This window comes from Chrysemys picta, chromosome 1 (genome assembly GCF_011386835.1).
Source record: "Chrysemys picta bellii isolate R12L10 chromosome 1, ASM1138683v2, whole genome shotgun sequence".
NCBI lineage: Eukaryota > Metazoa > Chordata > Testudines > Emydidae > Chrysemys > Chrysemys picta.
Genome location: NC_088791.1, coordinates 318,344,306 through 318,469,724, shown reverse-complemented (window position 1 = coordinate 318,469,724; position 125,419 = coordinate 318,344,306). Strand labels below are relative to the sequence as shown.

The window sequence follows — 125,419 nt, the reverse complement described above, 5'->3', positions numbered from 1 at the left end:
GAATGCAGGCAGAAGTCCAGCAACAGAGTAGGGACTGTCCAGTTTATTGCACTGGATGCAGCATGTATGATTACCTGCCTTATGGGCAAGTGGCATATGTGTGCATTTGTGCAAGGTCGTCATGGTCCTCAGAGACTAAGTACAGGACCTGGAGACCAGAGTGGCTGAACTGGAGGACCTAAGGGAGACAGAGAAGTACATAGATGACACTTTCCGGGACACAGTAGTGTGGTCTCACCCCAAGTCTGATAACCTCTGTGCTGTTGAGGACGATGAAAATCTTGGGGAAAGAGAACATCAGAGTGGAATGGAGGGAAATGATCCCATAGTTGGGACCCTCCCTCCAGATGATGTCATGGTATCCTCTTGCACTCAGGATACCTCTCCAGGGGAGGGAACCCTAGTCACTAGGAAGAGACAGGTAATAGTAATGGGAGATTTGATCATTAGAAATATAGATAGCTGGGTTTGTGATGACTGGGTGAACCGCATGATGAATTGCCTGGCAGGTACAAAGGTTGCAGATCTCTTGAGACATCTAGGCAGGCTTTTATGTGGTGCTGCAGAGGAGCTGATGGTTGTAGTACATGTAGATACCAATGACATAGAGAAAGGTAGGAGAAAGCCAAATTTAGGCTGCCAGGTAAGAGATTGAAATCCAGGACCGCCATGGTGGCATTCTCTGAAATGCTTCCAGTTCCATGGGCAGGACCAGTTAGACAGGCAGAACTGCAGTGTCTCAATCTGTGGATGAGACAATGGTGTAGAGAGGAGGGGTTTAGATTTATTAGGAACAGGGGAAGCTTTTGTGGAAGCAGGAGCCTATACAGGAAGGAAGGGGTCCATCTAAACTAAAATGGAACTAGATTGCTAGCATGTAAAATTTAAAAGGTTGTAGAGGAGTTTTTAAACAAAGGGCTTGGGGAAAACCGACAGGTGAGGAGGAGCACATGGTTTGGAGAGAGACATTAATGGGGATTCTCTATATCCTAGAAAGAAGGAGAGGATGGAAGATGATCAAGTACAGGTAAGAACTGATGAGAAACAGTCAAATGAAAGAGAGTCCCATTCAATTATATCACATAATGTGAAGTGACAAATTTTATAAGTACTTATGTACAAATGCTAGAAATTGAAATACTAAGATGGGTGAATTTGAGTGTCTGGTATTAAATGAGGATACTGATACAATAGGCATCACAGAAATGTGGTGGAATGGTGATTATGGGACACGATAATACCAGAGTACAAAATATATAGGAATGACAGAGTAGATTATGCTGGTCGGGGGAGTGACACTATATGTGGAGGAAAGCATAGAGTCCAATGTAGTAAAAATCTTAAATAAATCAAAGGCTATGGCTACCCTAGTGAGCATACAGTGGTGCAGCTCTCTAATGTAGCTGCTCTAAGGTGAAAGGAGAGAGCTCTCCCATCGGCTTAATTAATTCACCCCCAACGAGTAGCAGTAGCTATGTTGGCGTGAGAAGCTCTCCTACCAACATAGCACTGTCCACACCAGCGCTTAGGTTGGTGTAACTTATGTCGCTTGGGGGTGACTTATTCACACCCCATGAGCGACATAAGTTATACCAACATAAGTGGTAGTACAGACATTGCCAAAGTGTACCATAGAATATCTATGGATAGGAATTCCATGCTTGAATAAGAATATAGGAGTAGATATATACTACTGACCACCTGACTGTGAATACTCCGAGAGATGAGAGAGGCTATAAAAATAGAAAACTCAATAATAATTCCTGCTTTGAGCAGGGGGTTGGACTAGATGACCTCCCGAGGTCCCTTCCAACACTGATATTCTATGATAATGGGGGATTTCAACTATCCCCATATTGACTGAGTACATGTAACCTCAGGACAGGATGCAGAGATGAAGTTTCTTGACACCGTAAGTGACTGCTTCTTGGAGCAGCTAGTCCTGGAACCCACAAGAGGAGAGGCAATTCTTGTTTTAGTCCTAAGTGGAGCACAGGTTCTGGTCCAAGAGGTGAATATAGCTGAATGGCTTGGTAATAGCGACCATAATATAATTACATTTAAAATCCTGGTGGGAGGGGACATCAAAGAAGCCCACCGCAGTAGCATTACTGTTTAGTTGGGATCCCCATTGTGCATGGTTGCAACACTCACACTTAGGAAATTACTCTATTTATGATAATTTTATTAATACTGCTAGCAAATTCACAAACACTCCAACCCAGCAAGGTAGGGAGAAATAATACAGAATGAGCTAAGCATCCATATACTTACACCATCCCTTGCAAAACAACCTGAAGTGCTAGTTAACATCTTTCTCATCTTTCCCTTCACCAGTTATCATCCTGTCATCACCCTAAGCATGCTGGCCAAGATACAGCTTTTATATATGTTATACTGACACCACTATGCTTAATGCATATTCAGTAGGGGTTTCAGCCCTTTCCCCTGATTTGTAGTTCCTCATCCTACTAATGTTGGGGTGCCCTTCTCCCATGGGTTATTAATCCTTTTACCTCAAGCTTATTAGCATATACGTCAATTAGTTACCATGACATTCTTGTGGTCAGACATCTGCTGTTGTCCCTAACTTAAAATATCCAAGCTGGCATAAACTATCATTTTGTGGTTATTTGTCAGCAGTTTACTCATTACAGCATTCTATTTTGTGATACCTTATGATCTAGTGTTACTGTTGTTAGCTGCTTATGCTTAAGGCTTTCTGGGGCTTATGCCTGAAGTAGTCCAACTAAGCTATTGTCTTACAGGCCTTGAGGCTTGTAGGCTCATTGCATTATTGCCTTAACTTATACCTATGCCTCATGTCGTAAATACCTGTACCTATAAGCTACAAGACTAAGGAACCCATGAAAGGATCTCTATGTGTGAGAATCTTGTCTTCCTTCTGTAGTTTATTTTCTGCTACCTACTTGCCCATTGTGAGAGGAAAGTTGATCTAATGGTTAGGTAACTAGCTGGCGATTTGGCAGATCCGTGTTCTACCTAGGCCCTGTGGGATTTTAGGCAAGTCATGTTGTCTCTCTGCCTCAGTTCCCCATCTATAAAATAAGGATAATACCTTCTCCACAAGGGTGTTGTAAGGATAAAAACATTAAAGATTGTGAGGTGCTCAGCTACTATAGCCAGAAGGACCATATAGGATAGAATAGAGCGGATTTTTTTCCCCATCTTGTTGCAGATGGTCAGGCTGGTCACCAGAAACTGAGACTGCCTGGCCTACAGATGGGTGCACCCTGTGACACTTGCCCAGCACATGGAGCTGCACATCCCATGTGTAGTTTGCTATGTGCGCAAGAAGGTAAAAAAACACCCTTGTACTCTGCCTTTCTCTCTGACCTTGAGGGGTCCTGTGGGAGGATGCTCCCCGACCCCCATGCCCTGGTCTTCCAGAGCTTGTCATCCTGTCCCTGCTCCACATGCTGCACAGCTTCCTCCAACACACAACCTGAGTAGGCTGCATTTCAGGCAGCCAGTCCATCTCCAAACTGTGCTTCAGGAACATCTGCACCCAACCCTGATATGAAGTGGTGGGATCTCCTATCACCTTCAAGGACAAGGATCCTCAGTGTGCAAGCCTTTCCTCCACTCTGGTTCCATGGACTTCAGGGAATATAAATTGGTGGCTCCTCCATGGAGCTGTGAGTCTGGGCGTGTTGTTGGCATGGTTCATGGAATCTTCCAACACTTGCTGCTTCTGCAGTGAGAGGGAAATGCTGATGCACATCTACTTAGAGCGGGCCAGGTTGCAGCCCCTGTTCCAGCTCCTCCAGAACCTCTTGCTGAGCTTGTGGCTGCACTTATCCACACGTCTCTTCATCTTTGCACACCCGGTTGATGGCCCCATGAAGTCATGAGACTTCCTCATCAATATCCTTCTGATGCTGGCCAAAATGGGTATCCAGCAGTCCAGGAAAAGGGAGCTCGATGTGTGACATACTTCCATTCTCTCATTATTTCACAAGTTCAAGCTGAGTTCATTTATGCAGTGACCACTGACTCCCAGAATTCTTTCACAGAGCTTTGGGAACTGTCTGGAGTTCTCTGCTTAGTGCTTCCACCCGGTGCCCGTCCCTGTTTTTTCATGTGTTGTCCCAAAAAATCACTTATGTCCTGTTTCTGTGACTCCTCCCTTAGAAAACAGGGTGGGCCTCAGCCTCCCCTACCCTGGATTCAAACAGACAGCCTAGGAGAGTTTAGCTGTCATTATTTCAAGCATGAACTACTGTTGACGTGTCTCTTATCACTTTTGCATTGCAGTACCATTCTTGGGGGGAGGGATAGCTCAGTGGTTTGAGCATTGGCCTGCTAAGCCCAGGGTTGTGAGTTCAATCCTTGAGAGGGCCACTTGGGGGATCTGGGGCAAAATCAGTACTTGGTCCTGCTAGTGAAGGCAGGGGGCTGGACTCAATGACCTTTCAAGGTCCCTTCCAGTTCTAGGAGATGGGATATCTCCATTAATTTATTTTATTTAAAAATTTAAAATTTCCATTGCTCAATCCTTACTAAAGTGTTGCCTTGCTACACAAAACTGGTAACATGTTTGAGACAAGGTGAAACACTCCCAGTTCCAGAGAATTTATTTTGTTCCTGTGCCCCTTGAACCTCCTTAAGTGCATAAATCGTAATTGTTTTGCCTCTGGAATGATAGTCTACAGGATTAAAGGGAGAAATGGAAGAATTGAAGGCAACCATGTCTCGTGCTAGCAGATGCTTCAAAATTTTATTTATTAGTAGTATTACCATAGCCTTGGTCATACACCTGGACCCCATACTGCATAAGCACTCCACAAATACAACTAAAATATGGCCCTTGCCCTAAAGAGTTTACAATTTAAGTTTCAGACAAAAGACAACAGATGGATACAGACAGCCTAGCAGGGTCGTATAAAGAAACAGTGAGATGCTGTTGGTTAGCATGATGGGTAGAAGCTTAGTGTACCAGCAGCCTAACCATTGTCAAGTTTTTTGTAGGTGTCCCAGCAAAAGAGAAGGGATTGAAGGAGGACAATGACATAGCTTTGCTGATATTTACGTGAAGCTCCTCCTAAGCATGAGGGGGCAGCAAGGGAGAAAGCACAACAATGCTTGTTTGAAAATGTAACAAGAGGGTGATGGAGGCTGACATCCTGGGCTGATCAGAGGTGGGAGCCAGGTTTTGGATAGTGAATGAGAGATGATGGGTAGGGTGGGGGTACATATGGAAGGGCCTTGAAAGTAGAGGCAAGCAGCTTATATTGATGCAGTAGAGAAGGGGAAGCCAGTGGAGGGGTGCAAAGAGAGGAATGACAAAGTGACAGGAAAATGATTTTTGCAGCAGCATTCTGAATGGATACGAGTGGGGCACGATTGCATTTGGCAAGACCAGAGAAAAGGCTGTTGCAGTGAGGCATACAATGATGAGAGCCTGGACTAGAGTTTTAGCTAAGGGGATGGATCGGAAAAGCCATATCTCTAAGATCCTTTCTGCATAACATCTCTAAGATTTAGATATAGCCTATGTGAGGATCTAGAAAAAGGTCTGAGTCAAAGATGACACCCAGGTTACAGGCCTGAGTGACAGGCAGGATGGTGGTGATGTCCACAGTGATCAAGAAAGGAGGTAGCAGGGAGGGCTTATGAGCAAAGATTAAGTTAGAATTCCTAGGATACTTAGCATTGTGTTTCATAATTTCCTACCCATTATGCAAGAACTTTTTCAGTAGCTGGAAATAGAAGTTAGAATCTGTTTGCTAACACAGCACTGGGTGAATTTCAAATGTTATCTGTTTGCAATTCAGCTATCTTGGCCCTTTTTTCTCTGTTTCTGAGAAATCTAATTGTAAACTTGCCAATATATCAGTAAAAGTAAAGAAAAATATTTCAGCAAAAGAAGTATTTTTGGAGGAAAATATCATCCACTGGAAATTTTGGATCACAGAAAAATCAGCAGCCTAAGGAACCCATGGAAGGGTTTCATTGTGTGAGGATCTTGTCTGCTTTCTGTAGATACTCTTCTGCTCCATTCTTACCCATTGATAATCTGGTGAGACTTGACCGGTGGTTAGATCACTAGTGTGGTATTTAGGAGAGCTAGGTTCCATTCCTGGCTCTGCCCCAGACTTCCTGTGTGATCTCAAGCAAGTCACTAGGTCTCTGTGTCTCAGTTTCCCATCTATAAAATGGGGATAATACCAACTTCACAGGGGTATTGTGAGAATAAACGCTTTCAAGATTGTGAGGTGCTCAGCTATGATGATAATGGGGCCAATGTTAGATAGAACAGAGCGGATTTATCAAACTGACCCTATTTGTCCTGAAGATGGTTGAAACAGTTATATAGTTTTCTGTATCAACTTATTTAATTTTCATTTTAAGAAAATAAAATGAAGTTAAAGTTAGGCAAGCCCCTTAAAATGAGGTTATACATGGACAGAAAACTATTACAAAGCAGTGGGGAGGGGGGAAGGGTCATAAGTGGAGCTGGTTTAAATTTTTTCACCACAAAAGGTTTTTTTTAAACAAAAACCACTCTTTTTTCCACAGGGGAAAGGTGAAGGGGAACTGTGGGAGGGTGGCCTAGGTGCTGGGGGCGGGGGGGGGGGGCAGGCAGCAGCATGCTGGATGGGGGGGTATTGGTGGGGCTGACAGGCTCTCTACCTGGCTCCGTGCCTCCCCTCCCAGTAGCAGCAAAGTTTGGGTGTGGGAGGGAGTTGGGGCACCGGAGAGGGTGAGGAGGGCTCTGGGCGGCACTTACCTGAGGGGTCCTCGGAAGCGGCGATATCCCCCTCACTCAGTTCCTAGGCGGAGGTGTAGTCGCCTCTGCCTGCAGGCACCGCCCCTGCAGCTTCCATTGGCTGCAATTCCCAGCCAATGGGAGCTGCGAAGCCACAGCTCTGGACGGAAGCTGCGCACAGAACTGCTTGGCCAAGTCTTCACCTAGCAGCTGAGCGAGGGGGATGTCACCACTTCCAGAGAGCACCCCTGGAAAGTGCCGTCCACAGCCCACCTCACCCCATCCTGTGCCCCAACCCCCTGCCCCCTCTCACATCCAAACTCTGCTGCTGCTGGGGGTGCGAGGGCGGTGGCCCAAGACTGCCCCAGCAGCGGCCAGTGTGACTGGCGCAGGGGCTGCCCGTGCTGCCCCAGAGCCAGGTGCCCCGGCTGTTGCAGAAGTCATGGAAAGTCATGGAATTCGTGTCTTCCATGACAAACCAGGCCATGACCATACCTCCGAAAAGGAATCAGGGCCCAAATCTATATAGTGATGAGTGCCCTCTTTACTTACAGTAAAATCCTCGTCCCACTGAAGTTAAGGAGAGTTTTGCCCTTATGAATTTGAGTGGGAAGTGCAGGACTCAATACTTTGCCAGATCAGCCTTTTAGGCCCTGAACCAGCAAAGCACTTAGGTGTGTGCTTAACTTTAAGCATGTAAAATAATGCCATTGACTTCAATGCTTAAAGTTTACATGCTGAAGGGTTTTGCTCTATCAGGGGTGTGGCTGCCAGGTTATCCCCTCCAAGGAGGCTGAGAATTAGAGGTGTGGAGTAAGGAGCAGGGCTTCCACCCCTAAAACAATCTACCTCTGTTGATGGACATGACGTCAGACATTTGTCTTCATGTGCTCAGGGTTAAACCGACTGTCAAATTTGGGGTTGATTTTGCCTTGGGTGATTTCCACCTTCCTCTGGAGCACTCAGTGAGGATCAGCCAATAGGACTAGTTAACAGCCACTGCAGGGGGTGTGTATGGATAGGCCTTATTTAGTCTTTTCATCCAATAGATTTCAAATTCATAATAATAATGACAATAATTCAAGCAATTTTGTCATTTAATGAACCCTAAATAGAAACTTAGTGTGAAAACCCATGCCCCACCAAGCCTTAGACATTGAACCAGACTCTTGACCCTGAAGCGTTCTGGCTCATTACATTTCCAGGAGAAAAGACAGGCAAGTGTTATAAAGAGTGCTTGTGGGTGGCAAATCACTCTCTTCTGTAATAAGAGTTTCAAGTTAATCCTCCCAAACGAGAGCCTTTCACACCACCTCTCTGTAATAAATCTGTTACCACTTCACCGTCATTCTGCCTTGTCATTTTCTCCTCCAGTGCCTGTTTATTCTCTGGAGCATTACAGGAGATTGCCTCACCTTTACTGAAGAAATCTTTCCGGAAAGATCCAATCCTGTGAGGTGCTGAGTGACAACTGCAAGAGGTTCTGAGTGCCCTCAGCTCCCAGTAAGGCTAATGCGGGAGTTGAATACCTCTTCTTGGATACTCACCAGACTGCTGTGAGGGAACAAACTGCTGGATAATTTGTGCTTTAAGCCTCTGGATTGTAAACGGAGTCTGGGTATTGCTCCTGTCTTGAGGCTTCTAGACACACTCTCAGGGTGCAGATCCTCTGTCTAGCACCCCCCTCCGAGAGCTGAGTCTTCACAGTCCAACTGCCTAGACCCTGGGACTAGACTGATGCCTCAGACTTCCTCCATAGCTTAACATACCCTTTCCCAGAACTCCAGCCAGGTGGGTGTCCTGCGTCTTCAGGGATGTGTTGTTAGGGTGATCATATTTTCTAAAGGGAAAACAGGACACCACACAGTGCTTGCCTGAAGCACCCCTCTCCCACCCACGTGCAGTGCTGGCCCAAGCCGCTCGCCCAGGAGCTCCCTCCCAGGCACATGGCTGGCCTTAGGTCTCTTAGGTCTCCCCCACAGGCCCGAGCCGCCTGGCGTCACTGCTTACCTAAGCCCCACCATCTGGGGCTGGCATTGCCGTTCGCCCTCCCCCCCAACATTCCTCTGCACGTCACTAGTGGGGCACGCCCCACTTTTTTTTGGTCAAAGCTGGGTATTTGTCCTGTTTGCTCTTGTTTTTGGAAAAAAAAAATTGGTATGCCCGGGACAGTACTGGCCAAAATGGGACGTATGGTCACCCTATATGTTGTAGGTGGAACACAACCCACAGACTTTGCACAGGATTCTAAGACATCATTGCTCAGTACTTAATTGCACAAGCTGTACACAGATCTAGACAAATAATAAACCCTACATGCCTTTCCCTGCCTCAGTTTCCTCACCATTCCATAGTATTCTTTGGGTGGGGGTCAGAGTCCTGTGGGGCCATCCAGGGTTCTTCTACATCAGTGCATGGCTTGTTTTCTCAGTCATGGAGCCTCCCCCACCAGGTCAGCTTGCTCTCTCTGACCTTGGTTGGTTCCACAGCTAAACCAGCCCTCCCACTAAGGCAGCATGCCTAGCTCTTCCCCTCCAGTGCCAGCCCAAAGCTTGCTGTGACCATGTGTGTTTATATATCCCACCACCACCATCTGATTTATTTATTCTGCTTCTGGGGATTTCCCACTACTGTAAACACCAGCCCCCTGTTAAGGTGAGGGAGAAAACTGGTTCTTCAGGCTTCAGCCAACCTTCACAGCCTACCCATTGTTAGGTCAGAGTACAGATATTGCGGTCAACTGTGCTCCATTGTTCCCAGTGCAGTGAGGTTACATGCTACTGGCCCTGGTGAATTCCACGATACAGCAATTTTCAATAGTCTCATAATGTCAACTAGAATCCATAAGTTGTACAAATTCCTCAGATCCTCACAGCTCCAGGGTACCCTCCACTCCCATTAAGGTAAATGAGAGTGGAGAGTACTCAGCACCTTATGGAGTCAGACCTTTGACCTGTACACTCTGGTGATTAACAACACGCTATATTCCAGACAGGGTAACTGCTGGCATCTTCCCAGGGTTGGTTTGTTTGTTTGATGAATCCCATCATGGCCAGTTATCTTGTAAGTACGTTCGTATAAAAGGAATACCCTGAACAGATATTTGGCTTTTTTTGTGGGGGTAAAATTCAAGGTTTCTTAGCATGGTAATCACATCATTAATAATAAAATCTGGGCCCAATTCTCTTCTCATGCAAGAGAATGTCCATGGCGTTTCACCAGGGTAAAAGCAGTGTGAGAGGGACTCTGGCCTCATTGACAGGTCCAGTGTCTCAAGGCCTAACAGAATAGCTAACACAGAATCAGAAGTGAGGAGCTGCCAACTCCTGTCTCCCCAAGAAGCCGTACTCTCTGCTACGAGGTCAGAGGGAGCAGCAACTTTCCAGGGGTGCTGTAAAAGCTCCTGAGAAAATGTATTTTCTTTTTAGAGCTAGGTCCATGTTAGACTCCTAAGGCATCCATTCTGTGATGGGCTGAGCACTTTAGCACCAATTTAGCAAAGCACTTAAATTCAAGCCAAAGGGACTACTCACATGCTTAAAGTGGAGCATGTGCTTAAGTGCTTTGCTAAATTGGGCCCCAGCATTTTGCAGGATGAAGCACTCCCTTGCCAGACTCACTATTTCACAAAGTGAGAATCAAGGTTTACAGCAGCATGTCAGGCAGCTTTCTGAACAGTGCTTGCCGTTCCTGTCAATAAATTACACATCGGTATGAAAATGCACCTGCAAGCAAATGCAGGAGCTGTTATGTGTCAGCAGCAGCCTGGGCATTGCTATACAAATGGCCAAGCAGTCTGTATGGCATTAGAAAATGAAAGAGATGCAGCGTACCCTAGCTTGGAGAACATTAGAACAAGCACATACAGTCAGAGGATTCTGAGTAACTAGGAGTATGAGGCACATGGGATGACTGAACTGCTCATCTAAAGAAAAACACCTCCACAAATAAAGACCACAACCTATTTGCAATATCAATAGCAAAAAAATTAATAAGGAAGTCACAGAATGCCTGGGAATAGAGAATAAGTCCCAATTCCCTCATTTTGGCCACGTCAGTGTGGAGCCTTTTTTTTTTTTTAATTATATGTATCAATGGAGCCATAGCACAGAATAGAGCACTGGAGTGATATAAGCCAGATATTTCAAGAGGACTCAGCCTTCATAATTGGGGTTAGATTTTCAAAAGATCTCAGTTTCTATAATAATTATTTATTATTTGTATTAGGATAGCACTTGCAGGGTAGGCCCTCATTTTGCTAGAAACCTGTATGAACATAAAACAAAGAGTTGATCCCTGCCCTGTGTCACAGAAGGAGCTGAGCATTTGAAAATCTAACCCAAAGGGATTAAAGTATGCCAGTGGGTATTTACTTCTACAAAACATGCTGGATTATTAATGAATTGTTATGCACAGCTGAACAGTGCTATTCCACAGCAGCAAATATAGTGCATATAATGAACTGTCAAGTTAAATGATCACATTTTCTTTGTCAATGCACCACGATCATCACCCTAAACGTTCTTAGTTTGCAAATATATCAATGAGTCTTATCTTGTGCACAGCTATTTAAATAATAATCAGCTATGCATACTTCGGCTGTCTTCCGAACACTGCCCTCTGCTGGATGGAATGTCATTAGCAGCTCTATTCAAATGCATATATGAGCAGGCTGCCCTCTAGAGACCTACATCTTGGCCTAAACAAAGGGTTGGGAAATGGGATAGGAGAAAGATGAAAGGGTGAGAAAGAAGGAACGGAGAGAGAGAATGGAGGAAGGGGAGAAAAGAGCAAGGGAAAAGAACAGATGAAGGCAGCAATAAGGGGAGAATGGGAAAGAAAAGGAAAAATGAAGGAGAAGAGGCAGCTACCTCTGTTGTCATAATCCTACTATGCTGTGAATTTCTCACCGGCATCAGCTTGCAAAAGTTGTCAAGAAAAATGTACCAGCCAAGACAGAAAATCTGCTCACCTAAACTTTTACCACGAGAGGGAGAAGGAAAACAAATTACATAGTTTTACTTACCAGTCAAAAAACAAAACAAAAACCCAGCTCACCCTGGGCCGGCAGAGTGTTGCCAGGTTGAGTAATGAGGTGTCTGTGATCCCACATCAGACACGTGTTGCACTGGCCTCTGTGGGGTGGATCTCAGACCTGTTCAAGTGTCATCATGTCGCCCTCCCAGCTAGTAGCCCTAGTGGCTAAATATTAACCCCAATGACCAGTATTGCTGTAGTGTGAGGGATCATAATACTAGCTGCCAGTGGAAGCAGCCTAGAATGTATAGACACCTTTAGACTATCCTGAAACAGCCATGAATTTCACAGATTACAACTATTACTCATTGTGATGGGGTAGACAAACCCCAAACTGGACCAGGAAAGAAAGGAGTTAATGGTGTGTTCTGGAGACAGGATACAGCCCATGCTACGCTATAGCACAAATATTACTGTTACAAAGGCAGCGTGTTCCAGTGTTAGGGCACTGGAGTGGGACTCAGGAGACCTCAGTTTTACTCCCACCGCTACCACTATATCTCCTTGGGTGACTCACTTCACTTCTCTATGACTCTGTTTCTGCTCCACCCTCTGACTGTCTTGTGTATGTAGATTGAAAACTCTTTCAGGAGGTACAGTAATGCACACAATGGGGGCCTAAGCCCACTTGGGTCCTCTAGTTATTACCATAACATAAATATTACTACTACCAGCATCCTACCATTAGGGACTGACACCATCAGGTCTCCTCACCTCTACCTTTAACAGTGTCTTTGGGAGACCATTGCTAGTTTCTCTTAGTCTTAGGGAAATACTGAGTTCTAGCATTTGGATGCTGAGTGAAAGGTTTCCAAGGGTCTGCCTACAGTTTCCACCATTGCAGATCCACTAATAGTAGCAGTGCTAGAATAGATCGTTAGGTCTAGAGATGACAGTGGTTAAAATGTCTGCAGTCAGTCTATATTCGGGCTCCCACCACTAAAGCTGCACCAAGGAACAGTCAATAGTGGATAATTTAAAGAGAAACATTACTAAAAACAAAGCCTAAGAAAATGAGAACTTAGCAGTGCGGTGTCCCATCAACATCTTCTGCCAAAGTGCCTAACTGCACATTTTTTCTACTTCACCAACCAATAACGTTACACCGAAGTTAATTTCCTGATGTTAGGTCCAAGGAAAATGGAGTATAGAACAGGTTGTTTGGCCAACTTAGCCAAAGTTAGGCTAACAGTAGTTGCTGGGCCATTCTTGTCTCTCTGTGAAACATGAGGACATGCTTGCTTGGGCTTCAAAGAATGAGATAAGGGGGGGTGTATTCTTGTACTAAATGTACTAGGAACGGTTTGTTTGGACATATGGAGACTTGCAGTCTCCACTTCCTGTTTCTGTTCTTAACTCCTTACTTTTTTTTAGTTTCTAGTGCATGACGAAAAAGCTGATAAGCTGCTGAGGCATCATGAACTGTTTGTACTGTCAAAGAAGATAGATATGCATAAATATTAGAAGCTTTTAACTAGTAAAGGGGGGGATTGGGTTGCTTTAACTATGACGCGACGGAACTGTCTATATAATTTCACTAGTTATTGTAATCGTGGCTGGTTCTTTCAGGAGACGGGCCGCTCTTTATTGTTGTGTGCACTTTTCAATAAAGAGCTTGTATTAGACTTTGCTGGTGTTGCCGGTTTCTCACTCTGCGGTCAGACAACGAACCGTGCCGTCTGGGTTAAAAAGTCCTCGACAAATTTGGCGACTCCGCCGGGACTCGTCTGACTCTCCGGTGCGGGATCAGACTCCGAAGCAACGCAGCGCGCATCCTCTGGCTTCGAGGAGCCTTGCCCGGTAACCTGATCCCTGCATCGGCGATAAGGCGAGTTCTGTGAACCAGCTGAAGCCTGTAGAAACCCAGCAATGTCCACCTACCCGTTGAGTAGGATCCAGGTCTTCAGGGTTCGAGTCCCTGGGGAGGTCAGGTCTTTGGGGTTCGAGTCCCTGAATAAGGTAAGCGATCGCCATAAAGGGGTTAGAGTCCCCGGGAAAGGGGTTAGAGTCCCCAGAGAGGGGTTAAAGTCCCCGGAGAGGGGTTAGAGTCCCCGGAGTAGGGTTAGAGTCCCTACAGGCTAAATGGGACAGTTTGGCAGCAAGTGCCCGGGGGACGCCCCGTTGTCTCTGGTACTTAGAAATTAGAAGGAAATCTCTGGAACAACCAGATGACTAAATCTAAATGAGAAACTTATGCCAAATTCAATGGCCTTCCTTTACTACCCATTTGTCCCCGACTAAAGACTGGCCAAGGTGCAGAACCTTTTCTGCTGACTGGATGGATTCCCTCAGGAATATCCTGGTTGGTCTTAGACCGGAACAAATGGATTATTTATTTGTATGGTATAACTATAAACTAAAAGAAAAACTGCTTTCGTCCCCAGCTGGCTGTGAAAAAATATAGACAGAGGCAAAACAAAGGCAGTACAAGTTACAGTGCTGAGATTACATTTGCAAAGCTTAACTATCAAGTGAGATCCAACAGTCTGCCTTTGAGACCCTGGAGCTGGCGTGGTTTGGGGACGCTGAAGAAGCCACAGGCAGCCAGCCTGGACTAGAATCTCTGAAAGAGACGTCCCAGGAGACCCCAGGGTGTAAAAGAACAGCCCTCCCAAGAGTGAGAAATTAACTCTATAGTTGCTAGAGGGAATTAAGCAGTGAAACTTGGTAAGAATTTCTGTAAGTAATCCAGGCAAGAAGTTATTTAAGTGGAACTATTCGACTATGAATACCTTAGTCTAATTTGCTGAAGAACACTCCTGCTGTGTACAATCTGTATTTTATAAGTTTAAGATGAATTGGTATTGTTTAAAGTTGCAAAACCGAGAATACTTTTGCCAGGCACAGGAAACTAGTGTTGTTTAAGGTATTTAGCATTTAATCCTTAAAGTGACTTAATGCTACAAGATTTAAAATGTTTTAAATAAAGACCAAAGGTTGTGGCTGCAGCAGGGTAATCAAAGCCAGAAGAATAAAAGATTTAAATTTTGTTTTTGAGTAACAAAATAGCAGATAAAAGATCTGGTAAAGAGAGAGAAGGACAGTGCCCCTGGCTCTGTGTGGTCGAGCTGACACTTTGCTGTGGGGGCATGGAGATTTTGTAAGCATAAAAGAAACAGTTACACCTTGTGTAGAAATTGATGTGGCTAGTGTTGTAGAAATTGAATTGTGGAGAGGATGTGCATTTTCCCCAGAACATGTGCAGTGTATATTGTAGCAGAGGTAAAAGAAATGCAAACCTACCAATATAGGTTGTGTTGTCTTTTTCAGATCACTGTGTGTTTGAAAGCAGGAGTTAGAAGTAAAAGGCAATCAAAAGTCTGGGAAAGTTAATTGTGTCCTTTTTTAAAGTAAGAATCTTTAAGCTGTGGATAGCTTTGGATCTGGAAGCAAGCCAGAAAGTATTTGTATTAATGCAAATTATCTTACTAATAAGGTAGAAGCCACTGAAACCTGGGCTGCCTATGAAACAAATACAAGAAAATATGGGGTAATTCCTCTGTTTTGTCTAAAATCAACAAAAGTATGTGTATATAAAGGAAATATTTTAAGTAAATAATGTCTTTCAAATCATCAGAGAAAACGGATGCCAGCTGAACAGCATTCAACGTACCATGCATTTACTGGTACAATAGGAATTATTTTTGTGTTCTATGTCCTGTCTTGTGGGGTTTGTCTTGTGGCCAGAATTGTTGTGTTTAATATTTTCATAAGACAGTCTAGTTCAAAATTAAATAAAAGGGTTAAATAAAAAAGCAGATACTTGTTTTATTCAACTTGAAATACAAAGTGTTTAAATAAATCAAGAAAATGTAATATACTAAAGTCTAATACATTTGCTTAAGTAAAAAAAAGAAAGCTTCATTGGGCAAATCTTTTAATTAAAAAAAAAATGTTGTTAAAATTTGCATATCAACAGTCTTTGGAAGCAAGGACATAGAAGGTTAACCCATTCCCCATATTGCCCATGGGATCCTTCTGGCTACCTTAGATTTCTAGCCAAAGGGCTGGGGAGGGAGGAAAGCTATTGGACACAAGAGGTTGTACCGAGTAGACTCCTCAAAGGTGGGTGTGCTTGTCCTGGTTTGTTGCTCCAAAGCTCTGTATAAAAGTTATTTTACTAGAAGTGTGTATATGGCATACATTGAATAATAAGACTAATGTACTGTATAATGGCAATGTGTATGTGTTCATTGTTAAAAAAAAGTGTATAAGTAAAAAGTAGAAGTTTCCTTTGTAAGTTAAAAAAAGCCAAAAAAAAAAAAAAGAAAAAGAACAGAACGAGTTAACTGAAAAAAAAATAGCTAGCAAGCTCAGTCTAAAAATAAAATGCTGGCCCATCCAAGGGCACTGCCCACAGCTAAGACTTGGCTAACAGCCAAAAAAAGGGGGGCCTGAATGTGCCCAAGCAGCTGTAAAATCTGCAAAACACTGCCAGGCATTAATAAAATGTGTTAAGTTTTTTTCACAAGTAAAGAAGTGCTACCTAAAGACGGTAGCAGTCCTGCCATTCATTGAAACCAAGAGACTAAGTCTACGTAAAGTCCATCAACGAAAGACTGCTTTGACTCCATGCTAGAAAGGCCCTTTCCAAGTCCTGTTAACCACCAACACTGCTGTGAAGTGCCAAGGACTGCCTACCTGGACTCATGCTTCTCACTGCAAAAAGACCCCTCCACCTCGGGAGGACTCTCCGACTAATGATCAGCCTATTCCTCCTTCTAACTCTGCTGTGCCTTCTGGACAGCAGAGAAAAAAAAAAAAGACAAGGTGAAGTGCTAGTAACCTCTCCCTTGTCCACTGACAGACGTACTGTGCCTTTGGATTTTTTCCTAAAAAAAGCAAAACCCATTACAGGGTGATGTGCTAGTAACCTCTCCCCTGTATGATGCTGAACCACACTGTTTCAGAAAAAGAAAAGAAGGAACACTCGCTCCATTAAAACCACCAAAGTCCAGGAATTCCTGACTACAAAAAAAAAAAAAAAACATTAAGAACTAACCCTGGTGAAAAAACAAAGAATTATACACTAGCAGGAAAAAACTTGTGGACCCATGCTTGGGAATGTAGTTTTGATTGGATTTGGGGGTTTATTCTACAGGCTGCGCCCTGTGTTTTGAATAAATCCTTCAGCATGTATTGCCCTCCCTAATTGGATTTTAAATGCAAAAAGAGCTGCTATTAGATTAGCACAACAGAAGGCTTAAGTTATTTCTTCTAGAAAGAAGAGAAACTTGACCAGATCCCTATGCGATAAGGCCAATAGTACAGCAGCAGTTTAAAATATTTTTAAAAACCAAAAACATAATAAAAAATTAGGGCAACTAAAGAAGGCCACAAGCCTTATTTGTGGAGCACAGCTAACCCAGGTACAGGCTAGAATTGGTGAGTTACATGTTATCTCCGCCCTTAGTTCTATGACCCAGAAGTTGCTGACAAAAATAGTATTAAATATCACTGAGGCTGGGCAGGCATTGTAGTGGAATCTAGCATGTTCAGGCTTGGCCCACTGCCCTTACAGACACATCAGAAGTACCATCTGATCTGTGGCCATAGAAAAATACTTGGAGACTTGCGGACATTCTCAATGCTCCTTCCAAGCATATGGACCGGTTAGAAAGGTGTGGGCTCCCACATACCGAATCCTGCCGGGTCCATGAAGAGAATGCATGTGGGATTGAGTAATTCACCGAGACATGTGGAAAATTAGACTAACGCCGATGCCCTGGTGGACTTGGTAACAGCACAGAGAAAACTAAGGCAAATGGTTCTCCAGAACCACTTGGCTCTAGATATTTTACTGGCCTCTCAAAGAGGAACATGTGCATTAATTGGACAAAAATGCTGTGTGTATGTCCCAGATGTTTATAATGCCACTTAGAAAAGAGCAAACCACCTTATAAAGGTAGCAAAAGACCACGGAGGGAAGCAAATTGAATCCTGGTGGAGTAACCTGTTCAATTGGATTCCAGATATAGGTGGTTCGCTCCATAATGTACTCCAAAGTGCCGTTGTAATTATATGTGGCCTGCTAGCTTTGTATGTTATAATAAAGGTTGGATGGGCACCAAAGTGTGTTCTGCCAAAAAGTAATCAACTCCCAAGCTTACCACTCATAGCTGTCTCATAGTAGTTAGTTGTCCCAGGAGTCCCTTCGAGGTACTCCAGGGACAAAGGGGGGACTGTTAGGTCCAAGGAAAATGGAGTATAGAACAGGTTGTTTGGCCAACTTAGCCAAAGTTAGGCTAACAGTAGTTGCTGGGCCATTCCTGTCTCTCTGTGAAACATGAGGACATGCTTGCTTGGGCTTCAAAGAATGAGATAAGGGGGGGTGTATTCTTGTACCAAATGTACTAGGAACGGTTTGTTTGGACATATGGAGACTTGCAGTCTCCACTCCCTGTTTCTGTTCTTAACTCCCTACTTTCTCCTAGTTTCTAGTGCATGACGAAAAAGCTGATAAGCTGCTGAGGCATCATGAACTGTTTGTACTGTCAAAGAAGATAGATATGCATAAATATTAGAAGCTTTTAACTAGTAAAGGGGGGGATTGGGTTGCTTTAACTATGACGCGACGGAACTGTCTATATAATCTCACTAGTTATTGTAATCGTGGCTGGTTCTCTCAGGAGACGGGCCGCTCTCTATTGTTGTGTGCACTCTTCAATAAAGAGCCTGTATTAGACCTTGCTGGTGTTGCCTGTCTCTCACTCTGCGGTCAGACAACGAACCGTGCCGTCTGGGTTAAAAAGTCCCCGACACTGATAATGGCCTTGGTTCTCTGCTCCAATACTATCCTGGTGCAGTGCAGTGTTCTACCCTTACCAAGGCAAGTTCAGTTACACTGGCATAAAACTAGCGTAACAGAGTGGAGTATATGCCCTGGATGAAATCCTGGCCCCCCAAAGTCAATGTGAGTTTTGCCACTGACTTTCACATGGTCAGAATTTCACCCCTTCTCTCTTTCTCTTTACTACTGTGAAAAATAAAATAAATTTCTCTGTTAATATAAAATTTTACCATAATTTTAGTACCACAAGGAGACAACAACCAGCATCTAACCTTGGCTAATGTCTTAAAATAACTGTGTTTATTGTACAATTTTAAAGGCAGTAACAACTGCAGGATGGGTTTTAAAATGCCTCTGCACAGTACTATCACAGGCAAAGATTTAGGCTGAAAATAGCATCTCTTTCAGATTCACAGGAGGAAGTGCAGCGGGTTACTGTTTTTCAAGAACCACACACCAGTTTCCCTGATCATAGTAACTCTTTTGAATTCTTATGCAATCCAGGGTTTTGCAGGCTGCTTCCAGTTCTCCTTCACAGAACACATGATAATAGCGGTGGAAAACAGGACTGAATTCTTGCAATTCCTTAGAACCAGCTGGAAGCTGAAGGGCTTTAACACATTCCCCTTTCTTGTTAGTGCCCCCTTTCAGGTGCCAGGGAACCAGCACATCTTGAGAATGAAAGGATGTTCTGTTAGTATGAACAGGCAGCTTGGAGTGAATTACCTGCTTTGCATTGCCACCTTTGTCCTTAGAGTCATTAAGGACTCGGTCAGAACATGCTGAGTCTTGGCTACCGTTGTCATGCATTTGATCACAGAACAATCCCCAGGCCACATCTGTATTGATTTCCTCCTCTTTCCCTTCACTAGCTCTCTTTTCCTTAAGGTACTTTGACTTCTGTTTGTTGTATTCTTGTTCCATTGCCCAGATGTAAATGAGTGCCTTTCCGCCAGGCCTTAGGAGCCGGGCTAATTCACGGACAGCAGCCAGTCTTCTCTCCTAGTAATGAAAAGACTCAATGAGTACATATGAAGTTAGTGCATAAGCAGGAACACAATGAAATGGAACTGACAGCAACACCACTGCTGCAATGAACAGAAATGATTCCTCCCTGCTCTATCCCCAGGTACGAAACAGACTGGAGATTTTTTTTTCCATCCTACTTTTTGGTTATGTGATCTTAACCTGACAAAAGTGAGCATACTCCCCACTAGTGGGTGATGATGAGTAAGGGGGCAGGGGAGTAATTCATTCATAATGTAGTCAACCACTATGCACACGGGCTAGGCCAAAGCTTCATGGGAACTACTTTTTGTCTACAGTACGTGATAACATCAGCTGTATTGATTTTATTTATTTTTATTACAAGTAGCACTGAGAGGTGCCAATTGAGATACCGGCCCCACTGTGCTAGGTGCTGTACAAACACAGTCCCTGCCACAAAAATCTTACCATCTAAATAGACCAGATAGACAAAGTGTTGTGATCCCCACTTTATAGATGGAGAATTGAGGCACAAAGTCTCAGACCGAGCCAGGAATTTAATCAATGTCTCCTGCATCCTAATGCAGGGTCTTCCTCTCAAATGTCATTAATTGTAACTAGACCAAATGAAACATAGATGTCTATACAATCAAACCAAATTCTTAAGAGAAGGTGGAACAATACCATGGGGGTCTGCACAGAGTGGAAAAATGACAAGGACAGTGATACCACTGCAGATTCCGATGTCTAAGGAAGTCTGAGTTGTAATACAGATATATTGCAATCTTATCACCTAGGACAGCATCCAGCAAGCAATGAGAAGTGATTGGAGATGCAAAAGCAGCTGGTAAGGAGGGGGAAGCACATGAAGACAATTTGTGGGGAGGAGCAGAAGTGAACCAGGTTAGCTGGTGTGCTCTGCCTGCTGATCATCATACTAAACTCAGTCATTTCTCTGTCTATCATGTCCTTCTTCCATTTTGTCTGTCTTCTTCACATGTTTCTCATCATCTGCTTAGATTGTAAACTCTTAGAGGCAGGGACTCTACTTGACTATAAGGTAGATAGAAAGCTGGCTAGATCGTTGGGCTCAATGGGTAGTGATCAATGGCTACATGTCTAGTTGGCAGCCGGTATGAAGTGGAGTGCCCCAAGGGTCGGTCCTGGGGCTGGTTTTGTTCAATATCTTCATTAATGATCTGGAGGATGGCGTGGACTGCACCCTCAGCAAGTTTGCAGATGACACTAAACTGTGAGGAGTGATAGATATGCTGAAGGGTCGGGATAGGATACAGAGGGACCTAGACAAATTAGAGGATTGGATCAAAAGAAATCTGATGAGATTCAACAAGGACAGGTGCAGAGTCCTGCACTTAAGACGGAAGAATCCCATGCACTGCTACAGACTAGGGACCAAATGGCTAGGCAGCAGTTCTGCAGAAAAGGACCTAGGGGTTACAGTGGACGAGAAGCTGGATGTGAGTCAATAGCGTGCTCTTTTTGCCAAGAAGGCTAACAGTATTTTGGGCTGTCTAAGATGGGGCATTGCCAGCAGATCGAGGGATGTGATCATTCCCCTCTATTCGACATTGGTGAGGCCTCATCTGGAGTACTGTGTCCAGTTTTGGGCCCCACACTACAAGAAGGATGTGGAAAAATTGGAAAGAGTCCAGCGGAGGGCAACAAAAATGATTAGGGGGCTGGAGCACATGATTTATGAGGAGAGGCTGAGGGAACTGGGATTGTTTTAGTCTGCAGAAGAGAAGAATGAGGGGGGATTTGATAGCTGCTTTCAACTACCTGAAAGGGGGTTCCAAAGAGGATGGATCTAGACTGTTCTCAGTGGTAGCAGATGACAGAACAAGGAGTAATGGTCTCAAGTTGCAGTGGGGGAGGTTTAGGTTGGATATTAGGAAAAACTTTTTCACTAGGAGGGTGGTGAAGCACTGGAATGGGTTACCTAGGGAAGTGGTGGAATCTCCTTCCTTAGAGGTTTTTAAGGTCAGGCTTGACAAAGCCTTGTCTGGGATGATTTAGTTGGGGATTGGTCCTGCTTTGAGCAGGGGGTTGGACTAGATGACCTTCTGAGGTCCCTTCCAACCCTGTTCTATGATTATATGATTGATGTGTGCAGTGCGTCCAGAACCTAGCACTCTGGAGCCCTAATTTCTGATGGATTATTCTAGGAGCTACTGCAATACAAATTATTACTATTATTTATATTTGTATTATAGTAGTGTCTAGAGGCATCAGCCCCACTGTGCTAGGCACTGTATAGACACATAGCAAAGAGATGATACCTGCCCCAAAGAGCTTACAGTCTAAGTAATCTAAACAAATATTAAATCTACATAATAACAACAACATCAAGATGCAGCACAGGCCGATCTTATCAACCACCCCACGTGTGACATCTTTTCACCTTATGATCCTTTTAATGCCAGGGAGCAGGGAAAGTGTTGAAAGTTTTTGAGGAGGAAGGTGTTGCAGGAGACAAGAAGAGAAAGGAATCAGAAGGGATGAAGTGGCTATATCCATCCCCTCAGGCCTTCATCCTCCCTGTCCATACCTTCTCCTCTTTTCTTTCCCTCCCATTTCCTTACGCTCCCACTTTCGAGATCCTCTTTTGCCATTCACTTTCCAATGGGACAAGCTGGTGACCTCTTGTGAGATCTACAGATGTGAGAGTGGACTTACTGCTGTTGAAAAATGGTGGATTACAGCAATGGAGATGCAGGCATCACAAGAACTATTTCGAACTGGCACAGACAATGCGTCACAGACAAACGCCTGGAATTTCTTTTCTCCACAGATGTCCACCAAGTTTTGGCTACGATCACAGCCAATCTGTAACAGAAAGGGTATTGTTAAACTGCTGGTTTTCACAGGAAGATAGTTACATGAATGGCTCCATCAGTCTCTTCTGTTCAGACACTACACTGGATACATTTTAGTAAAAAAATAAGTTTTAGTTAAAGGGACAAAAAAAATAGTCCAAATTATTTTTTTGTTGCTGCTCATTTAAAATTAGCTTGTGGGGTACTGGACTTTAAGGCTGTTGATTATGGATCCTTGGTTCTGAAAAGCGTGAGTTAGAATAGCTTTGGGACTGCTTGGGATAGTTCTCAAGGTACCCAGGCTATGAACCACCTTGTTACTTCCTGCCTCCGGCATGAGGGAGCCTTGCCTGTGCTAGCTGGGGATTTGCTCCTTAACACCACTAGCCTGCCAGGCACTCAAACACTCTCCTCTGGGCTATGCCAATCCTGTCTTTACCTTGCAGATTAACAATCGATGGGCCCCAATCCCCTTGAAATATTCCCCTGTGATATCCATCCTGACACTGGCTACTCACAGAAATCCCACATCCCCTGCTTTAAAAGGAACAGTGCACCCCAGTTTACCACCCTTATATCACCACTCCTGTATAATGTACAGTACTTGTGAGCACTTATAATAAAACAAAATTTATAATAAAACAAAAGAAACTTTAATTAAGAAAGAATAGGGATTCCACTAGACAAGAGAAATGGAAACAAATGGTGACAACAGAAAACAAAATCATACAATGCGAATTAGGACCTGTGCTTATTAATGACCTTTCCTATTTAATAAATAGGTTTTCCCCACCCGAAAAGTTCAGTCTGTTGCAGAGCTGGCTGGCTTCCCAGGAACCAGGATCCAACCTTTCATGACCCCCTCACCCAAGATATCTCCTCAGTGAATGGATGCAAAATGTCTTTCTCTACCCTGTGATATATTGAATCAGTCTTTTGTCTTTACTCACAGCCAGGGTGATTTCTGGTCTGGTATAATGTTCCCTTTTTACCTCCAAGTGGTTTCAATTGTTTGCAGTTATCTTTCGTGTTTTTCCATCGACTGTTCGGAAATGGGGCAAAGCTAGACAATTACGGACTAACCAGGGAGAGGTGACAACTCCCTCCTGCTTAAATGGGTCATCACCGAGTCATCTGATTCCCTGGTGACTAACTTTTACTCCAAATCAATAAGGCATCATTTCAATATAGTTACATTATTCCTTAAATATTACCTGTACATGCATCTTGTAATGATTATGAGTATTAATAAATTACAAGCTTTCAGTAGAGATCTCACATGCTATCCTGTATGGATAAATACCATGAAAGTGGTGTATTAGGTGTCAGAAACTGTTCATTGGCTACTTATTATCCAACCACTCTGCACTGTGTGAGCAGTGCAATGTGTCTGACTGGTAACCCCTTAGGTATTTAAAAACTTGGGTAATATCCAACAGCTAAACTCCTGTAACAATGGTAAAACTCTCATTCATTGACTTCATTGGAGCCAGGATTTGGCTCCCAGATGCCAAATTTTTGTCTGATAAAATTTTGAACCGCTAAAATACTGAACTCCCAGAGTTGGATTTTCCAATGGAATAAAGCAATTGAGGTGGTGCTGCTACTCGTGTCACTGTAGTAATTGCTATAAAGATTCAAAACACATCAACACTTCCTAGTTTCTGTTTGAGTACGGGAATGTGTAATGTGTCGGTATAGACTTCCCAGCCCCAAGGGAGATGGGCCACAGGGTCAGTCTTAGGGCAGATTTCATAATATGATCTTTCCTTAGTTTGTACTTTCCTCTGCATTCAAGTCAAGAGTGAAGAGAAACAGCATCTACAAACATCCTTTTACATGCCTTACATCAAAAGAATAAATCAGCGATGAGCAAGGGACTTCTGTAAAACAACCCTGCAGTGATGCACACATCTCTTTGATTTCCAGGTCTGCCACTTGTATTGAATTTAATAATCAAGCTACCAAAATATATTTCAAATGCATGTTGGCTGGAAATATGAAATTTATTTTTGTTTTAAACAATCATCAATAGGCAGATAATGGAAAACAAGATTCCTAAATAATATTTGCTGGCAGTGTTTGTTTTATTTCAAACAAAAAGAATTCCAAGTCAGCCTGAATGGGAGAAGAATAGCAAACAACGTGTTCTGACTAATCAATTTACTAAAGGTGACAGCATAGTTTAAATTAAAAAAATCTCTGCTGCATTAATTTGTAAAAATTACTATATGGAGAGAGAGTGTAAGAAAGAGCTGAGTTATCCATAATACCATCACATTTTCTAGGTTCAATCTAGCTTAGCTTTTGAGCATACAATTAAGGCTTGTTTGCAAATTTCCAGCCAAATTTTGTGATCTGACTCAGGCAAAATTCGTATTGACCTCAGTCAGAGTTTTGCCCAAGTGAAGAAACTGCAAGATTTGGCCCAAAGTAAATGTAGCTGTTGCGAAAACTGCTGAATTGACAGCTCAGGAAAATGGAATCCTTTTACACAATAAAAGCCAGGTACAGCATGGACAGCGGCACTGCAAACTTGCACACACTGCCCAAGTGCCTCAGTACAGCCCTGAAGGGATCAATTTAATGTTGTTCAATTTCTATTTTTGGCCTCTCCACAGAGCTTACCAAAACCTGAGCCAAATGGTGCCTAATTTGGCTGGTGATTGACAGGAGGAGGAGACTTGTCCATGAAGAACTAGGCCGAGATCTCAACTCGTTTCACATTGGAAACCAATGGTAGTATCTTCTGATCACTCTCGCCCTGAGCTGAATTCAAACTGATGATCTTCATGTGATAGGCTCGACAGCTCATTACCAGTCTGTCACAGAATCCCCTACGGTTCCTCCTACAGGGGCTGGCAGAACCTGACCATGCCCAGTTACCTACACTGGGTGGTTCCAGCTTTCCTCTGAGTGCCACCCTGCACTGGGCTTGGATCACAGGTGCCAACTTTCGTCTGTCCGGGACAATTTGGCCCTACATTTGTACAGTAGAAATGGGCTTGGTAGTGTGAATTAAATAAAAACCACAGAAATGACCTTAAAAGAGACCACACTGTACACTAACGAAATCCAGTAAACTGAAACTAACTGAGAAGAACAAATCACATGACAGCCAGAATGTGAGGTCCTAATTTGCATCTAAATTATATGAAATAATTGTGAAGTCAGGCTTACTTATAATGTCATACTTATTAAAGTGAATCCACTGCCCAAAACAAAAAGATTGTATCTTGTGATGAACAAGGAGACCTTGAAACATGTCGGTTACAATGCATAGCGGATCTACAAAAGGTTCACTAGGCTGAATATAACATTGCATTTAATGTAATTATGATAGAACCTGTGTGTATATGCATAAGGACTGAACACAGAGAATCACCATAAATCTGTCTCTTACAAGAATTAAGCAAGTTTAAGATCCTTACTAGGATAAGCACAATATGACTTTTTTATATATAGTTATCAAAGAATTATAATTCCCATATGCCATCATTTTATAGTTTACAGTGTGAGAACTATACCTTGTATCACTTCAAAATGAATACACATTGGCTCAAGTCTTTTAAAAACAATGAGCCAGACCCTCAGCTAGTGTAAACGGGGTGAGTTCAATGGAGTGGCCCATTATTTTTATGAGTATTTTTTTTTCCACAGTGGGGAGGCGATTTTGTCCTGTGAGATGTTGTCTGGCATTTACAGCCAGAGACAGGGAGTCAGAACTCTGGGCTCCGTCACTGACTTGCTGGGGTGAGCTAGGGAAAAATATCACTTCACCATCAGAGTGATATGGTGAAGTTTCATGTTCACAAAGCATTTTGGGGACAGAGAAGTGCCCCCGTATTATCATCTAGCAGAACCTCTTCCTTACATTGCTCTCTGAGCCGCCAAGCCCAGGTCGAGAGACTCAGACTCTTGGGTCTCACGCTATTGCACTGAAAATAACTGTGTAGACGCTGCAGCTTGAGCTGGAGCTCAGGCTCTGAAACCTGGGGCAGGGGATGGACTTTAGAGCCTGAGCCATAACTTAAGAGCGTTATCTACACAGCTATTTTTATCACGATAGCATGAACCCCGTGAGCCTGAGTCTGTCGCTTCCCATGAGCCTGGGCTCAGAGGCTCTTTGCTGCTGGCTGATAGACGTACCTTAGGTGACCCTGGTTCTCATGCAGCAAGATAATCATATCCCTATGGCAAGACAGTGCAGCCAACTGTGTAAACAGGACATGGCATGCTCAGTCTAAATGCATAGGTGCGTCTTCCTCTTTCCCCAGGAGTTCTCTGCAGCATTTCCATATATAGTTACACATCTTAAGGCCGGGGTGGGGAGGGGGAGAGCGGGGGAGCAGTATGATCACCTAGAATGATCTGCAAAACACAGATCATAGAATTTCACCCATGAATTCCTGCATCAAACCCAGCACTTCTGGTTGAGCAAAGGCATCTCTTTTGGAAATTCATTAAATCTTGATTTAGATGTTTCAAGTGATGGAGAATCCATCACATCCCTATGTAAGTTGTATATTTTTAAGGGTCCCCCCTTTTCTTATCCGTTTTGGGAATCTTTTCAATCTTCTCTTATTTCAGCAAATCAAGCTCCTTGCTTTGAACCACCTGAAGTCTCTTATCTGCATCAGGTACTGTAGCTGAATGTTCAGTTGAGCATGGCCTCACGTCTAATCATTCTAGCAGCCAGGAGTTTTACACCTTTTATTATTTCCTCGAAGGAGGCTTGCATCTCAGGTTTAACTGGTTTTATTTTAGACAGCAATCCCCTAATGGCTGTCTTTGTGGCACACACATTCTTATCTTTCTCCATTATTCTTTGTGAATAGAACACTGGCCCACAGGGAGTTCCACAATGGATGCTGCTGCTTCTCTCTGGTTGCTTGCAAAAAAAGCACTTAATGTAAGCATTGCATTTCTGTACAATCCTTCCGGGGTTGCAATCTTTAGACACTTGTTAATTGCAGTTTCAGGGTCTTTTGATTTTCTAAGGCCTCAGCTACACTGCGATCTCAGTCACTTATGTAGATCCACCAGGGAAAGCTACTTAATGTAGACATGGTTTACACTAGCGTATCCAACTCTGTTTTACACCAGAGTAAGCTGCACTGGCAAAAAGCATATCTGAACTGGGGTTTGCAGCTGGGCAGGTGAAACCCCATTGTAAACAAGTTCTTAGTCACTTAAATTGCCACATGTGGGCTGTGGAAGAGCAGCGCTGCTAAGGAGCAGTCCATGTAACCCATTAGACTGAAGAGAGAAATGGAAGAATAAAAGGGAAGCTATAGGGAAGGAAGGTGGGGATTGAGAAAAATGGGCAGAGTGGTGATTTGTAAGCACTTCCAGCAGCCCCACAGGCAGATTCTTTGGGGGTAGGATGGGGAGGAGCATGAAGCAGACCTACTGTCACTACTGGGCTTCTAGCAGCCCAGCTGCCATAGTTTCATCCAGAGGTGGCTGCATTTCAGTGGTGAGTAAAAGGATTCTAATAACATATAGTTAGTAAAGTCATATGGAATGGAACCTGGGGACAAAAGATGCTAAATCAAGATATTATTAATGGCATCACAACCTGGGAGAGGCTAAGTCCTCAGCCAAGTTTAGGTAGAGATAGATAAAAACACTATTATGTTGCTGTGACAGAATACATCCCTGTGTTCACACCCTACATGTTGTTGTAATAATGTCTGTACAAGGTATGCCTTGTGAGGTATCATTTAAAAACTCATAATTTGCTGATCAATAATATGGCAACATGCACATAGCAGTGTTGTATATAACGTTATGAACATACGCTGAAATCATGACTGAAGTATGTTTCCCAGATAAGTCTGGGAAGTGGCTAAACCAATTCCTCAGAGACAAAGGGCAAGCTGACGCCTCAGCCAGGTGTCAACAAGGCTAATGGACCATTCCCTGCTAAGTGGCCATTCTTTGGCAAGGAAGGGGGCCAGCAGGGACAAAAATCTACATCTTAGCAAAGAAACAGCATGGAGTTTCCTTTCTTCACCAGACTGCCTGTAGCCTTGTTCCCAGCTGGAAATGCTTCTCAGAGGGGGGACAGGACTATAAAAAGAAGGGGCAGATACCCCAAAACACCCCTCTTTCTCCCTGCCACCTCATTCTTGAGAAGACAAAAGGAAACAGCCATTGGACTCTGGAGGGGTCTAGACCTGAGAGTTTGGGCAGTAATCTGCTGGAGCATGTGATGAGAAAGTCTGCTTTGCAACTAAGTTAGTTTCTTAAGTAGATACTAGTAAACGTGTTATCTTTATTTTTCTTGTAACCATTCTGACTTTTATGCCTCATTACTTGTACTCATTTAAAATCTCTCTCTCTTTGTAGTTAACAAACTTGTTTTATTGCTTTCTCTAAGCTAAGCCAATGTGTTTAAATTGAAGTGTCTGGATAGCTATTTAAAATAATAAAATGGCATATTTTTCCTTTAAAGGAATACCAGATTTAATATATTTGTACTGGCTAGGAGAGGGCTGGACAGTACAGGACAGACATTTCTGGGGGAAGATTTGGGTCGGGGGGGGGTGTTGGGGTCACCCTGCCACATAGCCCAGGCTGGTAAGAGCCACAGTGAGGCTGGCTGGCTGCAGCACCCACAGACATAGCTGGCAGTGACACACATGCCAGAGGCTGTTTGTGAGCAGTCCAGATAGGAGGCTGTAGCAGCAAGGCATTGTAAAGTACACCCCAGGTTACAGAGCCGGGGTGACACAGCTGCTCATTAGTCTGGATTGTGCCCCAGTATGTCACAGTATTCCATCATTATGTATATTCTTTGTACTTTACCTCATTATAACTAACTCCACCTGGTGGAATTAGTTCATTTAAGTCTCTTGGAACCTGATTGATTCAACTCATCTGATGCCGATAGAGAGAACGACATCTAATTCTGAAATCCAACCACCAAATGAAATTATATGGCTCCCCAGAGAAACGTTTCAGCTATAACTAATAGCATGAGAGACTCGAGGAACCAAATTACATTCTAGCAAGCGTGCGCACACGCACGCACACACATACAGAGCAAGAAAGACGACTACAGCCACAGCGAGAGAGAAAAATTCCCTTGCTTTAGCTGGTCTGAGTCAGACCTTTAGCATTTCCTTCACGTAGTGTTTTGTTTTCTACCACACAGAACCAAGATGCCTTTGGAAATAATATGCTGTGTCTAAAATGGGAGGTTCATCTCTCACTGGCGTAATATCAGAAGCAACTCATATACATCAGTATGTTCACTTGTTTTGTGCTCCTTGCTCACCTGTTCTTTTGGAGTTCTCCCTTCATCCCCCAGCCACCCCACCACAAGATCTTTCACCCCTTCAGTTACTCTTTATGGAGAGAGTAGGACAATGGAGGCTCCCCAAAACAGACTGCCTGCCCAGTCTTTAGTCAGAGCAGTCTGACCACTACCCAACACACAGAACTGGCTCCAGGGATACTTTGTAAGTCAGTTCTTCCTATCTGCTTTCACATGCCACCAGGCTCACTGAAATGCCATCTCCTCTGGGAGGACAGCATACCGAATGCAGCCCTGATACTTCCACCAACTTGCACTAATAATGCACCAAACCCTTTACTCCCCTTCCTGAAAAAAGGTACATTTTATGTGATACTCTAAATCCTGGCTGATCCTAGACTGGGAGGGGAAACGGAGTGGGGAGAAATAGACCAATGTCTCACTGCAGAAAAGGTAAAATGCTATATCAGAATAACTTAATATTTAAATTAAATAAATCATTAATTAAAGTTTGTAAAATACTTTGCGATCCTTGGACAAGGGGTGCTATAAAAGTGAAAATTTGCTACAATAAAACCCACCATTTTACATCTTATTTATTACATTTCTCACTAATGTCAATATTCTTGCCAAGGTCTACTTGATACACTTTCACACAGTAACTGTTTGTTTGCATTTTCCATCAAAGTGCCATCCCAATTAAAAATGGAAACTCTGAAAATGCAAGGCTACAATGCCCTTCAAGCTTATGCTGTAGCTCTTTGGGGATGCTGTACCTTCCCATGTGCATTCACACATGATCACCCCTGCTTCGGCATGCTGGAAACCTGGAGTCAGATCCAAAGCCCATTGAATTCAATAGGAGTCTTTGCATTGACTTCAGTGGGCTTTGAACTTAGGTCATTGTAGTGGCCTAGGCTGAAATATGACATTATAAGAAAACAAAAGCCCTGGACGTAGATATCAAAGTCGTGCTTAAAAACAATGACATAAATGTAACGAAAACCAGCTAAAAAACCCAGGGAATTGTTTGGTGAAAATCAGTTTCTCTGGCTCCTTTGCATACATTACAACAATGAAATACCTGTGGGAGTCAAAAAACCACTGGGATCTCATATTTTATCAGATGCATAATCTTCTGTCAGTTTCTGTCCTAACTAAATGAGGCTCTGATTCCATCTCTCACTCAAAATTCTTCACCTGAGTTTCTGATTGTCATGCAATTGCTGTTCTCTATTGTAACAGAATAATACAGCCATTACAGCATAGCTGGTTTTGTTGAGTGTGCCTGAATTTATGCTAGTTCCATTGTCACACAATAATACCTGACTAGACAAGGCTCTGTGTAATCATCTAAAGAAAGTCAAGCAAACACAATAGCACAGACAGCTGTGGGGACATTTTCAGACAGTGCCTAAAGATTAAAACACCATGAGATGTACCTTAACTTTGAATTGCTGTTAGAGCTGCTATTTAAAGTACCCTTTCTAAAAATGGACTGTAACCTCTACAGCACACTGCCTACACACAGAAACTACTTGTCTCAGTTCCTTCTCTTTACTTTCCAACATCTGCAGGTCAAAATACTTCAGGATGCATAGCAGCATCGATATATTTGTGCCTTAATAAAATAACTCAATTTCTCAGCAATGTGTCACTGCCTCCTGTCCTAGAGTATCTGGGCTGAGAGTTCTGAATAGGTGTTATGAATACAGAGAGACCTCTTAAAAGGAACTAATAAGTATTGTCATGTAAGGGCAGACCACAGTTACTGAGAAAAATGCTGGGTCAAATACCTCCATCAGTCAAGGGGGGGAAATGGAGGAAAGATTTGATTCTCTGTATCTTACTCCTGGGGGAATTCTGCGCCAAAAAATTAAAAATTCTGCACACACTATTCTAAAATTCTGCAAAGCTTATTTCTCAACACTACATAATCACACCGGTTTAAATTATTTTGGTAATTTATTTCAAAATACCCATCAGCAAGTATGTCTGAAACAATACAGACACACACAAAAATTCCCTCTGGAGTTGAGAGTTAAAGAAACCCCTATGACAACCAAGTTCCTGTTTCTCTGCAGTGTCTTCTATGTGCGAGCTGGGCTCTGCCAGGTCCAGTGGCCCCGGGTGGTGGCCAGAAGCACTGCAGCCCGTTTCTATGGGGGAAAGGAAATTATGTAAAAAAAACATTAATTTCTGCAAAATTCTGCACTGCGTAGTGGCACAGAATTCCCCAGGAGCAACACTATTATCCTGATACTTCACCTGCCAAAACGAGCGTACTCTGCAAATTCCACTCCCCTCCTCAGTTCACATTAATATCCGACCAAAGTCAATGGGGCTAAAACAATGTATGAAATGTGATCAGGCTCAGACATACTCTGAAAAACTTTTGAAGTGATAATCAAGATAGTCGAGTACAGTTTTTTTTCCTCTTACTTAATTGGCCTCTCAGAGTTGGTAAAACAACTCCCACCTTTTCATGCTCTCCGTATGTGTATATATATCTCCTCAATATATGTTCCATTCTATGAATCCGAAGAATGGGCTGCAGCCCACGAAAGCTTATGCTCAAATAATTTTGTTAGTCTCTAAGGTGCCACAAGTAGTCCTGTTCTTTTTGCGGATACAGACTAACATGGCTGCTACTCTGAAACTTTTAATATGTTCAGTGTCTCTTCATACCATAGTCTCTCAATGCTGCTATTCATTTTAATCCCCAATCCCTAGACCTCTTATGTTTCTGCTATGTCTTTTTTTGAAATAGGGCAACTAGAACTGAGCACTGTATTCCAGGGAGGGAATCCCAATAATTTACATAGTGGCATTATAGTATTTTCATTAGAATTCTCTCTCATTTTTTAAACAATCTAACAGTTTGTTGGCTTTTTTTTTACTATTTCCATGCCCTGAGATGTGTTCACTGAGCTGTCCCCAAGAACACCCAGATGTTTTTCCTAAGTGGTTAGAGTTAATTAAGCATATATAACACTTATGACTAGTTTAAATTATTTCTTCCAATCTGCATTATCTTGCATTTGTCAACCAATTGCATCTGTCACTGTGCTGCTGAGTCACCAAGCTTTGTTAGGTCTCTCTGAAGTTCCTCAGTCATATCTAGCCTTGACCACCCTTAATCATTTTGTGTCATCTGTTAATTTTGCAAAATATACATCAGTGACTGTTTGTCTTGAACCTTGGTCCACAGGGCACGTCAGCACTAGTAAGTTCCAACCTGCCCCCTTGTGGCCTGCTAACTGTTATCAGAATAGGAGCTGAACCCTTACAGAGGACCCCAGTCCTGGACTCAGATTGGGAGAACGCTGGTCGTCCTGATTGGTTCACAGCATCTATATAAACCCAGTTCAGAAACAGGAAGTTGTCCATGCAACTGGGCTCTTCCTGCTTTTGACTGTTCCCCTGAGATACCTGCTCCTACTGCTGATCTCCCGGTAACCTGACCCTACCTGCTTCCTGACCTCTGTTTGGCCTCTGGCCTGTCTCAGACACTGACATCCTGATATCAGACCTGACCTGACTCCCAACCCCAGCTCTGATTAGTAGGTCAGACCATTCACATCCTGGTTCTGTCAGCGCATCATCTCTTCCTTATAGCCCACCCCTTAGCTGTTAGAACAAACCAAAGTCCGTCCTGTGCTCAGCTGACTTGAGTCTTTGAAAAAGTGGAGGTGACTTACCTGTAACTGGAGGTTACCTGAGATGTGTTGTCCCTATCTGTATTCCACACCTGTCCTCTTGCTCAGAATTGAGGGCATAAGAGGCAGTGTGGACCAACACCTCTCCAGTTCCTTCTCTTATTGTGAATCCTGTCATGATCCACAGCAGAGGGGACGGAGGGTGGATACTGGAATACAGATAGGGACCACACACCTCAAAGAACCTCCAGTTACAGGTAAGTCACCTCCTCTTTTCCTTTGAGTGCTGGTCCCTATGTGTATTCCACACATGGGAGATTAGTAAGCAGTAGTTAAACAAGAGGTAGGTGGGATGAAATGGCACTTCTCTGCCTTTTTTTGGGATGGGATTGCATGAGGCAGGAGTGTATCATGGTACCCTGGCTGGATCCATAATTGCCTTACTGATGAGAGGACCACTCAACTGGGACCTGAGGGTTGCAAGATGTCCAATAGCCTATGTTGAGGTATTTGGAGGACCTTCTCGAGCTCAGTCTGGAGCTCAGATGCCACTTTTTGTACAAGCACCTGATATTGCCTGTGATCATCAGGGAGAGATGGTGAAGACAGGGTGACAGCCTCATCTGGGGAGAACAAAGAGATGACCGCTGGAACCATCAGATCCAGATCAACTTTCTTCTCGTCATACTCTGATGGAGCCATTGGTGTTGGTTAGGATAGATAACGTTCATGCATGGATCCAGGGTGCCTAAAGTAAGGACCCCAGAGGCCCCAGTAAGGCCAATGTGAGGGGACAATAGGTTGGGGCCGACTCCATAGCATTGAGAACCATCAGGCCCTTGGAAAGTCCTATCTTGGCACAGGACTGAACCCCAATCTCCTGGAGCTTCTGTCTGGACTCGCCTGCCTATGTAGGGATAGAGGTTCATCTGGGGCCTCCAACTCATTCAATGAGAGGGTTGGTTCCCAATCGACCATTACAACTGTCGGTACCGATGGATGGGTACTCAGGTTCGCTCTGTGTTCTTGATGTGGTTTCTTCTTCGGTGTGACAATATCTCTAAATAAGGTCCCGAGGGGACAGGGAACTGAGGATAAGAAAGGGTAAAAATGTCCTCCGGGGAGACATAGGTCTCAGATCTTCTTAGTGTGTAGGGAGTATTGGTTTTAGTGGACATTGGATCCTTCTGGGGCTGTGTTGGTACTGGCACAGAGTCTGATCTGGATGTTGAAGGTAGTGGTTGCCAGTCCTTTGGTTTATATGTCGACACTGAGATTGGTATCACATGTCATGGAGCATCACATTCTTTAGAGGAGGTTTACCCAGACCTAAGTCTATCTGGACCCATGTACGAAGACTCATCTGACTTGGATGGAGTCAGGGAGGGATCCTTTCTTTTCAGGGCAGATTTTGAAGAGGAACTGTTCTATGATTGTGAGTGTCCCCTTACACTCATGAGAAGCCTTGGATTCTTTAGGCTTGGAAGTTGCAGATTCATCTCCTGAGTTCATGCCTGGAGGGTTGCTGCCCGTTGGTAGGGACCGGTGTAAGGGGGTGAGGTGTCCCCAGCCTGGATCCTACTGGGGTGTCTCATGGCTTTTTTCATGAGGTGCTTCCTCAGTTTGAGCTTTCAAGCCTCACGAGTCTGGGGAGGGAAAAAGTGGCAGATAGTGCACTTAACAAAGACGTGAGCTTCACCAAGACAGAAAAGGCAGTGTTGGTGTTCGGCACGCTCTGAAAAGGAGAGGGGGCAGAAAATGCACTTCTTAAATCCCAGGACTCTGGCCACAGTTCTTCCTCTCAGAGAAGAAATTCCCCAAGATAGGGAAAGAACTAACTAAACTACACTACACTAAGTATTAAAATGATAAATTCTAAAATAGTGAAAATATATATATATATATAACAGCAGATCGAAGAAAGAAAACAACGGAAGAAGCTGTGGACACAGACGATTCTGACTCAGACCGTGAGGCAGTAAGAAGGAACTGGAGGGAGAGGTGGCAGTCCCTACCACTCCTTATATGCTTGGGCTGGACCCTGAGGAGAGCAACTGCGCATGTGCGGACCAATGGACACGGCTTACTAAAGATCTCTGGACTCAGATGCATGGCGTGCATTAATAAATTAATTAATGGAGATATCTTATCTCCTAGAACTGGAAGGGACCTTGAAAGATCATCGAGTCCAGCCCCCTGCCTTCACTAGCAGGACCAAGTACTGATTTTGCCCCAGATCCCTAAGTGTCCCCCTCAAGGATTAAACTCACAACCTTGGGTTTAGCAGGCCAATGCTCAAACCACTGAGCTATCCCTCCCCTCATACATATCCATGGGTGGAATTCGCACGGGGACCATCACTTGAAGAACTTTTTCCTCTCTGGATAGACGTGCAGATTTTTCTTTCTGGAGAGCACTCAGTCAGGAATGAAAGACTGCAATGTACTTGACATACCAGTGGACTAATAATTATTTTCAGGCCAGAGGAGTCAGGCATAAGCATGCCTGCTTATAAATCAGTTGGTTCTTTCTGGCTTGTGACATCAGTAATGCAAACAGCTGTATTACAAATACTTGCAGGGCTTTAAATAATAGCTTATGTTTTATAGCTGAGCATAAATAGTAGGACAAACTCCTGAAACAGATAAACAAGTCAGACTTCTATTATTACTAATGACAATATTTTACATTGTAATGATGTTTTCAGCCTGAAGGATTCCAAACTATTTTACAATCTAAACACATAAATGAATCAATTCATTGCTCAAATGCAGACATTTCTGGGCTAAAGAGCAGAAGCAGACAGCTCGCTGTATAACACCGAGGAGGGTTTTTTAGCCAAAGAATTAAGGGAAACCTGTAGCTCTACAAAAAGTGTCATGATCTCTTTTAACTTTGAAATATCTGCATTTCTTCTACACTGAAAAAAAAAAATAATTTGTTTAATATTTGTGTGAGTGTGTGTCGTTGTCTAGGGAAGGGAGGAGAGCGAGTGTGGGGGGATGTGCCAGAGGGCAGAAGATACAGTTGAATGACAGGATACAGGAGATTAGTGAATGTTAGTGATAGGGGGTGTCTTTGAGGATGGGAAAAGAGAAAGGGATCAATAAGGAAGATGAGAGAAAGAACGAGTGACTGAAGGGAGACAAGAAATTGCAAGAACACAATCACAGCAATGAAAGGAGAAGGGTCAGAGGAAGAGAAAAGGGGCGATGGAAAAATTATACATCACAAAAACTGGTATGAAAGGAAAAGAGGAACAAGGAAGAAATGTTACACCAAGATTTATTGAGCAGAAAGGAGATTAAAGGGGAACAGAAGCAATATTACGTAGGAGGCCAAGTAGGCCAGATCGTTAGCTGGCATAAATCAGTGTAGCTCTACTGACTTCAATGGCTCTATGCCAATTTTAACCAGTGAGGATCTGGCCCAGTATGTTTGTTTTTTTTAAACAACTACTGAATGGCATGCAAAATGTCAAAGGTTACATTAAATAAACTGATAAAGAATAAAACATGGCTAGAAAAGATGAACAAGGAGACAGGAGAACCATGCTGCAGGAAGTTCACCTTGGGCAGAAAATTGCCTACAGTTGCCCCTCTTATGCATGCCAGGCTGAAAAAGTTTGAATGATGCCCTTTTATTTTGCACTCTTTTCCTTGTTTGTTTATTCTGAAACGTAGGCCCCAAACCTGCAAATGGGGTTTGAGGGCTTGTCTACACTTACATTTTATAGCACTCTAACTTGCTGGCTCATGGGGGTGAAAAATCACCCCCTGAGCGCACCAAGTCTGAGCGCTTTAAAGTGCTACTATAGACAGGCTCCCAGCGCTCGGCGCTAATCCCCTCGTGGAGGTGGATTACCAGGAGCACTGGAAAGAGCTCTCTCCCGGCGCTCATGCGCGACCACACTCGCACTTCAAAGCGCTGCCGCGGGAGCGTTCCCGCGGCAGCACTTTGAAGTTTCCAGTGGAGACATACCCTTAGACTACAAGCTCTTCACGGGGGTCTTGTCTTTGCTTCTTCCATGAGTACTATGGCACATTAGAAATAAATACCACAGATAGTAAAATCCACAGAAGGTGTGGCACCTACTGACTATAAATTATGCCAGTGTGTTAGCTTCTGTCTCTAGCAAAGCGCATCTGTGGAGAGATTTAGTGGACGTTACACACTACGGGGATCTGATGTTATACCCTGTTTCCTCAGCAAGAGGCACTCTACTGCTAACTACTAGCATACACGGGAACTAGAGATTTTTATACAGACGCATCTCTCTGGTATTTTTTTTAACAATTCTGCTTTTTGATATTTTTAGATAAAGACGTATCACTTGCATAGGGTCAAATGCACCCTGTCATTGTGTAATGTAGAAGGAAACAAAAGAGCACAAAGAAGGGGTGAAATGTCATAAAAAACAAAGTGGGGGAGAATGGTGGCTTAGTGGCAGTTCCCTTCATCCCTGAGAACTCACAGAAGCCCTCTTTGAGTGTGCTGCATGGCTAGGGTTTGGGGGGAAGAGGAGGACTGGGGAGCAGTCACTTTACTTTACAGGCTCCCCTCAAAATTTGGTAGAGTTCTAATTGAAAGTCTGTGTTGAACTTGATGTTCCTTGAAAATTTCACTTTCTTCTCTTCACTTCTGTACACACTGAAGATGTGTTTGTGTAGGGGTGAGAGCTGTCGTGCAGTCGTGATGAGGACAGCCAATGGAAGCCCAGTTCCCAAGTAAGCCACGCTGCCAGAGAAAGAGGACCATAGTGCAGTATACAGAGGGCACACCTTGCAGATAAACCTTGGAGATCTTATTGGTACTGCAGTTTCAGAGACATCCTCACATCCCTTCCACCCACCTTCCAAGTGGAAAATCTACCGGGACACCTGAAATTGTCTGACCATTTGCCCCTTTAGCAAGTTTTTCATGGCAGTGGTGAATACAGACCATTGTAATTATTCACTACAATTTTCCACTATGACATACTTTGATTTGTAAACCAAAAAGAAAAAAAGAAAAGGTGACAAATGGAATGTGCAAACCAGGGGCAGCTCTATGTTTTTTGCCACCCCAAGCACAGCAGTCAGGCAGCCTTCGGCGGCATGCCTGTGGGCGGTCCACTGCTCACGCGGATTTGGCAGCGTTTCTGCGGGTGATCTGTCGGTCCTGCGCCTTCGGCGTACCTGCCGCCAAATTGCCGCCAAAGCCGCGGGACTGGCAGACCTCCCGCAGGCATGCTGCTGAAGGCAGCCTGACTGCTGCCCTCACGGCGACCGGCACGCCCCCCCCACGCTTGCTGCACTGGTGCCTGGAGCCGCCCCTGGTGCAAACTTAGGACAATCGGTAATTGCTCTTTGGGGCTGGGAGCATCTTTTAATTCTGTGTTTGTACAGTGCCTAGCACAATGGGGTCCCAGTCCATGACTGGAGGTCCTAGGCATCACAATAACACAAACAACAACAACAATAAGAGAAGACAAATAATATCAGTGACTTACCATGTACAAGTCCTTGTTGATTCCAAGATATTTCCCATTTCCACAACCTACGTCAGCCACTATAGAGCCTTTTGGTAAAGTCCTAAGAAACTCAACAATTTTGGGCCATGGACTATGCCTGGTGCTGCTGAAGTGTGTTGCGATCTCTTCATACACCTTGTGTACATACTCTTCTTCCAGCTTTGAGGCCTCTGTCTCACTGTCATGGAATGAGGGTGCTTCCTCTCTTTGACAGCCTTGCTGACTGTCACATACAGAAGGGTAAGCTAGGATGTAAGAATAAGAAATCCAGATTGGAAACTTTTAACTTGTTGATTACATTTACTTAATAGGAAAACAAACAAACAAACAAAAAGAAAAAAAGAGAAAATCCATTAAAACCAAAGAATATAATGAAGACTTTGTAAAAGACATCTGTCAATATAGCTGAACTGCAGATCAAATTGTAAAAGTCTGAAAAACTTCAAACAGCCTGTATATTAGTCAACGTACTGTCATGTTATCCAAGGTTCCCACCAGCTTTTGATTCCAAAAATGATACATTACCACTACTGTCAAAGATCATGTGCTTGCTGTAATAGAGCCTCTGCTACAGTGTGTAAGTGTTTAAAGGTGAAATTCACCACTGTTCACAAGGGCTAAACACTACGTAAATCCCTATTTTGAGGGCTTAAGTGGTGCATGTGTCTTGTGATGTCTGTCTATCTAAGGTACTTATACGGTCCCCATCACCATAGTATCTGAGCACCTCCAGTCTTTAATGTATTTATCCTAACAACACCCCTGTGAGATAAGAAAGTATAATTATCCCCCACCTATTTTTTTTTCTTTTTTTTACACAGATGGGCAACTGAGGTAGAGAGAGACTAAATTACTTGACTAGCCCAAGGTCATAGGCAAGTCTGTGGTGAAGGAGAGAATTTAATCCAGGTCTCGCAAGTCCCAGGAGAGTGCCCTCACCGTTGGACCATGTCTTGGCCTTTGCCTTAATTTCACCCAATAAGGAGTATGGTCTTCAAGCCTCTAGAAAACATCAATTTGGTATTTTTAGATGGCAGCCTCCCATCTGGCTCTTCCGACATTCATTTATCTTACTTTTCATGTCTGGCCAGATCAGCCCCAAAATAGAACCTGACTAGAGTCAAGCTGATTAGAAGCAATCATGTTCTTTTTTAGGAACTATGCCAGATGGAGGTGTCATTAGAGAAGATTTTGGAACAAACTGATAAATTAAACAGTAATAAGTCACCAGGACAAAGTTTTGAAGGAACTCAAATATGAAATTGCAGAACTACTAACTGTGGTATGTAACCTATGATTTAATTCAGCTTCTGTACCAGATGACTGGAGGATAGCTAATATGATGCCAATTTTTTAAAAAGGCTCCAGAGGCCAGTAAGCCTAACTTCAGTACCAGGCAAATTAGTTGAAACTGCATTAAATAATAGAATTATCAGACACATAGATGAACACAATTTGTTGGGGTAGAGTTAACATGGTTTTTGTAAAGGGAAATCATGCCTCACCGATCTACTAGAATTATTTGAAGCGGTCAACAAACATGTAGACAAGGGGGATCCAGTGGATATAGCATAATTAGATTTTCAGAAAGCCTTTGACAAGGTCCCTCACCAAAGGCTCTTAAGCAAAGTAAGCTGTCATGGGATAAGAGGGAAGGTCCTCTCATGGATCAGTATGTCCAAAGCAGACTCCAAAGAGTTACAAAGGGATCTCACAAAACTGGGTTACTGGGCAACAAAATGGCAGATGAAATTCAATGTTGATAAACACAAAGTAATGCACATTAGAAAACATAATCCCAACTATACATATAAAATGATGGGGTCTAAATTAGTTGTTACCACTCAAGAAAGAGGTCTTGGAGTCATTGTGGACAGTTCTCTGAAAACCTCCACTCAATGCGTAGTGGCAGTTAAAAAAGCTAACAGAATGTTGGGAATCATTAGGAAAGGGGTAGATGATAAGACAGAAAATATCACATTGCCTCTATATAAATCCATGGTATGCTCACATCTTGAATATTGTATGCAGATCTGATCGTCCCATCTCAAAAAATATATTGGAAATGGAAAAGTGATTATGGATATGGAACAGCTTTCATATGAGAAGAGATAATAAGACTGGGACTTTTCAGCTTGGAAAAGAGATGACGAAGGGGGATATGATAGAAGTCTATAAAATCATAATTGGTTTGGAGAAAGTAAATAAGAAAATGTTATTTACTCCTTCTCACAACACAAGAACCATGGGTCACCAAATGAAATTAATAGGCAGCAGGTTTAAAATAAAAAAAATGAAGTATTTCTTCACACAACACACAGTCAACCTGTGGATCTATTTGCCAGAGAATATTGTAAAGGCCAAGACTATAACAGGGTTCAAAAAAGAACTAGATAAATTCATGGAGGATAGATCCATCAATGGTTATTAGCCAGGATGGGCAGGGATACAAAATCATGCTCTGAAGTGTCCCTAGCCTTTGTTTGCTTGAAGCTGGGAATGGATGACAAGAGATGAATCAATTGATGATTACCTGTTCTGGTCATTCCCTCTGGGGTACCTGGCACTGGCCACTGTCGGAAGACAGGATACTGGGCTAGATGGACCTTTGGTCTGACCAATATGGCCATTCTTATGTTATACAAAGTTCTCCTGCTGAGGAGATGTAGGTGGGGGAAAGTATCCATTCACTGATACTGTATCATATTGCTTTTAAAAGGAAACAGTGCCCAATAAGCTTTGTTCTTTGGCTACAGAAGGAAAATGCAAGCTTTGAATGTGAGGGCTGTTCATAGAAATACCAAACATTCATTACATACGATTTCAAATAACTGTGCTTAAGGGTCTGATAAAAGGACAACACACAGGATTCAATGATCAACCCAAGACACTTACTGCAATTGCAAGGGCTTCTCCTCACTTTCCTAAAAGTAAACGATGTCCTGGTTCCCCTCCTGTTTAATGTCAAATCTCCAACATCAGGAGTGACTGATCCAACTTTCTGTCGCTCAGATGCATGAACGATATCAAACTTTCGAGGCGTGATCCTAATACAAAATAAAGTGATTATTTAATCTGTACTGGGCAAACTGCTCCGATGGAGCAATTTCCAGCCATATCCTTGAGAGACCTCATTGAATTTAGTTTAAGTAGCTTTGGGGTCCATTGTACTAAATGAATGGTTTATGATTATTGTGAGCTAGGCTTGTATGTAACCTCTCGAGGGGAAGGTGAATGCAAATTCCCTGCCTCCAGCTATGCAAAACCCCAGCCTTTTGAAGCTATGCCCTGAGGAGTCCACTGTCTGATTTCTTTCTCCTGGCATCTGAAGCTCAAAGGCCCAAGCTGTACAAAGGAAAGACTGCACTATTCACAGATGTGCTAGTTCTCAGCTAAGGCTGATATGAACTTGTAACCACAGGCAAACCCCTTTGTGGGGTTTGAAGGACTGACTCCTACCAGAGCTCTTGTTAGAGTTGGGGTGACCTCTGGTAAGCTTATTAGCATGCATGTATGTTCTTTTATTGTTTTTAATGTTTTTTCTGTCATGCGTTCACCTTCAGAATAAATGTGCTTGCTTATAAAGAACTGATTGGTAACTTAACCGTGGCAATTACACTGTTTATAGCCTTCAAAGATACTGAGTCTCTGCTGCCTACACTTATATTTTCTGTAGCTACTAGGATCATGCACAAGCTGATCTGACTGTCCCTAGGGCATAGTTTACAGGTAATCATCAATTCAGATGGGCAGCTTAAATAATTATTGGAGAGGGTATCATTCCCTGTGGTGCAAAGGTGTGACTCCCATGAAAGGGTTGATTTATGTAAGGCTACTGCTTCCCTGGGATTGATCCACCAATGAACGTTTGTTCTGATGATGTAATGCCTGTAACTGGATAACCTGCCAGAGCTCCTGTCATTGAAATAATGGACTCCGTGACCTCCGTGACTTCTGCAGCGGCCAGTGCAGCCCCTGGGCCAGCCGCACTGGCCACTGCTGTAGCAATTTGGTTGTGGGAGGGGGCTCAGGGCTGGGGCAGGGGATTGGAGTGCGGGGCGGGGCTTACTTCGGGGGGGGGGAGGGGAAGATCCCTGGAAGCAGACAGTATGTCCCTGCAGCTGCCCCTGCCGGGGGCACCGCTCCCACAGCTCCCATTGGCTGCGATTCCCCGCCAATGGGAGCTGCAGAACTGGAGCTCGTGGTGGGGGCAGCGTGCGGCGCCTCCCTGGCCTTCCCTCCCCATAGGAGCTGCAGGGACATTCCGGCCGCTTCTGGGGAGCTGCGCAGAGCTGGGTAGGAAGCCTGCCAGCCCCACCAACCCTCCCTGTTAGCACCAGCAAGGGTTCCGGGCCACGCGCTGCCGCCCGGTCCCCTCCCCCTCAGCACCAGCAAGGGTCCCAGGTCACCTCCCCAGCACCCACAGCGACCCCAGACTGCCCCCACAGCGCATCCACGACCCCCCGGCCCAAGTTTTAGTTAGGCTTATATAGTACAAGTCATGAACAGGTCACGGGCCATGGATTTTTGTTTAATGCCCGTGACCAGTCAATGACTTTTACTAAAAATACCCATGACTAAAACGTAGCCTTACTCATAACTAATTATATTTTTAGAGGGCAATTCTTAAACAGATCCTGCTACAAATTTTATTCCAACATGCTATTTAACATGCTGTTGCTTCTCTAATTGCAAATATGCAACATGCAATCCATCAACATTACACATGGTGTATACAGTGGTCTCCATTAAGGAGGCAGGGTTTCAAACAATTACCACACAGCGGTATCTGAGTTACCACAGCTACCTTCATACTTGAGTATCTCCAATACTACTGGGTGCATGGCCGGCTCTAGGCACCAGCAAAGCAAGCAGGTGCTTGGGGTGGCAAACTTGCAGGGGCACAAGAATCCAGCATGAGAGCTAAGAACCAACGGGGAGCCCTGGGAGCTGTAGTTCCTTGGTTAGCTCCCTGCCTATAGCGCCAGCCCTGGAGCAGAGAAAGAACTACATTTCGCAGCCAGGGCCAGCTCCAGGGTTTTGGCCACCCCAAGCAGCCAAAATCAAAAAAAAAAAAAAAAAAAAAAAAGCCGCGATTGCGATCTAAAAGAAGCCGCTATCGCGATCTGCGGCGGCAATTCGGCGGGAGGTCCTTCACTCCCAGGCGGAGTGAGGGACCGTCCGCCGAATTGCCGCCGAATACCTGGACCTGCCGCCCCAAGCACCTGCTTGAGAAGCTGGTGCCTGGAGCCGGCCCTGTTCCCAGCATTCCCTCAGCCGCAATTAACAGGAAAGGGAGGGGGAAGGAGTGTAGAACTGAAACCTCATGCTACAGCTTGTTGTAAATGGTAGGAACAGAGCCAGCTCTAGGTTTTTTGCCACCCCCCCACCTCAGCCCAGGGCTCCCCCTGCACCCCTGTGTTGCCCCAGCCCTGGACTCTCCCCAGCCCACACCCCCTGCTGCCCCAGCTCTGGCCCCCACCCGCACCCCCTGCCTCCCCAGCCCCGGGCTCTCCCCCCCACCCCTCACCCGCATCTCCTGCCATCCCAGCCCTGGGCTCTTCTCCCCCCTGCCGCCCCAGCTCTGGCCCCCACCTGCACCTCCTGCCGCCCCAGCCCTGGGCTCTCCTCCCACCCGCATCTCCTGCCACCCCAGCCCTGGGCTCTTCTCCCCCCACCCCTGCACCTGCCCTCCCTGCTGCCCCAGCTCTGGCCCTCACCTGCACCTCCTGCTGCCCCAGCCTGGGCTCTTCCCCAAAGAAAGAATTGGGTGGACTAAATGGACATTGCACCTCTCTATCTGAAGCCTAGCAAGGCAGGGCAGCTTTAGATACAGTACCAGGCACATAGGAGGATTTACATTTCTGAGCCATGGAAGCAGAAATTGACTTTTCTTTTCCAGATTTAGCTTTCAGTTTTAACTGATTTTTACTGAAAAAAAATCCCAGGTTTTACAAAAAGTATTCTTCTTTTTTTCCAATTTCCACCTACTTCTGTATAATTCAAATATATAAAAAACTTGTTTTATTAGGAAAATACACTACATTGCATGAGCTATATGTATTACAATAATACATTAGTCTGTGTGTATATGCAAAACTGCCTGTTGAAGTAAGGTTATGTATGAATCTAGAAGATACACACAATAAACAAACAGGCACACATGCCAGCTCTGAAGTGCGTGAGCATCTGAATGTACTGATGAATCTCACACCCACTACGTACACATTTCAAGCTGTTAGCAGATAAAGATCTGACGCACTAAAATAGAAAGAAAATGAAAATCTGTATCCAAATTCTTTCAGAATACAAGGAAGTGTTTGAAAGTTAAAAAAAAAAAAAAAAAGCAGGAAAAAAGGATGAAGTTGAGTGTATGTGCCACAAATGGTGTGGCCAAATTATTATAGGTAAATATTTATAGGCTAATAGTTCTAAGTCTACAACAGTAAACTGTTTATTCAAATGAAAAGTTTTATTTGGGGATTAGAGATGTATTGTTTTCTTAAACTCACAGGTGGCATTGTGTTTTGAATTTGTTTTAGTTCTGCAGCAAACCACATTGAATTCCATTAATCAAAGCATTAATTTACTGAATAAACCCCGATATTTACCCAGAAACATTATTAATTGTTTTTTTCCCACCGATTTTCACCTGTTTTTGTTGTAGTAGTAATAAACACCGATAAATTCCCAGGAAAGAATAAATGAAATAAACACCAAAAATGAAGGGCCCTATGCATGAAATAAGCAAGACTTGACTAGTATTGAATAGGGACAAAATGAATAGGATTCTATAGACATTTAACTGTGAAATGACTCACTCTATACATTGTAATTGAAAATGAGATCATTTATATACGATTTTTTGAATCATGCTAGAGAAGTCTATGGTAGAATATTTTTTTCTATGAAGTTCTATGGGCTCACCTGTGAACCGGACATTGCATAGGATTAAGGGGATTATGGAGGCCCCTTATTCCCATGTGCAGGCTCCCACATCACCAGACCTGTGGTAGGAGAGCAGAAGGCTGCTACTCCCTCTCTTATACAAGTGTTCTGGGAAAGATAAAACCTTAACTCCACCCCACCAACATGCTGGCCAGCACAGAACTGGCACACAGGGAGAAGTGAGTTTCACTAAGGAAAAGACTGGCACAAGTTTAGCTCCTCCATGGAGCAAAGGGGGAAGCAGGGACAGAATTGTGACCCTCAGAAGCCCTGCCTCTTCCTGAGCCTGCACAGTTGTGTGCAGCCCCTGACTCAGGCTGGACTGCAAGGTACCAATCCAGCCCCCTAGGACTGTGCCATAAGGGTTTTCACCCTATTCCACTGAAACCCAGAAAGAATTAGACTCCAAAGGGAAAGCGAGTGGTACAACAGGAGTCAGCGGATTTCACTACTTACTGAGAAATTTAATTTTTTTTACAATTTTCCTCCCCACACACAGGGTCTGGTTTTGGTTGTTGTTTATTTTCCTCCCAGATCCCTATCCTATGAGCTAGAGAAGATGAAAGATGTCTCGAGAAGAACATTTTTGAAAGATAATCAGTATTATTTATTTGAGTGTAATTGGTGCTTGTGGAAATAACGGCTCTACCCTGGTCGATTGCAAGCTGACACAAACCTGCCAATTCATTCAGTCTTGATCTGCAACAACCCTGCTTTTCCAGCCCTCTACCGTAGGTGAGCCAAGTAACGTGACCATTCTGTAAAACACGTCTAAGGAGGATGTAATTCTGCAGACCACTGGTTTGAAGGACACAGTAGTAAACCTCATCAGCCCACCAGAAAGAAAGGGACATATCAAACAGGCGAGATAGGAGCCAGGAGGGCTGGCAATGAAGTCCCTGCATGATTTCATTTTCTTTTGGCTTTGACTCAGGTCTTGTGAGGAAGAATGGAGAGGCAGAGGCATTTCAGCAAAGCGAGATTTCGGTAATGAAATTATTTTTGGTTTTCAGTTTGTTTTGGGGTAATGTCAACAAACATTTCATACAACTCTGTGAAAAGTTCTGGCTTTCATAATGAAGAGGTTCCAAAATGGGAATTTTGCACAGCCTTATTCAAGCTAGACCTGGCTGTAGGGTGGCAGGAAGCACAGAATCATGGGGAAAGCATGAGGAAGCAAAGCAGAGGATGTGGGACATAAGAGGGACATAGCTGCACCCACATGTGCTTTCTCATGGGTTTCACACAGAATACAGCAGGAAACTTTGGAACAAAGTTGAGACCTTTCAGGGAAATAGCTCGGCACTTCAAAGTGGTTATTGTTACACTGAGGCATTTCCTGAACTCCGTCATCAAGGAGATTAATACAGAAATTTCCTCAATAAAAAGAACTACTCTCTGAGGAACTGGCCTCGTACTGAAGCCCCTTCAGAACTCTCACTTCAAAGTGAGTACTTGATTCTCAGCAGGAGAGGAGTTCGATGTAATACTGACTTCCATGCTGGCAAGCTGAATTTAACCCTGCTGGGATCAGACGAGCAGATAGTTTATTCGTATCTTTCTGCAAAGCACAACAATCAATCCCATCTCTTCATCATCTCTAATTTGTATTGTAACTTTTTCCAAGTAACACCCGCACCATACAGTCTGTATATATACCTATCTGAGAGGCCAGGTGCACCATGGACCTCTGAAACTTGCTCAAGGCCACATGCAAATGATCAGATTTGTTTTAAAACAAGGAGAGTGTTTTTGCACTGGTGCTTACATCCTGATCAGCACCCTCTTTACTCCTGGGGGAATTATGCACCAAAAAATTAAAAATTCTGCACAAAATATTGGAAGATTCTGCAAAATTCTCCATATTCTGCATTATTGTCAAAATAATACAATATCATCATGCCAGTTTCAATTATTTTGGTAATTTATTTCAAAATATCTGTCAGCAAGAATGTCTGTAGCAAGACAGACCCAAAAAAAAAAAAAAGATTCTGGTCATTTTTTTATTTTTGGACAAATAGATTCTTTACTAGGCATATTAATACAGAACGTTGAGTAATTCATTTAAATGACAATACAGAGCTGTATTTCCTGCACCTGTCAGAAACAGCAGTAATGGAGGAGCTGAGGAAGAGGAAAGGAGCCTAGGAGTGAACCTGGAGGGTGTTGGGTGTAGGTGAGAGAAGGTTTTTTCTTTGTGGGGGGTGGGATTGTTAGGGAATTGAGAAGCCTCCCCCATGCAGACCCTGGCTGAGCCCAGGGCTCTCCCATTCAGTCAGGCACATCTGCCCCTGTCTCTGCACCCCTCATCCCCATGGGTCTCTGCAGCACCCTGTCCTCAGGCAAAGCTGTCACCGCCACAGCTCCTGAGCCATGCCCCAGTCTGTCCCCCACACTAACCATTCTGAACCCCAGTCTGTGACCTCCCCAGTTGCCCTGTGTGCCCCACTCTGGCCTAACCTGGGTCCACAGGCAGGGTGCTGTGATGAACTTAAACTCCTGGGGGAATTCTGTAGCACTGGGCATAGAAATTTTTTTCCTCGCATAAAATACCTCGCTATAACGCTGTCCTCGGGAGCCAAAAAATCTTACCGCATTATAGATGAAACCACGCAGCCCCGCCCCCCCGGAGCACTGCTTTACCGCGTTATATCAGAATTAGTGTTATATCAGGTCGCGTTATATTGGGGGAGAGGTGTACATTTTGCTTAAGAAATGCTGCAGTTCTGCCTTTTGCCCACCGGAGGCCACTGTGGTGCCAGAACAGCCAGTTGCCTTCATGCAGCTGACTGTTCTGTCACCACAGTGGCCTCTGGTGGGCAAAAGACAGAACTGCAGCACTTCTTAGGCAAAATATATTTTATGCAAGAAAATACAAAATTATGTGGGACAGACGAATTCTGCTCATCCGCAGATGCACAGAATTCCCCCAGGAGTACCTCTTGCTCATTAATGTACACAGTCTCCCCAATTGGTATGTTCAATGAAGTGGCCTCTTGTACCCTGCCACACAGAGAAAACTGGGGTGCCCTGCCTGAAAACCAGAATGCAGCAAATTAACTCCCTGTCTGGATCTTCCACAGATCCAGAGAGGAGTAATGAGGCAGAGCTGGGAATGGAAGACTTAATAAGGGAGTCCAGGGGAGCCTGGAATCTACAGAGAAGCAGCTACCTGTGAGCCAGAAGGGAGGAGCCTCTGAGAATGCACAGCTCCAACTGCATGGCCAGCTTGTGTACGTCAGCCTAGCTCCACTGAAGTCACTGCTGTTGTGGGGTCATTGAACATTTGTACTCAACAACAAAAAATACCCATTGGAACCAAAATGAAAAACCCATAAGGAAGTGCAAGGCTAATTGTACTGACAAGGCAAAATGAGTACTTTGTCCTCTATATCTCCTTTCCGATACTGTCTAATTTGTTTCTTAACCCTATGCTGCTCTCAGAAACAAGAGCTCCTTTCGAAACAGGGAAAAAATAACACTTTTCTCCATGTACAATGTTAATAGGATTAAATGAAGTCTCTAATTTCCCTGGCCTCCAAGTACATGCGATGAAAACATTTCCAGAATGATTTCAAAATTGAACCTCTTGCTCTCAGTAATTTGATTTGTAAGAAGTAGATAAAAAGCAATACAGATGATCTTAAATACATCATGATTAGTTATATTTGCAAATGAAGTGACTACATTTGCTTCCATGGCAATTATCTAATTTTGTGGAGACTGCAACTGCATGCTTCACTGGAAGGCTACACACCACATCAAATGTCTGTCTAGTTGTGTCTACTCTCCTTAGTTTCTTTACTATGAAGCGCCAACTGTTGAAAGTGTCCATTTTAGACACAAAGGGCCAGATCCTCATCTGGTGCAAATGGACATTGCTCTATTGATTGCATCAAGTGGCATTTGAGAGCAAAGAAACTAAGGGGAGCAGAGACAACTAGAAAGATATATGAGGTGGGTGTTTTGCCTCCTAAACATATGCTGAAATCAATGAAGCTATGCCAATTTGCATAAGCTGAGGATCTGGCCCACAAATGCCTTTTCAAAAAATATATGTGGATCCCTTTGAAAATGTCGGACAAAGCATTTTTAGGAAAGGTGGACAAAGTACACCAAAAGCCTGGCCAGGAATTACTGCCTCAAGGGAGAAAGTCCTGGGATCCCTGGTTTGAATCTGGCCCAAGTCCATGGACCCAAAGACTGATCATCTGAAGACGTGTGAAATGAACTGGTGATCTGAGTCTGGTTCTTAGTTAACACGTGTCCACAATACAAAATCCACCACAACTGGCACCCTTGTTCGAAGTCTCAGCAGTGAGGAGAGGGATTTTGCTGACATGGCAAGTGAATCATATTCTTAATCCTGGCTAGAGACAATCCCTGCAGAGGAAGGTTGAGGGAGGACAGCACAAGAAGCTCATATTGCTGATGAGCATGTTGGATCTATTCTGTCAACAAAGGGCTTTACTGCCCAGAGCATTCAGTATGATGGACTAGGGAGACAAATGATCTGATCCCATATGCTGATTTCTATGTTCCCAAGTTCCTGCCATATGTGTTTCCCAGTTGTGCATGATTTTAACAGCATATCTTTGGCCTGGTCCACACTAACCCCCCACTTCGGACTAAGGTACGCAAATTCAGCTACGTTAATAACATAGCTGAATTCGAAGTACCTTAGTCCGAACTTACCGCGGGTCCAGAAGCGGCAGGCAGGCTCCCCCGTCGATGCCGCGTACTCCTCTCGCTGAGCTGGAGTACCGGCGTCGACGGCAAGCACTTCCGGGATCGATCCGGGATCGATGTATCGCGTCTAGACAAGACGCGATAAATCGATCCCAGAAGATCGATCGCTTACATCCGGACCAGGAAGTAAGTATAGACGTACCCTTTGATTAGACATAGATTTGCGCATTTTATTTTATTTTGCTGTTAAAATCATGCACAACTGGGAAACACATAAAGTAAGTATAGACGTACCCTTTAATCTCTATAATAAATAACACCTCAAGGTGCATTCATCAGGAAATCCCTACTGCAGAAACCCCACTTTGTTAAGGCCACTTTGTGCTGTATAAGCAGTCAAAAGTGGTCTTAACCCAGTTGGAGATAGCTGGTAGAAGGACCCAATCCCTGTGCTGACAGAGGTGGGTCCACAGCCTCCTGAACCAAACCCCTCTCCCACTCAAACCCAGGCATAGGGAAGGGGAGGGAGATGTATCAGGGGTCAGGCATGGATGGGACGAGGTGGGTGTAAACTGCAGTTCTATTATACCCAATCCTTCACCAGCATAAGGTCCCTGAGCAATCTTATGCCAGTGGTGAAAGTCAGGACTACCCCTTTGCAGCTCTGAATCAGGGAGCTGCAAATGATTTCCTATAGCCCCCTGCTTTTTCACTTGGTCTGAGCACACCTTGAAAAGACGGGAGAATCATGGCCTGTATATTTAATTATATCATTCAAGTCAATTTCCTTCAGAACAGATTTAAATATAGTACATTAAGTGGGGGGGGGGGCAGTTCTATCCATCTCCCATTTTATGTAAGTCATGCAGTTAACATAAGAGTTTCAGCACATACCCATGAGTCCACAGATATCTGGATTCTCCAGTCATCACCAGCAAACTCCGTTCAGGCAACATAACCGCCACTGTACGGCCATCTGGGTGCTTAAAATCCATTACAATCTGAAAACAAAGACAAAACCCTTCAGAATGATTAGTACTTATGCAGCCCCATGTAAGGGCATGGCACTGTGCAGACAAACAAAGTATGCTGGGCCAGATCTTCAGCCAGTGTCAATTGGTGTAGATCCATGGAATAGCCACTTCTTTCTTTGAGAAGCAAGGGCCTCAAGGTCTCCCCACAGCCCTTAACACCTCCACCCTTCACTACTGCTAACTTCAAGCATTCAAAAGTCTAAGGCAGGGTTCAAAAAACATGAGATTTGGTTTTGATTTTTTAAATCCCCAGACTTTAAAAAAAAAAATCATTTCTATCTAAGGTACTTATATGGCCCCCTTCACTGCAGCATCTGAGCATCTCACCGTCTTTATTCTCACAACATCCCTATGAGATAGGGAAGCACTATTATCCCCATTTTACAGATGGGAAACTGAGGCAAAGAGACAAAGTGACTTGCCAAAGGGCACATACAAGAAGTCTGTGGCAGAGTAGGGGATTGAACCCACGTCTCCCAAGTCCCAGACTAAAGCCCTAACCACTGGGACATCCCTTCCTCTTGTAGTTTACCTTCAGGTTTCTGAACAATTAAGGTGTACTTGGGTCAGATTTTCAAGTTTAGCCCTTAAGGTTGTGGAGAAGAGACTTTTTTTTCCCCACCAAAAGCTGAGATTCCACAAAATCAAGCAACTCCAGGAACTGGGGCTTTAAGGAAAGCACCAAATATCATGAAACTTGGAAAAAAATAATGAAATTTGGCAACACTATTTTGTTCCTGGCTGCCTACTCCCTGGATTTATTGGTACACATTTTCCAAATTGGAGAAAGCCCTGATGAGGAAGATAGGGAGCAAGGAAGACAGATGGCACTTAAACAAGCTAGGGCAATTTACCCTGAAAGAAAGGAGGACAAAAACATATGAGAGGCAATGTCTCCATTATGCTGGAGACCAAGTGTCATGTACTGGACAGTGCTGCCACTTGATTTGTTACCTATCAAGTGTGCGATTTAAAAAAAAAAAAAAAAACACTTTCTACAGTATGTTGAATCCAAACAAATTGAGCCATGTCCAGCCTATGGATGTACAGAAGTTTAGCAAAGATGAAATGATGCAGTGATCGGTCATTTAAGAAAGAAAGGTGAGGCAGAGACTGTCATATGTATACTCTTCTTCAAACGCTCCAAATTAACAATTGAAATAGTTTTCTTTAAAATACACTGTCACCAGTGCACACTGGGAAAAATCTATAATGGCATTTAAATACATAGGAAGAGCTCATTGTTGTTCATGTTCTGGTAGCACTCACAATCAAGGCACCACTGTGCCAAGGATTGTAAGAACACATACAATGACAGGGTCCCTCCCCTGAAGAATTTACAATCTAAGCTGAGACAAGAAATGATGAGTTTAACAAACCATAGCATTGAAAGGGAAGGGAGGAGGAGGGTGAGGCTAGGTCTACACTACCTGCCAGAATCGGCGGGTAGAAATCATTTCTCGGGGATCGAATTATTGCGTCTCGTCGGGACGCGACAATCGATCCCCGAATCGACGCGCTTACTCCACCAGCAGAGGTAGGAGTAGGCGTTGTCGACGGGAAGCCGCGGAGGTTGATTTTGCCGCCGTCCTCACAGCGGGGTAAGTTGGCTCCGATACGTCGAATTCAGCTACACTATTCGCATAGCTGAATTTGCGTATCTTAAATCGACTCCCCCTCCCGTAGTAAAGACCTACCCTAATAGGAATAAGCTTACATGGCTACAGGTCACCCATGTTGCACTGTTTGACAGTTCTGAAGCGTAACTAAATAGCAACCCCCACCCTCACACTTATCAGTTGGCAGTTTCCTGTAAGCATCCTGGGAGAAGTGTGTCGTGAGGAGGAAGAGGCCATTGGCTTTGTATGGGGAGGTAATTCCAGGGATAAATGGGGGCATGAAGTGGACACATGGAGTGTTAAGGCTGCTCTCACTGGCAGAGCAAAGAGGGGCACGGCAGGACTAGCTAAAGGATAAAAGCAGAGAAGCAGGGAGGGGCAGAGTTGTGAAAGGCCTTGGGAGGGACGGGGGCAATGAGAAGCTTTAACTAGCTGAAAAAGGCAGGGCAGGATAAAACACCTGAGATGACACACTGAGAATGACAGACAAGGCAGAGGATTTTGGGAGATGTGTTTTGAGTTAACTGGATGGGATGTCAGGAGGCGAGAGAGAGCAGATAGTCAAGGCAGGAGAGCAGGAAGACCAGGATGAGAGAGTTTTAGCTGCCAGGACAATGAGCGAAAACAGCATTTTAGGATTGGTCTACAAGCAAACTTGCAGTGAAATCAGTTTTAGTTCACTCCTTTGTTATTTTTCTTTTCGACTGAAGCAAAATCGAAACAGGATCCTTTCAATCTGGAGTAAGAGTGTCCACATGCAGGTATGCACCAAAATAACAAAAGGTGTGAATTGAAACCAATTCAGTCATTTCAGTGCAAGTCTGTGTGTAGTCCAGCCCTCTGAGAGGCTGTGGAGGAAGAAACAGCAGGAACTAGACAAGGCCTGAACAAAGCAAAGGATAGGGCCCAGTTTGCAGGCCTCGGTGACAAAGAGGATGGCAATGTTCAAGGCTGACAGAAGGAAAGGGGCAGGATTTTGACAGAAGATCAAGAGTTCCATTGGGACATGTTAAGTATAAGATGACAGAGTCACCCAGGAGGAGATGACAGAGAGATGGACTGAGATGAAATTTGCTCTTGCTCAAAGCTCAAGTCATCAGGCCCTGTGCAGGGAACTCAACAGGGATGGGTCAGAATCCACCTCCAAAACTACAGGCAGGACATTGAGCTTCAGCACAGCCCTGCTATTGCTATTTCAGCCTATGGACTGGAACACTGGCTTTGGTCCCTCATGCCTCTCATGTGAGGATACTGGGTCATGGGATCATCATACATGTGGATCCAGTAGCTCCTCTCCCTGTACTCCTTGCTCATCAGCTTATTCAGGTCTGGCACTGAGGCCCCTGCATGGCTGCTCTATTTCTGCTCACTCCCTTCTCTGTGGTGGAAAAACATGGGAATATTTTATAGCATAGAAGCCTCGTGGGGCTCTCCCCATCTGACTGAATTTCACCCTTATTGCATAGCCGGTGCCCATTCCAGAATGGATTAACCAGTCACATTTCAGGAGTTACTGATAAAAGATTAATTTACTTGGCAAAGAACAATTGTAGTAAACGTACATACCGATAGTAAGGGCAGGAGTTGTTTGCAGCTGAGAATGGGGGACTGGAAGTCAGGACACTGGCTTTCTTTGGGAGATTGGGCATGTTATTTAATCTCACTGGGCCTGATCCTCACTGCCACAGCATTGTAAAGTGGCCTTAGGATAAATGGGAATCTGGCTCTCCTTGCCTCCCTTTACTCATCTGTACAATGGGTAGAATATTCACATACTCCACACGCATGTTGGGAGGCACAGTCAATTATTGTTTGTGAAAGTAATTGGAGATCCTCAGATGAAAACCCCTCTCAAAGTGTATTTATTAACAATAAAAAACTTAGTATTGGATGCACCTAGAGCAAACAATAATTTGACTTTTTTTGTCTCAGCAACAAATCTGAGGGTCAGACTAAGAGCTAAAATTTAGGGACACACTATGAACATCTGAAGGAAGGGACTGTAATTCCTATGTTAGTGTTTCTTGTTTCCACCTAGAATCATCAGACCTGAAGACTTAAAAACCTAAACAACATAATTTCTGCCACTCTTAGACTGTAGTACAGTAAAGAACATTTAACCCTGCTGAGTTTTTGAAGACCTCTCTTCTCATCTCTGAAAGAACTATTGCTGACTGAAGTAGATAACATTCTGAAACTTGTGTGTGTGTCTATCCTATCAGAACATTCAGTTGTTACAGTCAGACACACAAAAAGGAAAGATTAAGTCATTTGGTCCTCTTTTTAATTCACTAAGGACTCACAATCAATAAAGCTACTCTGCCACCACTGAATCAATCTGCTTCATGACAGCTCTGATACACAGGAGCTATTTACAATTACTATTTTTGTTTTTTATCCATTTTCTTTATTCTCTGAGGTGGCAAAGTCAATAAAGATCAAATTTCCAGCTAGCCCACGGTGCCTCACTGGGGATGGCAGCTGATGATAAAAATGCTGGATGCTTTGATCTTATACACCCTTTACAATCTTTCTTTGTTTCTGTGGGGAAAAAAATACATGCCTCTACACACACCAAAAACCTGAAAGATACATAAGGAGCTAATAATATCCCCTTATAGAGGTAAATGCCACGTCATGATGCCGGGTTATTTAAGGGATAATGTTCATGATGATGGAGTATATGAATCAGTAAACAACTTTCAAAGATGGTTAAACATCAAAGCAAAGCAGACGCCTACATCCTGAACACTTTTCCTATTACATAAAATATAGCAAAATGCAAAGAATGAAAAAGAAAAAAGAAAAAGAGATAAAATAAAAAAGAGTACGAGAATTCTGTGCTGCCTCTGCCGCTGAGCTGACATCATATTTCATGAAAGGCAAGGAGGACAGAAGTGAATAATTGTTCAGGACTCTAGAAAGGGAGTAGTTGTCCAAAGGTGGATAAGGAATAATGCAACTGGACATATATAATGGCAATAAGTTTTCTGGGATTTGACTCTGGTGTAATTTATATTCAATATTAATCTAAAACTTTATGGCAAGCATGGTTTAATGGCTAAAACACTGGGCTGGGAGTCAGACAATATGGAATATTATTCCAGGGTCTGTCACTGATTTGCTGAGTGACATAGGGTAAGCCACATAACTCTCTGTGCCTCTGTTTCTCAAAATGTAAAATAATGCCTACCTCATAAGGCTGCTGTGAAACTAAATGGCACAATTGTGCAAATAAGTCGGCATGAACACGCCCCAGCAAAACAGTGGGGTTCCAGGTGAGTGCTGGAGTCTGTCTTCACAGAGTCACTCAAAAGATTGATGCCTAATATATTACTGTTGGTACTGTGTTTTGTGATTAAATGCAAAGAGTACATTAAATGTCAGCTTACACAAGTTCTCAGCACCAGAATTCTGAGCAGCATTAGAATACGGGGGGGGGGGAGGAGGAGGAGAGGTGTCATTTCACCAAAATAATCTACTCATTTAAATTATATCAGATCTAGAAAAACGTGTTATCTAATCTATCCAGGTATTTATGCTGCACACATGGCCACAGAATCTGAACATGCTCTGGAATATGAAACTATGATGAAGTTGATATGCCTCATCACTTCTCACCCTCAAAATCTCAGTACACACACACACAAAAATCAGGCTAACATTTTATCTGATTTATGCCAAAACATATTAACAATGTCTAACTACTTAGGTGCATAGATACTATGCTGCTGGGAGTCAGATAAGTACTTAATAGATTTTCTTTCACCAAAAAGTGTGTTCAGTTTTCCCTCAAAATGATGCATAATATTCTTTTGATACTTCGTTTCATATATCAGTCACCATGTGCTGCTTATAACACCCTGTTTTGTTAACCTCTTCTTAAGTGTAATCCATTATACTGATTTTCAAACCATTAATTATCATCTCAAATACATTATTGGCATCATTTCATTCATTTCTTTTCAGGATCTTACACAGCTAGTTTTTGCTTGATAACCATAAGAAAGGCAGCATAGGTAACGGTTAGGGCAGGATACCATGATCCTGGACTCAGTGCCAAGCAAATGACTCAGTGAGCCAGATTCTCTGTCTGCCCTGTTCCCTTTGCAAGATTCGGGTGGTGCCAGGGGAATAGACGGCAGCTGCAATTTCCCCGTGGGGGGTTCCCCTTGAATGCTCCCTCTGTGCACAGCTAGCAGATGGCTCCTTGGGAGTGGTTACCAGCTGGTGCAGCTGGGACTAGTGCAGAACTGACCAGAGGAGGCCTACCATCTCCCTCACAGCCCCCACTCTGCTGCGCTCCATGGTATCCGACTGCAGCAGTGAATATTGGCCACTGGCCTTGGGTTAGTCACTTTATTTTGCAGGGCCTCAGTATTCCTCATCTGTAGCATGAGGATAAACACTCCTTCCCTTCTTCAGAGGCATATTGCATGACTAAACTCACTCATGTTGATAATACACTTTGAGATGTTTGGCTGGAAGGTGAGGTAGAAGTTCAGAGTATTAGTATTCCTAATCTCTAAAGTCACACTTCCACCAAATGGTCTGCCATTGCAATAGCCCATCTTTCTGCAGTCCTGACAGAACAAGGAGTAATGGTCTCAAGTTGCAGTGCGGGAAGTTTAGGTTGGATATTAGGAAAAACTTTTTCACTAGGAGGGCGGTGAAACACTGGAATGGGTTACCTAGGAGGTGGTGGAATCTCCTGCCTTAGAGGTTTTTAAGGTCCAGCTTGACAAAGCCCTGGCTGAGATTATTTAGTTGGGGATTGGTCCTGCTTTGAGCAGGGGGTTGGACTAGATGACCTCCTGAGGTCCCTTCCAACTCTAATATTCTATGATTCGTAATGTGTTTGTTTCCCATTCACCAATCATTCATCCTCTCCAAACTTCCACATCATCAGTAGGCTACTAAAAAACAAACCAACCAACCAATCGCCTGCCACCTCTGCCATGCTAAACACTCTCACTATCTCTCCTTTCAAAGGCTCTTATTTCTTCAGCATGCTGGAATGTAATTCGTCAGGCCCTCCTGCTTTCCCAGCTTCCCAATTACATAAGCGGCTCCCTGTGCTAAGCCTCAAAGCATCTGATGTTAGAATTTTGCATGAGAGAACCCACATTCCGGTAGTGGAGAGGTAAATCATTTAATTGGCTCACTCTCTCCTCTGCCACCTAATCCCCTCTGGAAAGTGTGATCCAGCCCCAGAATGTGACCTTCAGCTCCTTCTGTGATTGCTGAAACAAAGACCCAGCAGTATCTAGTTTATTTCATTTCACTAACTTCCCACTCTCATCCTTTAATAAAGGGCCTCTCTAACTCTGCGCTCAGCCACTTGCTTTCTGTGTACTAAAAGAGTTTAATGGTTTAGTCTTCAATTTATTTCTTCTACTGACCTAGCTTTTCTTAGCAATATTTTACCACTTGAGGGCAGTGGTCCCCAAACGGTGGGGCGCCCCCCCTGCGGGTGATGTGGAGGAACATTCGGGGGGTGGGATGCAGCAGGGCCTGGATCAGCCCCCACAGGGGGGTGCAGAGAGAGCTCCATCCAGCCCAGCTCCGGCCCCAGCCCTAGCTCCACTCTGCCCCCTGCTCTGCCCCCAGCCCAGCTCTGCCCTCATTCCCTCTCCGCCCCCAGGCCAATTCCACCTCTAGCCCCAGCTCTTTCCCCATCTCCAGTTCTCCCTCCAGCTCCACCTTCAGCCCAAGCGCCTCTGCTGAGCCTACTATGCAGTAATGGAGGAGGGCACGGACAGATTTCATTACTAGTAAGGGGGGATCGCGACAGGAAAAGTTTGGGCACCACTGCTTTAGGTGGGATTTCTGCCCTCATGAAGGTGTGTGCTATTCTGCTGACATCAGTGGAACTGCATCTTCTAATGACAAGGCTGAATGTATGTGAGCCTTTCAAAATATCCATTCCATCAGCTTTCTTTTTTGATAATTTAGGCTTCCTATGCTTTCCAATGAGGTGAAGTTCAGTGGTGAGAGCACTAGACCACAATTCTGTCATGCAGGACACGCAATGACCTCAGTGAAGTAAAGCGGAATCATGGCATTGATTTCAATGTGTCCATCTCCTCAGACTTGCATTACATTTACTCCAGTCTAAACTTCTATGTCCTGGAAGGAAATATACGTCACTGACATGTATATCCTTCCAGACCCCATCCTACAGCTCTCTCCCCTTTCTCCCCTGTTATAGACACATTCATTTCTTGTTTGCTGTAACCTCTCCACTTGCCCCAGTGACCTCATTGCATCACAGTGACCTGATCTCCTTTGTGCCCACTCTCATGCCTCTCCACTTACCACCCCTCTCCCTTCCATCTCTAAGATCACTGAACACACTTTTACAATTACTGTTTGGAGTTCCCCTCCTCCAATTCCATCCTAGACTCTCTCCAATCCATCTTCCACTCCTTGCATTCCACTGAAGGTCAGAACCAGTACTCCATTCTCATCCTCCTTGCCCTGTCAGTCACCTTTGACACAGTAAACCATGCCTGTCTTCTTGAACTATTGTCCTCCTTTGGCCTCTGTTACTCTGTTCTCTACTGGCTCCCTTCCTATCTCTCTAATCGCTACTTCGGCATGTTCTTCAGAGGATCTTCCTCGCCTGCTCTCCTACTTTCTGTGGGGGGTTCCATAGAGTTCAGTACTTGGTCCTCTTCTTCTATAGCTTATCTTGGGTAATTTCATTCACAAACATAAATTCAATGACCATCTTTATGCTGATGACTCACAAACCTACCTCGCTACTCCAGACCTGCCTCCTTAAAATCTTGGCCTGTCGCTCCAACATCTCCTCATGGCATAGGTGCTGACTCTGTGGGTGCTCCAGGGCTGCAGCATCTATGGGGGAAAATTAGTGGGTGCTCTACACCCACTGGCACCCAAGCTCCCCTCACCCCTCGCCCCACCTCCTCCTCCCCCATGCTTCCCCCCGGTCGGTGCCAAACAGCTGTTTGGCGGCCTGCTGGGAGGGCGGGGAAGGAGCGGGAACGTGGCTCGCTCAGGGGAGGAGGTGGGGCCAGGGATTTGTGGAAGGGGTTGGAGTGGGAGCGGAGTTGGGGCGGGGACTTTGGGGAAGGGGTGGGAAGAGGTGGGGCTGGGGTGGGGCCGCATGGAAAGGGTGAAGTGGGGGCAGGGCCGGGGGCAGAGTGGGGTTCGAGCTCCCAGGGGAAAGCAGGCAAGTCGGCGCCTGTGCCTCATGGAGGTCAGTCATCAGTTCAAACTTAATATGACTAAAACAAAGCTCTTAATCTTTCCTCCCCGCTACCTTCTTTCTCAATCACTGTGGACATCACACCACTCTGCCTGTCATTCAGGCCTACATCTTTGACTTAGACCTTTTTCTAGGTGCTTATATTCAGGCTATGTCTAAATCATGCCAATTCTTTCCACATAACATCTCTAAGATATGACTTTTCCTATCCATCCATCCAGCTAAAACTCCCATCCAGGCTCTCATCACTTTGTGGGCTTGATTACTGTAACATCCTTTTCTCTGGCCTCAACAAATGCAGTCTTGCACCACTCGTATCCACTCAGAATGCTTCTGCAAATATCATTTTCCTAGCCCATTGCTTTGGCCATGTCACCCTTCTCTTTGCATCCTTCCACTGGCTCCCTCTTCTCTAGTGCATCAAATGTACACTGCTTGCCTTTACTTCCAAGGCCCTTCAGGATCTATCCCCACTATTTCTGTCATCTGTCATTATTTAGTATTGAGAGGTCAGCTCCCACCTCTAATGGGCCTGTGATGTTAGCTTGCATCACCCATTTATTAAATTTTCAAACTAGCACCTTTGTGCTTTTTCAGTTGCCAGTAGCTGGGAATGAGCAACAGGGTATGGATCACTTGATGATTACCTGTTCTGTTCATTCCCTCTGGGTCACTTGGCACTGGCCACTGTCAGAAGACAGGATACTGGGCTAGATGGACCTTTGGTCTGACCCAGTAGGGCCATTCTTATGTTCTCCCATGCTGCCTCTTATTCTTGGGAGGAACTCCCCACAAATATCCACCAAGGTATCTCACTATCCTCCTTCAAATTATCCTTTCTTGTGATGTCTACAAAAAACTTAAATGATAGGCCGCTGGTGTGCTAAGACCACTTCCTAGCATGCTAATTAGTATTGTCTTCTTATTTTCTTACTACCTGTCAGTCTGTCTGTCTGTCTGTATACATATATTGTCTCTTGTTTTATGCTTAGACTGTAAAACTCTCTTAGAGCGGGGACTATCTTTTTGTTTTGCGTTTGTACCACACCTAGCACCATGGAGTCTTGGTCCGTGACTAGGGTTCCTAGGCAATACAGTAATACACATAATAAATAATAATAATTTACTTATTACCTCATCAGTGCTCTCACAGTTTACTTACAATCTACTGTGCTTTTATTACACAATAGATATCACTAACCCTTGCTACTATATTCATATGTAAAATGACTTGGTGTGCACATGCGTTTACGTACTTATATTGGCATAGTGTATATGTAATTTACATACACTCACCTTGTGCCAACTCTGAGACAAAAGGTGGCAGCCAACCAGAGTAGAAACATGTATACAACTGTGGGGTTAGGGGAAGCTTTGTCTAAGGACACTTGGACAAGCTTTTTCTCCTTGCAAAAATTACTGCCTGCCCAGGGGTCTTTAGTGTCCGAATAATAGAACTTCAGAGTTTACAAAATGATAACGCCAGTGTGTGTGTGTGTGTGTGTGTGTGTGTAAAAAAGTAAAAACATGCCCAACACCTGGTAGCTGCTATCTAACTGAGTCTATAAAATGTATACAAATATACCCATCTTTGCTGTAACCTTGTCCGCACCGCACCACAGCTATCTGGTTGTCCACCTACTGAGCCTTGTTATAATTCTAATTTGAGAGTTTTCTGGGCAGGGACTGTCTTTTTGTTTTTACTAATTTGTACAGCACCAGCACACTGGGCCCCTGACTAGGTCCTCCAGGCTATTTAAGGAATAATAATTAAACTGACAATACTGGACAAAGAATGTGATGAATGGGCCTTGGTGGGTTCAGAAAATGCTCCCAAAGCTGAAGCAATAGGTGGCCCATGGCATGTGAGGAACAACCTCCGCACCAGGGACAGGATGAAATACTAATTTGATGTTACTGCTCCGGCACCACTGCCATGCAGTATCTGTTATAACAGCATGAGAGTGAGGACGTTCCCTGTGCTTTATGGCCCTGGCTAGAGCAGACTGCAGATTCATCCTCCTCCTGGTTAGTTGGAAAAATGAGTCCCCTCTCTCCACAAAGACATATAGCAGCTCTGGAAACATTCCCTATCTTCCCCACCTCTGTGAGTCTGAATCTCCTGCCCCTCCACAGATTAGCATAGGAATCTGAGGTAGCTGGGGAGAAGGAATGAATTTTGGGCTTCATAAACAAGGGGTCCAGTTGGATTGATTCCCAGGAGACCCCAGATTTGTTCCACCTGCCCTGCCTTAACCACAACCCCATCCCCTGGCACTGTTCTAGCCACACCACCGTGTCCCCAGCACACTGCAACTGAAACTCCCACCCGGCAAACTGCATAGTACTCAATGTCCATACCGCAGTCAGATGAAAGGCTAAACTGACCTAGCCTGGAACCAATGGTTGTAAATTAACACGTCTCTGACTCCAGCTTGTAATGGCCCCGCAGGAGCTGTTTCAAATGGTGTTTATTACCAGAGCACAAGACACACACATACACACACACACCAACCCTTGCGCACCCCTTCCAGGAGTGCGTGGCATAGCATCTACAGATATTCCTAGGCAACAGGAATCACCAAGTGGCCTGGTAGGGCAGCCTTATGTCCTCTTTGTGCTGCAGCGTTGCGCAGAGGGGACATATCAGGGGCCCAGAATCTGGCCCTACATATACAAAACCAGTTAAGCCACACAAAAGTAAAGTAATTCCTCAGCAACCAAAATTGTACTCCCTACAGAGACCATAAAAATAATGAAAGCCATCTTCTTGGCCAATGTTGTCTCACAGGGCAGTGAAGTATAATTCAAACACAGCATGACTTTCTTTGAAATAGATTTCTTTAAACTCATTTGGGAAGATTGCTTTATCCACTTCATGCCGTAGCTGTGTTCTTCTCTACGTCTCAAAAAGTACCATAGATGCATGAAAAGTTGTGAACCGTAACATTTTAAATAGGTTAAAAAAACAAACAAACCCATAACAACAGCTAGGCAGCTAGTATGCTGGGACCACTGGATATCATGCTGACCAGTACTGTCTCATTGCTTCTTTGAACTATTCCCATCAGTCTATCTGTATCTCTCTATTTTCTTCTGCCTTATACTTTGCTTTATCCGCCTGTTATCTATATTGTTACACGTAGATTGCAAGCTCTTTGGGGCAGGGATTGTGCCTATAAGGGTGTGGACTCACCCCTGCGGCGCCTCCTGCTGGTCGATTCGGGAATTAGCTCTGCCAGCCTTGGAGCGCCCTCTGCAGCCCAGTGATCTGCCTTGCCACTGGCCCCGTGTCCCTCCCAGGACCCCGGTGCCCCTTTTTCTGGGTGCTGCCCCCTGGTAGTACCCCCACAGTTCTGGGTCTCCCCCTCCCAGGGGAACCCCCACCCACTATCCCCACTTCACCTCAGTCTTGGCTACTGCCCCGCTACATCTAGCCCCCGTTCACTGGGGCAGACTGCAGTATCAGCCACTCATCACAGGCAAAGGGGTTCAGACCTGCTGCCTCTGCCTACCCATGGGCTGCCCCCTGCAACCCAGTACCTAATAGGCCTTACCAGGCTTGCAGCCTGGGGCTTTCCTAGGCCGGAGCTCCCCGGCTCCCTTGGCCTTTCCCCAGCCCTGCTCCACTCTAGGCACTTATTTAAGCTCCCTGCAGCCAGGCCCTTCTCTCTCTGAACGCAGAGAGAGACTGCTGAGCTCCTGGCTCACTGCCTCTTATAGGGGCCAACTGGGCCTGATTGGGGCTTGGCCACAGCTGAGCCTACCTTCCCTAATCAGCCCAGGCTTCTTGCCCCAGCCACAGCCCTCCTGGGCTGTTTTAAGCCCCAAAGGGCAGGAGCGGGTAACCACCTCGCTACAGTGCCTTTGTTATATGTTTGCACAGTGCCTAGCACAATGGGGCCCTGGCCGCTAGGCTATATCATAATACAAACAGTAATAAATCATCCTATATTCCATGGGTGAAATCTTAGCCCCACTGAAGTCAAAAACTCCCTCTAACTCAATGGGGAGAGGATTTTATCCTATATATTTATCTAGAAATCAAAATAAAAGTGTTGACAGCCAAAGAAAGAACAGCTTATCGCTGCAGAGTTCAATTATATGAATTCAAAGAAATTTGAACCCCATTTCTATATGCATTTGGATAAAAAAGTTGAGATGCTCAAAGAATGGCAGATGTCCATTTCACCTAGCCTCCCTCCTTCCCTCCTCTCCTTATTCATGTATTATCTTCTATTTTATTACCGAAATCCCCACTCTAATGTGCTATGTCTGTGTAGTATTGTCTGGTCTCGCAGTTTTGATGAGCTGTAAAATTGCATGATTCTATCGGAAATCGTGGGAAGCATCTGTAAATACATATAAGCTGTACGTCATTTACCTTTTTGTACTTTTCATTGTCTATTTCCTTGTAACAATCAATAAGAAAAATCACCAAAAAATCAAAGTAAAAGAGACAGTTACCTATAACAAAGACACACGTAACAATTTACAAAACCATGTTCATCTCCAACAGAATCAATGCTCTCCACAGAGCTCTCCTGACATACCCACTCTAAAATCCCCAGCCCTGCAGGGAAAGACTGGATGAATAGATTAGCTGTATCCATACCAGCATTAGTGTCTGGTCTACCAAAAAAAAAAAGGGGTGTGTGTGTGAAGTTGTAAGCAGCAGGGAACCCTTCCCACTGCTGTGGTATGACCAGATTTTCTAAGTAAAAACTGGGGTATCAAGGGGAAGATGAGGAGCGGATGCCTTGGGAGGGCACTGGTAGTGGGGGGCAGAGATAAAATTGTGGAAAGTGGACAAGGAACAGGGAAGGAAGGGTGCTCATTCTTCTCTCCCCTACCACCCATTCTCTCAGCCTCACAATCAACCCCTGGCTCCTTCCAACAATTCCTCTTCCTTCATCAAAAGGACAAGAGCTCTAGTCAAATTCCGCACATGCTGGAACAATGGCCTTCCATAGGCTCAACAACCTCCCTTATTGCTTAAAATCCACACCTAACTCCCCCCACCTGTCCCTTGGCTCAGAACCCCTTCCCGTCCTGTGACTCCGAACACAGATTTAATAGCTCCAGCTGGAGTGCACTTCAAAAAGGAACTGGCATATAACACACACACGCACACACACATGCGCGCACGCGCACACAGTCAGAGCTTCATCAAAGTCAATGGAGCTCTGATATTTTAAACCAGCTGACGATATACCTGTAAAAGTCTAAACACTGCTGAAACAGACCCTGATTACAAAAACGGACACAGAAGATACTGTAGCATGCAAACTGCTCAGCTTTGAAGAGACAGTGCAAAGGCAGATCGATTTTATACTCCATTTGCTACAATGTGTTGAGCTAGTATCAAAGACCAATTTAAATCCACGAGAAATAATATGCCATGCTATGAGCTTAACAAATTAAGCTTGTTTCCTTGCTTAAAGACTAATTGTGACTGGTTCTTATTTTATCATATGATGGGTTCATTTGTATGCGTGAACTTTTAAATGAAATTAATCACAGTTCTAAAATAGACTCCTATAACAATAGAGAATGACATCACTGAGGAGATGAAATTAGCTTTCTTTATTGAATTCCAGAACTGAAATATTACTGAAATGCAACAGCTAAAGATAATGACTTCTAATGCCCTAAAGTTCAGCTTGTTCACTGTTAATTTGTGGCAGGCAACAGGGGTTTCATTTCATGCACCATGTACTGATCTTCCAAAAATAGCAAGGAGAATGAAAATAATTTCTAATAATAAGGCTCTTCCAGAAATTAAGATTTCTTTTTAAAAAATCCACTACATGTCCACCAACAGATAACAAAATGGGTATTTCTAAGATCAGATGTAGCACTGCCACATTCCAAGAAAGGTTTTGGATTCTAGGGCTTCAGAGAGAAAAGCTACATACACAGCTGTATAAAATTTACTGCAGTTTAAATTGCAAGCTGTTTGAGTTTTGGTCCATTACCACAACTTTTATGGGATCACAACTAGGATTTCATATTTTTCCCTAAAACAGGCGATCCCATTGTGACGTAGCATTCTATATGTTTATGGAAATATGCTTATAAGTGTAAATATAACATAACTGAAATATGCTTTATGCTAGATATGCCATGTAACATATCTTTGCAAAGGTTATGATCAACTGAATATATTTATCCTATATGTATGCATGTATCATTTTTATATCTGAAGTTATGAGCGTTGGCTCTATGCTTGTATTTGAAGTGTTTGCTGTAGGAAACACAGAAGGGAGGTTTGGCTAACATACTGTGAAGGGACTATTCAAGTAATTGGGAGTACTTAACTAACAATGAAATTTGGGAGACACCAATCCACATCTGAGCTTTCCTGGGAACGTTCAAACTAACATGTAAACAATGGCAGCGGCCTGCAAAAAGCTGAATAATTCATGGACATGTGACTTGCCCAGGTGGCTACAAACTCCACCTTGTTGCTGTGATTTTGCACAGAAGAACAAAGGGGTTTCCACCCACAAGAGAGAGAATATAGAAGGCCCTAGAAGCCTCTCCATTTTGGTCTTCAGCTAGCTCAAGAGATGGTCTCTCCACCCCAAAGAGATGCCTAAAAGAAACTGGAACAAAGGACTGTAACTACCAGGGTGTGAGTGATTGCTGGACCCAGGCCATAAACTACAACGTTGGTCTGAAAAAGATTGTACCTGAGATAATATTTAGGGTGAGAAGTTGATATTTGTAACTAGATCCTTAGTGTATTAAGTTAGCCTTGCGTATTTTGATTTATTTTATATAGTAACTTACCTTGTTCTGTCTATTATTACTTGAGAAACTACTTAAATCCTAATTTTTATACTTAATAAAATCACTTTTGTTTATTTATTAATCCAGAGTAAGTGATTAATACCTGGGGGAGCAAACAGCTGCGTTATAGTGGGCAGACAATTTATGAGTTTACCCTGTATAAGCTTTATACAGAGTAGAACAGATTTATTTGGGGTTTGGATCCGATTGGGAGCCGGGTGTCTGGGTGCTGGAGACTTGCTAAGCTGTTTTCAGTTGAGTCTGCAGCTTTGGGGGCATGGTTCAGACCCTGGGCTGGCAGAGAAAACGGGCTCAGAGGTAGTCTCAGCACATCAAGTAACAGTCCCAAGGGGGTCTCTGTGACCGAACCCGTCACACCCATTACTAAAAATATAATCAATGATAAGCAGGGGGGGGGGGGGGAGGGTGTGAGAGAGAGGATCTAGTTTCATTTATTTGTAAAGTATACAGATGTACTATTTCAATCTCATTTGAAACAAACACAGACTGGATCCAATCCATCTTCCACTGAAGCCAGTGGAAAGGCTCCATGATAATTTATCTTCCTCCAAAGGTATGGAACATTTTAGGATACCTAGCTATAGTCATACTCCCCCTTACATGGAAGACAGTTAGAATTCTCTAAGACAAGCTATGGAATAACAAGACACTTCAGTAAGTGGGGTGATTCCACTGGAAAATTCCATCTATGCATTTATATATCACACTAAAACCTGAACAGCCAGGCAGCCACAAAGTGGAAATGAAATGATGCTGCCTCAGCATGCAAAATAGGAATGACACTCTATAGAAACAGCAAATAGGCCTGGAGGCAATGGGCAAGAATCAGCAATGCTCTGTTAACTCAATATCAGGTTGATAAAGCAATTTTGTGGAAGTTTTGCTTGTTTGGTAAGAAGCTGGAATTGTTTCTCAGAAGACCAGAAAACCCTCAGCAGATTTCCAATGCGTTTTAAAAAAAAAAGTCCACTTTCTCTTAGGTAGATTTTTGGTGTGGTTCCTGACTATTTCACCTGTACTGTGTATTTTTCAAAACCCCTTGTACCTTTGCACTCAATAGCAGATGGGATCTTTTTTAGCCTAATCTTCCCAATTACAATTTCACAGTCTCACTTTCCAAAGTCTTGGGTTGGAGGCTGGTGAAGCAGCTCCGTGGAGTTGTAGTGAACAACACTAAGTCTCCCTCCACCCCTTAGTCAACTCTGGATGCATGGAGGAGAGCAGGGGGTATTTGCTTGATATTCTCCCTGATGAACAAATGGGTTAGGAGAGGAGCAGGGAATGGGAGGATCCCTGGCTCTGCCTCCTCCAAACACCAGCCCAGGTGTATGGGGAAGAAGTAAGCTACTCCAGAAAAAGTGGTGAATTAATTTACTCCCCTCCCCGAGCAGGGAGCAGGAGAGGGATTGTGACTCATCAAGTCACGATTCATTCTCTGGTCTGCTCCTGAAGTGGTGAAGCTACAGCCTTCCCCTTACTCAGGGCAGACTGTAACATTACCGAGAAGCTGGATACGAGTCAACAGTGTGCCCTTGTTGCCAAGAAGGCTAACAGCATATTGGGCTACATTAGTAGGAGCATTGCCAGAAGATCGAGGGAAGTGACTATTCCCCTCTATTCGGCACTGGTGAGGCCACATCTGGAGTACTGCGTCTAGTTTTGGGCCCCCCACTACAGAAACGATGTGGACAAATTGTAGAGAATCCAGCGGAGGGCAACGAAAATGATTAGGGGTCTGGGGTACATGACATATGAGGAGAGACTGAGGGAACTGGGGTTATTTAGTCTGCAGAAGAGAAGAGTGAGGGGGGATTTGATAGCAGCCTTCAACTACCTAAAGGGGGGTTCCAAAGAGGATGGAGCTAGGCTGTTCTCAGTGGTGGCAGATGACAGAACAAGAAGCAATGGTCTCAAGTTGCAGTGCGGGAGGTCTAGGTTGGATATTAGGAAAAACTATTTCACTAGGAGGATGGTGAAGCACTGGAATCGGTTACCTAGGAAGGTGGTGGAATCTCAATCCTTAGAGGTTTTTAAGGTCTGGCTTGACAAAGCCCTGTCTGGGATGATTTAGTTGGGGTTGGTCCTGCTTTGAGCAGGGGGTTGGATTAGATGACCTCCTGAGGTCTCTTCCAACCCTCATCCTCTATGATTCTATGAACACAATTCATGGGCAAGTAAGAGGAATGAACCCACCGATGTTTGTTGGTGAGAGCAGTAAGAGAAAGTTAGGAAAAGGGGCTCTGTGACAGTTTATATCATTATGTTCACCACTTTACAGCATTATGACAAATTCTGTACAAAGTATGCCTTGTGAGGTATCATTTGAAAGCTCATAATCTGCTGAACATTACTGTCCTGATAAAGTGTATGTACCAACATTGTATGTGAAGTTATACGATTTTACTGTATAACATTCCTGTAACATATTCCAAGTTAGAAAAGCAGGCCCAAACACAGTTTTCCACAGTTTTCAGAGACAAAGACACATTGGTAACCCAGCAAGCTGTTAATGGACTATCACCTGCTTAAACGGCCATTCTCTGGCAGAGAAGGCATGAACAAAAAATTTGCATTTCATCTGAAGGACAGTTCAAACCTCAAGTCCACAAGAGACTGTTTGTCACCATGATTCAGCAAGGATGTTTTTAGCACAGGGAATTGCATTATAAAGAGGGAAGAAAAATGCTTGACCTCACTCTCCTCCTTCATTTCTGCTCATGACATCAATGACTTTTAAGAAACTAAACTGGGGATGGGGGCTGCCAGCTGACTGCAAAGCTTATGCTGAGAGAAACCTTTTTGCTTTTAAGTTCACTTAGCTTATTCAGTTTATTTTCTTTGTAACCAATCCTGACCTTCATGCCTTATTACTTGTAGTCACTTAAAATCTTTCTTTTCTTTCTGAAGTTAATAAACTTGTTGCACTGTTTTAGCTAACCAATGTGTATGGATTAAAGAGTGTGGGAAACTCCATTTGGGATAACAAAACTGGTGCATATCATTTTCCATTGATGAAATGAGGACTTCATGAGAGCTTGTTTTGTCCAGTAGTGTGCTGGGCCATACAAGAGGCACATATCTGGGGGAAGTCTGGGACTAGAGAATCTGCTAGTGTTCTTCTGCAGTGTAATTCATGAGTGGCTAGTTAGTAGTATTCAATACAATACAACTGAGAGCACGTTACATGCTGGAGGCTGTGTATTAACAGGTCAAGCAGTGTAAAAGGCATCCCAGGTTGGAGAACTGAGGAGACACAGCGGTATTCAGCAGTGCTGATTGTACCCTGGGTATGTCACCAGCTCCTGCAGAGGAGAGAGGTGAGAGCCAAATGTCCTCAGCTGCTCTCTCAGGTGAGGCCCTTGGCAGTGAAAACAAAGGTTCTAAGTTTCAGAGTGGTAGCCGTGTTAGTCTGTATCAGCACAGACAACGAGGAGTCCTTGTGGCACCTTAGAAAGGTTCTAAGGTTCACTATACCACAACAAAAGTGTAAAGAGGCAACAGGGACTCGGAGAGATTCGCCAAAACGGAAAAAAAAAAAACCAGAATATTTTTTAAAAAACATCCTTTAAAAATTCAGCTGTTTTGGTAGCTTAACTCTGGCTTTGTACCTTATACAATAGCTGGTTGGATGGGGGTGAGGTAAGAATCAGATGCTTCTGTCTTGCTTCACAGCAAATTACTGTCAAAAAGTTCCCAGAGAAATGATGAGAGCATCATAATTCTTGGGGCAATTCTGTATGAACGCTTGTCTTGATGGCATCTCACTGTGAAGCAAGATCTGTAAGTAGATTGCATAGGCTTTCATGAAAATAGATGCTTGGCCATGTCGTCATTCACATTGGGTGTCTGCAGTTATCTTTTGGCTAAGAGAGAAGTTAGCCCAGAAGCAGATGTCGTTGTGGGAGGGAGAATGGGGACGTGGGGATTAGGAATTTATGGCATGGAGTCCCATTTGAACAATTTATATGAAAGAGGAACCTGAGCTTCCAGGAACCCTGCAAAGATGAAAATAATAACTGATCAAGTGGACGCAATGGTAGGACACGATGGTGATGGGAGGAATCTTTAATAAAAATGGGAAAAAAGAGACAGACACAAAAAAACTGGAAACAGTATGTTTTCTGAATAGAATATTTCTTTCTTGCCTAAAAATAGTGAATATATGGCAAATGTTCCCAGGCAGAGCTGAGGAATAGGTTTTTGTTCCCTTTCTCTGAGGGCCAAATTCAACACCCATTGAAGTGAATAGGAGTCTGTCCTCAGACAGGCTTTACATCAGGCCCCAGGTCAGTGTGGAGTGGACATTGCTTTGGTAATAGACATATAGGACACACATATTCAAGGGAAACGTCACATGAATGTAGGCTGCATTAAATGGTTGACTTACTTGACTCTACAACAATTTGGCATGTCACAAAACAACACTGTTTGGCACATCCACCCAGCATGCCTTACAACTGTGATTACACCAGTGCATTCTGGGATTCTTAAAGCCTCTATCCCATGATTAGGGCCCTACCAAATTCACTGCCATGAAAACACGTCACAGACCATGAAATCTGGTCTTTTGTGTGCTTTTACCCTATACTATACAGATTTCACAGGGAGACCAGCGTTTCTCAAATTGGGGATCCTGACCCAAAAGGGAGTTGCAGGGGGGTCACAAGATTATTTTAGGGAGGACGCAGTATTGCCACCTTTACTTCTGCGGTGCCTTCAGAGCTGGGTGGCTGGAGAGCAGCGGCTGTTGGCCGGGTGCCCAGCTCTGAAGGCAACACCCCGCCAACAACAGTGCAGAATAAGGGTGGCAATATCATACCATGCCACCCTTACTTCTGCGCTGCTGCCTTCAGAACTGGGAAGCCAGACAGTGGCGGCTGCTGACTGAGGGCCCAGCTCTGAAGTAAGGGTGGCAATACCATAACTGCTACCAGCCACTGCTCTGCAGCTGCCCAGCTCTGAAGGCAGCGCTGCCGCCAGCAGCAGCGCAGAAGTAAGGGTAGCAGTACCGGAACCCTCCCTACAATAACCGTGCAACCTTCCCCCACACAACTCCTTTTTGGGTTAGGACCCCTACAATTACAACACCATGAAATTTTATATTTAAATAGCTGAAATCATGAAATTTACTATTTTTAAAATCCTATGACCGTGAAATTGACCAAAATAGACTGTGAATTTGGTAGGGCCCACTTATGATGCCCAAAACTGCTGATGGGAGCAGGAGCTTTTTCGTTACTTCCAACCATGAGCTACTATGTTGTGGCATACATTCAGGGGGATTGGATGTACAAGTGCACCTGCAACCATTGTGGCTTCCCCCTCTAGTGCAAAGAAATGACTGGAGACTGCATCAGTTCAAGCATCCAATCAATGCTTGTAAAAGGCCTGGGATGGCAGTCCTATGCAGATGCAAGGCATGCTATTCTCATTGCAAGCTCAAGGGAATCCATACAATGGTTTGATGAGGTGACTTTTCATGAAGTAAAGACTGACCCTTCTTATTTAAAGCACAATAGCTTGAACCAACTCCTAGGTCTTATTCAAGGTTAAACTGCAGTGATTAAAATATTAACTCTGATATTTTTACAGGGAGGTGCAAAGGCTCTAATGCACTTTTTAAAAGAATGTTTGCTTTTATTTAACAATTTCACTTAGTACAGTTATGCTGTTAGTGTAAAGAGGGAATAACTTTGTTCAAACTCTCATAATTAATCAACCCCATAAGATACTGTATGCCTGTTGTGAAAGACAAATAAAGGAAACAAAAAGGCAGGCGAACATTAAACTGAGCAGGTGTCTAAAGAAGATAAGCAAAATACAATTGGGACAGCACGGCTTACATGAAAGTAAATACACATCTACCTCGATATAATGCTGTCCTCAGGAGCCAAAAAATCTTACTGCATTATAGGTGAAACCGCGTTATATCGAACTTGCTTTGATCCCTGGAATGCGCAGCCCCACTCCCCCTGGAGCACTGCTTTACTGCGTTATATCTGAATTCGTGTTATATCAGGTCGCGTTATATCGGGGTAGAGGTGTAGTGTCTGTCTAACTTGTCTGAATTCTTAGAAAGAGTTAACAAGGCAGCAGGTCAATGAGAACCACTAGATATAATCTAGAATTTCAAAAGGCTTCTAATAAGATCCCTCTCAAGAGGCTGTTAAGAAATCTTGGTTTTACTACAGGGTGAGGGGTAAAGTCCTCCCGACTTCTATGTCTTAACACCATATGGATTAGAAACAGATTAAAAGATAGGAAACAAAGTGTAGAAATAAATAGCCCCAGTTCTCAGCACAGAAAGAGGTTAATAGTGGGATGCCCCACAGGATCAGTGTTGGACCAGAGCTGCTCATGAATACCTTTAATGATTCTGTGGCCTGTCTTTTTCTGGTGTTCCCTGCTTCCAAGATGCTGAATAAAGCCACAAATTGTTCTTTTAGATTGAGAGCCTTAATAGCCATAGTTAAACTATCCAGAAGAAATTCTAAGATGTGTGGGACTTTGGCTGAGTTTAGGGACACCACAAGCTCTCTGCACCACTATTTAAACCTGACCCATGAATCTGACTGATTAGCTGAACATCCTGAAACTTCCCTTGTCCAAAACAAATGAGGCCTGTTGCAAACAGACTGTTCCACTTTACTGTTTGGGATGATGGGAAATGGGACTGCACTGCACCATTGAGGGTAGGAGATCCAAGGTCAGGAAACAAGGCTGTCCCGCAATACCAACTTATAGTCTGTGTTCTATACAATAGTACATTTAGGTACTTTATGGGACTATCATGCCTTCTTCTAAAGCATCCAGAATACACCAATGTCAAAGACAAGATATCAAATGAGACGGACCATTGGGCTGTTCTGATATCGCAATTCCTATGTTTCTACCTTTTTAACAACGGATCAGAAGCTAACTGGGACTCATTCGTAATACTGTGTTAAATGTCAAATTAAACCAGTATCAGGAAGCTCAAGAAGGGAAAATCTTATTATTAAGCTCCTTTCACAGTCACTGTGGGTCTGCAAAAGGAAACTCTAACTCCTTTCACAAGCTTAAACCATGGCTTCTGAGATCATTGCAAAGTTAGCCTCAAATAGAAGCCACGCTCTTCCGATAAGAGGCTGTAACTTATGCATCTCTAGAGACCCCATATGGAGGCAGAGAAAATAACAGCCTCCCCCAAACAGTGGAAGTTATTTGTAAAAGAGCTGCTGTGTCCTGTTTCACTGCATTTTGTTCAAACAATGGACACTTTCAGGAAGAGGAGGATGAACAGTTAAATCCTCAGGATTGGTTTTATCCTCTCTGCTTCTCTTTTTTTTCCTATTGTGACATTTTCTCAGCAAAGAAAGGAAAATTGAACTCAGTGCTCAGTCTTCTTCTTCCTATTATTATTATTGATATTGTAGTAGCTCCTAAAGGCAAGGGGAATATAGTGATTGGTATGCCCTATGGAAGCCCAACAGGATGTTTTGGTGGCCTCACTCAACCCTGTAGTTGCCCAAGAGATGTGGGTTGCTCCTGTTGAGTCCGATGCTGCAAGGTGCTGAGCACTTCCTGCGAGGTGCAAATGGCCTCAGCTCCCATGGAAGCTCAGTGGGAGACAGAAGGTGCCTATGCACATCTCAGGATTCGTCCCGGTCTCTCTCTTTTTCAATCCCTCCAGCTCTCCTTTGCTGTTCTGTAAACCTATCTCCTCTCCCTTCTTTGAGCTCCCGCCTCCCCACTTCAAGGCCAGGTTTAGCCTGCCCTGTAACCTCTCTAGAGGATATGTGCTGTCTTAAATAGTGATAGGTACTATTTTCTGTATTGCTCCTCCCCGCATGATACAGACATGTGTAATCACAATAACAGGGAGGGGAGAAAAACACCTTGGGCTCGATTCCCTACTCCATTCTACCTGTCTTACAGCAGCATCACACCCTGGATTCCAGAGGAGTTGCCGCCATGTAAAACTAGTGCAACAGAGAGGAAAAATCAGGCTCCCTATTTCCTTTTTTTGGGATTACTTTTTAAACATTTAGGTGCATGATCTATGAGCTGCTAAATGCTGTCCTCTCAAACACAACTCTGCCTCTGGCATGGGTAACTGTTTTCAGTGCTTTCTAAACAAAGAATGGGAGGCAGAAATCATTACTAAGTTTATCACAAAAACAAATTAGACTTGCACAGGTTGATCTGAGAAAGGAATGGTCTGAAGAACTTTCCTACCGGACGGACTCATTCATCAGTAAGAAAAGGAAAGATACTGAACAGTGTGTGTTACGTTGCAAGATATTATTGAGGTAAATAACTTAGTAGATTTGAGAGGAAGGATGGTCCACTGGTTAAGGCACTAGACAAGAACTTGGGAAACCTTGCTCCACCACAGATTTCCTGTGTGATTCAGGCAAATCACATAGCGTCTCCATGCGCCAGTTCCCCATCTGTAAAAGGGAGATAATAGCATTTCCCTACTTCAAAGGGGTGTTGTGCGGATAAATGCATTGAAGATTGTGAAGTGCTCAGATACTATGGTGATGGGGGGAGGGGACACAATAAGAACCTAAGATGGACAGATTTCAAAAAACAAGATTAGCCATTTATATGAATGGAAATAACATTCTGCAGTTGCACTAGCCAAGATAAAAGTTAGAAGGGTGCTCAAACCTCATGTGTGTATAAATTGTTCATCAGGTAGAGGTCAGAATGAAATATCGCCCCATGGCTTAGTACAAACATAAATTATGCACATGCAGTATGATGTTTTTCCTTCTTTTACAGCATGTAGTAGTGGCCCAGCTCAGAGACAGAACAGTGGACCAGAGACTGCTAGTCTGTTTCTTTGTATTTAACATGTTTATTACGGTAGTGCCTAAGCTTTAGGGCAATTCTTTTTAAAAGTATGATGTTTCTCCTTTGGAGAAGAATAAAGGAAAGATTAACAGTACAATGATTATATAATTTTTTTCATTATGGATGCAAAGCAAACTGGAATAACAAGTCAGAACCAAGAAGAACAGGAAATGACACTCAGGCTGAAATCAGGAATAAATCCTGTTCAATCATACAATATTCAGGTGGAGCAAATGTATTAAAAGATGTAAATGGACATGCCAGTGAATGTTAGAGAGACAAGGTGAGTGAGGTAATAGCTTTTATTGGACCAATGTCTGTTAGTGAGAAAGACAACTTTTCAAGCCATACAGAGCTCTTCTTCAGGTCTGAGAAATCTGTTCCACCTTGCATTTTGCTGGGACGCTGGGAGTACCTTTCCCAGACTTGAAGAAGAGCTGTGTGGGGCTTGAAAGCTTGTCTCTCTCACCAACAGAAATGGGTCCAATAAAAGAGATTAACTCACCCACCTTATCTCTCTAATATCCTGGGACTAATACAGCTAAAAATGCACTGCATATCCCAGTGAATGTGCTAGATAAACATGAAAGGATAAGGAGAACAAAAGATGAGTACAAAAAGCATGCTTTAATGTAATGCGTCATCAGAGATGGGCATAATTTTTGTACGTGGGAAATAGCAGGGGGAAAACTGTTGGGCTCAGACAAAGAAATGCTAAAATAGCTAAGTGCATACTACTGCAGCCATGATTAATATATTAAATGCAGATGGGGGTCTCAATATGCAAACAACATGTATTACTGAAGTTTAAACAGTTAGGCAGCAAAAGGAAAGGCTGTCAAATAATGCTGTAATTTATGGGCCATTGTGATTGTTTTACTAGCCCTTAAATATACACTTTGGCTACCTTCATCAGAGAAGTGTGTCAATGGTCTACCATGAAAAGGCATTACAATTTTGGGCTGAACAGGAACAGAACTTTCTGACAGGCTGTTCCCAATGCCTACATCTAAATGTTCGGCGTCTATTAAAAAAAATAAATTGGGTAGGACTGGATTGGTCACGGAACTGATAAGAGGATACAGAGCCTCTCTCCTCTAGCCATTTCCATTGCAGGGACTTAACATAAAATATACTGAAGGCCTCAGCCCATTTTCTAATGGACAGATGCTCACATTCCTAAAAACATCTTAGATTAGAATAAAATAGAAACTACTGCCTCAAAAGCAAGGCCAAAAACTCAATGGTCATGAAGATAAACCATGGCTAGAGGAAAGGGGGGATTTCCAAAACAGGGCTGGGCAAAATGGGGAAGCATGCACTGATCCTACTCATGTTATACTCACAGCTGGTCCTAGAGACATGTGAGGCATCCACTGTTAGCGGACACTTTGGAAAACATTGGCCTAAGCAACCTGCCCAAAGCCAAAGAGGAAGTCAGTGTCAGAGCTTCGATTAGAACTCCCAGGAATTCCTGGCTCCCATTTCTGTGCTCAGATTGCATGATTATGCCTCTCTCCCTTTGTCTATCCACACCAACACAATCACAGGCTAATAATCAGGTTACAGTTTCATACCTCCAGGACCTGATTATCCGAATTCAATCTCCACTTAGGCAGGTGCACACACTTGCATTCTTTGTGTACTAGTACCTGAACGAGCAAGTGACAGCATACATCACCCACGTGTGTAGTCATTAGTTCATAAAATGTGCCTGTACAGGAACAAGGCCCCACTAAAAATTAGACCTTTATTGTCCACTGCTATATAAATTTAGTGGTCTCATTGGGATTGTTGCTGCTATTTACATAGCACCGCAGATGTATGTGGCAACTAACAATGGCTAGAATACATGCAAAGTCCCTCCCCAAAAGAATACAATATAGCAATGGGAGTAGTGCACAATGGAGTTGTGTGCAGGTGTTCATGCATGTAAGTACTGCAGAACACGTAGGTATTTAGGAATGATAGGAAGGAAGATGGGGTTGGCACTTAGCCAATGTTTGTTGTGACGCTGTTCCAAGCACAGAAGGCACAAAGTAGAGAGAGGGTACGGATGCTCTCATACCACGGTGATAAGTGCAGTACAAGAACCGAATTACAAAGCAGAACAGAAAAAAGGGTGTGGAGAGGGAACTGAACTAGGAGCAGGAAAACATGGATTCTATTCCCAGCCTTGCCAATGACCTGCTGTGTGACCCTGGCAAGTCCCTTCACCTCTCTGTGCCTCCGTTTCTCTTCCCACCCTTTGTCTGTCTTGTCTGTTTCGGATGTAAGCTCTTTAGAGCAGGGATTGTCTCTAGCTATGTGTCTGTACAGTGTCTACCCCAACAGGGCCTCTACGAGCTACTGTAACAAACACAGTAATAATAGGAGAGAGGCTTGGACAGACCAGAGAGAAGAGGGAATGGTACAGGAAGAACTGAGGTAGAGAAATACACAGGAGCAATGATATAAGAGTTTTGAAGGTGCTAATAAAACTGAGGAAGGGCAATTTAGAATTGAGTCCTAGTAGTTTCAAACAGTCAGTTTCATGGAACATTTTATTCTATGGTGAAGTCCTAGCCCCACTGAAGTCAATGGCAATGACTTCAATGGGGCCAGAATTTCACCCCTGTAGGTATCGCATTATTGTTACAGGTTAACATGCTAGACATCTGATGCAAAAGAGTGAGAAAAAATGTCATGTAAAACATTGAACCTTTTATTAAGATCTACTCAGATCTTTACTTTTATGTCCATTGAGTATCATCAAAATATAAAAAGAAATATTAAGCATACCCCAGCTCCTAAACTGAGAGAGATTATTTCATCCTCAAAAGCAGAATGAGTATCAATATGAGGAGGAATTCCTATAACACAAAAAACAGAGAATAAATAAATAGTCACTGCAATTATAATGAAATTCCATCACTTTTAATATAATCTCCCAAGTCCCATTTTCACAGCTGCCCACATGTAAACCACAACACAGTAACCTCGTGCATTTTTATGCCTACTATGTGTAGTGCAGCACTACAGCAGATCAAAAAATGGAATTTCCTTCCTCTCCCATGGGAAATTCTGATATTTCAACAATTGTTTTCATCCCAAATCAACATTTGTTTTCAAAACGCACTGCAGTAGCTCAGCCAGAGGGAGACTCCAGTGCATCATGGGAGACAGTCTGGTCAGAGAGCTGGGCCCATGGGGAAAATGGGGACATGAAGGACTTGGAAATACAACTTCCATGAGGCACTGCAGCTGCTCTGGCAGACACACAGATTAACGTCGACCTGACCCCAAATTAAACATTTTGTTTAGATTCTCCTGATCAAAACTTCTGTCAAAATTGAGCTCTTCCTGCAGAAAGTTTTGATTTTTACGGTGTCCCATTTTCCAACAGGAAAATATTTTGTTTTAATTGTTTTGGCCAGTCCTATATACAGTGCCAATATCAGAAACCAGATTTTACCCCCAGATGCAAATGTATTTGACTTCCATTAGTTTCAAGAGGAGCAATGTATTTAATCACCTACAGAACTACATAGGTTAAGCTTCTTACAACAAGTTCGCTATGTTACAACATGGTTACAATATGAAGTGTAGAAATTCTGCCCTCAGAAATATATTGAGGTCAGCCTGATAAAAGACATGTGCATCTATTATATTTCTTTGTAGCAGCATCCAAACACTCCAAACAGGATCTCATTGTGCCAGGAGCTGCACAGACACATACTAAGAGACAATGGCCTACATTTTTGAAAGTGAATAGAGATTTCAGATGCCTGAATTTTTGGATCTTCAATTTGAAATACCTTATAGACGCCTGATTTTCTCAAAGTGACCTCAGAAAAATCAAGCCCATTTAAAGGTAGCCACCCAAAAACTGAGGTTCCCAAAATCACTAATCATTTTTGAAAACTGAAGTCAGGGTCCCTGCCTTGAAAAGCTTAGAAGGTAGGGATAGAATTTGACTCAGTACAGATACTGGATAGTATTTATATGAATGCACTGGATTGCACATACCGTACGCTAATTAATGTCCTAAATGATTAGTGCTTAAGAAAGGTTTTATACATATCCTGTATTTATGAAAGAAAGTTACAATTCATACTAATTAATTCAGATAACCCAGCCAGCAGCACATAACCATACCAATTTAACGGGCTGTCAGATATGTGAACAAACAGGGTCAGATGTCTAGACCCTAAGACGGCAGATACTATGTACACTGTCAGAGATTAATTCTGGAAGGGAAGTGTTTGTCCTTCATTCATAAGGACAAACCAGATATATTCCAGAGAAGGGAAAGCCAAAGTCAGGTACCTTGCCTTGATGACTGAACTCAGCAAAAAGCACAGTATACGCTTTCCCCTGTGGATGCCTGAGTGGAAGTAACTACCTCTTCTGTCCTACTGAGTCTGGAAGAGATTGTTGGAGCAGCACTCCTCTCCTCCAGTATGGGGATACAGTTTGCATCACCCAGAAGATGCTCTCACATGTACTTATAGAAGGGGGCTTCTTGTTGCTGGCAGAACATGGCAGGAAAGGTTGGAGTTTGGCCAGCCCGTTGAAACTCCTGCAGTTATACTTGGACCAGGTGATTTTCCTGAATCTGTGTCTCAGGAAGTGAGTGAAAAATGTGTTTGGTTGATCCTGTCATACATGGACTGTTTACCTCTCCAGGTTACCAACTCTTTTATTACATGATCAGCTTCCATGACCTGGCCTAAGACGCTTGGGCCAGATTCTAATCTCAGTTACACATTTTCAATACCAGGGTATCTCTAAATCTCCCAAGTTAGGAAGACTGCATCCAGACACTGCCCTCAATTCATGAAAGCATCCCTGTGGAACTTGGCAGATGCAGAAGTGCGGTCTCTGAATCATAGCCATTGTAGCTGGTTTTCTGTTTTCAATCCTAGATAAAATATTGAGTTTGATTTTTTTTAAAGGGCAAATGCACTTACCTTGTCCAGGTTCATACTGGTTTATTGTCAACTGATCAGGTTTATGTTTGATATATCCCTGCTTCAAGCACTTCTCCAGAAGCGTGCTGCAAATTTCCGGGAGCCCTGTTAGTACAAACAGAAGTATAAACCAGATGTTTTCCTACTCTTTTTTCCTGCTTTTGGTGAAGGAGAAATCTATCAACTGGACAAAATACACAGAAATATGATAAAATACAATAGGCAAAATGGGGCTTGTAAGTCTGTGCACCTCATCAATTACACAGGCAATTTTGTACTCACTATGATGTGTGCATGGAAATAGCAGGTCTAATCCTGCAAACCCTCTACGTGTGTAACTTGCACAGACTATGAGGAGTTTTTAGAAGCCCTCCACACACAAAGGACTGGCAGCACTGGGCCCACTGTTTGCATGCGGAATTTCTATTGTCTGTGAACATAAATAACGGGGTGCCAAATTCAGTGTCACTGAAATCAATGGCAAAATCCCCATTCACCCCAATGGGTGCAGAATTTCACCCAGGTGCACAAGTGCTTTGCACAAAATTAAAGGCTGAGTTAAGACCCTGTCTTAGGGCAGTCCCTGCCTGGAACACCCTCCTATGCAGGCTGCTGAATGACAGACATGCCTGCCTCAGTTTCCCTCCTGCAGACTCCCCCAAAATAGTCCACAGAATCTTTCTGAGGGCAAATATAGCCCTTGTAGGGTTATCTTATTAAAGAAAGTACAGTCCACATAAATCATAACAAAAGTCCCATTATCATAGTCCAGTTTTCCCCCAGCATAGTCCAAACAGCACATGCAAGACACACCCCGGCATCTCTCACCACACCCCAGCTCTCCAATGCAGCCCTCTCCTGCCCTTGTATCAGTGCAGCCACCGGGCCCTTCCAACCAAGTGCAATCCCGCTCTTCCCAGCTGGAACCCCGACTGCCTCCCTGCTGGGAGCATCCCTCACACCTCCCAGCCCGCTCACGGTTCCTCTCGGTCTCACTCTCTGGGCCTGGAATGTCAATGGGTAAGCCCCCCTGCTGTCAGCCCTCTCCACCCTTAGCTCCAGCAGGCAACTCCCTCTGCTGCTCCTCCTGCCTTCAGCCTTCTCCAGCCTTTTGGCCCTGGCTCTCTGGCTTGGGACTTCCAGCCAGCAAACCCCACTTGCTGCTCTCCTACTTTCAGGTCCCAAACATACAGTCTCCAATTCCTCCCTCTTCCCAGGGATGATCTTGCAGAGAGCTTTCTGCTCCCTGCAGCTTTCCCCGCAAACCTCCTCCAGTCTCCTGACTGACTCTCACGAGGACGCTCTCCCTCACCGGTTCTCTTCCTGATCTTTTGTAGCTGCCAGCGCTGCACAAATGGGAGCATCTTAGGGTGACCAGATGTCCCGATTTTATAGGGACAGTCCCGATTTTTACTTATATAGGCTCCTATTACCCCCCATCCCCTGTCCCGATTTTTCATACTTGCTGTCTGGTCACCCTAGAGCACCTGCACTGGCACAGGGGAGCTACTTCATTTACTGGGGTCGGCCAACCTGTGACAGACCCCTTTGAAAATTTGACCCTTAACATTTAACCCTTAAAGCCTGCTACTGATTCAAATGTTGAATTAAATAAGGCCTCCTAATAAATCTATGGAATTTAAAGTAGTTTATCAGTAATATGCAAAAATGAAACCTTCAGAGAGTTTGCAGTTTGCTACTATACAGGACGAAAACTTAACTGTAAAATTCAGTGAAGTACAGCACACTTGAATGTTATGCTAAGAAATATTCCTTTCAGCAATTTGTCAATATTGACGGTTATTACTGCTTTTTCTCTCCAAAACTTGTTCCCTCCATTTATGTTCGTCTCACACACAGACCATTTAACATCTAGCTGGAGGCCACAAAACAGCCAAGACAAATATCAACACTTTTATGATTAAGCACAATTTCAGACAAAATACAATGTAACTTGCATCTGTACAGGGAAACTTTATACATATCACCTTAAACACTTGTGTTCAACTTTCAATATAACTGAATTCCATATTTTATTATTTATATAGCTAGGTTGTAGGATGGCTCACTTTATTTTCTCTGACTCATAGCTTTCAGACTCAAAGGACAATTTTTCAGAGTTTCCTTGATTGAGTTCTGCACAAAGGGGAGTTGTTTTGGAAAGTATAAGGAAAATGCATTCAGCCATTTTCAAGTTATTCAATCTGTTAAAAAATATTTTTAAAAGTATTATATTTTTACCATCTTGAAAAATGTGAACATTTTTTTTACACACACCCTTTTTCCAGTATAAAAATGAATTTGAAATGTTCCTCATATAGCGTTTCTTCAAAAAACGACCGAAATTTAGAAGTTCATAATCCACATTTGGCTAGACCTCAATGAAGAATGGCAGCCATGATTTTTTTCAAACTTCTTTAAACATACAAAGTTATAAGTGATTAAAAAGGGGTTCCATTCATGTACACTAAAATATGATTACTAAGGCACTGATTCAGGAAAGTATCCCTATTCAAGAAGGGTGTTTAAGCATGTCCTTAAATTCCATTGAAGTTAATTGGATTTACACACCTGTTTAAGTGCCTTCTTTAATCAGGGCTTTAGTTACACAACTTCCTGGGACACTACACTGTACTGAAGTTAGGTTCTGTGTGTATCTGTTGGAAAACAGATTTAAAACAAATACTATTTTAAAATGCCTTTTCATAGGAAAGTTCTCACCTCCAGGCAATGGTTTATCTTTATCTACATTGTTGTTATCATATCGAAACTCGTATCCAAAATGCTTTACCCTTCTGTGTTTTAAAGACTTCTGGGCTGTGAAGCAGAAAAAATTAAACAATGTAAAAATATTAAAATATGTACAATATATTTATTTACACAATTTATTATGCTTGCAGGGTATTTGCCTAATGCTTATTCCATATAATCTCAACAACTATTCAATAGTTGAAAATACTATTATTTATGAACCTCACTCTCAATATACAACTCAACTTTCCCCATGTGCTAAGAGTGACTAAACAACACAGAGCTTTAGTACCATTTCTGTTTGAAGTCAAAACCCCGATGTTTTTACACATTGTAGCAATCCCACAGACGTCAATGCTTACACATGGGAGCAAGGACTGTAGGTCCCTGGACCTTGTGTTTGTCTCTCTCGGACAACAGTACCAATTTTCTTGAGCCATGGCTGACACTTTGGACAAGCTCATGATATGGACATAATAGGAACTTTCACTTCCTTGCATCATTACACTGCACACTAACTAAAGTCAATGTAATGCTTTGTGCTGTGTCAAGGAGTAAAAGCTACTTTGTAATATGGAAGCTAACTGGAAAAAATAACTGGCTTTGTTAAGAAATTTAATTCCACAGAGCTCATTTGAAACTACATGAGCAACTGGGAAGGGAGCTTTGACTTCTCTCTGGTGCTCCCAGGAAGGCTATCAAATTACAAGTGCTGCATTCTGAGAACAAACTCACTGACTGACCATGCTGTCAGGAAATAACTCTACACTAGCTGCTTCTGGAAGCAGAAGCATAATTCAAATTAACCCATTCATGGGGATCACCTTACACCACATGCCTCTGGTTAATTGTAACTGTATGACATAAAACTCAATTTTAAAAGGACTAAATATACAAAATGATTTTAAGGAATAAATTATCCAAGATGCGGACTTCTTGCAGAAATTAAATTCAACAAAAGGACAATTTGCAGGTATTTTTGAAGGTCTCACTTTCTGTGGTTCTACTAACCATTTTGAATGACTTCATTTTCTGTCCAATCAATACTTTCCAACATATTTTGTTCTTCTTCAGGAGACACGAGCTCTTCAATCATCATCAGGCCTGGAGGCAGGCTAATAGGTATAATGTCCTCCCAATGCACTATGGGTATAAAAATAAAACAGTGCTACTGCTTATGGAAAATGATCCACTTGTGTTCTTTTATCAATAATGATAAACCCCAGATTGATCATCATCTGAACTAATTATCCTCCTTGGTAGCATAAAACAGGATCAGAATCCAAGTTCTGTGCTATACAACCCAATTCTCAAATCTCACTATGTAGGACCCGAGAGACTTAGTGTTTTCCACTCTCAAAAAATATCTGATTTGTCTGTTAAAATAAAGGTCAAAACTTTCCCATACATTTCAAAGGAGATTCTAGTTGGATTCAATTTTATTTTGCCAGGACTCAGGATTTGTCACTGCTCGTGATTGACAAGCATAGAGTACAGTGAAGAAAGTATGTCTGAATGCTATAAGCCTGAATGCTATATGCTGTTTCTTAAATGTAAGAAATGATATAAAATGAAGATGGCCATTTGTAGCTCGCCAACCAGATGTGATGAAATGTTCACTGCAACACCTATCTTGATAGAAAATGACTTGCGTAACAGGCTTCCAACTTGCAGCCCTATGAATTATTATTGAAAATGATCTGTACTATGGTAGAGTTTAGGGGCCAAGATCAGGACCTCATTGTGCTAAGTGCTCTACAAACACAAAGAGACGGCGTTCACAATCTAAATGGGCGAGTGTTATTGTTCCTGTTTTACAGATGAGAAACTAAGGCGCAGAGAGATCAAGTGACTTGGCCAAGGTCACACAGGAAGTCCATAGAATGGGAATTGACCTCAGACCTCCTAAGTCCCAACCTATTGTCTTCACCACAAAGACCATCCTTCCTCTCCAGCAACAAATGGTTTGGCTCCAAGCTACCAGAGATACCATCTCTCTCCCCACCTTATACGATCACATGTGCTCATGGAGGTGTTCCAGCTGCAGCCTCCTAGCATTAAACAAGAAATATCCTAGTAGGATATTTTCTGTGAAGGGTCTTTAGTTCTGGCATTCACTCCATGCCTCAGACTACAAGAGACCAGATTTCAGGGTATGCTGCAAGACCCCTCTTTTTTCCCTAGACTTTGGTTCATGAGGAAAGTAGATTATTGCTCCTATTATTGTTTGATCCTTTTGGGCAATTAATTTTGCTTTTCAGGTTCCTGGAAAAGCTGACCCTTATATTTGATACATGTATTTATTCATCTATTTTATTTAGCCATATAAAGTATTGTTGCAAGCATCCACAGACTGCTCTAAGTGCCATATAATAAAATAAAAGACAAAAACCAGGAATGATTCACGAAACACAGTTCAAAAATATAAGGTGAATTTCTGACCCCATTGAAGTCCATGACAAAACTTCCATTGACTCTCATGGGGCCAGAATTCTATCCACAATTCCACTATAACAAGCAACTGAAAAGCAAAGGAAGAAAAGTGATGCTTTAGGGGATAGCAGAGTATTGATACCTTTTTCCACAAAGTTAACATACAGAGTAACATTTTGGTTGGAGTCCTCCAGTGTTATCTCTTTCTCATTGAGAGTGTCATAGGCTTTCTTGGCTTCTTCTGTCGACCCATATTTCACAATTGAATAGGGTTTATTTGGAGACATTAAGAGTGCTTCCACCAATCCACATTCCTCTACTAGCCTAAGCAGCTGGTGTCTATTCACACCATTACCCAGACCTCCATTGGCAACGACCAAGTTCTAATTTAAAAAAATTAAAAATAGACATGTTAGCGGTCACCACTGATTTGTTTACCTGAAAATAGCATTTCACAAACACAAGTGTCATAAAGAGAAATGAAGCTATTATCTCTAAATCGGTCTGTGGTTATTCTGTTTGATATTCCAAAGGAAATGTTTATATTTCAATTAGTCTGCGGCTATTTGAAGCCCGGAGCACAGTAGTACAGCACACATTTAAGGGAAAGGCTTTTACAAAACAAGAGCATTCAAGCTCGGAGAGAAATAACATGCCCATGTTTGTGTGTGCAGACACCACAACTGTGTCTGCAAACAGGTATCTGTGCAGGGGAGATGTGGGGGGTCTACACATTTACAGAACCTGGATAACACGTGCTTTGCACATGCCCTGAACATTCTTGTCCCTCAGCTACAGAGTTTATTTGTATTTGCAGATTCCATAGCTAACAGTTGGCTGTAAGTGTCCTGCAATACCTTTGAAAGGGTGGAACAAAAATAAATCCCATTGTATTAACTGTATCTGCCTGATTTTTTTCATGACAGCCAAGTGTTATGGCTCCCACAAATGAACTCAGAGAAAACTGAGCTTAGCAGCCCATTTCTAAACACCTCCAATAATTTTTTTTGAAGGAGTGGCCTCTAACATCATCCTCAATATTTTTCTCTTTACTCTCTTCTGCAAGGAAGGGTAACCCTTTCCTCTGTCTGAGGAGAGTCTGATGCATTCATTAGCATAGCCCACTAGTGCTATTCTTTCACTGGGCCAGGGGAGGAAGGTCACTTGAGAGCAATATGAGGTATCCCTCATGCCCCATTTTAGGGACCAACCATGTAACCAGTGCTGAGCAGAATCAGCCCTGAGCAGGATCAGCTCAGAATCCAACTTCAGATTCCCTTCAGGGTACTTCTCTGAGTTGATGCTAGCTTGCTGGGGATGCCCCATAATGCTACAAGTAAAGATATACTGGACATCCTGCTGAAAGAATGGAATCACCCAGGGGGCCTGCTACACAATACAAAATACAGCTTTAGGGCCCCAGTTCATCCTCCAAACACTTATGCACGTGAGTAGTCTCAATGGGACGATTCGCCATCACCGATGTGCCAATGTCTCAGTGCAGCTACACTCGGGGTATGGCTACACTGCAATGCAAGCCTGGGCTCAGACACAGGCTTTGAGCCCAAACCCCTCTTCCATTTACACACAATCCTGTTGTACTCAGGCCCAGGCCCTAGATTCTTGCAGGATGAGACGATTTGAGCCTAGGTCCCACTGACACTCGGGTCCAAACGCCATGGTTTTGCATTTGTGGATGCAGCTCAGGCTGAGAGTCAGCCAATGCTATCCCACAAACCCATGGGACACTGTTCTGTGTCCTCTCTATCCCAAGAGTAACCAATTGACCCCCCCCAGGAAATGGAAACAACCCCACTTGTACAGCCAGGCAGCGTTTAACCCTTCCCCTTTATTCTGACCACTGAGCTACAGAGTAAACCTTCTCCCGCGTTAGGTATGGCCATCAACCAGAAGTCATCTTTTGCCAAGCGTGCCGCTTCCTGGTCCCAAGAGCACAGCCAGATTTTGGTGAATCTCTGATGTGAGGCAGGCAAAAAGAGGAGTTTTAGTAGGAGTACTAACAATGACCATGTGTAAAAAGAGACAGAGAAGAAGCTGGCAGTGCTGGGAAGTCACTGGATCAGAGACTGGATCAGAGAATGGATCAGGCAGCTCAAGACCAACTACTGGCAATTCAGGGATGAGAACTGAGCCTCTCAGAACTCGCCTTCAACCTGCACCTTTTATGAGGAGTCTGACTGGGTGCTGGGTACTAGGTACTGCACCAAGCACAGAGCCAATAGAGCTTACAACAGCCTGGTCAGCCAGGGTGGCAAACTTCTGATCCCTGAATCCAACATAGGAATGGAGGGGGGCCAGCAGGCACTGGCTCAGGCCAGCAAAGTCACTATGGTGCTGGAACCGGTCCCCAAGGAGGCTTTGTCCCTGGCGCAGCTGCAGCATATGCTGGGTCCGGAGGAGCCTTTTGTTGCCCCCCTTTGAGCAGCAGCCTGCCACAGAACTGGAAGAAACAGAATTAACCCAAGAGCATGGTAAGTTTCTGGCTCCATGTTTGTTTTGATTAATATAGGAATGGAAGGGATTTCCAGGTTATGAACAAATGCAAAAGTTATTACACGCTGTGGACAGCAGCGGGTATCCACTCATGGCAGATTGCATGGACAGCACCTTGGCGCCGGGGTGTTAAAAATAAGACTTTCATATTGCCTTCCCTGTCAGTATGCTGCTCTGTATTAATACAACAGTGTGATGAGCCACTTGTAATCAGTGAACTGTCCAGGTGGTGATGGTGCAGGTGGCGGTTGAAACGTGGCCCATTTATGTATGTAGTCCCTAGTGACAAAATCGTTTGTCCAAAATAGGGGTGGAGGGTAGGTATGCCATCCGGAAATGTGTCTGGGAGGAGGTGAGGTGGCTGTGGAGTTCTCTACGAGTCCATATTAAGGTGTGTGCTTGCATGCAGTCATAAAAGGCTGTATGGGAAGCTGTGGGGAGACAGGAAGCCATACAGATGCTGGCGCAGCATCCTATTGATTCCCCCCATGAATTTTGACCCAATTCCAAGGGCTGATAGCTGCAAACTTTTCCCGTAGCAGGAACTCCAGATAGCTAGGCACATTTTGGGGAAAGGCATATTTTCGAGGACCACCACAGTAACTGACCAACACACTCCACTCACAGATGTGCTATTCGGGCACCATAAGTTTGAATACTTTGGTGGCATACATGGTTGGCTTGCCTGCATGGAAATGCTTTAATATTGTTTCAGAGTAGCAGCCGTGTTAGTCTGTATCCGCAAAAAGAAGAACAGGAGGACTTGTGGCACCTTAGAGACTAACAAATTTATTAGAGCATAAGCTGAGCTAGCTTGATTATCACTTCAAAAGTTTGTTTTCTCTTAATTAATTGGCCTCTCAGAGGTGGTAAGACAACTCCCACCTGTTTATGCTCTCTGTCTGTGTGTGTATATATATCTCCTCAATATATGTTCCATTCTATATGCATCCGAAGAAGTGGGCTGTAGTCCACGAAAGCTTATGCTCTAATAAATTTGTTAGTCTCTAAGGTGCCACAAGTCCTCCTGTTCTTCTTTTTAATATTGTTATTTTTGTAACACAAATAAAGGCTTTTATTTTATTCAGAGAGTTTATTGCCATCACTACATCATGTCTTATAATGTGTGTTTTGAATAATAAAGATAAACATAGGGCAAGGAACAATGGGCAAGTTGTAGCCATACATAAATTTCTCAGTACATCTATGTCCAATCAATCAATAATGAAAATGCACAGTTCCCCGTCCATTACATTAACAGTCAGGTCATCCAAAATAAAAATATGTGAGGGGAGGTCTAGGTTGGATATTAGGAAACACTATTTCAGTAGGAGGGTGGTGAAGCACTGGAATGGGTTACTTAGGGAGGTGGTGGAATCTCCATCCTTAGAGGTTTTTAAGGCCTGGCTTGACAAAGCCCTGGCTGGGATGATTTAATTGGGGTCGGTCCTGCTTTGAGCAGGGGGGTTGGATTAGATGATCTCCTGAGGTCTCGTCCAACCTTAATCTTCTATGATTCTATTAATATGCCCCATTCACTGTGTACAGTGACAATATCCTCCCCCCACACACATTTCATTGTGTGCTGTGACAATACATCATTTACTGTAAATATTGATGTACAAAAACATTCCTAAACATGCTGTTCTCTCTCTTCCATTGGTCCATGCAAATCCATAATGTGGGAGCACAGAGCATCCCTGATTTGTGTTGCCTGGGTGCATCCTGCTGTCACAGGTGCACTTTCTAGCTGAGTGCACTGGTTCGGCAATCCATCACTGCCATAGCTCCATTGAGGGGCAAACAGCTCACCTTTGGCTTCACACAGATTATGAAGAGCACAGCAAGCCACAGTGATGGAGACAGCATTGATGACACTGGAATCCAAAAAGGTCTGTTGATGACACTGGAATCCAAAAAGGTCTGTTGTTAGCGCCAGTGGGATTTCAGTCTGCCAAACGCACATTCAACCACCATTCTGCACCCGCTCAGAGTGTGATTAACCTTCTTTTGCCAGGCCCCGAGATCAGGATATAGTTTCATAAGCCAAGGTAAAAAGGATTACGTGAGGACAGTAACTCCATTTATGAGAATGTCGTTTGGTGGAAATAGAATCCCAGCCTGTCCATGAAGGTAGACTCCTGCTCAGCAGAAAACCCTGGCATCATGATCCCTCCTTCCAGTGCAGCTCACATTGGTGTCCATAAATCAGCTTCTGTGGTCCACAAGGGCAAGCGTAATAGCAGAGTAGTGCCCTTTGCAGTTTATGTACTCATTTGCTCCCTGAGTGCCACGAGTCCCATCAACGGCTCCGATGCAGTTTGGAAAGCTCATTCTCTCAAAACCAGCAATTACTTCACAAATATAGTTTCTGCCCACCCCAGCTGGGTAAAGCACACGCCTGATCATCTCAGAAGCCTACATCACCACTTTACCCACATTTGACTTTCCAACACCAAATTAGTTAGCAATAGACCTGTAGCAGTCTGAGGTAGCCAGCTTCCAGACAGTGATAGTGTCAGGGTTCCTTCCCTACTCTGACCTCTGGGGGGACCCGCATGAAAGACCCCCCTAAGCTTATTTGTACCAGCTTAGGTTAAATTTTTTTCCAAGGCACAAGTTCCACCTTGTCCTTGAACAGTATGCTGCCACCACCAAGTAATTTAGACAAAGAATCAGGGAAAGGACCACTTGGAGTCCTATTCCCCCAAGCCCTACACCCCCTTTCCTGGGGAAGGCTGGAGAATAATATCCTCACCAATTGGTACAAGTGAACACAGACCCAAACCCTTGGATCTTAAGAACAATGAAAAATCAATCAGGTTCTTAAAAGAAGAATTTATTTAAAGATAAAAGAATCACCTCTGTAAAATCAGGATGGAAGATAACTTTACAGGGTAATAAAAGATTCAAAAACACAGAGAATTTCCCCTCTAGGCAAAACTTTAAAGTTACAAAAAAACCAGGAATAAACCTTCCTCTTAGCACAGGAAAAATTCACAAGCTAAAACAAAAGACGCTCTAACGCATTTCCTTGCTATTACTTACTATTTCTGTAATATTAGATGTATCATTTCAGTGGGAGCTGGATTACTTGCTTGGTCTCTCCCTTTGTCTCCGGAGAGAACACCCACCAGCACAAAACAAAGCCTCCTCCTCCCCCACCCCGATTTGAAAGTATCTTCTTTCCCCACTGGTCCTTCTGGTCAGGTGCCAACCAGGTTATCTGAGCTTCTTAACCCTTTACATGTAAGGAGGGATTTTATGCTACCCGTAGCTGTATGTTTATGACAGATAGCAATCCACTTCTGGATCAATATGGTCGCCCGCACAGAGGTCTCATGCTGCTGGAGGGACAGGACAAGCTGCTCACAAAGCTCCAGAAATGTAGCTCTCTTCACGCAAAAGTTCTGACCCCATTGCTGGCCATCCCAGGTCTGCATAATGATGGGATCCCACCAATCTGCGCTTGAAACCCCACTCCGGTAGCACCGGTCTACACAGAGGGCATCAGCAACTATACTGAGAGTCACGAGTTGTACCAGCCAGTTCCATTCTTCTGTATCATCGTCCTCCTCTTGCTCCGTCATTAGCTCCATCAGGTGCTTTCGGAGGGTCACAAAACATTGCTGAAATGTGCACCAGCATCTCATGGAAGCTCTGCCTGTTTCCTGACACAGGCGTGAAAGCCCAAGCAAGAGAAGTTCTTCAAATGGTGACTCTTCCATGCTGCTGGCTCCAGTTGCTGGAAGCATGCAGGCCAAAACGACGGCTTGGCAAGCTGTGTTGGCAGGCTGTGACACCTTCCTATGATGTACGGGGTGGACAGTCAAGTTTTCCAATGCTCCACCATGAACCAAGGGCTAGAGCGGCCACATTTTGGGAGGACGCTAGGTAGTCTGGCATATGGTTGGTTGGACCCGGGTCTGCCTACTGCAGTATGGATGCTGGTGCCCCAGTGTGGGGCCCTGACTCAAAATTTCTTAACCTAAGGTTACTGATGAGCATGGACACTCAAGCCCCTGAGCTTTCAAAACCCAGGGTCTGCAGACTCAAGTCCCACTAACCCTGAGCTTGCATTGCAGTGTAGACATATGCTCAGCTGCTCCAGCATTGCTTTACGGCGCACTGGAACGCTGAGGCAGCAATACCAGGGCTCTCTTCAAGCACTAATGCCTCAGCACAGATGGATTCTCTCAATCACAGGCTTCCCACAAAGTCCCTGTCTCCCCCATGCCATCAGGTTCATCACAAAAAGAGGCAGCCTCAAAATGGAGCTGATAGCTGAGCTTCTGAGACTCCTTCATATGCCAATTTCTCTCTCTCTCTTTCTGAGGTGAAAGAGAAAGAGCCATCCCCGCTGTTTCTTTAGGTTCACTCGAGTAAGGGTGAATCACCTTTTGAGTGTTTAATTTTAGAATTTCAAAAGTGGCTGATATGCAGTGTTGTAGCTGTGTCGGCCCCAGGATATTAGAGAGACTAGATGAGGAAATATCTTTTATTGGACCAACTTCTGTTGGTGAGAGAGACAAGCTTTTGAGCTACACAGAGCTCTTCTTCAGGTCTGGGAAAGGTACTCTGAGCATGGCAGCTAAACACAAGGTGGAACAGATAGAATATGTGCTAATTGCTTATGCTAAACTAAGGGACCATTCAAGGTGAAGTGGCCCATTAACATCCCTATAGTAATAGGCCAAAAAGGGAGGGTTAGTGGGTTACAGATTGTCATAACAAGACATAAATCCAATGTCTTTATTAAGACCATGATTTTTAGTGTCTAGCAAAGTTATGAATTTAAACTCTCAGATTCATCTTTTGAAAGTGTTGGGCAGGTTCCCTTTGAGGATGAGGACTGATAGGTCGACATAATTTTGTATCGTAGACATGCCCTCTCTCAGGAAAATGATAAAAGACAAAAACACCACATCACCTGTGGTTGGACACTTTTCACAAGGTGATCACTCTATATCTTATCTATCAGTCCTCATCCTGTGTAGCTTGAAAGCTTGTCTCTCTCACCAACAGAAGTTGGTCCAATAAAAGATATGATCTCACCCACCTTGTCTCTAAAACTGGCTGATGTCCAAAGAGTTATCAGAATGTGTGTATGCTGGGGGGAGTGTGGTTGTTTTGCTAGTGGAACTAAACAAAATATGACCCCAAAAAAATTAAAAAAAAAATAAAGGGGGCATTTATAAATATTTCCTCTGCAAAAGATAGTACATATTTTGCAAAAATTACAGACAAGGTCCAATTGTCTTCTGAATAGTTATTTTGCCATGTTTGGATAGTAAATCAATCATTTCCATTTGAAACAGAGGGATTTTAGTCCTACTTTAAGGGCAAATTAAATGCAACTTTAAGTATGGAGTCAATATCGGTGCCTTCATATAATTAGCAAGCATATGCTGTTATTGCCCTAAAATGGCATATCTGTGTTTCACACATTTTTTCTTCCCAACATCTTTCCCAGAATGAGGCAGCCAATCTTTTTCTAAAAGCATTTCTATAAATGCTCTATTATCTTTTCTGAAAGCAGATCCTAAAAAGTTTTGTTGTTTCAAATTATAGTGTCTAATTCTTCCAAATGAGAGAAAATTGGCTTGAAAATGGGAGGGAAAGATTTAATAAATGGAAAAGGATGACAGTACTCTTAAAATCTTAACAAGGAGTGCTAGGTGACATGTCTGAGAAACTACTGACAGATATTTCTATTATGAAGTCTCAGGACAGTGTCAGTACTTCTATAAGAAATCACATTTTCCAGAGGTTTACAATGCAATCATAAAAGAAATTGTTCTGGCTTGAAACCTAGCAAACAAAATCTCAGTGAAGAGTGAATTTCAGGAAAGTCTCTTCATTACCTAATCTGTGTATTGTCGCTGGACCACAACGTTCAGAGGATTTTCAAAGTCTCTGTGTTAAATTCAGCTACAAATTCTGACTATTATTACTGTATTATTTTTATTTGGATTGCTGTAACACCTACAAACCCCAGCCATGGACCAGGATTCCACTGTGCTAGTGCTGTAAAAACACAGAACAAAAAGATAGTCCCTTCCCCAAAGAATTTGCCATCTGCACTAGGTTTTCAAATCATTATTTACCTACACCCTCACATGGTTTTAAATCGCAGTGTAAACCAGGCCCAACAACTTGCCTTAAAACAACTGCCAAGGTTGCAATGGCAACCATAAGACGAGAATGAGGAAGAGTCCTGAGACAGACCAGGCAAGACATGGGACAACAGTTTACATAAGAGAAGCTGAAGTGAGATTTCTAGTGAGTATTGGATTAGTGTTAGAAAAGATTTCTAGGAATGGAGTTTAATAGGGAGTTTGAAGGAGAGAGATTGTGCTTTGTGGAGAAGCATGGAGGGAAAAAATGAAAGCAGAGGAGACAAAGAAAGCAATACATAGGACAAAGAAAGCAATATGGGAAAAGGAATGGGAGGCTCTAACATGTATATTAATTGATGAAGGTAACAAAGTTTATTAGTAACAGCAATCAGAACTTTTCCCAGCCACATGAACAATCCTTTCAGCCTAAAAGACCTGGTCCAAAGACCATTAAAGTCACTGGGAGTTTTTCCATGGACAAAGAGCTTTGACCAAAGCCCAAAGTGCAGTTCTACTTTGGAATCAAAGTGAAACAATCAACATGGAGTCTCACTGCCCTTTTTACAGTCACTTTTCAGAACAGAACTGCACTTTAGCCAATATATAGGTGAGGCTAGGATATGCGTAGGCTGTGCATTCAGGCTCACATAGCAACAATTAGAGCTTCAAGTCACCTGGGTGGTGTGAGATACACACTCGATGCCCTCATGCCTCATTAAAGTGTTTCTGGCCTTGATCTGTTTCCTCAATAATTTCTTCTCAGATTTATTCCGTTTCAGATTGTTTTGACCGGTGCTGTCCATTTCTGCACTGGAGATTCGGAAAGATAAGGCCACAGCAGAAGGGAGAAAACGTTCAAGATTCCTTTAAAAAAAAAAAATCCTGAATGTCATTTATTCATAGGCCGTTTTAAAATATTTTTTAAAGAGCCACAGACAACATAAAACTCCTATGTAAAAGATCCATTATTTCTATTACTAATAACACCTCTGTTCTAATCCCACCTCTAATACAAATCCCTCACAGAGCTTGGGGGAGTGTCCCATTTTTTCCCCCCATTTGAAAAATGGAGAACAAAACTAACCTACTTCACACTGCTCTGGTGAGATTATTCACCTCCCTCACAAGTCCTTTTTCAGGTAGGAATGGGGAACTTCATTTAGTTCACAATTTTACAAATCTTACAATTTGGGGGAGAGAATCACAAAATTAACTTGAATGCAAAAACTGTTTTTTCCCCTTCAATTCATCCCCATGGGATTTTTTTCCTGTGGGGTGATTCATGCAAGATAAAGGGCAATCTATGCTACATATTAGGGAAGAAAAAATTCCCAACCAGCTAGGCTGCTATGAGGGGAGTCCTACGTATAGTATATAATGCCAGATTATTTTTTTTTCATTTGTGTTTAATCTCTTCCCCATTCTGTTCCTTTATTCACAAGCTTATGGCATTCGTTTTTCACCCTACCTGCTCCTCCACTATGGTTTTCATCCTGTTATTTCAGTTGGTTTCACCCCCTTCTCCAATATCTCCGGAGTGGAACAAGAACCCACAAATGTCCAAATCTGAGTTGAACTTCCATCCTTGCAATGTTTGAGTAGGTTTGAAATCAAACATCTATACAACACAGCTCTCCGAAACCAGGCCCCGTCACTTAAAGGAATGAAACAGCTGTGCACTGTTAATTCAATATGACATTCAATAGAATGTGTCAAAAATCTTCCACTCAAACTGTTTTTCGACAGAAAATAAGGCTTTCGACGAAGGGCTTGTCTACACTGGCAATTTACAGCGCTGCAACTTTCTCGCTCAGGGGTGTGAAAAAACACCCCCTTGAGCACAGCAAGTTTCAGTGCTGTAAAGCACCAGTGTAGACAGTGCACCAGCGCTGGAAGTTAGCCTCTCGTGGAGGTGTTTTTTGGGGGGGGGTTTAAGAGCCGTGACCACACAAGCCACATTAAAGCGCAGCCGTAGCAGCACTTTAGCGTTGCCAGTGTTGACTAGCCCTAACCAAATCTTTTCACAAAAAGCGTCAGCTTTCCAGAGAAAATGTTTATATTGTGTTAAAAGAAACATGGAAATTTTCAATTAAAATGAAAAAATCCGTATAATGGTAACATTTTGTCAACTTTCTACTTAATACATTTTTAAAAGCTGACTCACTCCCGACCCTTTCCCTGTTTATGTTGTATCTTCTTATCCTTCCTGGCTTCATATCACATTTTCTTTTCTATCACAGATCACGCTGTATCTTTTCTGGCACTGTCCTTGGTTTCTGCCTCCTTTTCCTTTCCGTCTCCTTCCACCTCTTTCAAACTCTCACGGTGAAATCCTGGCCACACTGAAGTCAATGCACAACTCCCGCTGACTACAGCAAGGCCAGGATTTTGCCCTCTCTATCCCTACAGTGTGTTCTCTACCTCCTGCCCTATATTTTCTGTCTCTCCTATCTTCTCCCACTTCTTTCTGACAGCACTGGCTAGACAGATGAGCTATGACTGTCCCTCTTACCCTTTTCCTCCTTCTCCCATTCCTTTATTCCTGCTAACCCTTTCCCACCTGTCAGCCCCCTGCCCCAAACTGTAGAAAATCTGTGTCAGTCACCACTATATTTAGTTATTTGTGTCTCACCCCATCCTCAATGCTTCATCTGTTTGTGTACCTCTTAGATTATAAACTCTCCAGAGGAAAACTGTCTCCCAACCTGTGTTTGTAGAGCACCCTGCACAATGGGGCTCCAATCCTCATTGGAACTTAAGGGGCCAACCATGGTATAAATGATAAATAAACAAACAAACAGGAAAGGTTCCTACATTACACAGGCAAGTGGATCTTTTGCCCTGGAGCTCACCCATTCCAGATTGTGAGTGCATGTGCATAAAGGACTTTGAAGAGGAAAGGTTGAGTGTGTGTGCGTTCTGTGATGTTAATGACATTTTATATCACTAAAAATGAACTTTCAAAAAATAAAATGATCTTTTTAATGAAAAACAAGACCTACCAATGAAATACAAAAAATCTTTTCAAACTCTTCACCTCTATATGTAAAAATGCAATCAGTACTAATCTCTACAGCAGGGTGTGACGTTACACTCCATATTCTTCATAGAAATAGTGTTATGATATGAATATGGCATAACTAAGATATGTTTTATGCAAGATGGGTCATGTGAGATATCACTGGAAAGGATATGATTTGCTGAATGTATTTATCCAATTTGTATGCATGTATCATTTCTGTATCAAGAACTAGGAATATTAACTATGTAACAATTACAACTGTGTTTTCACCTGGGAAATGCCCACCAGACAGTAGGCAAAGAGTCTGGATGAACCATTAAGGAGAACAATAGAACTTTGAAAATGCTAATCTCACTCCTTCCTGAGAAGTTTACTGGGATGCTGCATTGACACAGCAGGGTCAGGTAACCATGTCACCTGCTACTGGACAATGTCTTGTTGGTACTTTTCTACTGTAGGGAGATGGGGATCAAACAAAGGATTCCCGCCTTAGGTAAATCCTTTTTAAGACTGGGGAAAGGGTTAATCTTGACTCTCCTCCATGGCCTGCCCAGGAAAGAAGACTGCTAAAAACACCTGGAGGGAAAGGCAGGGATGAGTGCAGGCTGAGACGGGTCCAGTCTGTAAAGAGAACTAACTGGAAGCTACAGAAACTCTGCAACTTGCCTAAAACAACACTGAGGGTGAGAAATTACATTTTGTAACCTGTTTTTTGAGTGTATTAAGCCTAGTTTGCATGTTTTGTTTTATTTGCTCAGTAATCTGCTTTGTTTTATTTACTATCCCTTATAATCAGTTAAAAATTACTGTTTGTAGTTAATAAACTTATTTCTTGTTTATAACATAACCCAGTTTCTGTAATTCATATCTGGGGGAGCAAGAAGTTGTGCATATCCCTCTCCACATTGCAGGAGAGGGCGATTTTTATGAGCTTGCGCTGTGCAGATTTTTCTGTATAGCGCAAGACAATATTATTTTGGGTTTACTCCCCAAAGGGGGTGTGCACGTGAGTGCTGAGTAAATCCCCAAGCTGATTCTTCCCACACAGAGCTGATTTCAGTCTGTGTCTGCAGCTGGGTGTGGCCTTACCTGTGTGTGTGCTAGAGAAGGCTTGAGGGCCTGGCACAGCAAAGACAGGGTGAGGAAGCCCAAGCTGGTGGAACGGGCAGAACCAGTGGGACCCCAGCACATCAGGTGGCATCCGGAACAAGTGAGTCCAACCCGTCACTCGGGGTTCTCAAACTTCATTGCACCTCGACCCCGTTCTGACAACAAAGTTACTACACGCCCCAGGAGGGGGGCGAAGACTGAGCCCCGCTGCTTCAGGTGTGGGTGGAGTTTGGGCTTCAGCCCTGAGTCCCAGCAAGTCTAATACTGGCCCTGGCAACCCCTATTAAAATAGGGTCCCAACCCACCTTGGGGTCCCGACCCACAGTTTGAGAGCCACTGCTCTAGCGCCAGTGTAACAACCATTAAAACTAGTCTGGGTCTTTGCCCTGCTCTAATGGCTGACACAAAGAGGTTTATAAACTAACTACTGCCTAAGCTAATTGGCCTGATACAGTAGCTTAGGCCTTAAAGACTCATCCTTGTAAATCCACAGGGCCAGGGTTCAATCCCACAATAAAATCATTGGACCAGCAGACCTCCTCTGAAAAGACAACAAGATTTCTTAGGTGGTACTCATGAGCATGTCTTGAGGACAAGAGGCACTGCTCAAATGATGCAATATTAGCATCCTGGTATACAAATCTGTGCCCAGGTAGTCATCAAATATAAGACTATAGATGCAACCACTCAAATTTGCTATCTGAGAACATATTATAAAAAAAATTAAATGATGGTCAAATGAAACATCATTTGTGTAACTGATACAACTTTGCATTGTATATTATACTTGAAATGGTTTATTTGATTTTTTTAGTAGATGCAAATACATTAATGTAATTGTTATTAAGCACTAAAGAAGCAGACAGGGGTAATAATTATATATTTCTTGTGGCTGCTGCAATGCTACTGTCATAAAATACACACAACTATGCCCCAAAAGGGAAATGTTATGGGGAACTATAATTAATAAAAAATGGAAATAACATATTTGGAACCCTGATATGAAACAGCGCTGAAGAAATTCCTTTAAAAAAATAATTTTCTCTCTTTTCCTCCCCCCTTCTTTAAACTTAAGGTGAATTAAAATGCTTGTGAAAAGAAAGGAATTGCCAGCACTGGAAAGTGATGTCCTCTATCAATAGAACAAGTTCCAGCAGGGACCGGGGCAACAACTCTGTTCTGAAAATGTGTTTCAACTGATTACTAGTAGGGTTGAGAGGGATAGGAGAATTTCCATGCTCATTCAGTCTTTGACCTCTTTGCCAAGTAGTGTCAGGAAGTTGTGGGCTCAGTCCTCAGCAGTGTCCCTTGAAGGGCGATCACACTTGCCTATGAAGACTGCAAGTTCAGAATACTTTTCTTATCTGAATAGATTGTAGTTGAGAACAAAACAATGAAACAATTGGAGCATAGCAATGCCTGTAATGTGTGTTTCAGAATACAAGAAAACAGGGAAACTCATACCTGCTTAAACAAAAAGTGCAGTGAATTTAGTTTTCACTTGGGAGAGGAGAACACAGAGAAAAATATAAGAACAAAGTTAAAACTCCTGTTTATCTTTGTAAGAAGACATTTTGAGAAATCCGTTACACAATTTTCCTTAGAGACTTGAAACTAGACCTCCTTTACTGCTGGAGCTATTACTTGTAACTGGCAGGTAACATTATAACAAGATACACCTCTACCTCGATATAACACTGTCCTCAGGAGCCAAAAAATCTTACTGTGTTATAGGTGAAAGCGCGTTATATTGAACTTGCTTTGATCCACTGGAGTGCGCAGCCCAGCCCCCCCCTGGCCCGGTCCGCGTTATATCCACATTCGTGTTATATCGGGTAGCGTTATATCGAGGTAGAAGTGTAGTGGGGAAAAAGTCTCTGACAAAAAGAGACAAAGATAAGTTAGATGAGCGCACACACAAGAAATGAAAAAGTCCCTTTTGTTGAAATGGGCATCTATTTATAGCAAGGATTTTGGCATGATTCACTAATCATCCACTTCAGGATTTGAATATCAAAGGCAAACACAGGCTGGGATTTAAGGACAATGGTATGGAGGACTCTATAGGAAAGCTTGCACACTGTCTGCCTACACATATTGGGCCTGATTCTCCACTGTCTTGTACATTACATATCCATTTAAGGCTCAGTTCTATGTCTATTGAAAACAATGACAAAGCTCCCATTAACTTTAATGGTGCAAAATCAAGCCCTTAGACCTGTGCATGGTAAGTGAAAAACTCTATCATTCCTATTTTGTAACATTTTTTTACCCACTTTGCACACGTCAAAATTACCATAAAAGGTATAAGGCAATGGAGAATCAGACCCATTATTACCAACCTTAACTCATTCGCATTGAAAAACAACCCCTCAAAATGCATCAAGAAGAACAGGAGGACTTGTGGCACCTTAGAGACTAACAAATTTATTAGAGCATAAGCTTTCGTGGACTGAAACCTTTCAAAATGCATCGAAATTCAAACAAAAACACAGGCACAATCATGCTCTACTGGCAGTTTTAGTTGTGAATATAATGATCCATATCATGCCACACTGAAATTAATAGAAAGAGTTAATGGAGAGTTTTGCTTAACAATGGAGAACCTGGACTGGCCCCATATGTTTTAGGAGCAATTTCTGAACAGAACAGCAAGATCAATTTAGATTGTAGTTTGGCGAGCTAGTTACCAGCAGATGGAGCACTACGCCCAGTTATAAAGTGACTGATTTCACTTTGCAGGTGCTCAGCACTTCTGGAAAAGATGCCTAGATAGAAAATGGATATAAAACAGAGAAAAGAAAGCGGGGAAAGCAATCTATTATTTCCATAATTTCTTGATGATGTTTTTAATATTGCTTATAAAATGTAGTGTATTCACGATAACATACCATATATAGTTTCAGAGTCATTAGTTAACTGTTGATCCAATATATAACTTCTCATAGACATAATAGTTTTATTTTATACCCTTTAACCATTAAGGCCCTCATCCTGCAATGAGATGCACGAGGGCAACTTCTGCACCTGTATGGAACTCCACTGACTTCTATGCAGGTCTACATAACACATGCAGAATCAGGGCCCTACTGTGTAAGATTACTGACATGACACAGTAATGGATGACAAGATGGACTTCTGTCTGAATCTCTAAAATGCTGCATAATCTACTTTGCATTTATTTACAAAGTCAGAGATTATAATCGGAAATGAGCTCCAGATGCAAGTTTCAGATACAGATCAGGGCTGCAAATGTCTCAAAGTCTGCAATGCTTTGAACCTCCCATTTATAAAGGTGGCATCATTTGCAAAATTTGAATCTGGGTTTGGATTTTAAAAACTGACTCCCAAAATTCCAGACTGGCCAGATCTAGAGGTTTGACCTGGGCTCAACCTGTCACTAATTATAATAATTCCAGAGATTATTATTATTTATTCACCTGTCAAGATTAGATTGGGTTCAGTCCCATTGTATTGTACAAACAGACTGGGGAAGGGAACATTCTTACTGAGAGCTTACACGCTAACTAGAGAAGACAGGAAAAGGGTGGGAAGCAGTGCTTAATCTGTAATGCAAGAGGTGCTGGGACTCAAGCAATTTTTTTACATTCATAACTTCTGCAGCAAGCCCAGAGGTGCTGGGGTTCAGCCCTGGCAAGCTGTAGCACAAATTAAGCACTGGTGGGAAGGGAAACAGAAAAATGAAGTGACTTGCCCTAAATAATGCAGAAATCAGTGGCAGAGCATGAACTAGAACACGTCTCCACCCTCTCAGTCCTGTGCACTATGCACTGGCCCATGCTGCCAACAGCGACCTTCTTGTACAACACAGGTGTACATGTGTGCACACAATCCCCTTGCCAAGGAAAGCTTACATTATAAAAAGGGTTGAGGTATTTTCCATGTGCATGTACCTGGGTAGCCTTATACATCAGCCTATATAAACAAGTACTTACCACAGGAGTGGGGCAGAGCAACATAAAACCCTGGGAGAGTCCTCCTGACACACAGGGATTCCCAGTTAGGGTGACCAGATGGGACAGTCCCGATTTTTGTGTCTTTTTCTTATATAGGCTCCTATTACCCCCCACCCTTGTCCCGATTTTTCACATTTGCTGTCTGGTCACCCTATTCCCAGTGGCAGCATGGTAAGGCTGATCAGAATTGTACTCTGCCACGAGGGGGTTAAGAGACGAATTGTCTCCTAAAGCCCCCGTTATCCATGTCACTGACGGGCCCTGAACGGGCCCTGAACGGGCTGCTGTCAGACCAAATTCAGACAAAGAGTGACCCCTCCCCAAAGGAGTAGTTCCTTGCAGCACAGACCCTGAGCTCCAGCCCAGCCCTTCCTCAGGACTGGATTTGACAACAAGCCATTACTCCTGATCACTAGCACAGTGACTACCATAGGCCACGTTCACCCCTGGCCCGATGCCACTGAAGCCAGCCGCGTCCGCCCAGCTTTGAGCGTGGCCCCCGGAGCTCAGCTGTGACTCGTTCAGCCGCTGGAAATGGCAGAGGAAACAATGCACATTACCTTGCTGGAGGCCGCCATTCTGGGGAACCCTTGACTACAACTCCCATGAGCCTCACTGCCTACAGCTCCCATCATGTCTGTGGCAGCAGCTTCCCTTCCCTGTTAACCCTCTAGTCCCCATGTAGTGGTGTGGTCTCATCATTTCCTGAGCGTGCTCACCCTGCAGCATCCCTGAGGCAGTGCAGTCTCACCCTCCCGCAGTGACGTGGGTGAGGCAGGTTTTACCGCCTGCCTATACCGGGGTTCTCAGCCTTTTTCTTTCTGCAGCCCCCCCAACATGCTATAAAACCTCCACGGCCTGCCTGTGCCACAACAGCTGTTTTTCTGCACACATTCTGCTATAGATTAAAAGCCAGAGCTGGAGTTAGGGGGTAGCAAGCAGGGCAATTGCCCAGTGCCCCATGCCACAGGGGCACCTGCGAAGCTAAGTTGCTCGGGCTTTGGCTTCAGCCCTATGCAGCAGGGTTCGAGTTCCAGCCCTGCATGGTGGGATTCAGGCTCTGGCATTCTTTCCTGGGCCCCAGCGACTCTTAACGCTGGCTCTGCTCTCTGGTTTATTTTGGCGGACCCCTTGAAACCTGCTTGTGACCACCCCCCCGGGGGGGGGGCGGGGGCTCGGACCTCTGGTTGAGAACGACTGGCCTACACAAGTGGTTTTCAACCTTTTTTCATTTGTGGACCCTAAAAAAATTCAAATGGAAGTGCAGTCCCCTTTGGAAATTTTAGACATAGTCTGCGGACCCCCAGGCATCTGCGGACCACAGGTTGAAAAAAACCACTGGCCTACCCCTTAGCCTTTAGATCCATGGCTCAGAAGCTGAACACCTAAGAGTGCAGGTTGGATTTCTAACGGGAAGAGTCTTCTGTTTTTCCCCAAAGAAAACCAAATATACTTCCTACTAGGTTCTGAATCGTAGTTTTACTTTCCTTCCTCTGATTGCAAATATTAATTCTTATTTTGAGCATGCATTCCTCGCTGATTTGGATAGCATCCATAAACAGAGAGAGGCAGGGACAGAAATATTTGTATCTTTGCACACAGAAACTAGGATTTTTTCCTCTTCATTGTCTATGGCATCTAGACACCAAGGTGGTAGGTGCCTTAGAGATGGTAATTATATAAATCCCCAAACACAGTATTGTCTTAGAGACTAACAAATTTATTAGAGCATAAGCTTTCGTGGGCTACAGTCCACTTCTTCGGATGCATATAGAATGGAACATATATTGAGAAGATATATATACACACACATACAGAGAGCATGAACAGGTGGGAGTTCATGCTCTCTGTATGTGTGTATATATATCTCCTCAATATATGTTCCATTCTATATGCATCCGAAGAAGTGGGCTGTAGCCCATGAAAGCTTATGCTCTAATAAATTTGTTAGTCTCTAAGGTGCCACAAGTACTCCTGTTCTTTTTGCGGATACAGACTAATACGGCTGCTACTCTGAAACCTGACAGTATTGTCTGTTTTAATATGTATTTGGGGACCACATTTTCATAGTGAAAAGCAAGACTGTGGCGAGGATGTCTGGAGTGGTGGGGATCAGGGTAAGGGAAGTGAAAGCAGAAGGAGTTCGGAGGGAAAGCAGGGAAAGGGGAGTGAGATCTCCCACTCCTTCCACTCCCCTTCTTGACGAGATACCCCACTTTCTCCCTTTGGAGCAGCATAAAAAGATATAGAAGGAGTCAGAGTCTGGCTCCTTATATTTAGTCTCACCTGGTCTGAATGGGACTTTATTCTTCCCCCTTCTCTCTATATCCTTCCCTTGCTCTTGGATTTTATGTTCTTCGTAATCATTGGTGCTTTCCTTTCACCTTTTCTTTTCTCTTCCATTAAACGATTAAAATTATATTGTCTAAACGGTTAACTGATTAAAGATAGAGGGGCTGGGGTTGCTCTGGCCAGTGAAGCTGGGGCTCGTTGGCCAGCCGTGGGGCTGGGGTTGGCTGGCCAGCCGGCGGGGTGGGGCCAGGATCCGGCGTGATGCAACCAGATCCGGGGTCCAGCTGGTGCAGTCGAGGTCCAGCTGGAGCGGTGTGGCTGGGGCCAGAGTCCAGCTGACGGGGTCTGGCTGGAGGGCATGCCTGGGGCCAGGGCCGGGGTCCGGCCGGAGGGGCTGGGGTCCAGCCGGTGTGGCCAGGGTTAATGGTTGAGGTTGGTTAATCGGTAAGCATTGGGCTGGATGGGGTTAATGGCTAAGGTTGGTTAACTGGTAAGCCTAATGCTTACTGGTTAACCAGTAAACATTTTACATCCCTACTCCCATCCCTCTTAGAAAAACTCCTCCCTCCACTTCCTCCTGATTCCTGTTCTCCCTTCAGCCTCCCTTTGCCTTCTACCTTTCCTCTTCCCAGAATCCTCTGTTGTCCCCATTTTCTCTCCGCCTCCCCCCCAAAAATTAATCACCTGTTTTGTCTCCCCACACCCAGTCCCAGATTCCTTTATGCAGCTCTTCCCTCCAGGACGGTGCCAGAGCAGAGGAGAAGTGCAATGTGGTAGCAGGGCTGAGTGTTTCCTACTCTTTCCAGCAGTACCTGACTCCTGGAGCTGGACTCTCCAGACAGGCTGGCTGCAGCAGAGGTATCTCCAGTAGGGATGTGGAAAGAAGGGGTGACAATGGCTGTGATCTAGAAAGGTTGGTCCTTAGGGGCTCAAAGGCTCATCCTCTCAGGTCTGCTATTTCATATGATCTTCTACTTGCTAACGCCAACTGCATGCTGTTCAATGGAGAATGCAACCCAAAATGAGGGACACAATAAAAATGTAACACATGCTTTAAACTGTAAAGGATTAATTTATATTCATAAACTGCATGGTTGGTAACATCATCTTACATTTTCAATATTTCTGACAGGAATCTTGTATAGAAAAGTAAGACAGCACCAAGTGTGTGGGGGACAGTAAATGTGGGAGTAAATCTGGATCTATGCTGTGGAGCAGTGCTGAAAGAGAATTCACACACAGGATCTTCACCTTCAAAAAATCAGACTTCATCTAGATCTGCTTCAGCAGCTCAGATCATTACACAGGGAACTGACATGCCAGCAGAGGGCAGTATAGCATACACAAACCAGTAGAACACTTTCTCCATTACACATTAGCTAAAAGTTTCCTGACTCATACTTGTACTGATTATTATTTATACAGTACCCCAAAAAAATGCCTTACAGAACAAATAAAGAGAGACCTTGTTCCTACCATGGAGATCATACAGTCCAATCTGAGATGCGGTGCAGCAAATGAAAAGTAAACAGACTATGGGAAGGGGTAAGGAAGAACAACATACGATATGCTAGTATGGCAAGTAGGGTTACCATATTTCAACAATCAAAAAAGAGGACGGGAGGAGCCCCGCCCTAGCCCCGCCCCCATCCTGCCCTAGCCCCGTCCCTGCTCCTTCCACTCCCTCCCACTTCCCGCCCTCCTCAGAACCCCCAACCCTCCCCCCCACTCATTCTCCCCTGACTGCCCCCTCCTGGGACCCCTGCCCCTAACTGCCCCCCAGGACTCCACCCCCTACCTAAGCCTCCCTGCTCCTTGTCCCCTGACTGCCCCCTCCTGAGACCTTCCCCCAATCCTAACTGGCCCCCTAGGACCCTACCCCCTACCTGGCCCTTGACTGCCCCAACCCTTATCCACACCCCAACCCCCAGACAGACACCAGGGACTCCCACGCCCCATCCAACCACTCCCCACCCCCTGACAGCCCCCCCCCAGAACTCCCGACCCATCTAAACCCCTTTGCTCCCTGTCCCCTGACTGCCCCCTCCTGGGACCCCTGCTCCTAACTGCCCTCCAGAACCCCAACCCCTACCCAAGCCTCCCTGTTCCTTGTCCCCTAACTGCCCCTTCCTGAGATCCCCCCACCCTAACTGCTCCCCTAGGACCCTACCCCCTACCTGTACCCTGACTGCCCAAAACCTTGCACCCCCAACCCCCAGACAGACCCCCCCCCGAACTCCCGACCCATCCAACCCTGCTCCCTGTCTCTTGACTGCCCCCTCCAGAACTTCCCTGCCCCTTCTCCGACCCCCTGGCCCCCTTACCGTGCCGCTCAGAACGGAGTGCTGCAGAGCAGTGCGCTCGGCAGCAGGGGAGGGGGAGCAGGGGGAGGAGCTGCAGACTGCCGGAGGCCCGAGGCGAACGGCCGGCTGGCGATCTGCGAATGCAGGGAAGGGGAAGGAGGGAGAGAGAGGAGGGGAGTGGTCTCAAGTTGCAGGGGAGAGGAGGGGGAAGCGGAGGAGGGGCTCTGGCTGTCAAAGCCCCGTGCGAGTGGCACGATCCGGCCGGCTGCCCTGTCAGCCATGCGCTCTCTGCATGGGGGGGAAATCCGGACATTTACAATTTCCCCCCGAAAGCTATTTTTAACTCAAAAAAGCCGGACATGTCCAGCAGAATCCGGATGAATGGTAACTCTAATGGCAAGGGCAGTGGTGAACCTAATGGAAGCTGAGAGGACATGGCTCCATGTGGCACCTCTTAGCTCATCATACAGCACATGAAGAGTACCTGAGTGAACCTGCACTGCTAAATAACCTGCATCTTAGCAAGGTCGAGAAAGTTTCTCCTTGTCTCATACACTGTGTGTGCAAGGAACTGATACCTCTTTCACAAGTCTTGCCTTCCTCCTCCTCTTCCTTCCTTACAGTCTTACATACCATCCTAGTGTAACCCACACACCTCCTGGGTGTGGTGTTCTGTCCCCTCTAGTGGCACCGAGACCACTTAAAGATTAATGAGTCTGCTAGAGCCTTAGCTAAGGGCCACATGGCTTTTAGCTCATGCAGGAGAGGCTCATGCATTTAGCTCCAGAGGTCCCAGGTTCGAGCCTGTCTGCCAACGACCGGGGTCTGTCTGTGTTATACTAGCTACACTTTTGCCGCCATCTGTGGCTGGTGCAGCCCACACCCTGAAATGCTAAAGACCTGGAATCACCCTCTCATCCCTGCCTAGCCTAATGTCCCCTGTTCTGGCCCAGCCCTAGCTCCTGGAAAAGTGTGTCCCCTGCCTTCTTATCTCTCAGAAGATCACAGACTCAGTCCCTATCCACACTATCCTGTATTAATTTAATCAGGTAGGTGGTGTGCAGCCCTTTGGAAAATCCTAGCTGAACAGCCAGCCCCTTAACCATGTCCAAATCCAACCTCAGGGAACACTCACTCTGTGGAGTGCGCCACAAAGATTTGTGCATGACTAACAAGCTTTTCTGAAAATCCCCTTAACTTAAACACCCACATGGACCTAAGCAGGCCACTCGTCCCATGTGAACGTTCGTAAATTCCAGCACTGACTTCTGGGCTTCAAAAACAACAAGGAGTCTGGTGGCACCTTAAAGACTAACAGATTTATTTGGGCATAAGCTTTCGTGAGTTAAAACCTCACTTCTTCGGATGCATCCGAAGAAGTGAGGTTTTAACTCACGAAAGCTTATGCCCAAATAAATCTGTTAGTCTTTAAGGTGCCACCAGACTCCTTGTTGTTTTTGTAGATACAGACTAACACGGCTACCCCCTGATTCTGGGCTTCAGTTTTCCCATATGTAAAAGTGGGATGATGATAATCTCCTACCTCACAGGGTGTTGTGAGGTAGGAGGTTAACCTTTTCCGGTGCTTTTGTAAGTTGAAGTTAATAGTGGGGGAAGAACGTCCAAACGCAATGCTGACAGCTGCTCTCTCGGGTAGAATTTTCTCTGAGAGCCACAGCATGGAATTGATGAAATCTGAAAAAGGACTCACAAGGTGGTTCTAATGACTTCAGCTGGCATTTCACTGCCAATCTCCAGCAAGCAGGACCAGCTCCAGGTTTTTTGCTGCCCCAAGCAAAAAAAATTTTGGCTGCCCTCCCCTCCCCCGCACCCTCCTGCCACCCCAGCCCTGGGTCACTGGTAACTCGCTCCCAGGGCAGGTCATTCAGCAGGAATTTTGGATGTGCACAGAACACAGACAGGATTGGTTCCCATATGGTTACAGAACTGCAGTAAAGTGGAACAATTTTCAGCTTGTGTGATTGAAGGCTATCTGGATGCATATTATAACACTGTCCTACATAAATGAGGAAAAGTTGAGGTGCCTTTATTATTCTTTTGTTCCATTCTTTGTTTCTATGGGGAATTTGCCAATGCAATATCACTGTCTTCCTTTTAAACAAATAAAACTAAAACTTAAAAATAATAATAATAATAAAAAAGCAATGGCTGTTGAAAATAGCAATTCCAGTCCTAATAACCACTGGGAAGCATTTCTTGCTCAATTTATTCTACTTTTTCCTACAGCAAGTTACAGTGGATCAGTATATTTGATTTGGGAGAAATGAAGTAACAGCTGCCCAAATTGAGCTTGAGCACTCCTGAATTTTGAGGGTGTTCAAATCTGGAAGGCAGGTGCTGGATTCCCTTTCTGAATATTAGCTAAATCTGGAAAAGAAAAGTCAATTTCTGCTTCCATGGCTCAGAAATGTAAATCCTCTTATGTGCCTGATACTGTATCTAAAGCTGCCCAGTCTAGTAGAGCCTCCCCTCCCTTACTTTTCATTTTAAATTCTAGTGGGATCCATGTACCTGCCTTGTTAGGCTTCAGATAGAGAGGTGCAATGTCCATTTAGTCCACCCAATTCTTTCTTTGCGGGAGAGCCCAGGGCTGGGGTGGTAGGAGGTGCGGGGGTGGGGGGTGGGGGAAGAGCCCAGGCTGGGGTGGCAGGAGGGGGCCAGAGCTAGGGCAGCAGGGAGTGCGGGTGCAGGGCGGGGGGGAGAGAAGAGCCCAGGACTGGGGTGGCAGGAGGTGCGGGTGGGGGGAAGAGCCCAGAGCTGGGGCGGCAGGAGGTGCAGGGGGGGGGGGGGGGGAGGGAAGAGCCCAGGGCTGGGGCGGCAGGGGGTGCGGGTGGGGGAAGAGCCCAGGGCTGGGGAGGCAGGGTATGCAGGTGGGGGCCAGAGCTGGGGCAGCAGGGGGTGTGAGCGGGGGAGAGTCCAGGGCTGGGGCAACACAGGGGTGCAGGGGGAGCCCAGGGCTGAGGTGGGGGGCAGCAAAAAACCTAGAGCTGGCTCTGTTCCTACCATTTACAACACGCTGTCGCATGAGGTTTCAGTTCTACACTCCTTCCCCCTCCCTTTCCTGTTAATTGCGGCCAAGGGAATGCTGGGAAATGTAATTCTTTCCCTGCTCCAGGGCTGGCTTTATAGGCAGGGAGCTAACCAATGAACTACAGCTCCCCGGGCTCCCCGTTGGTTCTTAGCTCTCATGCTGGATTCTTGTGCCCCTGCAAATTTGCCACCCCAAGCACCTGCTTGCTTTGCTGGTGCCTAGAGCCGGCCCTGCCAGCAAGTGGGAAATACCTGCTCTCCAGAGGTTGTTTCTGGTTCATGGTTCCAGCCACCTGCTTTGCATCTCTGAATTTTGGATCAGAGAGAATTAACGGGAGCACATTTCTCCTGCTTTGCTGTGTGATGTAAACTCTTATTCATGATCTGATCATTAAAATGCATGATTGGTAGGTACTGCTGGGAGAAACAGGATGATTGGGATTTCTGCAGTATGTAAACAGCTAAATTCTTGCAGAGGAGCAGCTGGTTGCTCTGGGTGTTTCTCTGTCATCTTTTGGATGAAGATGCCTTTTCATCCTCCTGTGGTTAATTTGCCAACAGGACGACAGAGGTATTGTATAGTTTGTCCTAGGAATGTCTATTTAAGATTGGCATTGGTCAGAAAATGTTGCATATTTGGCATAAAGTGTCTCAGTGTCTTCTTTGCAAACATATCAAGAACCTATTGGTAAAAACTGACAGAAATTTTTCCACATGAATGAAAACTATATAAAAAACTACTTAGAGTTACTAATGCCATATTGTACTCAACTCAGAACCACATATCCCAGGAGATACAGAGTTAAGCCCTGAGGTACCACATAGCCCCTTCTTGTAGAATAACAGACACCTCCTTCAGACACCAGATTCCTAATGATCACCCACAAACAGGCAACTGCATATGTCCACCTACATTATCATTGACTAACACAAAATCTCTCAAAATATTGGGGATTACAGCTGGCCGAAAGTTCATCTAAAGATATTTTCCACAAAAAAATGGCTTTTCAACCAAAACAATCTGCGTGTGTAAGTGTGTGTGTGTGTGTGTGAGAGAGAGAGAGAGAGAGAGAGAGAACTTCATTTTTGTCAACATTTTCCAGTTTTTCAAAAGCTGAACATGTTCTGGTAAAAAAAAATTAGTTTTCAGTAAATATTTTTGGGTTTTGGTTCATTTTTCAGTATTTTTTTTTTTTACCAAAAATGGTATTCTACCCAAAAATTTTGTGTTTTTTGTTCTAGAAGTTCATTGAAAAACTGCAAACATTTCCCTTCTTGAGGCACAATTTCCTCCTTGTTTCCCCCTTGCTCTCGGGGTGGGAAGTAAATTGCTGTTGATGTGTCAGCAGAAAATTATGATACTTCTCACCCTGGCTCTGCTGCATTAGCAGGTGCCTTGGCAGGGGGCCTTGTCCATTCCCTGTCACACCCTGCCCACTTCATAAGGGAGTAAAGAAGCATGCAACACCACTAACATCTGTGCTCTTGGCCCAACAGGTAGTCCACACAAGGGTGGAAAGGGGTTCTAACTTCCCTGCCTGTGTGGGCACGCCAAGCCATAATTCAGCCCAATGTGACCCCACTATACCTGCTGTCATTTTCAAACCCAGTCAAACAGAAACACACAAGAAGGTAGCATATAGGCCAACCATTTTTGCCATCCAAAATGAAATCCATTAATAGAAACAGGAAGAGACCTGAGACTTGCTTAGAACAACCCAAGAAGAATAGTGTTGAAGAGTATTATTATAAATGATGAAACAGAGGCAGATTGTTTCAGGAAAATGTTCATACAGTAGTTAGGAGCTTTGACAAATGTTTGTTGACCTAAATTCAAAATGTGTTACAGCTGCCAGTCAGGATAGTAAAATTCTCTGTAACAAATCGCTATGACGCCAAAGGCTCTTATTCTTCAGGAAGATATCAAGGGAGCTCTGTGCTGCATGTCAAGTTGATTACGCTTTTGTGCTCTTCAGTACTAGACTTTCATACTGAAGGCTTTTTTTTTTTAACAATTTATTTATTTAGGAAGTTTTAACAAGTTTACAAATCCTTGCTATATAAACACAAAACAATAATCATTACAAAAGTGAACTTTTGTTTCTAGAACCATTGTACAGGAATGTAGTCATCAGAGCTCTCTGTTTAATCGGGTGTTACCATATTGCAGCGGGGACATCCTTACACTATGCATGACACGCTCTTTCTGATGATTTTATTAAATTGAGGGAAGTCTCTGATTTCACAAACCAGGCATATCTATCAAATGTTCATATTGAAAAAAAAGTGGCAGGTGTGCCAGTTTTTGTGCAGGTGAATGTACTTTGTCTGAGTATTGAATAAATGGTAACCAAATATCTAAGTATCTATTTCTCCTTGGTCTACTTTGCTGGGTATGTGACTGGTGCATTAATTTTTTCATAACAATCTCCCACATTTTTTGAATCATTCCTCTGGAGTTGAAACTATTTTTTTTTCAATGAGAGACCGTCAGTAGCCTATCAGCTATTAGCAGATGAGAGATTAATTCTTCATTTCCTTTTGCGTGACCACTTTGGCTAGAAAGCCCTGGGAGAATTACCAAAGAATAGTTTGGTAATAAATATTCAATAATTTGTGATATTTGGTTATGAATTGCATCCCAATACTCTCTAATGACTGGGAAAGTCCATCATATATGTATAAAATCCCCTCTCTCACCACATTTTCTCCAACACTTATCCCCATTCCATATATTTAAGATGACACGTGTGTGGTACCACTGAAACACTACCTTAAAGAAATATTCTTTTATTGTGCTACAGACTGAGGTTGCTGGTCCTCTTTTCCAGATCAAATCCCATTCCTCTGAGATAATTTGTCTATCCAGTTCCTTTTCCCAGCATGTCATATAGAGACATTTTTTGTTAGGGAAGTTGTTTGCAAAGATTGATATAAATTATTTATATAATTGTTACTTTCTGAATTGACACTATCACTTCTATTGAAGTTAGCTTTGTGTACAAAACAACTTTCCTAGAACATAATGCTTAACTTGAAAGTACTGGTGCCATGGAAGGATGGGCCAGCTGAAGTTAGTTTTGATCTCTAAACAAGTTACAAAAGTTTCTTTACTGAATAGCTGGCCAACCATATGTATTCCCTGGTTCTCCCAGTTTGAAAGCTTTTCTAAAAAACAACTTAATTTTAAAACAAAAACAAACAAACAAAACATGTTTAACTATTGCATAAAACTAAGATTAGATGCAGAGAGAAACCCTAGCACTGCTTGATGGCTGGCCATACGGGGTGTTGGGCCCACTCCCAGCCCCTCCAACTTTTCTCTCCACCCACCTGTTGCAGTGGGGGAATAATAGGTGTGTAGCACTCACTTACCACTGTCCATCCAGATCTTGAGTCTGGGTAGCCCACTCTGGGACATACAGGAGGATCTGACTCCCCATTACACCCCTCACAAGTGCCAAAAACCAACCCACAATCTAGCCCAACATACACCACCCACTCCACTGCAGGAGGCACTGTGAGTGTTGTGGTATAGCGGTCCCCTCTAGATGTTTGGTGGCTCGCTCTGTGTCCCACAGGTGTAGCCACAAGTGTTGGCAGCGCTCCGAACACGAGGCTCTTGCCTTCGGTGGGTTCCCATAAACACACACACACTCTGAGTCAAGAGGATTCCTTGCCTATGGCTGCTAGAAACTAAAAGGTGCAAATTCCGTAGGCACAATTACTTCAAAATATTGTGACAATGACATTCAACCCCAACCCCTAGCCCAGTGGTTCTCAAACTTTTGTGCTGGTGACCCCTTTCACATAGCAAACCTCTGAGTGTGTCCCCCCCCTTAAATTAAAACACTTGTTTATATATTTAACACCATTATAAATGCTGGAGGCAAAGCAGGGTCTGGGGTAGAGCCTGACAGCTTGCGATCCCCCATGTAAGAACCTCGTGACCCCCTGAGGGGTCCTGACCCCCAGTTAAGAACCTCTGCCCTAGCCTCACTCCCAGGCAGCTACCTCCAGGCAGCTGCTCCTGTTCACACACAACCTCTAGCTCTCTCCTAAGCCTAGTCCTCAGTGGTCTCAGGACAGTACTTCCTTTTCTTCTGCTCTAGGGGTTATGAAGTCCTCTACTGACTGGGAGCTGAACTGGGAAACACAGGACTTTCCACTATCTGAAAGATCCTTTCTCTCCAACTCAGCCGAGCTGGAGGAAGACATCCAGTAATCAGCTGGTAGGTTTATTACTTTATATTAGTTCACTTCTTAGTAAGGTCAGGAGATCTTTACAGGATTAGTGAGGGAAAAGCTGTGGACGTGTTATTCCTTGACTTTAACAAAGCTTTTGATACAGTCTCCCACAGAATTCTTGCCAGCAAGTTAAAGAAGTATGGGCTGGATGAATGGACTATAAGGTGGATAGAAAGCTGGCTAGATCATCGGGCTTAACTGGTAGTGATCAATGGCTCCATGTCTAGTTGGCAGCCAGTATCAAGCGGAGTGCACCAAGGTTCGGTACTGGGGCCGGTTTTGTTCAATATCTTCATTAATGATCTGGAGGATGGCATGGATTGCGCCCTCAGTAAGTTTGCAGATGACACTAAACTGAGAGGAGTGGCAGATATGCTGGAGGGTAGGGTTAGGACACAGAGGGACCTAGACAAATTAGAGGATTGGGACAAAAGAAATCTGATGAGGTTCAACAAGGACAAGTGCAGAGTCCTGCACTTAGGACAGAAGAATCCCATGCACTGCTACAGACTAGGGACCGAGTGGTTGGCAGCAGTTCTGCAGAAAAGGACCTAGTGGTTACAGTGGATGAGAAGCTGGTTATGAGTCAACAGTGTGCCCTTGTTGCCAAGAAGGCTAATGCAATTTTGGGCTGTATAAGTAGGAGCATTGCCAGCAGATCAAGGGATGTGATCGTTCCCCTCTATTCGGCATTGGTGAGGAGTCATCTGGAGTACTGGGTCCAGTTTTGGGCCCCACACTACAAGAAGGATGTGGAAAAATTGGAAAGAGTCCAGCGAAGGGCAACAAAAATGATTAGGGGGCTGGAGCACACGACTTATGAAGCGAGGCTGAGGGAACTGTGATTATTTATTCTGCAGAAGAGAAGAATGAGGGGAGATTTGATAGCTGCATTCAACTACCTGAAAGGGGGTTCCAAAGAGGATGGATCTAGACTGTTTTCAGTGGTAGCAGATGACAGAACAAGGAGTAATAGTCTCAAGTTGCAGTGGGGGAGGTTTAGGTTGGATATTAGGAAAAACTTTTTCACTAGGAGGTTGGTGAAGCACTGGAATGGGTTACCTAGGGAGGTGGTGGTATCTCCTTCCTTAGAGTTTTTAAGGTCAGGCTTGACAAACCCCTGGTGGGATGATTTAGTTGGAGATTGGTCCTGCTTTGAGCAGGGGGTTGTACTAGATCATCTCCTGAGGTCCCTTCAAACCCTGATATTCTATGAGTCTAATGATTTCCCTCCAAATCACTATCCTCAACATGAATAGCTTGTCCAGATTCTTATACCCGTTGCCAAATATTTTAGTTGCAAGCAACTTATTTGGAAAACAGTAGTGTTTCCTTAGGAAGACCAAAGACTGAAAATGATTCTCTCGCCCTCAAAGGCCTGCTTGCACAGCACAGCTACTTTACATTCTCTTTTTGCTCATTATTCTACATGGAAGGCGAGACATGAAGTATTATTTTCAAAATAGCTGATTTTCAATAATATTATTCTCTTCTATCCCTGCAGTCAAATTCTTACACTAACCTGACAAAACCCAGTTCTGTCACAAACAATTAGGATTTGGTAGGCAGTCGGAAAGCTATGCAACCTTACCCAAAGATCCTCACTACTCTATTTGCTAAGCAGGCATTCTGTTTTCTTCCATCTCTTTGTAAACCATAGCTTCCCAGAGTAATCCTTGAGGGTATTCACATATCATAAAAATAGTCATGGAACACCATGAATTTGTCCACTCCATCAACTGAAATAATACATTTTTTTAAAGATACAGCACTTGCAGTCCAGATCCTGTCTGCAATCTCAATTTACAAAGGGGACAATATTGTTTACATGCACTGGAGAACTGTATGATTTACATGTTAGTTTTGGGAGGTCTTTTGGACTTCCTCCACCAGGCAAGTTTCTCACTGAGTAGAATAAGGAGGTAGGAGAAATTAAGGCAATGTCTTATAAAGATTGGGATCTGGGGGGGCCTATCCTTTCAGTCCCCACTTACCAGCACTATATGAGTATCTCCATTGATTTGTTACTCATGAGATTTACTTATATTCTGTGGAGGAAGAACCAGGCCCCTGTATTATTATCCTGGCTCTGCAGTTGGCCCACTTTTTAAGCTTGGCACATCAGTTAAGCCAACATTTTCAGAAATGCACACTAATTTGGGGTGCCCAACTTGAGATACCTAATTTAAGGTGCTGTGATCCTGCAGCCCCCTTTGACTTCAGCTGGAGTTGTGGGTGCTCAGCACCTCTAAAAATCAGGATGCAGGTGTTTCAAGTTGGATACCCAAAAACTGAGGCATACAAAATTAGTAGGATATTTTGAAATTGTGCTTCTTAGCTTCTCTATGACTCAGTTTACCAATTTGTATAATGAGTATAATAATATTTACCAAATTCATCAATGCTTGTGCAGTGCTTTGGGATCCTTGGATTAAATATGGTATATAAATGCAAAGTGTGCATGTTATTAATTAAGGAAGAATAGTGAAAACAAGGATTCATACATATTTTAATTTCCTCCTCATTCTTCCCATCATTCAGAATCTGATTCAAGGACCATTCTTTATTGTAAATAAATATCATGGACTTTTTTTCATATGTAAATAAATATCATGGACATATTTCTTCACAGATACACAAAGGTGGAGGATACAGGTAGGTTTTGATGGTAACTAGCATGTTGAAGTTGGTTCTATTTATAATCACCTTTGCTAAAAAAAAACATTCATTCTTAGCAGAAAGAGTTTTGAATTCATATTCACATCCCTGGTCTTATCTATGGAGCTTTTTCTACTTGGAAAGAATGAATGGAACAATTCAATCCATTCAATAAATTAAACTTTTTACTTCATATGAAGAAATTATCCTTTCCAGCAGAATTACTGACATTAAGAGTCGAGTAAACTAAATTAGCATACTAGCCACTTCACTGAGCTGTCATCTGTCTGAAAGCTATGTGAGTAAGCTTGACACACATTGTCTCTGACGTTGTCATTATTTACATGTTGTTGTTATTGACTCCTTTATTAAACTGTACAGCATCTTCAGTCAATCAAATATGAATGAAATAAAATGTGACGCCATAAATGAACCAAGTGATAAGGAAAGAGGCTTTAGATCTGATAGTGAAGGCCATCTTCAGATAACTTTCGTTACCACAATATCAGTATCCTCAAGCCCCTTAGAATCCACTCTTTTGTAGATAGCTATGTGTAATGCTTGTTGTAAACTAGGTGCAAAGAAACCACAGCTGTTCCAATGTAGGGTAGTAAGGCACATCCATAGTCAAAAAATGATCATTTTTGTATCAATGTTTTTAATTAGAGCAACCAGATATTTTAGTCAAACACAGTCATAAAATTAGAGATAGAAAAGACATATTATGTCATCTAGTTCATCTTTCTGCCTAATCAGAATTGTTCCCTATAATACATTTTTCTAGTGTGTTCCCTTTATTTATCTGCTTGCGTTTTAAGCACATACATACCAGTATAAGTTACATACACAACTGGCACATTATTATATACAGTGAAGAATACAGGATCTCCAGAATGTAGTGCAGTGTTAGACATAAAATGGAGATAATAACCCAACAAAAGTGAATGAAGATCCTTAGATGAAAGTCTCAATAGAAGTGCAAACTATAATACACACAGGAATTTGGTGCAATAAAATTAGACTTTCATAGATCCATAAAAGAGCCTGATTCCACATCCTTTACTGATGTTTCTATTCATAGGCACTGACTCAGTGGGGTACTGGAGTACCCACAGAAAAAAAATAATGGGTGCCCAGCAACCACTGGCAGCCCTACAGATCAGCTTCTTCCCCTTCCCCCTGCCCACTGGCAGGCCCCTCCAATCAGCTCCTCCCCCATCCTCCCAGTGCCTCCCACCCGACACGATCAGCTGTTCAGCAGCATGCAGGAGGTGCTGAGGGGGGAAGGAGAAGGAGCGGGGGCAGGAAGGGGTGGGGGAGGGGCAGAACAGGGTGGTACAGGGGCAGGAAGAGGCAGGGCAGAGGTGGAGGCTTGGGGGAAGAGGTGGAGTGGGAGAAGGGCCTAGGGCAGAGTGGGGGTGGAGCACACCCACCCCGGAAACTCAGGAAGTCAGCACCTCTGTTTCTATTTATTTATTTAAATAGATAAACCAAGGTGGATAAAATCAATTATTTAATAACAACAACAACAAACAGATTTAAAAATTGAAATATGATTTTTTTTATTTAAATTAAATTGGAAACTGACAACATATGTTGTCCTAAGGCCTAAATTTCTTATAAACTATAAAATCATTTAAATTAAATACAAAAAATAAGATTAAGCACATGTTTGCTGCCAAGTTTTAAAGAAAGTCAGACCACTGAACTGCTGCAAGTCACTGGCTAAGCATCTGGAACCAGAGTTTGCTGAAGTGCTAAACAAGCCTGCAGGTGCAAAGAGAATATTTTCTTCATTTCCATTTATCCTACTAGTTCAGTTCAATGACTAGTTCATTCAAAATTAAGAAACCAGTTGGGAGTTGAAAAAGCAGGAAAGCTTGATTTCCTTTTCCAATCTATGAATAAAAAGTAGATGTGAGAGGATGAGATCTACTAGTTGTAAAATCTTGAAGGACATGGTGACCAGAAATAATCAGTTCAATTCATTAATGACAGAAAATGCTTCTTTTGTTTAACAAATCAGTTAGTTTTAATGTAAAACATCTTTTAATAAACTTTCTCTTATGTAATCAGCACTTTCAAGCTAGTTTTATTTAAAAAAAATGAAAATGTTGTTTTTGTGCATTTTAATTGAATATTAATTTCCATCCTAAGAGGACTTGACACAAATCACAAGTAAAATATAAATCATACTCTAGTAAATAAGAAATGAAGCATTCACCATTTTCTAACATAATAAAACATGTAAAAGTAAGAATCTGAATAAATGTAAGTAAAGATATATATTTGCTTAAATAAATGTGCACAGATATAATGTGTCCTCCTGGTTAGCAAAAAAGAGCACCAAATTTAGTGGAAAAGTTATAGTTGTTGCAGATAATATGTTTTAATGGTTACCGACGAATGAGAATCCATCTTTTTCTTTAGGAAAATAACTAAAAAGTACAAATGCAAAACAAGATTAAAATTGATGATCAAATCAAGGTTTCCTGATTGCTGATTTAAATCATTATTAAAATCAGTGATTTTAAATTGTTTTGATTTAAATCAATCTACCCTAATATAAACTAAAGCTCTAGCTGCCTATGCAAACAGTGAAGAGCTTAATATAAAGGATTTGTTATGGGAGGATGTAGAAGTCTTTCACTGGTGGAGTGGTGTAAGGGGGCTGGTTATATTACAAGTACTAGTCACTAGGGTATATGGCCAAGCTTGACAGCTGGGAGTTGAGTTGGCTGTGAACATGTTTCATTATAGAGCTTTGGATGGTTAGTGTCCTTATTATGGGGTCCTGTTCATCCTACCAGCCTCCTGGAGACCATACGTTCTCCTCTGCAATGACCCTTGGTGTCCTTTCTTCCTCTTCAAACAATGAACTTGTAGCCCAGTTGTGTCTGTGCAGAGTGCTCGTGTCAAGTGAACTATTGTGCACACGCTGGTGTGAGATTCACTAAACCATGGTCTTTTACAATCTGGTGGGCACCTGGATTTGGGGTGCCTTCATTTCATCACACATCAGCGTTCCGCTGTTGACTAGAGGATCCCATCATGCCAGGACCTAGTTGCACCTAGTTTATCCTGATGTGGGGCTTGGGTAGGGTGGCTGCAGGGAAAGAGGAGCTGTGGATTGGCAGATGGGCAGAGGTCATATGTCTGTTTAGATCGAAACTGGGACAAAACATATTTCAACAGGCTGGGATACCAGGACAGCCTTGCTAAAGCAGCATATTCCCGCAATCTGGGAAGTCTGATCATCACCTTAATTTAATCTGTCTTTCACAGTTAGGGAACTGCTGCAATAATAAAGACACAAGCTGTCAGTTCAGCTGTATTTATTCCACTGCTGCTTCTCCACTACCAGCAGTTTGTTTCATTGTATGTGGCGGCACACTTCTATTAAATGTGTGATAAAACTGGGCCCAATTGCCTGTTGCATTAAGATCCATTAAAAGTCACTTATGACATAAAGCCAGCGGATCTGGTCAGTAGGAAATAAGGACTTCTGGATGGCAAACAGCTCTTGGCACAGAGAATGTGTCAGTGGAATGACTGAAGAAGAGGGTGTGACCAGCTGTGAGCTGACTATTCTCCGCCGACAAAATGCCCCCTTGAAGCCATAGGCAGCTGAGCGTAAATTAAAGCAGCCCTGAAGCTGTTCAAATTTATACCAGTTGATGGGCAATTCGCCACCAGCCCCCAGAATAAGGGCAGGTGCAAAGGTGGTGGGGTTTGAATCAGGGCTATTGACTGCATTTAAAAAAACTAAAGAAAGAAAATGTATCTCCAGAGGGAAAGCATTTACACTCATCTAGCGTCACTCTTGTTTCCTTTCCCTCTTCTCCTATTGCAGTTCTTATGAGTACTTCAGAGTTGGACAAAATATTTTCTCCTTATAGTATATCTGAAGAAACAGATTATACAACTAAAATATTTCAAATACAAGCTGTGTTTGTTACAAAATGTAAAATGCTACTTTATACTTGACAAAGAGGAAATAAAAGCTATATAAACGCTGGCTTCCCATGAAAACTAATTGAATAGCAACTTCAAACAATGCTTTAACGGTGCTGAGTGGCACTGGCAAAGAGGAAGGAACATTGCTGGTAGGTGTTAAAATCATGGTAAGTTCTTCTTAGGGGCATATTATACATAGTTTGCATCAACCTTGTCTCCATCAGTGAAATGTACAACAAAAATTTCCCATCCAAAATAATAAGTAGCTTTGGCTTTTGATTTACATTAACATCTGAGCTAGTTGTGCTGGTATATGCTTTTGTTGCTGCTCCTGTCACCTTCTTTCCAATAATAAATTAATCTTGCGGGTGACCTTGCTGTTTCCTTATGACTCCCAGCAGGTTCCATGAGCCATTTCTGGGAGAGTGTGACATTACTCAACTACTGGGAGCTTGAATTTTTCTGCTGAATGTCTGTTTATTTTTACAGTTTTTACCATTTCTGAATGCATGGGTGTAGGCAGACATGCCACAAATTTCCTGGGCACAAGATTTTATACAGATGGCTGGGGTGTTCTGTTTCTTATTGGGAGTTTTATGAACATCCTAGTCGCCCTGTTTACCTATCAACATCTGCTATGTTAGGGACCAGATTTTGTAGAATGGCAAGTCTGCCTTGGGAGATTTTGACTGTTCTTTGGGCTGGAAGATGGTCGATCTGACAGACTGGACTTGATTCTCAGTTATTTTGGTCCATTAGTTGGAAAAAGGGGTGCGGGGGTTGGGTTGTGCGAGAAAGTGGCTCTAAGTCACATTTGTGCTCCCTGTAGATTCATGGGACCATTCAGGGGCCATTGTGTTGACTAGTGCAAATTAGAGCAGCACTGAGTTGGTTTAACTTGCATTCTGGTTCCCACAGCTTCCTACAGGCTTCAGGAAGAACAGAATAGCTGTAGTGCAGTGTGCTCCCCATCCCTCCTCCTCATGCTCCTGATATGTCCCTTACATGCAGGAGCTTGGAGCAAGGCTAGCATAGCACCCTTATCCAGCACTACAATGGCTGAGGAGGCTCCATGTGCAGGGTCTTCTCAAGGGTGTATAAAGGGAGTGAAGTAGTGTAATTGAAGGTCAGGCCTATTGATTTTAATCTGTGAATGATTCATTATAGAAGGGCCTGGAAGCACCACCTAGTTTTAAGGTGGCCAACACTTCCCATGATAAGAATCTGTTTTCAGTTGCTTATCACTTTGCCAAACTTAAACCATTTGGGCTGAAATTCTCCATGCCAGGTGTCTGGCTCAGGCTAAGGTTTTTCATTTTAATTTCAGTTAAAACAAAGGAATGTTTCTGAGAATAACATTAGGGGAAAATACTGTTAAATTGATTGGGTTAAACCTCTTCTAAACTATTTTGACCTCCACCCCTTATTTACGATAGCTGAGAAATAGCTAAAAAGCCCCACCCAAAACAAGGGGGAGTGCAAGCCCATCCAATAATTTAGACTTTGAGGAGAGAGCTCCACAGTCTTTGCATATGTGAGTGTGTCTGGGTGGGACAGAGAGAGACTACACAAGCAGAGTCAGACAGAAGCAAAACAGCAGAGAGAAAAAGCCAAGCAGATACAGCATGGAAACACAGTGATGTAGCCCGGAGATAAAGCTAACAGAAAATGCTTTTTGGGCACAGATTGTTGACCGGAAAGGCAGGCTTGGAACCACAAACAAGGGAACTGTTTGTATTCTGCTACTTGATTTCGTGTGTGTTCACAGAAAAAGGACTGTATGTTGCTTACAAAAAACAAGGTTGCATCAAAGAAAAGACCAAGTATCAGGGGGTAGCCGTGTTAGTCTGTATCTACAAAAACAACAAGGAGTCTGGTGGCACCTTAAAGACTAACAGATTTATTTGGGCATAAGCTTTTGTGGGTAAAATGGGTAAAATGAGGTTTTTATCCATGAAAGCTTATGCCCAAATAAATCTGTTAGTCTTTAAGGTGCCACCAGACTCCTTGTTGTTTTTAAAGAAAACACCAGATTCCATTGTAAATTTCTATTCCCAACTGGAACACCTATAACCCCCCAAATTTTTGGTTAGCCACTCAGATCAAAAGGGGTTACACTACACTGTTTTGCCCATATCAAAAAACAAAAACAAAAACAAACAAACCAACCCAAAAACCTTACAATCATTTTCATGAGAAGCTCTAGCATGTCTATGCTTTGGAACAAGGGCTTGACATTTCAGGAAGGGGTCGGGAGTGATCTGAAGAAGTGTTTTTTTACCCACAAAAGCTTATGCCCAAATAAATCTGTTAGTCTTTAAGGTGCCACTGGACTCCTTGTTGTTTTTGTGGATACAGACTAACATGGCTACCCCAATACTTGAGTGTTGCTCTGGTGTCAGGGATGTGCTTTTTGCTCTCTCTCTGTGAAGACTCGTTCAAATTTGGCCAAGTTATAGGCCTCCGAAATATCCCAGTTTGTAAATGGTGAGTAAAAATTTGTTAGAGTTTGGCAGCTAAAGTGTTCATCTGTACTGATTATGCTCCAAAGTCCAGCCTAGGCCTGCACAAGGCTGAACAGGACTTTCCCTGCAATTGCTTCTCCCAGCTGCTGGGGATGAGGTATCAGAACTGAGAGCAGGACTCCTATGGAAAAAACCCAATACACCTCTACCCCGATATAACGCTGTCCTCGGGAGCCCCAAAATCTTACCGTGTTATAGGTGAAACTGCGTTATATCAAACTTGCTTTGATCCGCCGGAGTGCGCAGCCCCGCCCCCCTGGAGCACTGCTTTACCGCGTTATATTCGAATTTGTGGTATAGCGGGTCACGTTATATCGGGGTAGAGGTGTATGTGATCATTTAATTAAAGATTGTGTCATAATGCATACGCACAAGGGAGCTGAATTAAAGTTGCACATGCAGCCTAAATTCTGACATTTCCTAACTAATGAGTGCCTGATTTTGCAACCTCAACATTTTTAGCAAAGATTTGTGGATGTGTAATATTTGATATAGAGAAAAAATAACTGGTAAAAAAGGAATTAAAAGAAATATAAGCCTTGTCTCTTTAACAGGCAGGCAGTGAGCTATTTTCAAGTTAACATCTTTGGTCAGGGATGGGAAACATTTGAAAAGAGGTTAATTAGCATCCCCAGGGATTTCCTCCAACACCAGACAACCAATTGGACAGTGAATGGATGCCAATGTGGGCTGAAAGTCTGCATACAGCTTCAGAGAAACATCTGGAGAAATCTATGTAACTGGAGGAAAAGCTGGAACCTAATCTGTTTACCCAATGGCAATTATCATAATAGAGAGAGACTTTAAAGCATTCTGTGGACATTTCATGAAAGAAACAATTGTCATCTTCCCTTGAAGGGGATACCTACATAAATTTCTTTGCTTGAATGCCTGTGATTATGTTGAACAGGTTTACACTTTGAAGATCAAAAGGATCACAGCCCAACATAAGGGTGGGGTGAGGGGGAGGGATCCAAGACACTTGATATGTGTGGTGGTGGTGGGAGACAGGGGAAAGCAGCAGATGACAGTTTAGCTAGAGGGCAGGGTCATCTCACTGGCAGGATAGCCAAGAAAGGGGACATAGAAGAAAGGGACAGGCTGGCTAGAATTTATTTGGTCTTTATAAATGCTTCTCTACTGTAATGACATGAATTGTACCAACATCAGTTTATTTTTTGCCAGCTGTAGGACTAAATATGCTATGCAGCCCATTTCTTTTGCTTTAATCCTATTTTTCCTCAATCCTCGTTTCTATTTAGAGCAAATCGATCCTAACCGAGCAAACTGCTGCACCCACTTGAAGCCCCATTTAAATCAATGGGGCTCTGCCTGGGAGCAGCAGAATGCCTACATAGATCAGAATGCAGAACTGTGACCTTAGATTGTTTTTAAGGTTCAGTCCCTTTGCTATGTCCTTGAAGAGCAGAGAGCCTTCTGCCCCCTCCTGAGAAGGGCACTTGGGGATACCTGTTATACTGAGCCAAGGCAACCCTCTAAGTGCTAT

The 125,419-nt window shown here is 43.5% G+C and overlaps 1 protein-coding gene across 12 annotated transcripts; it reads right to left on the bottom strand.

The window, feature by feature from the left end:
* Positions 1–15,513: 15,513 nt before the first annotated feature.
* On the bottom strand, positions 15,514–103,591 carry ALKBH8 (alkB homolog 8, tRNA methyltransferase). 12 transcript variants are annotated; one of them, XM_065581508.1, is made up of 15 exons: positions 103,439–103,549; positions 101,592–101,669; positions 100,626–100,778; positions 95,444–95,633; positions 90,463–90,556; positions 86,279–86,519; positions 84,715–84,846; positions 83,674–83,769; positions 80,953–81,057; positions 78,782–78,852; positions 51,351–51,457; positions 41,715–41,866; positions 38,799–39,064; positions 22,245–22,394; positions 15,514–19,562 (listed from the first exon to the last, which is right to left on the bottom strand). In XM_065581508.1, the coding sequence occupies exons 4-15, from the start codon at positions 95,476–95,478 to the stop codon at positions 18,993–18,995; spliced, it is 2,019 nt and encodes a 672-aa protein (XP_065437580.1). In that variant the 5' UTR covers positions 95,479–95,633; positions 100,626–100,778; positions 101,592–101,669; positions 103,439–103,549; the 3' UTR covers positions 15,514–18,992. The 12 variants fall into 12 exon arrangements, with proteins under 12 accessions (XP_065437580.1, XP_065437581.1, XP_065437575.1 ...); XM_065581509.1 differs by lacking the exon at positions 100,626–100,778; XM_065581503.1 differs by lacking the exon at positions 90,463–90,556 and having other exon boundaries at positions 103,439–103,546.
* Positions 103,592–125,419: the final 21,828 nt, after the last annotated feature.

What these genes read in the sequence shown, in the direction of transcription:
- ALKBH8 (XM_065581501.1), bottom strand. Translation starts at nt 103,485, where the DNA reads ATGGGAGTTGTAGTCAAGGGTTCCCCAGAATGGCGGCCTCCAGCAAG. An exon ending in GTGTATCTCACACCACCCAG is followed by an intron (nt 86,520 to 95,443) that starts GTGACTTGAAGC and finishes TTTTTAAATTAG; the next exon opens with AACTTGGTCGTTGCCAATGG. An exon ending in CCAGTATGAACCTGGACAAG is followed by an intron (nt 78,853 to 80,952) that starts GTAAGTGCATTT and finishes TTTGTGTTATAG; the next exon opens with GAATTCCTCCTCATATTGAT.